General features: G+C 48.0%; 11 protein-coding genes across 19 annotated transcripts in view; 4 read left to right on the top strand and 7 right to left on the bottom strand.

Moving 5' to 3' along the window:
* Positions 1–34,724: 34,724 nt before the first annotated feature.
* slbp (stem-loop histone mRNA binding protein) lies at positions 34,725–38,176 on the bottom strand. Of its 2 annotated transcripts, none has more exons than XM_084699178.1 (8): positions 38,009–38,176; positions 37,132–37,263; positions 36,799–36,903; positions 36,623–36,679; positions 36,341–36,475; positions 35,782–35,931; positions 35,381–35,486; positions 34,725–35,205 (listed from the first exon to the last, which is right to left on the bottom strand). In XM_084699178.1, exons 1-8 carry the CDS (start codon positions 38,065–38,067, stop codon positions 35,143–35,145), a joined length of 807 nt encoding a protein of 268 aa, XP_084555304.1. In that variant the 5' UTR covers positions 38,068–38,176; the 3' UTR covers positions 34,725–35,142. The 2 variants fall into 2 exon arrangements, with proteins under 2 accessions (XP_084555304.1, XP_084555303.1); XM_084699177.1 differs by having other exon boundaries at positions 36,623–36,685; positions 38,009–38,170.
* A 462-nt stretch (positions 38,177–38,638) lies between these two features.
* tmem129 (transmembrane protein 129, E3 ubiquitin protein ligase) lies at positions 38,639–41,498 on the bottom strand. The gene is made up of 5 exons (XM_084697258.1): positions 41,121–41,498; positions 40,438–40,912; positions 39,962–40,121; positions 39,394–39,748; positions 38,639–38,792 (listed from the first exon to the last, which is right to left on the bottom strand). Exons 1-4 carry the CDS (start codon positions 41,323–41,325, stop codon positions 39,491–39,493), a joined length of 1,098 nt encoding a protein of 365 aa, XP_084553384.1. The 5' UTR covers positions 41,326–41,498; the 3' UTR covers positions 38,639–38,792; positions 39,394–39,490.
* Positions 41,499–43,451: 1,953 nt separating this feature from the next.
* atoh8 (atonal bHLH transcription factor 8) lies at positions 43,452–50,420 on the top strand. Its single transcript, XM_084697257.1, has 3 exons — positions 43,452–44,433; positions 45,726–45,917; positions 48,930–50,420. Exons 1-3 carry the CDS (start codon positions 43,789–43,791, stop codon positions 48,933–48,935), a joined length of 843 nt encoding a protein of 280 aa, XP_084553383.1. The 5' UTR covers positions 43,452–43,788; the 3' UTR covers positions 48,936–50,420.
* On the bottom strand, positions 50,414–63,931 carry st3gal5 (ST3 beta-galactoside alpha-2,3-sialyltransferase 5). Of its 2 annotated transcripts, XM_084697256.1 has the most exons (7): positions 63,613–63,931; positions 63,424–63,527; positions 62,448–62,568; positions 61,970–62,328; positions 53,029–53,215; positions 52,772–52,930; positions 50,414–52,683 (listed from the first exon to the last, which is right to left on the bottom strand). In XM_084697256.1, the coding sequence occupies exons 2-7, from the start codon at positions 63,483–63,485 to the stop codon at positions 52,426–52,428; spliced, it is 1,146 nt and encodes a 381-aa protein (XP_084553382.1). In that variant the 5' UTR covers positions 63,486–63,527; positions 63,613–63,931; the 3' UTR covers positions 50,414–52,425. The 2 variants fall into 2 exon arrangements, with proteins under 2 accessions (XP_084553382.1, XP_084553381.1); XM_084697255.1 differs by having other exon boundaries at positions 63,424–63,931.
* Positions 63,932–64,454: 523 nt separating this feature from the next.
* polr1a (RNA polymerase I subunit A) lies at positions 64,455–85,448 on the bottom strand. The gene is made up of 33 exons (XM_084697254.1): positions 85,282–85,448; positions 84,880–85,084; positions 84,596–84,745; positions 84,302–84,412; positions 84,055–84,140; positions 83,767–83,867; positions 83,539–83,625; positions 83,244–83,352; positions 82,803–83,148; positions 82,318–82,440; positions 81,824–82,051; positions 80,853–81,107; positions 80,535–80,726; positions 78,164–78,313; positions 77,852–78,035; positions 75,896–75,978; positions 75,635–75,793; positions 75,362–75,460; positions 75,084–75,236; positions 74,881–74,963; positions 74,427–74,592; positions 73,916–74,137; positions 73,438–73,652; positions 72,412–72,579; positions 72,158–72,293; positions 67,292–67,452; positions 67,079–67,208; positions 66,845–66,952; positions 66,481–66,756; positions 65,936–66,136; positions 65,510–65,627; positions 65,156–65,320; positions 64,455–64,919 (listed from the first exon to the last, which is right to left on the bottom strand). The coding sequence occupies exons 1-33, from the start codon at positions 85,356–85,358 to the stop codon at positions 64,819–64,821; spliced, it is 5,148 nt and encodes a 1,715-aa protein (XP_084553380.1). The 5' UTR covers positions 85,359–85,448; the 3' UTR covers positions 64,455–64,818.
* A 228-nt stretch (positions 85,449–85,676) lies between these two features.
* Positions 85,677–91,639, top strand: ptcd3 (pentatricopeptide repeat domain 3). The gene is made up of 24 exons (XM_084697253.1): positions 85,677–85,780; positions 86,013–86,065; positions 86,169–86,208; positions 86,292–86,337; positions 86,441–86,509; positions 86,710–86,814; positions 86,916–87,039; positions 87,171–87,274; positions 87,412–87,488; positions 87,723–87,810; positions 87,935–87,995; positions 88,291–88,373; positions 88,491–88,635; positions 88,848–88,898; positions 89,223–89,312; positions 89,400–89,428; positions 89,573–89,679; positions 89,777–89,855; positions 89,971–90,061; positions 90,384–90,469; positions 90,635–90,783; positions 90,927–90,968; positions 91,087–91,239; positions 91,363–91,639. Exons 1-24 carry the CDS (start codon positions 85,692–85,694, stop codon positions 91,406–91,408), a joined length of 2,007 nt encoding a protein of 668 aa, XP_084553379.1. The 5' UTR covers positions 85,677–85,691; the 3' UTR covers positions 91,409–91,639.
* A 230-nt stretch (positions 91,640–91,869) lies between these two features.
* On the bottom strand, positions 91,870–99,672 carry immt (inner membrane protein, mitochondrial (mitofilin)). 4 transcript variants are annotated; one of them, XM_084697249.1, is made up of 14 exons: positions 99,494–99,672; positions 98,448–98,518; positions 97,896–98,079; positions 97,499–97,649; positions 96,506–96,628; positions 95,646–95,768; positions 95,379–95,512; positions 95,145–95,248; positions 94,914–95,049; positions 94,697–94,826; positions 94,181–94,404; positions 93,746–93,877; positions 93,408–93,537; positions 91,870–93,281 (listed from the first exon to the last, which is right to left on the bottom strand). In XM_084697249.1, the coding sequence occupies exons 1-14, from the start codon at positions 99,533–99,535 to the stop codon at positions 92,674–92,676; spliced, it is 2,292 nt and encodes a 763-aa protein (XP_084553375.1). In that variant the 5' UTR covers positions 99,536–99,672; the 3' UTR covers positions 91,870–92,673. The 4 variants fall into 4 exon arrangements, with proteins under 4 accessions (XP_084553375.1, XP_084553376.1, XP_084553377.1 ...); XM_084697250.1 differs by having other exon boundaries at positions 94,181–94,401; XM_084697251.1 differs by lacking the exon at positions 96,506–96,628.
* A 348-nt stretch (positions 99,673–100,020) lies between these two features.
* On the bottom strand, positions 100,021–104,189 carry rnf103 (ring finger protein 103). Its single transcript, XM_084697245.1, has 5 exons — positions 103,342–104,189; positions 102,839–102,981; positions 102,627–102,742; positions 100,750–102,494; positions 100,021–100,468 (listed from the first exon to the last, which is right to left on the bottom strand). The coding sequence occupies exons 1-4, from the start codon at positions 103,565–103,567 to the stop codon at positions 100,940–100,942; spliced, it is 2,040 nt and encodes a 679-aa protein (XP_084553371.1). The 5' UTR covers positions 103,568–104,189; the 3' UTR covers positions 100,021–100,468; positions 100,750–100,939.
* Positions 104,190–104,295: 106 nt separating this feature from the next.
* Positions 104,296–110,935, bottom strand: abhd18 (abhydrolase domain containing 18). 2 transcript variants are annotated; one of them, XM_084697246.1, is made up of 13 exons: positions 110,802–110,935; positions 110,061–110,169; positions 109,828–109,912; positions 109,493–109,593; positions 109,255–109,330; positions 108,904–108,988; positions 108,748–108,775; positions 108,520–108,658; positions 108,286–108,375; positions 108,068–108,169; positions 105,764–106,130; positions 105,316–105,478; positions 104,296–105,235 (listed from the first exon to the last, which is right to left on the bottom strand). In XM_084697246.1, exons 2-13 carry the CDS (start codon positions 110,150–110,152, stop codon positions 105,184–105,186), a joined length of 1,380 nt encoding a protein of 459 aa, XP_084553372.1. In that variant the 5' UTR covers positions 110,153–110,169; positions 110,802–110,935; the 3' UTR covers positions 104,296–105,183. The 2 variants fall into 2 exon arrangements, with proteins under 2 accessions (XP_084553372.1, XP_084553374.1); XM_084697248.1 differs by having other exon boundaries at positions 110,785–110,927.
* Positions 110,888–126,957, top strand: trappc11 (trafficking protein particle complex subunit 11). 2 transcript variants are annotated; one of them, XM_084697244.1, is made up of 30 exons: positions 110,888–110,996; positions 111,861–112,154; positions 112,603–112,772; positions 113,029–113,099; positions 113,184–113,298; positions 113,763–113,862; positions 114,196–114,269; positions 114,357–114,453; positions 114,533–114,666; positions 114,826–114,973; positions 115,073–115,166; positions 115,676–115,755; positions 116,544–116,622; positions 116,715–116,769; positions 116,880–117,025; positions 117,363–117,424; positions 117,538–117,670; positions 117,867–117,997; positions 118,117–118,254; positions 120,384–120,571; positions 120,701–120,849; positions 120,967–121,085; positions 121,177–121,296; positions 121,515–121,580; positions 121,701–121,857; positions 122,097–122,208; positions 122,314–122,402; positions 122,582–122,715; positions 125,681–125,848; positions 126,247–126,957. In XM_084697244.1, the coding sequence occupies exons 2-30, from the start codon at positions 111,948–111,950 to the stop codon at positions 126,289–126,291; spliced, it is 3,381 nt and encodes a 1,126-aa protein (XP_084553370.1). In that variant the 5' UTR covers positions 110,888–110,996; positions 111,861–111,947; the 3' UTR covers positions 126,292–126,957. The 2 variants fall into 2 exon arrangements, with proteins under 2 accessions (XP_084553370.1, XP_084553369.1); XM_084697243.1 differs by lacking the exon at positions 110,888–110,996 and adding an exon at positions 111,049–111,527.
* Positions 126,958–129,601: 2,644 nt separating this feature from the next.
* Positions 129,602–138,745, top strand: part of LOC146302787 (solute carrier family 22 member 4-like) — a 10,406-nt gene continuing 1,262 nt past the window's right edge. Inside the window, exons 1-8 of one of the 2 annotated variants that reach the window (XM_084697242.1) lie at positions 129,602–129,621; positions 136,662–137,062; positions 137,154–137,257; positions 137,450–137,604; positions 137,721–137,892; positions 138,011–138,152; positions 138,233–138,330; positions 138,668–138,745. The exon at positions 138,668–138,745 is cut by the window's right edge and continues 137 nt beyond it. In XM_084697242.1, the coding sequence (XP_084553368.1) occupies positions 136,712–137,062; positions 137,154–137,257; positions 137,450–137,604; positions 137,721–137,892; positions 138,011–138,152; positions 138,233–138,330; positions 138,668–138,745 (1,100 nt within the window). In that variant the 5' untranslated portion in view covers positions 129,602–129,621; positions 136,662–136,711. Of the gene's footprint in view, positions 129,622–131,394; positions 131,517–136,661; positions 137,063–137,153; positions 137,258–137,449; positions 137,605–137,720; positions 137,893–138,010; positions 138,153–138,232; positions 138,331–138,667 lie in introns of those variants that run through there. The other variant, XM_084697241.1, reaches the window with a different exon arrangement.

Raw genomic sequence — 138,745 nt, 5'->3', positions numbered from 1 at the left:
TGGGTGGGAAAAAGGGAGGCTGTCTTAAAAAGAGACAAGCAAATGTATCTGGGTGACCTCGCCTGCCTCCATGCCTCCTCCACTGAGGAGAGACGAGAGGAAAGGAGTAAGAGAGAAATGTACTGAACTTTGTGTTTTGCTCACACACTATTCCCTGTCATTATCAGCAGGAGAAACTGATCCAAACTGACCCTGGTCCCTCGACTCCCCAATGGACGCACTTCCTGCTTCTCAGCTGCCGAGAATGGGCTCAGTCTAATCAATACCACGATAATAGATTTTCTCTCTCTCTCCTGCTCTCCCTCTCCATGTCATTCAATTTAGTAAGCTTTATTGGCATAAATGTTAGAGTTGGACAACTTTTTATTTTAAACAATCTTTATTTCTCTCCTTTCTTTTCTTCTGCTAACTGTTAACACAGTCATGTGTCTGTCCACAGTATCAAGTAGAACTGCTAAAATTAGATTGTGACATTTTTACTGGTTGGGAAGAAGAGAACTACAGGTAAGAGGAGAGAACGAGAGAAGAAGAGAAGGAGATGAGGAGAGAAGGAGAAAAGGAGATGAGGAGAGGAGAAGAGAAGGAGAGGAGGAGAGAAGGAGAGAAGGAGAGAAGGAGAGGAGGAGAGAAGGAGAGAAGGAGAGGAGGAGAGAAGGAGAGAAGAAAAGAAGGAGATGAAGAGAGGAGAAGAGAAGGACGAGGAGAGAAGGAGATGAGAGGAGGAGAGAAGGAGAGGAGGAGAGAAGGAGAGGAGGAGAGAAGGAGAGGAGACAGATCCAGCTGCTGCTGTTCTTCCCCACAGACTGCGAGTTCAGGGAATATAAAGAGTTAAATTCAAACCCAACACACTCCCTTGACTACGAAACGTGTTTATGGCAGGACGAAGCCATCTGTCCACACACACACACACACTCAGAGGCCCTCTCCTGTCAATCCTCACAGTGGTGGGTTAAGCACTCGCTTTAGCAAGATGAGTAATAATTTGTGTCAGAGTCTTTCCCTGCTTGCACCAGAGTAGAGAGGAACATATGCTGTAACCCCTGTCTCCACGCCAGAGCATCACGTCCAGCCTTCCTGCCCTCTCTTCTCCTCTCCTTCCCTCTCCTTTCCTCTCCTCTGCTCTCCTCGTCCCATTGTCTCCTCTCCTCCTTGCCTCTCTTAGCCTCTCTCATCCCTTCGTCTCAACCCCTTCCTAAAGTCTCCCCGGATCTTTCCTCTCTTTCTCTCTTTTTCCTCTACCTTCCCATTCCCATCCCGACGCTCTCCTTTCCACACTTCCACTCTGTTCTCATCACCCTTTGTCTCCTTCCGTCCCCTCGTTCCTCCGTCCCTCCTCGCCTCAGCCCTCTCTGCTTCCTCTCTTCTCCACCTTCCTGTTCAGACAACCTCCATCGCCTCTCCTTTTCTCTGTCATAGCATCCTCCTTTCTCACCCCTCCATCCATCCTTCCTTCTCTGTTCGGAGACGGCACCGAGGAGAGGAGGGGGTCATACGGGGAAAGCAGGAGTGACGGGGAGGGGGTGGAGGAGGAGGAGGAGGAGACAGACGGAGAGGGAGAGAGAGTCGGCGAGAAGGCGAGGTAGTGCCAGGGCCTATAATGGACACAGAGACAGAAGGAGAGAAAGAGGGGGAAGGAGTGGAGTGAAAAGCAGGGGCTGAGTGTATCAGAGAGACAGAAGGAGGGGGGGGGGGGAGAGAGAGAGAGAGAGAGAGAGAGAGAGAGAGAGAGATAGAGAGGGAGAGAGACAGGGAGAGAGAATGAGAGAGAGAGAGAGAGAGAGAGAGAGAGAGAGAGAGAGAGAGAGAGAGAGAGAGAGAGAGGGAGAGGGAGAGCACACAGCGCAGACAGCATTCACAGCTGCAGCAGTCCCCAGCAGGGCAGGCCATGCCAGCCTGGCACTGCCACAGGGCTGGGCCAGGGAGGGTGGAGGGCGAGAAGAGAAAGGGAGAAAGAGAGAGAGAGGGAGAGATGGAAAGAAGGGGAGAGCAAGGGGCGAGAGAGATAGGAAGTGAGGGTGTGAGGGAGCGAGAGAGCGAGAGATGTGCTGTGGAGCTTCTCTGTCACAGCAATTAGCAGCTGCTCAACTACTCTGTAGCCCCGTCCTCCCGCCAAGACACACACACACACACACACGCCACCGCCATCACAAAAATGCACACAGAAGCACATACACACACACAAATGCCCACACAGAAAACAAACAGACACAAATCTGGGCCCAGTCCTTAGTCATACACACGTCCACACACCCACACACACACACACACACACACATGGCTGCATCCTCCAGAGAGCAGCAATGCTGGACTCCCAGATTGTAGAGGAGCAATCCGGGGGAGCCCTTTCCAAAAGGCATCTTTATTTCAGAAAGGTATTTTGGCCCCACAACAAACCTTTTGAAGAGGTTTTGGGTTGCTTGAATCTTCTGAGGCAATGTTTCTAGAACCTTCCAAACCCCCATTTGAGAAAATGGTTCTTCCTGATCAGGGGTTGACAAATACCTTTTCCCAGGGAGTCCCTCTCACAGAAATAGTACCTTTTCCTCAAGGTATGTGGCGCGTGAGTGAGCCATGGTGCTCTACAGTCCAGACGGCCACTATCTCTATCCCTCATTGTATGGAGCAACCAGCAGAGCTGAATCACGGATACATTACCAGAAGCTTTGTGTGATTCAGACTGAGGGAAATGGATTGTTCTTTAGAGCAGTTTGCCACAGAGACCCCCAGCATAAACCCCTGGTCCACACACACACACAGAGGCGCACACAAACACAGAGATCACAAGCCCCCAAGCTTACACACTGTCTTTATGACTCACACACATACACACAGGGAGAATCAATGGCCACTATTAAGCATTCTGCAGCACATCAATCAGTTGATTAGTTAGCAGGAATGATTATATGGCTCTGGTGGCAATTACCTCCCTAACACCAGGGCAACCAGCCTCCCTGTTTTTCAGTCTGCCAAATATGCACTCTCATTGGATGCCAGAGATCCTGTCAGCCGAAAAACACGCTCTTATTGGTCAATGTATATAAAGACTACAGAGTAACTTGTTTCAAGAACTTTCACTGCAGGGGATTGGTTGACCTGATCACATGGCATTTTCTAACAAAAAATTATATGACTGGTAAAGATGATTATATGATTGGTTAAATATCTAAAATTGCTGGTACCTACCTGCGCCTCTGTGTGTGTGTGTGTGTGTGTGTGTGTGTGTGCCCACCTCCGTGTGCGTGGAGTGTGTTGCAGGACATGCATATCCAGGTGACAGTAGAACTGGAACCAAGCATGGCACCATTAAGCCACTTCTAATAACATCATCCTAGCCATCACTGCTGGCTAAGCTGTGCTACAACACCACTAGCAACAATAGTCGACAACACCACTAGCAACACTAGTCGACAACACTACTAGCTACACTAGACCACAACACCACTAGCTACACTAGACTACAACACCACTAGCTACACTAGACTACAACACCACTAGCTACACTAGACTACAACACCACTAGCTACACTAGACCACAACACCACTAGCTACACTAGACTACAACACCACTAGCTACACTAGACTACAACACCACTAGCTACACTAGACTACAACACCACTAGCTACACTAGACTACAACACCACTAACTACACTAGACTACAACACCACTAGCTAGACTACAACACCACTAGCTACAGTAGACTACAATACCACTAGCTACATAAGAGCATCCCTGAACAACACTAGCTTCAGAAACACTACCTATAGTATGTGTGTGTATGAGAGAGATAAAGAGTGAGAGAGAGAGAGAGAGAGAGAGAGAGAGAGAGAGAGAGAGAAACTGTATAATCTATTTTAATTATGAATACACTTTGATCACATCCACATTTCATTAATGTATGTCACCTGTCAGACTTTAGTTGTCACACGCCTGCATCCTGCCCTGTTCATTGGTTAAGCCTTTGTAGCTGAGACGGGGGAGGATACATCAAATGCACATTAAACAGACGACTGTAATCCAGCTACAGGTTACATAACGCAACCAGCTAGATTAGTTCACACCTAATAACAAATTCAGACAGCGCTATATAATAGAACAGAATAGAACTAAGTAGCGTAGAATAGAATAGAATAGAATAGAATAGAATATAACAGAATAAAATAGACTAGAATAGCTTCCTGGAAATCCCCTCAGTTGCTCTATATAATAAAGTAGACGACTTAGAGGCAGGCACACAGAGAGGGAGAGTAGGAGGTGTAAGAGAGAGGAGAATTGGGAGAAAAAAGAGAGGGAGAGAGAGAGTGACAGAGGACCAAAGGCAGGGAGGGATGGAGAGACAGAGCGAGGGCTGATGGTAGGGTTCCTGCCTCCCTGTATAGAGTAGATTATAGGCCAGGGAACCATAAAGGAGACACTGCATGCTCCATAGGTCCTCTGCGGCCCTCCACCACACACACAGGCACACACGCACACACACACACACACACACACACAGTGGCCAGTCAGCCAAGGAGATGCAGTGTGAGCCAAGCTGAGACAGATGGAGAGGCTTGAGGAGGATGAGTAACAAACGCCCAGGGAGAGGAGCCACCCCAGAGAGCGAGAGAACGAGAGGAAGACGGAGAGAAAATCTCTCTGGTGGGTGAAAGGGAGAGGAGTGAAGCGTCAACCCCACCATGAGCGGATCGCGGCTGGCCGCATCCCGATAACCAAGAAACCTTCACGGCACCTCGTGACTAGGAACTCTCCAGCTCGCTTGCTTGCAAGCTCTAATGGCAACCAAGTGATTGGTGTGTGTGTTGCTTTGTGAATTTACTGTAGCGTGTTGTTTTTGCGCTTGTCGTAGGGCCATTCATACACATTAGCTGCCCTCTTACGCCATCCAATAGAACCAAGAAGCCATGTTGACTGTCAGCCGGCCGTAGCCTACTGTATAGCGAAGCTGAATGGCTGACTGCTAGACTGTTCGACAGTGTAGTTGTGGGCAAGCCTGTCAGGCTGTTCTACAGAGCATCGTCCTGCTGCCAGCAGCAGTTCAGGGCCATATGGAGGCAGCATATGTCTTGTTAATACATCATACTTATCTATAATGGATATGAGCACAGGAACCTGCCTCTCGTTTGTGACGGAGTTGGTTTTCTGTAATGACCCATTTGGCAGCCTCAGCAGCTGTGTGGTGGATAGGACAGCCACCAGCGTGTCAGTGTGGCTGGGAAGTGGCGCCGGTGACGGACTGAGGACTGAGGACGGACTGTGGACGGACTGTGGACGGACTGTGGCTGACCCAAGCTGTAGGCGAATCTGTGAACACACAGGGAGATGGTGCAGTCTGGCCCACTGATGACCAGAACCTCTCCCCTTCCTCGTCACCCATCCTCCTCTTCATGTCTCCCGGCTTCAGTCCTTCCCCTTGACCCCTCTTTTCCTCCATAGAAAGCTCTCCCCCCCCCCCCCCACCCAACACTCCCCTAGACCCTTAGCTGCCCCTGCCAGGGTATTTATAGTGGGTAACGAGGTTTGGCCATTTGGCCGTTTGGCCCCAGTCTGACACAGAGCTGTTAACTCAGACCGAGGGAGAGAGAGAGAGAGTGTGTGAGAAAGATGAAGAGAGAGAGAGAGAGAGAGAGAGAGAGAGAGCGAGAGAGAGAGAGAGAGAGAGAGAGTGAGAGAGAGAGAGAGAGAGAGAGAGAGAGAGAGAGAGAGAGAGGGAGAGGCCAAAAGTTTAACAAAGTAAGAAGTGATGGCAGTGAGAGAAAGGGAAAGAGAGAGAGGAAAGAGCAAGACGGAGGGAGGGAGGGAGGGAGGGAGGGAGGTAGGGAGGGAGGGAGGGAGGGAGGGAGGGAGGGAGGGAGGGAGGGAGGGAGGGAGGGAGGGAGGGAGGGAGGGAGGGAGGGAGGGAGGGAGGGAGGGAGGGAGAAATGAGACAGTACAAAGAGAGAGTAACCCCCATCCTCTCCATCCATCTTCTTGTCAGCATGAAAGGTTGCAGATCCTGGTCTCTCTAGCATGAATCTCAGTTCCCCCACCCCAAAAGAGCCTCCCCACCCCACCACACCACTCCCCCACACACACCCATGATGCCCCCCCCCCCCCCCCTACGTATTGACACGTGTGGCGCGATATGAGGCATATTATAATTAAACTGATAAGCAGATTTGGAAGGAGAAAAAAAAGACGTGTCAGCCACCAAGATTTCATATGTAATATTCCCCCTTTTGTTTCAAATGTCAACACGAGGTAATTAAAGCTGACATGCATAGCAGGATGAGAGCGAGAAAGATTCAACCATAGATTAAATATCATACAGCCTGACTTCTAACTCGTCACATAATTGGGTGTGCTTGCCTTTGGCGATCACAACCATTGTTCTCTCTCATACATATTATTTATTATTATTATTAATTTCCCCACCCCTAAGGATATCTCAATATTTGGACTACATAGACAACGTTGTTTAACGGTGTTAAAAGGTTCGTCTTGGTAGCAATTGCATTGCTTCTAATGGGATTTACGTTCCGTTGCACGGTTTAGGCTTGAATTACGTTTTTTGTTGCATAAAGTGCCTTGTGTGCACCAAGGGACCTCAGTGCTAGCCTAACGTCACAATGTCAAATGTCAAATGACAAATTACATTTTTTATTATAATTTCAGACAGCGTGCATGGTTGCCTATTGGAGCGTAGCACATTCATATTTTTATATCAATGTATTGGGGGGGACATTTTTACTAGATTGAATATTGGGGGAGATGTATCCCCCCCCCCCCCCCACGGCCTTGAGTAACACAGACACGCATAGATACGCCGTTTTAGTAACACAGGCAGCGATATCAGCGAACCCTCAGCAGTAGTCCCGTAGCTAAAAGTCTAGGAACGTTGAGGCTACTTTTCGCTAGGTAGCCTACCTACGAACATGTCTTACAGTAATCTGCTAGACAACTGGGTTTCCCTTCGTTCTTTTGGTGAGCAGTCTCACAAGCCCTACTTACCCGGCATCATGGAGCCGACTAGCTAGTTATTTAACACTAGCGTTGCTACCTGCATACCTACAGCTAACAGCTGTGCTCTGTTTTGCTCCTAGATTCAGACCTCGCCTTGGTAAATTGAAGATCTAGCTAACTATTAGACTTCTGCTGTGTGGGAATGGCAGGAGCTAACCAGTCGTACAAAAAGACAGGGTGTTGATAGCCGTGTTGATATATGCACCCCCAACAATTTCCCCAAATAATAACACAATAAAAGGTGTGATGGTAGTGGTGGTGGATCTCTCACTTGGAGTGAGTCTGGTCAGGCAGTTCTACCTTCTGCTTCTTCTCAGACTTGTTTTAATGTATTTTTATAACAATATATTATATATGGATCCTATCATTTATATCCATTAATTATGTTGGTGGGTAAATGTTGACATTAATGATGTTGTTGGTGTTTTAACAGCTTGTGTCTTTATTGTTTCCGCACAAACCCCTCGAGTCAGATAAAGCTGTACTTCAAACTAAAACCACAACCCTCTCCAACGACCAGACCGCAACCTCAACCATCTATCAACCTTTATCCCCAACCACAACCCTGGACGGTAACCACAAGCCACGATCAAACCATAACCACAAGTGTCGACCACATCACAACAGACGCTACTTTCCTTTCAACTGTCAGGCTACAACAAGTCCAGTCTAACTCGGCCACTCTCTCCGCCCCTCCATCCCCCACCACCACCACCTCCCTCTCTTGAGTCCCAGGCGCAAAAATAAACAACAAATAAATAACTCAGTCCGCCCTCCAAATGTTTATCTTCCTCTGAGAAACCCCTGTCGTTCAGCTCAGCGCTGAGCCAGACCATTTAAATGCTAACTAACCTCGCTGGCTGTGGGCCGCTGGTTATTCTGTAATCTGCCATCTTCTAAGCAGGCTGCTAACAGGATCTGAACATGTAGAACTTCATTATAAACACCACAGAATCAATCTGTCGAGGAGCTGGGAAGAAGAGGGCTATTACCGTGTTCTACACTGATGCTCTCTTTTTCCCTCTCTCTCTCTCTCTCTCTCTCTCTCTCTCTCTCTCTCTCTCTCTCTCTCTCTCTCTCTCTCTCTCTCTATCTGTCTCTCACATTCTCTCTCTCACTCTCTCTCTCTCTCTGTCTCTCTCTCTCTCCCTCCCCCCCCCTGCCCTCACACACACACCTAGGGATGGGTACCTTCAGATTTATGTTTACATAAACGATATGTGCCAGCAATACAAACTCTCCCTCCCCTCTCCTACCTCTGCTGCTCTATGTCTGTCTGTGTCTGTAGCGGTGTCTGTAGCTGTGTCTGTCCACTGACACCACAGAGACCAGCTGTCAAGGCTTACATAGCAAGTTAAGATAACAGTCGTCGTCCCCCTCGTCTCCTTTCCTCACATTCTCTCCCCCCTTCTTATTCTCTTCTCGCCCCCTCCCATCACTTTCTCCTTTTCTCCTCCCATTTCCTGTCCTCTCTCCCCTCTCTTATCCTGTCCTCTCTCCATCTCTCTGTCCTCTCCTCTCCTCCTCTCTCCATCTCTCTGTCCTGTTCTCTCCTCCTCTCCTCTCTCCATCTCTGTCCTCTGCTCCTCTCCTCCTCTCCTCTCTACATCTCTCTCCATCTCTCCTCTCCTCCTCTCCTGTTTAAACAGTCCAGTGGTCCTGATGAGCAGGTTGGGTGATAAATGGTCACAGCATAGACGAGTCCGCGACCACTGGGGGATAGGAGTCTCCATCTGTTTTCATTTAGACACACACCAACCCGTTTTCTCCATTTCTCTCTCTCTCCCTCTCTCTCCCTCTCTCTCCCACACACACACACATACACACACTCCTGCCTTAAGGTATCCGGAGCTTTCAATATAAGTAAGGTACCTGAAAAATCCCCAGAGGACACGCAGGTTAATGCAACACTTGAGTCCCACTCACACACACACACACACTAACACAAACACACACATAGTAACACACACACACATAGGATGCTCTAGGGTGGATGGAGGTGATTGCCTGGCCAGATTGTAGCTGATGGCATTAGGACAGTTTGGATAAGATGCTGATGGCGATTGGTCAGTCTGGATGAGAAACGATGGGGATTGGTCAGTAATGCATTTCTACCTATCCTATGTTTAAACATTATGAATGGGTATTCGAGACCTCATTTCTGTGTGGGAGAGAAAGAGTGGGGCTGTGCTTCTGTGGGCGTACATTGCGAGCGTGCGCGCGCACGCGCGTCTGTGTGCGAAAGAGAGAGGGCGAATGTGCACGCTTGCTTGTGAGCTGTGGTGGCTCAGTTGTCAGTATTGCTCTGCGTCTTAGCTCTCCAGAACAAACTCTTTGTAGTTAAATGGAACCAAATTGTCCGAACACCCTCAAAGCAGCTACAAGAGCAGCATGAATTGGCTCATACAGATAACCTCTCTCTCTCTCTGAATCAACAGAGGAAGTAGCTCATCGTGCCCCCGGGCCGTGGGATTCTGGGCCTGGCTCCATCGGAGCCCATGTGTTGTCTCTCATTGATGATGATACATCCACCCGGCTCAAAGGACAGAGTCGCAATGCCGTTATTAGCATGGACACGGGGAACAGGCTCGTTTAACCCCGGATAACCTCCTCTCTCACCATCCTCTCTCTCTCTCTCTCTCTCTCTCTCTCTCTCGGTGTGTTTGGTTTCTCTCTCACACACATACACACACGCGCGATACGGCTCGATCCACAGGCGGGGATACCGGCCTGGTCGGTCTATTCTTGGTGGTTAACCGCCGGGTGTTTCAGCTCTGGGCTGTGAGAGGGGTAATCGACATCGCACAGGATGAAGGGGGGGGGGGGGCAGGCATCCGCCCAGCCCCGCCACCTCCGACCCAGGAACGCGCCGCAGGGGCCATCACCACGGCAACACCCGGGAGAGTCACCCCTGCTCGAGAGGGGGGGGGGGGGCAGATCTCTGCGCTGCGGCATTTGCTAGGCACCACGGCAAGACACAAACGGAGTTTCGATCCAGACAGACAGACTTGACAGATAGGGGGACAGACAGACAGCCACAACACAGAATGAAGATACAGACTGCCCATTGATTACTGATCGGTAGCACCAATACACCTAGAGGTGAGAGTCTGGTTATTGTATCTAGGGGGGTGAAGGGGGTGGGGGGGGCATTTCTCAACCTCTGTGTTGTTGTCAAGTTGTCCAGCTTGAGCAGAGACCATTATTGGAGACGCTCGCAGTGGGAGACACACACTTTATAGATTGCGGCCGTCAATGTGCCTCTATATGTGCCTCTATCTGTTTTTTCCTCCTCTCCTCTCTTCTATTTTCTCCTCCTCTCCTTTCCTCCGCAACTCCACTTTCCCCCTTTCCTCACCACCCTTTTCCTACCCTCCTCTCGTCCCCTGCCTTCCTCCTCTCCACTCCCCTCTTCCTCTCCTCTCTTCCCCTCCTCTCCTCTTTCACGCCACACTTCTCTCCTCCTTTCCCGTCATCTTATATCTTAACTCCTCTCCCCTCATTCTATTTCCTCTGCCCTCCTCTGTCTCCTCTTGTCTCCTTCTCCTGTTCTTCTTTGCTCTCCTCTCTCAATCGAAGCTCCTCTCTTGATTTTCCCCTCTCTCGGGCACACTATTCTTCTTTCCTTCCCTTTTGCCATCTCTTTCCTTTCTTTTCCTCCCCTCCTTCCTCTCTTCTCACCCCATTTTCTCTTTCTCTCCTATCTTGTCTTCTTTTCTCCACTCCTCTCCCCCTCTTCCCCTCTCCCCAGGTAAACGGATGGACAGCGGGGCTGAATGTGACAGTTAGAGTCTGGCTGCAGTCGATCCCCGGTCCTCGCGCTGATCTATGGAGTTACTTTATAGTATAAATCAATGTGTCCAGACAGGCCGCTTCACGGTGCACCGTATCTCCCAGTGACACGATTGATGTGCGTCCTATCGTTAAACGACCACAATAATTAAACCCGCCCGGCAGCCGCCACAGCAACCCGGTCCTCCCGCACCTGCCTGGAGCCCGCAACTAAAACGGCTCCACGCGCCCGTTGTCTTTTGGGAACAACTTTGACGTGAGCAATCAATTACCCCCGCTGGCTCATAAACTGGAAATCTAGCTAAATAACAGCCTCCATTTTTTATAAAAACAATACATAGGCCGAACAAAAGCGTAAGGAACGTTATTTATCACTTTACAAGTTTGGGAGTCGTTTCTACACTTCTTTATTTACAATCCGTGCGTAATGGTCATTTATCCACATTGATTTACAGACAATTAATTATTTCTTCACGTTGCTTACCTGATAGATATTCCGTTTGACCACCGCGGATGAATCAAAGCTTGACAATGTAATATTTCCCTTCGGTAGATTTAGAATCGGCTATGTACGTTGTCAGCGGTCTATCCAGAGCAATGCGCTGTAAACGTATGATTTACAACAGTTTTAAGGTAGCCGGTTAGAACCAGCTACCTGGGTTTTAAGTCTTAAGGAACTGTAGTGATGTCTGCATAAGACGCCGGGATGTCCGCCTGGAGCTGGAACTACTAGGTTAAGTTAGGCTACTCCTTCCGTTCTTCCTCGCGCGCCCGTCCAGATTGTGAAACACGCGCTACTTTGGAGAGACTGAAGCAACCGCCATCCCCTGTTCTCCTGGACGTCGTCAGCATGGAAGGGCAGTCCGCGCTCCCCCGGTTCCTGGACCTCTCCCGCGTGGTGTCACCCCTCACGAGTTGAGTCTGTCATATTGCACGGGGGAACGCGCTGCATCTGTCGGTACGGATGATGGAGAGACTGAAGTGCCTTCGCAGAGTACGGGTAAAAACGATGGTCAGGAAAGAGGAGCTCGAGTTCAGAGCGGGGGTTCGGTTTTAGAACCCTCTGGCGCGCTCCCTCATTAAGCGTGCACCCATAAACTGTGACACCTGCACCGGGAGAGTGCTCAGTAAATCGCGCTGTTTTTCAGCTCCAGCCCCGCGCTAAAAGTGGCATCGGAGCGTGTCAAAAGTGATGTCCGGTAAACTGACACGGTGTTAGACTCTATTAACTCTTGTTGTTGAATTAAGACTGCGATCGAAACCAAGTCGCTGCATCAGTGCGGAGTAGTGATACCCAAATATTTTTTATAAGATTCGTTTGGGAAAAATGTAACTCCTGTCGCCTCCTTGTGGTGAAAAAAAGTACAAGCGAGAGCGTAAGCCAACGACCCGAGAGAGAGAGAGAGAGAGAGAGAGAGAGAGAGAGAGAGAGAGAGACAGAGAGAGAGAGAGAGAGAGAGAGAGAGAGAGAGAGAGAGAAAAGGTCTGCCTGGATTTCAACAGTTCGGGCACACTGCAGATGACAGGCCTATACGGATCAGCAACATGCATGTTCTGCCCAGTCATCTCCAAGAACAGGATGGGGTGTGTCATTGTGCTGCCCTTCTGTCCAGAAATGAAGCAGGCAGTTCAGAACCAAGTCATTATTATCATGTTAGTTCTATACGGTAGTAATAATATAGGCTCAATGCAGTGTATGGCTACTCTATGACCTATAGGAGAGCAAATGTTCTGGTAAGATAAATAATTGAATTTAAAGCAAACGCTTTTCAGATGATTATATTGTGTGCTTGTGTGTGTGTGGGTGTGTGTGTGTGCATGTGTGTGTGCATGTGTGTGTATGTGTTTTATACGTGAGCTTCTGATTAGATGCGTCAGAGACCTGTGGTTGGACCCAATCTCAGACTGACAGACACCTGGCACACACACACATACACACACTCTGCACACCAGAGAGTAGGTGTGGGTGTGTGTGCGCTGTCATGCATAGCTTTCTCTCTTTCTCCCCCTGCCTATTCCTTTCTCTCTCTCTCTCTCTCTCTCTCTCTCTCTCTCTCTCTCTCTCTCTCTCTCTCTCTCTCTCTCTCTCTCTATTTTCTCCCTCTCCCCCCTCTCTCTCCCTCCCCCCCCTCTCTCCCTCCCCCTCTCTCTCCCTCTCTCTCCCTCTCTCTCCCTCTCCCCCCTCTCTCTCCCTCTCCCCCCTCTCTCCCTCCCTCTCTCCCTCCCTCTCTCCCTCCCTCTCTCTCCCTCTCCGCCCCTCTCTTCCCCCCCTCTCTCCCTCCCTCTCCCCCCCCTCTCTCCCTCCCTCTCTCCCTCCCTCTCTCTCCCTCTCCGCCCCTCTCTTCCCCCCCTCTCTCCCTCCCTCTCTCTCTCCCTCTCTCTCCCTCCCTCTCTCCCTCCCTCTCTCTCTGTGACAGTCAGAGTGAAGCTGTGTGGAGGTCCGTGATGCCACGACGTACCGTCCTGCGGAGGGGGAGGGGGGCCTCCACTGGTGTGTGATTAATCATTCAGCAGAGTCACGCCTGGCTCACTGGTGGGCAGCCATCGCAAACACACACACACACACACACATGAATGCACCCATACAGCTGTTAAGCTCTATCTTGAACTTGTCAAACAGTTGTGTACGTGTGGGGGCATGTGCTATATGTGGGGAGCATGTGGGGCGCTGACATGCACATGCTAGTGTGTGTGTGCGTGAGCATGCTTGCGTTTGGGTGAGCTTTGGCGTGCGCGTGTGTCTGTGTCTGTGTGCGCTGTTCATGTGCATGTAATTGTGGCAGTGAGTGGACATCCGGCTGCAGTTCTTTCATGAAGGAGGTTAGCTTGCCGGCTGCTGTCAGAATCACTATGGCTGAGATAAGCACATCATGAAATATTGATGGTCCTTGTTTGACTGGTGGTGGTGTGTGGTCAGTCCAGTAGGGACCATGGAGACAGGAGGTCATGGGGGTCGGGGGGGGGGGGGCACCCATGAGACCTGCTGTTAGCGAGACTAATTAAGGTTCTTTATTTATATACTTTTTGGGGCATTTTCATGCTTTATTGGATATACAGTTAAAGGTAGACATGAAAGGCGGGGGAGGTAGAGAGAGGGGAAGACATGCGGCAAATTTAAACTCAGCCCGCTGCAGTAAGGTATGTCTATGTGTATACAGACACAGATATAAACATAGATAGATATAGACACTTACAGGCAGATACAGACACAGATACAAATAGTTACAGACAGCTATACAGACACAGACTGCTACAAACAGGCAGATACGCTGCTATAGACACAGACATCTTTTTAGTCACAATATCTGTGGGACGCAACTCCCCTTTTCCTGCCGTTAGCTTCTAGAACCGTCTGTAGACTGCTTAGTTCAACGTTTTTCACTGAGCCAATAAAATAACAGTTTGTTTCTGGTCTGAATTAACTGAATAAGTATTTATTAACCTAACCAGAAGCCTGAAATCCGAAAATGTTTGTGAAGCAGTTCAGTAATGTGTGACATGGTTTTCCAGGTAACAAAACCGAAAAGTAGGGTTTGAGCAGTTTTTTTAGCTTTCTTTTTTTTCTCTCCGCGGCATGCTGCCGTAACAACGTAATTTCTCAGGGTGCGTCTTCTAAACATCATCGCTGCTGGTGATCAAGACTTTCTGTGGCTGAACGTCATAACCGGTCTCATCAGAGCCTAGCATGCTGCCTCACATCAGAGCCAACTGGTACTTTCTCTCCAATCAATTCTACGCTAGACCAGGTATTTGTTTTTTCTTTATCTTTTCTCTCTCTTTGTACTCCCTGTAGTCCCTTGCTCTCCATCACCCACAATGTTCCTTTTGTAAGAAAAACCCTACAGACTTTTTAGAAAATTACCCCGCTACATAATGGACCTTTCAGAACTGCAAGTGTGTTATGTGGTAAACACCTGATTTCACCTCTTTTGTAAGTGGTCACAAGAAACGTTGGAGAGCCAGGAATACTAAACTCCATTGCGTACACACTTTGATAACACAACTGTGTGTGCATGTGTTTTTGTATGAATGCGGTTACCACTTTCTCTCTTTCAGAACTTCTTTCTCTTTGCCCTTTCTTTTCATCTTTGTCTTTCTTACTTTCTTTACCTCTCTTTTTCACTATTTTGTGTAGTTTTCTTTTTCTTGCTCTCTGTCTGTCTCTGTGTCTCCCTCTCTGTCTTTCTCTATCTTTGTCTCTCTCTAGTGGGTGTTTAGTGCTTATTTAAGACTGGCTTACCCACAATCCCCCTGGCATGGGTGTGGAGAGAAGCGCGTGCCTCTTGTGTGAGTGCCAGCTTGTTTCTCTCTTTTCTTCCAGCTACCTCATACCCCTTCCCCTACTCCCCTCTTTACCACCATCCTCTTTTCCTGCCTCTCTCCCCCTCTTCTCACTGTGTTTCAGTGTCTCGTCCTCCATTCTGTGAGCCCTGCAACAGAGATATGCCTAATCCTGTGCCCCTCCCTCCCTCACCCACCCCCCCCTCAACCCCTATCTTTCCTGCTGCTCAGCTGGACAATAAAGCTGTCAGGAGTCAAATGCTGCTGATAATGCGGCTTTGGAGCCAATCAGGGAGCACCCTGCAAAACCCAGCCATTTCATTGGTAGCGTTCCAGGAAGAGCTTGGCGTCTGTCCTTTTCCTGTCACAGGATATGAGCCTGGTCGGCAACATGAACAAAAAACACCAAGAAAACACGACAAACAACAAAACCAGTATAGAGAGAGTGAATCACGACCTGCTAGGCCTACTGAGCAGACACTTCCCTGCTGTATGACTATGTTAAGCCTGTGTTCTGCAACTCTCTTTCACCAGCTGTCTCTGGAGGAGGGGGATCTCTCACCGAATTGCTCCACCCAAGGTTTTCTTCAATTTTTTCTCCTCAAGTGAGTTTTTTTTCTGGGAGTTTTTCCTTGTCTTCCTTGAGGGTTTAGGTTGGTCGAGGGGCAGTTCTATGGGCGTGTGTGAAGCCCTCTGACATTGCTTGTAAAAAGGCCTATACAAATACATTTGGATTTGATTTCTCAGGCCCCGCTCAGCTCTATGGGAGTGTGCTGATGCGTAAATTTGTCACTCAGTTCAGACGCAACAACATGAATGTGGGTTTTACATTTTGGATACATCTAAGCACATCAAATAAACATAAGCAGCCGGCTGCTGACATGACGCCAAAGAGAGCTCAAGGATCAATTATTCATCCCAAACAAAATCCCATCCAAAATTAGACATTACACCCCTTAAACACACAGTACTACATAAACTCAGCACCACAACACAGAGCAAGTGATTTACAGCTTGGCTGGGCCGGGCTAGGTAGTGGCTGGCCTGGGCTGGGCCGGGCTGGGCTGGGTAGAGGCCGGGCTGGGCTGGTCCAGGCTGGGTAGAGGCTGGGCTGGGTTGAGGCTGGGTAAAGGCTGAGCTGGGAAGAAGCCAGGTTGGGTAGAGGCCAGGCTGGGCTGAGAACAGTTGTGATTTAGAGTTTCTCTCAGAGCGACTAAATGGTTTTCAAAGAGATGGATACGATTTCTCACCCCTTCATTCTCTCTTCCTTTGGCCCTACTCTAACTGACATCCCCTCACTCTCTACCTCTCAGGCTCCCTCTTTCTGTTTCCCTTTCTCTCTCCCTATCTCTTGCTCAAACCCCTCTCTCCCCCTCTCTGTTATCCTCTCTCTGTTCCTCCCCTAGCATGGACAGAGACTAGCGTGTGTTTTATTGCGCAGCCTCCGAGGTAAAAATGACACGATCAATAATCACTTCTCAGAACCGCCATCAATCCAGCAGCTCATTAGAAAACATGCAATGCAGCTGGTGGTCCACCCTTGGCTGAGGCCGGGGCTGGGCCTAGAGTTGGGCCTGGGGTATTGGCTTGGGCAGGTGCTTGGGCTTGGCTTGGAGGCCACCTTCAAATAAATTCCATTCAACCGAGAATGGCTACATCTAACGAAAGCGCGATTACAGAAAACATCAAAAAGCGATATCAACCAAGAGAATCAGAGCTAAAGCGTGAGAATGTATTTATGTTAACGTGAGAGACACATTTGTTTACACACACGTACCAGATGGTTCGTGAACAACAACATGGGGTTACGCTCTCACACGGTCATATGTGCTGAGTGGGTACTGAGGGATTGGACGCCGTGAGTGTACAACCTCATCACATAAACACACGAGCCATACACACATCGCATCATCGAGGCATTCAAGCAACACATGTATGTCGAGAGAAAATAGACTTTATGGTGATACAGTAGGTGCAGGGTATCACCAGGGAGAGAGACACAGATTGGAGATAAAAGTGCGGAGATGAAGGGAGGATATTTAGGTGCAGTGTGCTGAGAGGAGAGTAGGAGGAGAGAGAGTTCCGGTGTAGGCTGCAGGGGCTGGAGGAGTGTGGGAGTGTGTGAGGGGGTGGATCCCAGACCTGTGTGGTGTGTGTGTGTGTGTGTGTAGGTGGATTACATCCACAAGGTAATCTTGTACTCTTGTGTAGTGGGAATATCCCTGCTCATCCCCAATACCTAACCCCGTCCTTTCTTAACACTTTTTATATCCCCTTTTGACTGTCTTTCGGTCTTTTTCTTCCTATTAAATTCTCATTCGTTTTTCCTCCCACCTCCCTCGCTTTTCTTTCTCTCTCTCTCTCTCTCTCTCTCTCTCTCTCTCTCTCTCTCTCTCGCGCGCGCGCGCGCGCGCTCACGCACCCGCTCACTCACAAGCTCATACTCTCTTTCGCTCTCTGTCTCCTCCCTCTTCATCTCCTTCCTTCCCTCTGTCCTTCTCTCCACCCTCCCAGATGTGTTTCTACAGAGAAGTGACAGGAGTCCAAACAGTAAACCCACAGTGAAAACAAAACTTTTCGACTTCAAAGCCTCCTCTCTTAGCACCAAACACACCTACACCGAGAGTACTTCCCAGAACTGACACACACACACACGGCCACTCACACAGGGGGAACCTGGTTGATAATTAGCACACGTGAGTTCTTAGACGGTCCTTCAGTTTTACAGAATGAGGCTCCACATGAGAAATTAGCGGGGCGGAGAAAATTAAAACTGTCGAACAATGACTAGGGAGACGGAGAACAAAAGAGAGAGAGAAAGAGAGAGAGAGAGAGAGGGGAGCAGGAAAGAGAGAGAGAAAGAGCGCAAGGAAAGATAGAGCGAACGGGAGTCCGTCTTCCTTAATAAGCTGTTCTGAAAGAAGGAAATAGATTTTTAAATACCTTCAGAAATAAATCAATGGTGTTATTACATAAGGATATTGAATAAGAGCTTTTTATCTGTCCTGGGGGAGACCTTTAAGACCCTGTGACTGTAGAAGCACTGAGCTGAAGCGCTTCTTCAGCTGGCTCGAATACTAATACACTGCTATGGTGATTCTGTCTGTGTGTCTGTCTGTCTGCCTGCCTCTCTGTCTGTCTGTCTGTCTGTCTGTCTGCCTCTCTGTCTGTCTGTCTGTCATTGTTTGTTTGTCTGTCTGTCCATCCGTCAGGCAATCCTTCCATCTCTCATTACTCTAGAGCAGTGGTTCTCTGGCCATGGCTGTTGAGACGATATTTAGCACACCTCTGAGAGGAGAGGGAGAGGATGGCAAACTGAGAGAGGGGAAGACAGCAAAGAGAACGTGTTCATGTTCTGCTGGGTAGCGCGGGGGAATCTGCAGAGTGTTTGCGTTTTCCGAGGCAGGACCATTAATTTGCTCGTGTACGTCCGCAGGCTTTTCCTCCATCACAGCTTCACGTGGAGACAGGAACTCTGAGCTGGAGCCATGTTTAACATTTCAGAAAGACATTTTTCTTTTCCAACAGCCAGTGGGTATGCTGATATCTGCATTGCAAAACGAATATTTGATGTTTTAAACACTAATTTACCACTTTCTTTCCATGGTGACTCCAAGTGTGATATTTTAGTTTTTTGTTTGGGGACATTTTCACAAAGATATTCTGTGAATGCTATGTGTAGAGTAGAACATAAGACCTACAAACTCTTCATAAACAATTGTATATTACATACTTCATTAGAAGTTTCTTCTGCGTCTCCTTTAAATTCATGGAGAGGTGCCGTCCTGGTTTGGTTTCAAACCGTGCTGAGTTTGTTCAGAAATATTAATAAATATGTAGGGGGTAAAATAAATAAAAAATCACAAAATGGATGAAGTTGCAGATTGAGCAGCTAAAACAGCAAGTGGCGTCTGGACAGCTGAGGTAGGAGAACTCTGGAAGTGCTGACTCAGCCCAAGGTTCTACTTGACTATTCAGGGGGAAACTGTTAATGTTCTAGACCCCGAGTGGACCTGGAGAACCGGATTTCACAAGACACGTCAGTCTCAGTGCTCTAACTTAGCTTTCCAAATGACCGGGCCAAGACCCAGACCTGGTGTTGCTATTAATGAGTCGAGTACACACACACACCTTTTGATGGGCATTGTAACTCACACACACACACAGCAAACTTTCAGGGTGGATAATGTGGAGAAAGGCATAATTAAGGTGCACTTGATTTGGCTGCACTTATGTGCACTTTGCATCTTAAGGGCCATTCCATTGTCCTATTCTTGCCTTGTACACGAAATCAAGCGTACCTTTATACATATTTTAGTCATTTAAGATGTGGCGGTGTTTGAGTATGGGCTGAGTAGCGGGGTAAACAACTGTGACCTCGACAGGCAGAGGAGGGATTGATCGAAGGGAGGAGATATGGTCTGTCCTGGCAGACATCCCAGAGCGGAGACCACAAGCTGTGTGTGTGTGTGTGTGTGTGTGTCCAGCTCTGATGGCATCTCCCTGTGTAACCTGGTAGTATGTGTTATCTCAGAGAGGACATCAGCAGTTCTGTCCTCCAGCTCCATTTAGACCCTCTCCTGCTGCAGGTCTGAGCCTATCACTGACAGAGATACCAAGGCAGAGAGGGAGAGGAGGAGAGACAAGTGGCGGAACAGAATGAGAGACAGTGCCCTGTAATGAGAGAGAAAGGCTGTTCAGTAACTTATCTCTCATTCTTCCTGCATACAGACATATAGGTCACGTAGGAATGTTCGCAGGCTGCTCCGAGCACCTCCTCCTGTATGATGTCACTAAAAGACCCGGAACATTCCGTGAGCCCCGATGAACGCCGCTGATGGCGCGTTCAAATCCGAATGATCTTTTGACACTATTTATCCAATCTCTCTCTGCTAGTCTCCCATCCCCAGAGAGGCTGGCCGGCCGGTGCAGAGCGAACCATTATGCTCTGGCTCTGGAGGCTCGGCTGAGACCCCACCCACCACCACCCCCCGCCTGCCGGTCTGGTACGGCCCATTCATGAGGCCTGTCTGTCAGGTTGTCAAACTGAAGTCCACCCCTGGGGGGGGCCGCCCACCTCTCTGGAAGCATCAGCGTCACCAACCAGCAGCAGTTGTCTCTGACATGGATGCTTTCTCTCCCGAGGGAAGGATGGATGGAGGGACGGGCGTGGAAGGAGAAGGGAGGGAGAGGGCATTGAAGGCATTGTACTGGGAGAGAGGTGGGATGAAGGTTGAAAAGAGCGAAAGAGAGAGGGAGAGGTGGGGGTTAAGACCAGAATGCGAATGATACAATGACAACTGGGGGGGGGGGGCGACTTTTTCTCCGGGGCGTAAAGTTAAATTTACGATTACAGGTAAGAACGATTTATAAATGTATCGACCCCCCCCCCCCTTCTTTCCTGTTGTTTTTACCTTTTTGGGGGCGGTCCAAGTCTTAATTAAGGGGGTCAAACCCCCCCCCAAAAAAAACAAAAACGTAATTTGCATCCTGGTTAAGACTGAAAAAGAGTGAAAAAGAGAGAAAGAGAGAGAGTTGGGTGGCAAAGGGAGACGCAGAGACAAATTGGCCAACTCAGAGAGCAGAGGATGGAGGCTTCTGAAAGGCTTTGCTCCTTCTAGGTGAACTGCTCTCTCTCAACTTCTGTGTGTTCTCCTCGTCTGAACGAGCCATCCAATCAGACCTGCTTATGGCCGTCTCTCTCTCACTCTATCACTCCTCCTGCTCTCTGTCTCTCTCTGTCCCTTTATCAAACTCTCTATCTTATATTTCTTCTCTCTCTTGCCCAATCTCTTTTTTTTCTTTATGTCTCCAGTACTTCTTGTTCCCTCCCAGCCACAATCAACCTCAGAGACCGTTTTTTAGTCCTCTCTGTCTCTCTCTCTTTCTCTCTCTGCGTTCTTGTCTGCAATTCTCTGCTCTTTTCAGCACTCCTCTCCCTGCTCTTTGCACTCTTCTCCCGAGCTTATTTTTCGTTCTCATTCTCCTCTCTAGTCCTCTATCTCACATCTCTTTACAGTGGGCCGCTGGGAGTTGGAGTTCAACTCCCCTGCCCCGCCCCCACCATAGCAGCAGAGGTCAGGGGTCATGGATTCCTCCATCGAACCAATGGGAAGCTCAGAACTCAGATATCTCTAAAGACCATTCAGAGGTTGGCACGGAGGAAAAGAGGTTTCAATTGGATCTGACACAACATAATTGACATTAATTCCTCCCACTCAAACAAGGAAGCACACATATCCTACTCACACACACATATTCACGCACACACACACACACACAGAGGGGGTGGAGAGAGAAATAACCACTTTGATGAATACATCTCAACAAGCTTAGGTCATAGAACAGAGAACAATGCTGTCCTCTGTCAGTGGTGCATGTGTGTGCGTGTGCATGTGTGTGCGTTGTGTGTGTATGATGAGTCAAGACAGAGCCTGTGGTGCAGCTCCATCTCTGGGCCTATGAGGCTGATGACTCACTGGGGTTGAATCACAGAGGGCCTGGATGCAGACCTAAAAGTCTTCTACAAAGACATGCAGTATGCCCTCTGCATTCACACACACAAAAACACAGAAAAACACACGCAAAATCACACATCTGCGTGCAAACAATACTCCTTTCAGTGCTAGCAGGGAACTTGCTGACAAGATGAAGATAAATTAGGGTGATTAGACCCCTGTCTATTAACATTAAACATGCAAGACTGTTAGCAACACATGCTAGCACCTTCCCTCATAGCAACACACGCTTGCAAAAAATACCATAGCAACAAGGAGACCTGGTGTGGCCTGTTTGTGCAAGGTAGTTGTTATCCTCACTACTAACACATTATACCTCCTGACAGCCAGTTAGGCTCTTACATACCTACTGACAGCCTGTTAGGGTCCCCATAACTACTGACAGCCTGTTAGGGTCACCATAACTACTGACAGCCTGTTAGGGTCACCATAACTACTGACAGCCTGTTAGGGTCACCATAACTACTGACAGCCTGTTAGGGTCCCCATAACTACTGACAGCCTGTTAGGGTCCCCATAACTACTGACAGCCTGTTAGGGTCACCATAACTACTGACAGCCTGTTAGGGTCACCATAACTACTGACAGCCTGTTTGGGTCCCCATAACTACTGACAGCCTGTTAGGGTCCCCATAACTACTGACAGCCTGTTAGGGGCCCCATAATTACCAACTACTGACAGCCTGTTAGGGGCCCCATAATTACTCAAATCCAAATGTATTTGTATAGCCCTTTTTGCAAGCAATGTCACAGAGGGCTTCACATGCGCCATAGAACTGCCCCTCAACCAACCTAAATCCTCAAGGAAGAAAAGGGAAAAAATCCCTGAAAAACTCACTTGAGGAGAAAAACTGAAGAAACCTTGGGAGGAGCAATTCAGTCTCCTCCAGAGACGGTTAGTGAAAGAGAGGTGCAGAACACAGGCTAAACATAGTTATACAGAAGGGAAGTGTCAATGGGTGTTGATATACCAAAATGCAGTGTTCAACTCGGGTCAGAGTTAGTAAATGTCAGTTTAAGCAGAAGTAGCCACAGGGCTGGGAACTGTGATCGGCGCAGCATCACAGGCAGTGCAGCATCACAGGCAGGGGGATGAGGAAGGGACCGGGAACTCGCTGTTATCTGTCAGGGAGACTGGTGTCCACTTGGCGACTAGATCCAGCTTTGGCAGACTGTCACAGATCGATGTCCACTGGCAACCAGGTCCACCGTTGGCAGATGCTGACCTTCAGCACCGGGGGTGTGTGGAGGGGGGACAGAGAGAGGAGAGCAGGAATTAGAGAATGCCAGGAGCAACTACCAGTTACAGTAATATTACAACTAGGTCCCCACCGGTCAAGTGTGGACTAGTGCAGTAATTTAGCAGAGCAAAAAGGGTATTTGATGCAGCCCCAGACACCAAGATAGCGCCAGCCCCCCTCAGTTGGAACATGAAATCTTTTGCAGGGAAGAGAAAATCTAAAATAGATTATTTTTATACGAATGAGAATGTCCCATCCCCGTCTTCTCCAACTAGCAGAAACTATAACAGTAACAATATACAGTAACAGGTTTACTTTATTTGTCAAATCCAGTCGGGCCTCCATGGACATATAGAAGCTTTATTTGTCATTTAAAAGTTATATATGATACATATAAAGACAAACAAACACTTCAGGTTTACATGAAGTACATACACACACACTTTAGCAGTCATAGAACTGACAAAACAAAAACGTTTTTAACCTAACTTTGAATGTCAAATTAGTTTGTTCCAGAGAAGAGGTGCTCTATATGAGAATGCCAGGCCTCCCTCCAGCTGTTTTTTTTATTAATTTTGGGAACCACCAGATGGCAGGAATCTTGGGATCTTAGTGACCTTATGGGGTGATAGGATGCAAGAAGACCAGAGAGGTATAGTGGTGCCAATCCATGCAGAGATTTATAAGTTAGTAGTAGAACTTTGAATTCAGTTCGGGCTTGGATAGGGAGCCAGTGTAGAGACGAGAGTAGATGTTATGTGATCATACTTTTTGGTTCTGGTCAGTAGTCTAGCAGCTGCATTTTGCACCAGCTGTAAACATTGTAAGTAGGTACTTAGGAGGCCAGAGAATAATACATTGCTGTAGTCCAATCGGGATGCAACAAATGCCCGTATTCGTTTTTCAGCATCATCCTTTGAGAGGAAATGTCTTGTTTTGGCTATGTTACGTAGATGGAAAAATGCAATTCTGGTAATTTGCTTAATATGGTACCCAACTACTGACAGCCTGTTAGGCTCCGTACATACCTACTGACAGCATGTTAGGCTCCTACATACCTACTGACAGCCTGTTAGGCTCCGTACATACCTACTGACAGCCTGTTAGGCTCCTACATACCTACTGACAGCCTGTTAGGCTCCTACATACCTACTGACAGCCTGTTAGGCTCCTACATACCTACTGACAGCCTGTTAGGCTCCTACATACCTACTGACAGCCTGTTAGGCTCCTACATACCTACTGACAGCCTGTTAGGCTCCTACATACCTAAAGACAGCCTGTTAGGCTCCTACATACCTACTGACAGCCTGTTAGGCTCCTACATACCTAATGACAGCCTGTTAGGCTCCTACATACCTACTGACAGCCTGTTAGGCTCCTACATACCTAATGACAGCCTGTTAGGCTCCTACATACCTACTGACAGCCTGTTAGGCTCCTACATACCTACTGTTAGGGTTCTCATTAGCTCCCAAGCTCCCTCCCTTTTTAGGGGATGCCTCCATGTCAGCAGCTTGTACTGAATCTTACCAGCCCTGCAGTCTGCATTATGTAGAACACATCCATGTGACTGCTCTTAACTTCTAGTCACTGCACAGAGAGAGTAGGACTGGAGCTTCATATTTCATCCAGCTTATTCATCATCTGGCAAAAGTAGAACATGTGGTTAGCGTCTGTCAAGTGGTCGGCAATCAGAAAGAATCCATAATTGATTTTAATTCAAAGTAACTTTTCCTCCATTTGGTGTTATCTTGTTGAATGTTTTATGTGAAGTAGTGCAGTGATTAACATGATGAAAATTAGTTTTGTGGGAAGCGTTACTGTTGTGTGGCGTGTGACTAGCGTGTCTGTCAGGGAGTCCTGGAGCTAAGGTCCAGTGTGTGCCAGCAAAGTGCCAATTGGAAAACAGTAACAAATGTATTGTGAAGACGACATGGCCATAATTGAATAGGTATTAGACACAGAAATACACACCACCCTCTTTCAGAGAAAAGTTATTATTATTTCCTGTTAGGGGTCTGATAGCAGCCTGTCAGGCCTCTGATAGCAGCCTGTAGGGGATTGGATAGCAGCCTGTTGGGGCTGTGATAGGTGTGTCTTAGGCTCATCTGACAGCAGCCTGTTAGGGCTGTGATAGGTGTGTCTTAGGCTCATCTGACAGCAGCCTGTTAGGACTGTGATAGGTGTATCTTAGGCTCATATGACAGCAGCCTGTTAGGGCTGTGATAGGTGTGTCTTAGGCTCATCTGACAGCAGCCTGTTAGGACTGTGATAGGTGTGTCTTAGGCTCATATGACAGCAGCCTGTTAGGGCTGTGATAGGTGTGTCTTAGGCTCATCTGACAGCAGCCTGTTAGGGCTGTGATAGGTGTGTCTTAGGCTCATCAGCAGCCTGTTAGGACTGTGATAGGTGTGTCTTAGGCTCATCTGACAGCAGCCTGTTAGGGCTGTGATAGGTGTGTCTTAGGCTCATCAGCAGCCTGTTAGGGCTGTGATAGGTGTGTCTTAGGCTCATCTGACAGCAGCCTGTTAGGGCTGTGATAGGTGTGTCTTAGGCTCATCTGACAGCAGCCTGTTAGGGCTGTGATAGGTGTGTCTTAGGCTCATCAGCAGCCTGTTAGGGCTGTGATAGGTGTGTCTTAGGCTCATCAGCAGCCTGTTAGGGCTGTGATAGGTGTGTCTTAGGCTCATCTGACAGCAGCCTGTTAGGGCTGTGATAGGTGTGTCTTAGGCTCATCAGCAGCCTGTTAGGGCTGTGATAGGTGTGTCTTAGGCTCATCAGCAGCCTGTTAGGGCTGTGATAGGTGTGTCTTAGGCTCATCAGCAGCCTGTTAGGGCTGTGATAGGTGTGTCTTAGGCTCATCTGACAGCAGCCTGTTAGGGCTGTGATAGGTGTGTCTTAGGCTCATCTGACAGCAGCCTGTTAGGGCTGTGATAGGTGTGTCTTAGGCTCATCTGACAGCAGCCTGTTAGGGCTGTGATAGGTGTGTCTTAGGCCTGTTAGGGCCCCCGGAGTTTCCAGCACGCGGCACAGCTTTTTGTTCTCCTCTGCTCTCAGGGAGAGTCTCAGGGTCAACCACAAGGGAGTATGTTTTATCTCGATGACTCCAGTACGCTCAAGTGGCTCCCACTGCGACTCCTCCAAAGGTGTTACATAATTACAGTCTTGCAAACGCAGCCCGTTTCCCACTAATGATATTATTACATCAGGAGAGCGTGCTAATGTGCTGAGAGCTGGAACTCCACCAAGACCACAGCTCAGTTACATGAGATGTAGGGGATCAAGATGCAGCATTGCTAGCTCACAGTCATCACACAATGGGCATCTGCTGTCTCTGTTCAGAAACCTGGCAATGGATGAAAACTGACTAAACACCTGAGATGACACCCGTATTTCTAAGCACCCACCACCCCCAAACACACACACACACACATATTCTAACACACTTACTTAGTATACAGAGAGGGAAATAGATTACTGCAAAGGGCAGAACTGGTAGAGCCTGCTACGTGTTCACTTGTTTGTTCGGTGGAGTCGCCTTCAGCCAAATAAATGTTGATTCTGACATTCTATTAATTGCAGGTGGTGTTTGGCTGTGGATTAGTGTGTGAACACAGCACATTCCCTCCCGGGGGGGGGATCGATCAGAGTCGGTGGGGGGTGGGGGGTGGGGGGGTGGAGGGGGCTGGTGGGGGGTGGTGGGAGGGGGGGGGCAGGGTCGGCCTGTGTCAGCTAGTCCAGTGTCGACTGCAGTCAGTCAACCAGGCAGGTCTCCTTTCATCTCATCTTGTCTTGTCGCACCCCACTCCTCTGCTATCCTCCCCCAAACTCACCTCTCCTCTCCTTCCTTAGTCAGGCAGGTCTTCAGGTCTACTGTGGTGATGATAAATAATTGCTGGCCCTTCCTCATCCCTTCCCTTAAAGTCATTATCAAATATTTTATTAAATGTGGTTGGGGTCCAAACCAGCCTTTATCCCCATTAAACAATTTATAGCTTTTTCATCCCATGAAAATCATGCAGAAATATTCTTAGTGCTGTAGAATCCTTTAAAGTTCAATTAGATCACATTAGCTTTATATTGTGGGGGGACATGCCTGATTGTATCTAAGTTAGGTTTGAACTCTATCAGAAATACGCTACCTGTAAGGTGCAATTCAAGCACCAAGGAGAAGTTCTACATCCACATTAGACAGGGTTAGTCACAGCAGAAATACTTTACTTTGGACAGGACCACTCTGGGCAGTAATAATAGACTGCCAAGCACTCAGTGAGCAAGAGTTAGAGAGAGAGAGGATCTGAGAGTGAGAGAGAGTGAGAGAGAGAGAGAGAGAGAGAGAGAGAGAGAGAGAGAGAGAGAGAGAGAGAGAGAAAGAGAGAGGAAGAAAGAGAGAGTGTGTGTGCGTGCGTGCGAGTGTGTGTGTGTGTCCTCTCTGACCTCTGTTTGGAAATTTCTCCAATGTTCACAAGATAATTAGATGATCCAGAGAACATCTGCAGCTCATCCATCACTGACAGAACCTACCTGCATACCTGCCCTGCTAGCCAGCTAACACAGCCACCAGTGCTAACTGGACCTGCTAGCCAGCTATCATTGCTGCTACTGATGTAGCCGGACCTGTAAGTAATGTAACACAGAGCTGGTATACTTGCTAGCTTAAGTATCTACAACAGACACACTGTGCATACTGTAACTAGTTAGCCACAAGAGCTACTCCCACTAGCTATCTCATGTAGTTTAGCCTTTGGCTACTTGCAAGTAAAGATGATCAACTGTTAGCTGGTGTGAGTATCGGTGATACTCACTCCTCAGGTATGTAATAGGCCACCCGCGTCAACGAATAGCTAGCTTTTCTTTGGCGTAGCTGGTAGTGGTTGCGTTTGGCAGTCAGAGGTGGCGTGTTCGAGACCAGGCAGGGACGAACAAATGGTCCATAAAGCCTTCTGACGGAGCAAGACCACGTCTGTTACCCCCCCGTTACACTGGCACACAGCCACTGGTGCTCGAAATGTATTTATGTATTTGAGTTGTTCTTTAACACACACATACAGATGTGTGCACATGTGAGATGAAATATTGACATACATAACAAACACATACAGACACTCTGTGCACATCGCTTTACACATGGCTCACATGAAGGCACAAATAAATACACACACACACACACACAACACAATGGATTGTGACACTAAGCCCTCAGACAGATATGTCTTCTGACCTCCAGGAAAGGAAGAGAGAGTTTGAAGGAAGGAGCGAGACGGCAGAGTGACGGCCTCTGTGACTCTGAGAGACAGGCTGCTTCCTGGGATGGAGAGCGTAAGAGAGGAGGAGGAGAGGAAACTGACAGGTGTCATGGCCGACCCAGCCACTCTCGTTTAGACAAGAGCGTCTATCACCAGATCACGCCAGCTCTCCTCCTCCTCCTCTTCTCTTTCCCCCCCACTCTCCACTTTCTCCCTTGTCCATTCTCCAGAGGAACTGTCTACAGCAGGGGTGTCAAACTCCGGTCCTCGAGGGCCGCTATCCTTGATGTTTTAGATGTTTCCCTTATACAGCTCACCTGATTCTAATGAATGGTCGTTATAACAACCCATTTAATTGAATCAGGTGTGTTCGAGCAGGGAAACATCTAAAACATGCAGGACAGCGGCCCTCGAGGACCGGAGTTTGACACATGTGGTCTACAGAAAGGACATGGATGTTGCCAAGGTGACACACATGGCTTGCTTGTGACCAGCCCACCTTATACACCATGCCGGGCCAAAACACACTTACAGGTGACCAGCCAATCATTAGTTCCAACCTGGCTTGCTCTACATACGTGCGCTCATGCACTAACCATGATTACTGTGTGTTTATCACAATGTGGTTGTGACTGTGTTCTAATGACGCAACCGGTGCAAAACAGCATCTTAAACATCAGAGACACATCACTGGTCTTTAAATAAAGGCTCACAATTCATGGACTGTAGACAGACCATAAATATGGACTCTCCATCTCTGTCCTAAATTAATAGTAGCACCTCCATTCGCCACACACCAGAGTAAGAACATGTGTGTAATAACTCATCAGATCTGAACAACACAGCGTCCATAGGATCCTAGTAACAGTAACACATATCCTTTCAATGGATGAATGTAAATCCGTATTCCCAAACCGCTACATATGATTGCTTGGCCATATTTTCCTGTCTCTGTGTTTTTGATTCCTCAGCCCAGAAAGAGCATTTAGTGTGTCTCCTCCACAGCAGCATGTTGTCTGCCACAACCAACTGAGACGGTGCAGCACACTGCCTGAATGGCCCGAGGAGAGGAGAGGAGATAAAGGTTAGTCTCACCGGAGGAGGAAAGGGAGGAGGTGAGTGAGTTTGCGTGTGTGTTTGTGTGTTTGTGTGTGTCTGTGCAAAAGGTGGTCTCGCTCCTTCTGTGACACAGAATCTTCGGTGTGCCGGCGGGTCTTTGCTCCAACTGACCCCTGGCCATAGATTCTCCATCTCCAGGTTTTACTGTGTTTCTTTTTAATCCATTGACTGAACCAAGGACAACATCCACCACTGAAGTGCTTCTCCCAAGGTTTCTCTCTATTGTTTCTTTCTCAATTTCGGCTAGATATCCGGGTTCTCTGTGACATTTCCATGCTCAATTTTGTTTTGATTTGTAAATCTCTGAGCTATTTCTCTAGGCTTTGTCCTGGGTTCGGTTTTGCACTGACAAACAAAAAGGTGTGAATAACAAAGATTTTCAAGATTGTAACGTTTATTTTGGGGAAATCTCTGGATTTACATTGAACCAAGGGGTGTTTCTCGTGAATAAGTGAAATTAATTAAAGCATTTTTGAGTCTGAGCTGGTTTTTAACAGCAACGTGTTTATGCACCAGATCAATTTCTGCCGTGTCATGCCAGTAATTTAGAGTCTAGCCTGAGGTGGAGAAAATGACAGATCCATGGAGGGGGTCTACTGGGTGAGATCTCTGTATCTATCTATCTCTCTCTCCTTCTCTATCTCTCCCTCTTCATCCCTTCTTACACACAAACACATCTCTCCCTGTCACACACACTCCTGTCTCCCCCTGACACACACACACACACACGCACACCCAGAGAGTTGCCACCCTCTCCTGTCACACACACGCCCCGTTGGTCGTCCTGAGCGGTGTCTTCACCTTCTCCTCTGTCACATCCTGTCTCTGTGTTGCAGCACAGGGTCTGCCACCACCTGTTACAGTGCCGCACTGAGGCTGCACACATACATCTTTAATGGTACCTGTGACACACACACGGATACATGCACACGGCACAGACGCACACGCACACAGATACACACAGTGACAGACACGCGCACACAGTACACGTACGCACACATAGATACACACAGACACATGGCGACAGACAGATACACACACAAAATGCACACACCACCACATAACAACGTCACACTTCAGGAGTGGATTAGAACTTTAGAAGGCCTTCAGTGGGTTACCAAACAAAACCATAAAGGGAAGGTCTTGTGGCTCTCATCCAGTCATATCTCACCCTCCACCTTTCCTTCACCCTCCTCAACCCTCTCATACCCCTCCTCCCCCATCTGTTGCCTGGCCCCTGGTCACCTGGGTCTCACAGAAACAAGCCCGTCTCATCATCTCCTGACAAGCTTAACCCTGCAACGACACGACACACACGCTGTGTGACACACACACAGTGACACACACCCTGACACACGCAGACGCACACACACACACAGCTGACAGCCCCTGACTCCTCTACAACATGACTTTGTTGGACTAGTTCAACTTTTTAGCAGAAGTGACAGGAAGGGCTTATTCACGCGTCAAGTGTCCCAACCCTCCAATCACACACACAAAGGTCTTGGTTCACTCACACACACGCACACACAGCACAACAGCACACTGCAGAGCGTGACTAATGTCTAACTCTAACACTGGTGAACAATGCACAAACACACACACGTCTTTGGGATCAGACCGATCCCAGGTAGGAGAAGTAGGGAAGGTGTGTGTTTGACAAACTTCAATTAGAGCCAGCAAATCCTGAGCTTACCTTGACAGAGGGGTGCGGGGCGACGCTGGCAGCTACAGGAGCAGCTCATTAAAGTGTCCACACACACACTCGCATAGACAAACGCACACACTCTGTGTGTGTCCCTTCCTCCTACTGTCTCTCAACTGTTGCTGTGGAGGATACGGAATGGCCATCTGGACAAAAAACACACAGAACTTAATTAGAACAGAGACTCCCCAGATTAAAGAAGACACCATGGGAGGGTCCCTGATGCGGATCACTCTTTCTCTTTACCCCCTAACCCTCCCTTTCCCCCCTCTCTCTCTCTCTCTCTCTCTTTTTCTCTCTGTATCTCCTCTCGGTCACCATATTCTTTCCATCTCAGCCCCTCCTCCCTCCCTCCCTCCCTCCCTCCCTCCCTCCCTCCCTCCCTCCCTCCCTCCCTCCCTCCCTCCCTCCCTCCCTCCCTCCCTCCCTCCCTCCCTCCCTTCCTCCCTCCCTCCCTCCCTCCCTCCCTCCCTCTATCTCTTATCATTCGCTATATCTGTCCCTCACTCCCTCCATGGCCCCCACAGTCTGTTCTTCTGTGCTCAATGTCAGCACCCTCAGATGATTTCTCTTTGAGACTTCTTCTCCCGGGATGACCCTGTTTCACGGCGAGTGACCGAACACCCTGCGAGGGGGTGGTGGTACCGGTGGTTGTGGGATGGGGGGGGGTGGGGGGGGAGGGGGTAACCCCGGTGCTTCACGCTCTAATGAGAATTGCAGAGTGAGGCATTGAAACCTCTCTGACAGAAGGCAAACACTTGTTTCGGTGTTGAGACTGTCCGAACTCCTTCTGGTAATCCCACTGATTGGCCGTGTCCTTGGGGCTGCTCTGCGCTCCTAGCGCTGCTGGAGACGGGCTGGTCTCTCTGTTGTCTCGACCACAAGACTAGTCTGAAACACATGAGGAAAGCGTACGGCAGCGTTCTGGCCGATCAGGGGAGAAGAATAGAGAGGAAGAGAGGGGAGGGGAAGGGAGGGTCTTCGCTTGCAAAGTGGAGAGACGGCTGCCATGATGGTGACGTTTGGCCCCTTCGTGTTGACGTGATAATGATGTTTACAAAAAAGCTAAGGAGAAGAGGAAGGGAGAAGAGAAGAAAAGGAGGAGAAAAGAGACAACAAAGACGAGGGATGAAACACCCCAGCTGTGGTGAAACACCACTTTTCCTCCCCCCCATCTGTGTCAGCAGCGAGAGAAGGCGACATGAATGATTCAACTCAGATGATTAAAGTCGTTAAATAATGAACACGCCACACTCTCGTTGTCTGAAAACAAACACATCGGATCGTGTGTGCAAGGGTGTGTGTGTGCTTGTTTGTTTGTGAGGGTGAATTCGGAGTTGAACTGATGTCACGTCTACAAGGGCGGAATGACCCTGCAGCAGACATTAGTATACTTAAAGCTTTCGGCACCGCAATACAGAATAAAACACACACACATACACACACGCTACATGGAAAAGAGCCCAAGCGGAACTCTGCCAGTGTGCCATGGCCCATTACCACACTTAGGGGGCACAGAGCAGTCAGGCTACACACACACACACACACTCTTTATCTTTCTGTCTCTTTGTCTCTCTTTATGTCTCCCTGTCACTTCTCGTTCTTTCTCTTCTGCACTATCGAGAGGAACAGCCAATCACAGGCCCTGACGGTGCTCTCCTGCTGTGACCCTGGCCAAGCCCTCCGCTAATTAAGACCACGCCACAGGAAGTGACATTAGACCCATTTGTAGACCCCCCTCCTCCGCCCCAGACACCCACACACACCTTTCAAGAGCTGTTTACCTGTGTGTGTGTGTGTGTGTGTGTGTGTAGAGGGTCCCTTCACTGTGCCAGGCTGACAGATCATTGTGACAGAAGTGTGACAGGGTGTGTTTCTCCTGTCAGAAACCTGCATCCCAGGGTGAGAGGCTCTGTCGGTGGTTTGCCTGAGCGGCGCTGCTGTTTGGTGGTCGTGTGTTTTTGTTTGCGTGTCTCTGTGAACGAGACAGAGGAGGGAAATAGAGAGGGAGGGCGTGCAAGAGAGAGGGAGGGAGAGGGAGGGAGGAGGGAAGACTGACCGAGAGAAAGAAAGTGGAAACGGAAGAGAGAGTCGTTCATTAAAGGTGTCTCTCCCACCTGTGTTTCTGAAAAGCAGGTGATGCCAGCCATCAGACAGGCCCAGCGGGGTGGGAGCCATGATGACTCTGCACATCCCACCTCCAGCAGGGCAGAGCTCAGGGAAGGCTCATGTGGTGGTTGTGGGGCCAAAACCCACTTGACTTCTCTTCATCTGTACATGGAAGCCACTGGGGCAGTGTATAAACCTAAAGTACATTTAAACAGTGATCTGTATTTGATGTGATGAAAGCGTCAGGTCTGAGACTGTAGCTGTTAGCGGCTGTGTTCTTACAAACCTGGATTCGTCCTCCCATCTGAACTGAGATCTGCAACTGTGGGCAGTTTTATACCGTGGACTGTGTAATATATGCGGAATACGGCACTTTTAATAACATTTAGATAAACACTTCCATAATATATACAGTACAATCCAATCATAATCTGTACATTTCTCCCACATCCCTGTTGTACTACATGATTCAATAGAATAAGAACATACATACATCATTATATATATCCAGTGTCTATATAGATGCATAATATTATATAATAGACATGTTCAATAAGTCTACAGTTCATCTACAAATACAGTATCGGTCAAAAGTTTGGACACAATGGGAAAATGTGTCCAAACTATTGACTAGTACTGTAAATCTCAGTAAGTGACAATAGTCAGGTTGGATAGAAATGCCATCCAGTTATTTTGTTGTTCTTGGTACCAAATCAATGTTAACCTAATCTTCTGCAGTCTCGCTAAAACCAAAAGTAGTTATGAGTGTTCCAGAACACAGTGTTGGACAGGCACTCTGTCAGCATCATTGGAGATCTTGCAGGTCCATAACACAATAGCAGTAGAGGTTAGACAAAGAAGTAGCCTGACAGACAATGACATTGTTTTCATCAACCAAGATTGAGATGGATACTGAGAACTCCCCTTGTTTAAATGTATAAATCTGGGATGACTCACTCACAGCAAGACACATTCTCCTTTCCTCCACCCACCTTCTACATGTTACACAGAGATAGTCCACCCACATCTTTGTGTGCTAACCTTGACAGCAAACCAAACAGAAGGTCAGTACTGTGTCACACTTGAGGAAACATCTAAAAAGTCCATAGAAATGAGCTTGTCTGTTGGTGACCTCTAGAGGAAATTCCTGCCAGACTAAAATCACTAAACAAACCAAGGTAGTCTGTCTCTTTCCCTGTCTGTCTGTTACGTGTCTGTCTGTTACTTGCTACCTGTTGTCTGTCTGTTACCTGTCTCCTTACTTGCTGCCTGTCCACCCACCTGTCTACCTGCTGCCTGTCTGTCCAACCTTTATCTGCTACCTGTCCTATCAAACCTGAAGGGTTTGCTGTGACAAAACTATATTGGTGGTAGATGGTGTAGATCTTGGTCAATCAGATATATTATGCTTCATCACGGTGCAATACTGCCATCTAGTGCTGACAGCAGAACAAACACACGTTGTTTAAGTATATAGGACAGCGTACCCATCATCCATTACTATGCCGTATCCAACACCACTGGTAGATGAGACCATGTTAATTCAGAGGATAATTTACATAATGAGAACAAGTGCACATCTGTCTTCTATTAAAACACACACACACAATCTGCTCTCCACAGTATATCTCGGCAACACTTCTATATGGCATCTCATAAATCTCTCACAAATTACAAACACTGTCCAGATGCAATACACAAGTGACGGTACATTTTCCAGCTTAATTATTTATTTCAAAAGATCTGTTCATAAAATCGAAACATCATAACAAAATCCATACAAAAATATTAAGAAAATGTACAGAACAATATTGTATTTTCAAACAAGTTAAAACAAACTTAAGCAAAACAATTGACAATAGAATTACCATGTTTTTGTACATTTTTCTTTTCATTTTTTTTTATTTATACATCCATGAGCATGAACAGTTCTAAAAGAGATTCAAGCATCAATTCAACATCGGGGAAACATTCCAGAACTATTTACAGTTGAGCCAGACAAGAGAAGGGCTTGATCGTATGATCCTGTTAATTTACAGTACTTTCTAGAAGGGCTGTGAAGCTGCATGTTACCTGGGGGCCAGCACCCAGAGGAGAGAAGGACATGGGGGGGGGGGGGGCGCAGTGTAGCTAGGCCAGGTCCAGCTCTGGGTCTGTCTTCATCATCTTGCTGGGCGTCCCTAAACACGACTCCTGAGGGGAGAGGGATCAGTAATGCTGAGTCAGAGCAGTACGACATCACTGAAGCCAATAGACCGTGGCAGCGCCGGATTATCTGCTCGTCGGGTCTGGATCAGTCTGGTGTGTGGAGGACCGAGACGAGGGTTCTAATTAGCAGGCCAGACTGGCTGGAGCGGGACAGGCTTACCTCCGAGGCCTTGCTCACTTTGGAACAGGGGGTGCCGGAGTCTGAGCTGCCAGGGAAGTCTACATCCAGCTGGATGTCCATCACATCTCCCAGGTCTAATTCCTCTCTGGAAATACACAAGGACCCAACAGCATGGGCTTAGCAGCAGACAACATGTGTGTAGCACTGTGTGCGCGAGTACATGTCTCTTCTCTGGCCTGCAGAGGGGTGTGTGTCGGTGTGTGTGTGTGTGTGTGTGTGTGTGTGTGTGTGTGTCTGAGTGAGAGTATGTGTCACGGACCATAGGGGGAGGCATTCCTTCAGTGAGAGCCAATGAACATGTGATTCAAGACTCATGCATGTCTCATGTGATACGCATACACCCGTGTGTGTGTGTGTGTGTGTGTGTGTGTGCGTCTTACATGGCCTGCAGGTCGCTTCCCTCCAGCGCCGGGGGGTCCCACGCATGCAGCTTGACCTTCCAAAGCTTGATCTGCTGGTCCCAGGAGCGACGGCTGTACTTCTTAAACTTGTTTGGGGTGCGGGGGTGGGTGCCAGGCTGGCGCAGATGTCTGGGGGAGGCAGGGCGTTTTATAACAGGAGTTTATGGACGGCATTAGGGACATGAAAGGCGTTTTCCAGAGTGTGACCCCACGCAAGCCATTGTAAAACTCAAATACAGCCTTCGATTCCTCACTTCCTGAATGATCTCTGAATGGACATGATGCAATGCAATAAGTAAGTAATTGCTTCTCTGGAGTTGCTACTACATCAGCCGTCTTTGGTTTTGTTAGACCAGGCGTATACGGAGAAACGTTTTTAGATCCCTCCTGACCGCATCAATACCAGTGTGTGTTACATGAGTAATGTTTCAGTCTGCGTGCGGCATTACAGTCTACGTGCGACGTTTCAGTCTTGTATGCAGTCTTCCAGGAAGAGTAGACCCTGTGAAGAGTGACCGGGAGTCCCGTTAGGACCTACCTGGGCACTTCCTTGATGTAGCGGTCGTAAGCCAGGGTGTTTTTGCCGTAGCTTATCTGCTTCTGTCTCCTCAGAAGCACCGACTCGTCCGTCTCCATCTCTCCTGCGGGGACAGGAGACTCACGAGAGTCCGAGCTGGAAGCGGGAGAAGCGACAAAGAGAAACAAACGATGATCACACAGGGGGGAAAAAAACGATGAGCGTGCCCCATGCAACCAGGCACAGAATAAGCCTGTCCACCGGTAATCCCACTCATTCGTTCTTCTTCTTCTTCTTTCCTACCTTTCAGTGGAGGCCTTCCGTTCCCTCTGGGAGAACTCAGCGGTCAGTATCCTCCTCCTGTAACTGAAAACAACACCACCTTAAAGTCGGCCGAGTCATCGAGTGTCCACGCCGGAGCCCCAGTTGACAAAGGGGCGGTTGCGTGCGCGTTCAGGCGCGCTGTGTGCAATGCTAACCGTTGCATGTCGCGCCGTACGCTGGACCTCATCTCGTGCTCGTCCACCTCGGAGCCCCAGTCGGCACAGCGAGACATGGGTCCCTCTCCCTCTGGGGTGGTGAAGCTGGGGGGAGGGGGGAGACAGTCAGGGTCTCATTAGCATTAAAGCCATTTGGTCTTTCTCCGTCTATTGTTCTGTGGCACTTTACTTTCATTAACAGGTTGTTATCAGGTATTTACATCCTTAACATGAACATGCAATGTATTAAAGGCAGAAACATCTTTTCGACTTTTGTTATGGTTGCTGTTACAATAGTGCCTGTCACCACCCTTAAGCTAGTTGGATAGCTACCTGCTTGGTCTGCCGTCTGAGTTCTCGCGTATGCTTTCTTTCTCGTCGGTGGGTTCCGGCTCAACGTGGGGCCTCAGGCTGCCGTCCGCTCCTCGTTTACGGCAGTTGGACCACTTAGAAGGACCCTTGTTTCTGGAGACAAACAGACATGGATTATGTGTGAGAGAGGTTGTACAACAAATATGCCCAACAGCTGCCAGAATTGGTTTTTATTCAAATAGCTTCTTGTTTGTTGTTTCAAATTGTAAGTAATGTTACCTTGTTTCAACAGTAGCTAGTAGCTGATGTGTTTGGATGTTAACGTGACGTCGTTAGCGCCAAAAGGAGTTTGCATTGTTAGCAAGCTAGCTGTTTATCATTCGGCTAATTGTTACACTAGTTAGTGGTTATCAACAATACAGTTAATGGAGATCAATGCAACAATCACATCACTTTGAAGTGAGGAGAAGTCTATTGAAAAGCAAGACAGCAGCAATAAGTAACAATTCTGTTTGTAGTGGCAAAGCTGTAACTTTTGACTGCTGATACAGCTAGCAAGCTTTACAGTGCAATGCAAACGCAACATAGCTACCTAGTAGTGCCGTGGTTGGTTTCTATTTAGCCATGTTATTCAGAAGATATCAGGTATTTAGAACACAACACAATTTAGGAGGAATGAAATAAAACCTCTAATGCAAATACCTTTAATAAAACGAGTGATTATTTTGATGCACCCGTAGATTGCCAAATTCGATAGCTAGCTAGCCAGATCATGCATAGCTAGCTAGTCTGCCATCAATTCGCGGGAGAGCACTGGCGCGAGAAAATCCAATGGTTTTAACCAAAAGTGTTACAACAGTAGGAATCTATGCTTGAAAACTGACTGTGATTTACTCACCTATTTTCATCGCCGTTAAAGTCGGCGTCGGTGTGTCTGGTTCCGTGCCGGTAAGACATTTTTGGGGGAATATCTAACAGAAACAGTGGAACGCTTGCTGTTGCTTCAGTCACAAGAACAGGAGTGATTACCCGGTAGTACTGATCGCGCCAAGAGGTTGGAACTTGACAGAAGGGGGTGGGACTTATGGCACATTTGATTATTATGCGGGTGCGGACCAAAAGCATCATTTTCGTTTACGCGGTGAAACCTGAGACACAATTCAAATAACGCATCTCTATAACTCTCTGTTTCATAATTCATTTGCACAATTTAAATAAAATCATGACTATGTTCAGGCTATGGCCTGCACCTCTTTGTGTCACCGACCGTCTCTGAAGGAGGGGACCCCCTAACTAAACTGCTCCTACCGTCGTCTAGGAGTTTTTCCCTCGTCTTCTTTGAGGGTTTAGGTTGGTTGGTTTAGGTGGCGTATGTGAAACCCTTTGTGATATTGCTTGTTAGGGCCTATACAAATACAAAGTGATTGGATTTCATATGAATTTCCAATGAATTTCTTGAATAATTAATTAATGTCCATCCAGACAACGGCAATTGTATCCGTCACATAATCAGGCCACAGACAAACAGTCAATATATAGTATATATATTTAATTACAGGTATAACAGCATAGTAGTGTTGAGGTAGCAGATCGCCTTTTCCCCTAATTCCATCCTGGTAGGCTCTTGAGCTCACAAGCGTACCTGAAGACACCGGCCTACTCACCAACACCTAGGGTCACCACTATATGACAAAAGAGACAAATGAAAGGATAAATTCTAAAGAAAGTATTAATATATGTTTTTTTTTTGTATTTTTTTACGTATTCTGGAAATAGAGACAGAGGAATATTGAATGTGTAATGCATGTTTTATACAGTATGTTTGATTCCCAAATCCCAATCTAGCCTTGTGAGTTGTACACAGTCATATATAGAGAATAGCAGATCATAACTCTTCCCTTTTTGGGCTCTTGCAGTACTGGAACCGTCACTGAGTCATTCAAACTTCCCAAATTATACTCTATGTTAGTCCAACTCACCAGTCTCACAAGGATAATCGATTGTAGAAATGGGGGAAAAATCGAAAGAAAGGTCAAATCAGACCACTGTGAATTAAGTACAGATGTTAGTGTCTCTGTTGAGACCACAGCAGTGACGCTTGACAGAAGGCACTTTTGGAACTTTAGCTGCTCAGCAGCTCTAAACAGGTTTGAGGCGATGAGAGATGACGTATTTGCTGAGTCACATTGGCAGGAGGAGGGCTCCAAACCAAGATGTTATAAGCCAAAGTCCTCTGGCTGTCTGGTGGGGGGAGAACATGGGTCTCATTACATGAGCGCTCACAGGCTGGTGAAGAGGGGTAAGGACAGTCAGCCGGCCCAAGGGAAGGGACATGGAACAGTCCGTATCTGATAGAGAGAGGCGCCTGACGCCCAGAGGGTCAGTGGACCTGACAGACATCCAGGATGCAGAACTTGGCCCTGCACGTGGGGCAGGGCACCGTGCTACCCAGCCAGGTCTCTGGGTGTTGCTGGTCCTGGCGGCTGGCAAACCACTTCCCCAGGCAGGTCAGGCACCACATGGGCCTGCAGTAGCACTGCTGACACTCCCCATCGCCTCCATCGGCATCTTCCTGGCACAGACGAAGGAGCTTGATGCCTGCTGTGGTCTGCATGCAGCCGATGCACGCTTCCAACTCCTGGGAGACACGCAGACACACGCACAAATAGATAACCATTTCTGGGTTCACATTCATAGATAGAGGTAAGTCATATTTAACAACCCTGGATTGCTGGTAGTCCTGGTTCGAGTCAGTTAATCGTGTATGAGTGACTTAGTAGTGCTGACTGTACGGCACTGGTTGGTTAGTAGCCTGTGTGTTGGGTTGGCAATTAGTCAGTGGTGTTCTGACCTGTCCGCTGGGTGGCTGGTATGTCTGGTTAAGCTCCACCTGGCTCTTGAAGGTATCTAGGAAAAGGTCACTCATGGTCTGGTGGATCACCACGTTGGCAGCATTCCTGACTGGAGCATGTAGCTTCTCTCTCAGCTCTGCATACTCTGTAGAGTTCAGCCTAAACACACACACACACACACAGGTAAGCCCGTGTAACCAACTTAACTTTTGTAAGTCCCTACCTCACTTTGTATTTTGTGCCTTGTATTTTTGTGGAACTATATGTTGTCTTGCACATTTGCGCTTTTTCTTGGCCAGGTCGCCGTTGCAAATGAGAATATGTTCTCAATTGGCTCACCTGGTCAGATAGAGGTTTTATTATTATTATTGATCAAACTCACTCCTCAGTATACCTCCCACCCATGCCATGAAAGGTGGTCAGTTGCATGTGAGTCTGTGGACCCCAGATTAAACCCACACACTACTGCTCTGACCTGATGTGGAAGGTCTTAACACTGGGGTTGATGCTGGCCACGCTGAGGGTGAGGATCTGAACGGGCGTGGCAGAGTCGGGCGCCAGCTGGTGTTGGCGTGACTCGGTGACGGTAAGGTGTGTGTCCTGCTGCTGGGCCACGTGAACATGGTACGTGGTCACTTTCAGGATCCAGGTGTCTGTGATCACAACCCTGGCACCCGGCGCCCCCGTGGCAAACTTGTCGATGCGGCGGAATTCGGTGTTGATGGAGACGGCCACTGCGCCCCAGCCAGACTGGCCCACGGCGTGGGCCTGGAGGGTTCTGGAGATGGGGTGGTTCCCCCAGCGCCGGCCCGACCAGTAGATGACAACGGCCCAGCTGCAGATCTGCAGGGTCAGGCAGAGAAAGAAGAACAGTCTCCATCCCTCGCTCACCTGGTGCACGTAGATAAGGTTCTTCTCTGGAGCAGCAATGCACATACCCAGGTAGTAACCTGGAGGGTCACACAAACACACACATTACTGAAAGGCTGAACACCGGCACACACAAAAACACACAGAGAAAGCTGAATCATAGCGTATGGTGCTTTGTGATTCTGTAAGCTAGGTTGCGATGTGTGATTCTGCTTGTTTGAGCCTTTCCACTGCTTGTTCGGTGGTGGGTAGGCTACAGTTCACCCAAATAACTTTTCTGTAACTCACCCAGAGGCAGAGTGGAGTGGACCAACAGGGTGACGCTTGTCCTCCTAACATGGTACTGGACGAAACCAATATCTTCACTGCCGAGCCATCCCGAAAACAGGTTCTGCACCGTGAAACCGGCAGATCTAAACTCACTCGGCGTAAAAACGAAACAGAACGCAAATACTATGTACGTCAACGTAAACGTTACTTCTGGACTGTCCATGTCAAGTGTGGACGGTACACGTAGGCTACTATAACTAATGAATGTTTACGTTAGTTGGGACAGAATGAACTAACAGTCCACGAAACAACACGGGTGAATGACAACTTCCTGTGCCACGATGTCATGAAAGGCACATTTTCAAAGTAAAAGTCCCGGTGCTACTCTGTGCTTGTGTGAATTGCAGATGCTCGTTTTGTTGTTTTGTTACCAACAAATGCAAATGCAGCTGCGATATTAAAATGCCTGAGGTGATTATGTGTAGTGACAGTTGTCTGGTACTTGGCCCAGCATATTCAAACGTTGTGAGGGGTGACGACATGCTGGGCTGAGATAATTGCCCCAGTCAGGGCTGGAAGCAAATCTGTGTGGATAATCCTGGACTCAGGATGGTAAAAGGCAGGGGCGTTGATAGACGGGTTACTGGGACACGTGCCCTAGTATAAATCTGCTGTGCCCCCGTACAATCAAAAGTTTGAGTTTTAACAATTTACTTTATTAGTCAGTGCATTCATTAGATTGATAATCCCGGAAAAAATAAACGCAGTACTGCTCAACGTTTGTAAAATCAAAGCAGTTTAACCAAAAACACAAACCGATGCCTGCAGAATCCCATGTCAACGCACTCTTCTGAGCTTGCCAAATAGGCCTACCCACTGCAGCACGCACACAGAAGTCCAGGTGTCGGATTCGGACACAAAAATTGAGGTAGGCTAAGAAAACATTACAACAATAAAGAAAAAATTATAGGCCTACCGATCATCTTATTTTGACTAAAACATAAAAACAGTATTAGGCTACATGAAGTTCATAAAACAGGATTTAAGATCAAATGAATACGAAAATGAATGCACGCTGGCATTACCTATTGATGTCCCTGTTAAAGACCGAGGTGAAGTTCGTTTCATATTTGACATTCGTCTCACATTCGGAAGACGCTACTTTGCGGTGTCGTGTTAGGGACCGGGTAAAAACTAGGCTACCCATACCATTTTGAAAAATTATAACTTTTATAATATTTTAATGAATATAAAACCTCAAACAAACAGCAGAGTATTCCGACAATATCTATACCTCTCCCTGCCACCAAAGCTGATATCAAACCTGCGTCCCTGAACTGTTGTATTGGGTTAGGCAAGGGGAGTTCCATAGCCGAGTAGTGTATTGTGCAGAGCAGGCTTGGAAGAAAAAAATAAACAGGGGCCTCTGGTAAAAGGTTCAGAATGGTAGAACTGGAGGATTCGGTTGCAGGAGGAAACAAGGGTTGCTGAGCACAGAGACCGGCACGATGCCCAGGTGGTGGCATCGGCACTCCAAAAGTAAAAAAAAAAAAACGACCTTCATAGCCTTAGGTCTACCTCAGTATTCACAGCCTGTTATGAGAACCCTACCTCTGAGAGAGCAGCCTGCAAGTGTAGGCCTACTATAACTTGACTTCATAGAACACAAAGTCTTTTAGAAAAATAAAAAAATGTAAACATAAACAAATAGCGTCATAGAGTGTGTTTGGATGTCCAAGACAGCAGCACTTGGGAGACTTCACATTCAGAGACCCCCATAAATAATCGGATCATGCCCGAGAGACACGAAGGTGACAGTCCAGCAGGTGGCGCTGTGTGACTGAAACGGTGGCGTCAAGTGACGGTCACCGGTTGAAGTTCTAATGTGGCATGCAAGGCAACCCGGATAACATAAGGAATGAAAGGATCTCAGTATTTCGTACTCTGGTGAATTTGAAGAAGGCAAACATAAGCAGTTGGGTGTTTGGTTTATTAGAAAATGTATTGAGATCCACTTGACGGGGGAAGCCCGAATGATTTAATTATGTTACGATTATTTGTAAGAATATTAAGACACAATTTGGACACTTCCGTTGAAACCTCCTTATAACACTGTAAACTAAAATACCCTGGCATGATTGATTTTTCATGTGCTGTGGCCTCTGAAGACACTGGATGGGCCTACATGACACTGATCCCGTCAAAGTTCATTACTGACCTATCAATCATCTAGCCCGCTGACACTTTCAGACTCGATGTTTTATGCGATCGGTAGGCTCTGGGCGGTCTCACCACGGGCAGCGGGGCGTCTCATCTCGCCGACCGGCCGACCTACCGACAGGGGCTCCTCTGTAGAGTGAGCTATAAGCAAACACAGATGAGCCGTTGCATGCGCACACATTCACATTCACTTAAAAACTGCTGGCAGCTCCTGATGGCTCTCCAGAAGACGCCAGGAATCCACCGAAGCAACACGCGCCTGCACATGCAGTCTATTCTTAAATTCTGTTGGAGCTCGTGTTGATGAAAAGGCTATCTTTGGTCTGAATCGTAATGGTGCAATGCTCGAGGGCTCGTGCAGTGATATGTTATTAATGTAGTTACACAGTGGGAGATCATACGTTGTTGCGCAACCATCAGCCAGTCTAACTGAATCTATAGTTGCGGTGTCAGTTGATCAGTAGAAATGAGGAACCCGCATCTTCTCAGCGACGGGTGGAAGATCAACGGAAAGGATGCACCGGGGAATAAGAAATTCAAGAGAAAGGGACGTGATCCTAAACGTGTCAGCGAGGTCAAAAGTTTCAATAACGATTCTAGAACGGATGAGGACTCTATGGGTGAACTGATGGAGGAGTCGTTCCGATCCAGCTCACTGCACGGTGCGGCTCTTTCGCTGGCCTCATCCCTGGGCTCATCAGGTAGTCAGAACATGGCTATAGATATGAGGATTAACGCGGTTCCGACCATCACCGGGACTTCCCCTGCTGCCCCGCCGCAGCCCGGAGCCGAGCCCGCACACAGGGACAGCTTCCACCCAACATTTCCTCAGGTCACGGCGTATGACCATCAGTCGTACGGCTCAGAGCACGCTGTACAGTCTCGGATTGTTTTGTGCCAGCCGCGCTCTGAGCGGTCCCTGTCCGCCGCCTCGCAGGCGCCTTTCAGTAACAACACTGGCGAGGAGTCGCCAAGGAAACGGCCGGGGGAGTCGTCTGGCGTCGTGACCGAGATCAAAGCCATCCAACAGACACGGAGGCTACTAGCGAACGCCAGAGAGAGGACCCGAGTGCATACCATCAGTGCAGCCTTTGAGGCGCTCAGAAAGCAGGTATTCCCTCTGAACACACTGAACATACAGAAGGACAAGGGCCTCCTGTGCTGAAGGCTGGCACTGACCACCTCATAACTGTCATACCCAGAGGGAATCTGACAAGGAGAGACGTGCTTAACTTTATATCTATTTGGTATATTTTTGCTATGGAGCCATAGGTAGTTGTATAGCAGGAGTTGGTATACAGTACAATAGAACGGTGTTGTTGGTGGAAAGCTCTCTGGGTGTCTCATGCTCTTCCCCTGTCACCTGTCAGCCATGCTGTGACCAGCTATCATCATAGCACAATGCATTCAGGTGTTGGGGGTTCCCCAAGGTAGGTGATGGGTGGCGGGGATGTAAAATAGCACAGGACCCTCCCAATTTAAATAGCTGTCTCTCATGGGTCCCTTAACTTTTATGGGGGGTCTGCCCCACCGTAAATAATACACTGGATCTAAATGACAGTTCCGGAACAGCATGACTGAGAAATGAGAGTGATGCTTTGACCAAAATAGGATTTGTCCTGTCTGGTTAAAGCAACTTATGAGAATAAAACCACAAAGGGACATATTCCATGTGTTTGTACTTTTGCCTTATTGAGGCTCTGTTCTTGTTTACGCAACGTAACATTTCTTGATGATCCATTAATTCGACCCACAGTCAGCTATCTCATACTCCAGTCATGGCTCCAGCTGACAGTGTCTGTCCTGTCAGTCTTTGACAGGTCTCTGACAGCTGTCAGACTGTCCTTTTTCAGTGTCGCCCTGTCCATGTCCTTCCTGTCACTGTCCTTCCTGTTACTGTCCTTCCTGTCACTGTCCTTCCTGTCACTGTCTTTCCTGTCCATGTTCTTCCTGTTATTGTCCTTCCTGCCACTGTCCTTCCTGTCACTGTCCATGTTCTTCCTGTCTATGTCCTTCCTGTTTATGTCCTTCCTGTGACTGTCCTTCCTGTCAATTTCTTTCCTGTCAATGTCGGTCTTGTGTAGTCTATTTTCTATTGACACAGCAGCCTGACAACTGAAGCCGGCATCAATGTGATACCTTAGACACCATAGGGTTAGGGTTCCCCTACAATACCACACACACACCATGGCCTGGACCACCATCAGCCTGCTCCCTCAACACCCAAGCCCACACCCAACAGACACCCACCAAGCTACCCAACCAAGTCAATCAGCCATCCACCCAAAAACACCCACCCACCCGCTCACCCAGACACCCATAGATTCGACCTGCTGTCTCGTGCCCCCTCTAACCCACCTCATGCCTGTCACCCCCCACCCCCCACCCCTCCAACCTCCCCAGGTGCCGTGCTACTCCTACGGCCAGAAGCTGTCCAAACTGGCCATCCTGAGGATCGCCTGCAACTACATCCTGTCCCTGGCCCAGCTGGCCCAGCTGGACCTCAGCCCAGAGCACGGCAGCATCAGCTTCAGGGAGTGCGTGGAGCAGTGCACTAGGACCCTGCAGGCCGAGGGACGCTCCAAGAAGAGGAAGGTAAGAGGAGATGGGGTTGTGGGGGTTGGGGGAGGGAGGGGGGGGGGGTAATGGGTATCGAATGGGTCAGAGTGAGGGTTGTTGGTTGCCTGCTGACAGGCTGAGATCATATTGGGTGCGAGCCTCGGTCGTCTGTCGGAGGCTTTTTGTAGAAGCGTCGAAGAACCAGCGTTTGATGGACCCGAGCAGCTTCACTGCTGTCGGGAGGTACTGAGCCCCCTGAGCACCAGAGACATGTTTACACAGTCAAGTGATCGCCAGTGATCGGCAGTCAGGTCAATAATGACAAAATGCACGCGCACACACACACACGCATGGGCGCACACACACGTTCACACACACAGAACGTCACTCCAATCAGTCAGATGTGAGTCCGGGTGACAGAAGCCTTGAATTTCCACCGTAACAAAAGAAGGGAGCGCTCTCTCGGCACCCCCCCTTTATCTCTCCAATTAATCCCTGCATTCCTTCTCCTAATACGGGTTCCCATTAAATTAAATCATCATCAACGGGTGTTGGAGACAGGACTGGGTGTTCTGCCAGGTCCAGAGTTCCGTAGAACACAGCAGAAACCAGCAGAAAGGGTTCCCCGGGTGAATAAAGTCCTGATTGATGTTCCTGAGCGCAGCATTCTGACACCAGGAGCCTGTAAACTTAGGGTGAACTTCCTCCTTCTCCCTAAAGGACCCTCTCTTCTTCCTGTAAATGATCACAGCTAGTTCAGTAAAACACACACACACACACACACACACTCACAGAGGAATCACACAACAACACCCACACACAGGACGCAAACACACATGTAGGACTCGGACCAGGATGGTTCTGACGACGCTAAGCATTCAACTTCTTACGCATTTAGGACACACTCACACACACAAGACTCTGGGACAAATCCTTAGATTGAGCTCTTCTTTAATCATCTGTCAACATTCGTCCCTCACACTTCCTCTCACCCTCTTCATATTTGTCTGTCGCTCACTCTCTCACTCCTCCCAAACAGTCTCATTTCCCTCACCGTATCTCAACTTAGACACTTGTGTGGCGAGCAAATGTTTGATATCAGTAAATAACCTTGTGTACAATTATTACTCTTAGTAATCCTTTAAATGTTCAGACGTGTTGACTGTAGACACACAGTAGCAGCTGTCTCTCAGTGAAAGCATATTCATCTCCATTTACACTCAGAGCAGCTACTGTTGCTGGGTAAGACAGGGACTTGGCTGTGTAGCCTAGATATATTTCAGTATATATATATATGTTCTTTAAAGAAAATAAGAAAAAAAACATTTCCTGATTGGATAATACTCGATGAAACATAGTTGTTTATTTGTTTTTAGATTTAACATATCCTTCCTAACTAATCTACATGCATGTAACTTCCCTCCCTCCCTCCCTCCCTCCCTCCCTCCCTCCCTCCCTCCCTCCCTCCCTCCCTCCCTCCCTCCCTCCCTCCCTCCCTCCCTCCCTCCCTCCCTCCCTCCCTCCCTCCCTCTCACTCTCTCTCTCTCTCTCTCTCTCTCTCTCTCTCTCTCTCTCTCTCTCCTTCTCCCTGTGTGAGCTAATGTGTTTCCCTAGCATAAGCGCATTCAGAAGGAAACTAGCCGCGCAGTTTCCCTCCCCCCCGCCCCCCCCTATGCCCCCCCCCTGGCAGTCCCAGACACCAGATGTTCCTGCGCTGGCTGGGAAGTCCTGCTGGCGCCACGGAGGGCAGAGGGCAGGGGGAAGGCACGCGAGCTGGAACCCACAGAGACGCCTGGCTGCAGGAGCTGGCAGATTCCCCAGCCTGCTCTGCTCCGCTCCGCTCTGCGCCCGGCCACATTCCCCAGCCCTCCCTGGGCCATCTGTTCCAAAAAAACACTTTGAAATGAAAAAAAAAAAAAAGAAAGAAAAAAAAAAGCTCCACTGATCATCACTCTCTCAGGATACGGCTCTGAGAGCAGCTGTTACTGGGGCCGGGGGGAGGTGGGGAGGGAGAGGGAGGGAAAGGGAAGGGAGGGAGGGAGGGAGGGAAGGGTGAGAGGGAGGGGGTGGGGGGGGTAAGAAAGAAATGCCTTTGTCAGTGAGAGCCAGTGAGTCTGGGGGGAAACTTTCCAAGGGAAAAAAAAAGTTTGTTTCTGAGCAGCGGCATACTGATTAAAGGCATGAAGCTGGATGTGGAGCAGTTCTGGCTCCGTTCTGCCCTCACAGCCTCAGCCCAGCTGCCTGGAGAATCAAACTCATACCACTTTATTCCCATTTATGAATTAAAAACATAATGTCTTATTTGATTCATATGATTGTATTCATATGATATTTTTCAGGGGCTTTTAGCTAGACGGACTAAATCAGTTTTTGATGTTTTAAATGAATAATAGTTTATCAAGAAAGCGATATGTGTATTGCCACCTTATTTGCGTGAAAGAGGGAAGAGAAAGAGATACAGAAGAGAGAACGAATCAAGAAGAACAAAGATGGAGAGGAGAGTGAGAGGGGAGAATTGGGTGTCTTTATAGGAAGAGTACACAGGGAATGTTTGGCCCAGTGTTTCTCAAACGCACCACGAGAGAGCCAAGGAATGTTGTTGTGTCCTACTGGAACCCCCCTTCTTACACTTCAGACACACACACACACACACACACACACAGAGAGAGACACACACAGCCATCAAATCTCACCCAACAACAGATCGATTCCAGGAATACTTCTCTCCCCCTCTCCCTTCCTCCTTTCACCTCTTACTGCCCCCCCCCCCCCCCACTCTTACCCCCTACTGTATGCACAGACACTCAGTCAGCACCTATGATGTCACTGGTTGATATTTATACTTCTCTGTGTACATATCCTCTCCGCCTGGTGGGTCTGTCTAACATCTATTTATACATATATCTATCCACCTATCTATCTATCCATCTATCTACCTAATATATATATATCTTTATATAGCATCCATCCATCCTCTCCATGGTTATATAGCTTGCTGATCATGTTTAGCCAGTCCAGGTGTTCATGTTTCAATGTGTTCTATTGCAGGAGTGAGTTCTCCAAAGCTCATAAGAGACAGGTAGAGGAAGAAGAGGACAATCGTCACATTGACAGGGTGCCTGAGGAGATCACCCTCCTCCTCCTTCTCCTCCTCCTCCACTGCTGCAGGTCCTCCTCACGGCCACCCTGCAGGTGAAGATCCCCTCAGAAGACAGCTAAGTCCCAGGCCTGGTCAAGCAGACCTATCACCACACTTGTCTTTCATCAAATGAACTCAGGAGGGTTTATCAGGCTGGCTGAAAGTCAGGACACCAAACCTCTGGTCCTCCAGGCATACAAGAGCCTGTTTCTTTTCACTGTATCCCAAGATGAAGAGAGGCTCGCTGGGCTGCTGGCTGCCTTTCTGTCTGCCTGACAACTTGGAGCCCGGAGCCAGACAGCACGGACAATGGGAAATAAATATGTATGGAACTGTTCTCTCTTCCTGATGTGGATGGAGGGTTATAAGTTTAAAAGTGGCAGAACAGGACTGCAAATATCCTTGTGGTTCAACTTCAGTTAGACAAAGACTACAAATCCTATTTAGCTGGACTTGACACCCTAGTGCCTTTTCATAGTCTTTAATATTTTCTTGGCAGACTGCATTTATCTTTGCTACTTCATGGAATGTACAAGTCATATAACATATACTGTATTGGTTGGAACATACATGGAATTGTATAGAGATGTATGACATTACTATATGAAATTAGGATATCTAAGAATGTCTAACTGGACAGTTTTGTTAGACACAGGAGTGAGAATACTTTATTATGCTTTAGTGTTAAACCAGCTCCTTTCTGTCTATAAGCCTGCAGCTTGTGTCCTGGTAAAAGGCACTTTAAAACTCCAATAAAGGAAGAGATTTTAACTTATTTCAGTGAATTTGTGCCACTTGAAAAAGAGCCCTAAAATGGATGTCCCCAAAAGCAGCACTTTACAATAATGTGATTTGACCTAGAATATTTCTGTAGCTCATAGTATCATAGTGACTTAACAATGAACATGACTGTTGAGCGTGACTGATATTGCTCAAAATACCTGCTTCATCAGTACACATTGCTGTCCAATTCATAGAAGCCTCAAACAGGTCTACCAGGCGGGATTTTCTCTTCCAGAGACGACTTATGACCAGATCTGTTCTAACAACATGAGCAAAGTCTCTCGGTCCCGCAGTGTTCAGTCGAGCTCACAGGCGGAGAAAGGGTGTGTGTGTGTGTGTGTGTGGGGGGGGGCGTGTTTTCCACCGCTGCAGCCGAGTCCTGGACGCCATTCAGCTTTTTACAGCCCAGCAAACGAGGGCTGGAGCCGTGCAGGAAACACTAGTATCCTGTATACACAACGGCTGTCTGCTGGAAACAGGCCGCAGCGCCGCTGGTGAGCTAGCCGTCAGTCAGGCGGACATCTCCTCTGAAGTGACCCGCAGGACTGACACGGCGCAGCCCCATTTCAACTGGTTAAAATTCCAATAAAAGAGACTTTCAGACTGTTGATTTATGATTCATGTTGTTCATTTCTTTATTGTAGTTATCCCTGAATGGTTACCTCTTTTTTTTTTTTTTTTTTAAGAAGTATGGACATAATTCTCATCTTATAGATTCATAAACAATGACAGACCAATAAACGTAGTCTTCTACCCTGATGTGGTAGTCTGGACCGAAATTGACATGCTGTTTTTTATGCTTACACTCCTGGACTGAGAGACAAACAAATGTGAATGAAAATACCTTCAGGGTATGTCCAGGTAGACAGTTATCTCTCCTGTTGACCTGGGTCAATCACAATTTGCACTATTTATTGCCTGGTGCAATGAATCCAATCCAATTAGTCCAATATATGCCAACTGTGAAGATAAATTACTTAAATAGATTTAAAATACTTTGTTAACAGCTCTATGTAATTGACCCAGGTCCACATGGATCTACAGTATAAAATCTATTACCTTTAGACCAAGCTACAGAAAGAGGCTCCAGGTATCTGCTTTGATAACATGCTGCTTATGCCATCTGGTGGCTGAATGTTGGAACTGCAGGTGTCTGAAGTCACTGGTGACACTTGAGGTTTGTTTACTGTAATGTGTCATTTACAGTAACAAGCCTTAACCAGACAACTCTCTAACAGCAAGTCATTATGTCTGGACTGGCCCAGCTAATGTATTTGACTTATTTTGTACTTCTGAACAAAAACACTACAACGTACACTTCGTAATCAAATCCAACACTCAGGCATTTCGCCGTAGAAGTAAAAGAAAACTAACCACTAAATGTCCTTCACCCAAAAAAAATTACGTGATTCTTTGCACTAACTCAGAGAATGTATGACTAGAGGCATCTTGAATAAGTAACCCATCACAAGGATTAACTGACAGATACGGAGGGGAAGGCGTTCTCTCCTAACCAATCCAGCACCAAGTTAAGCTGCTGTGCCTGTATTTTATACACAGTAGGTCTATGGGCGGGCGGTGGGGCTTCAAATGGATTCGGTTGGATTCAAATTCATGTCGTTCCTGGTAGTGTCACTTGTCTACTTGTTGAACCCCTCCTTCCGTAATGACGGCGTTGCTTGTATAACTGCCTGAGGAAGGCTTTCCGATGTTGGAAACTTGAAATCGATGTGAGATTTGTTCCCATTCATCCACAAGACATGAGTGAGGCCAGGCACTGGGAGGTTAGACCTGGCATGGCAGTGTGGCGTGAGGATATTTCTGAATGTGTACACGGGAACGCATCAGGAACTGTGTGGGGAGGGCATGTACTTGCAAAGCTCCGCATGACATATTGCAGCCCTCAGAATGTTTAAACTGAACTCACCAATTTTGTCCTCATCCAGCCTCTCAAAAAAGGATTCTGGTTGAAGCTGCAATAGGTGACATTATAAAACGAATTCCAATAAGAAAACAGCACCCCCAATTCTATTCTTAGTTTCCACGCTTTCCTCCAGCTCAAGGTTGATCCGTCTCGCTGCAGCTGATTGGCTGGAACAGGATTGCTGAAACATAATTGGCTGTAAAGTATCGGGCCGCTCCAAAATGAGAAATTGACATTCCACTGGCATTGAGCTGTCAACAACTTTCACTAAGCCTCACTAGTTTTTACCACATGTTCATAAGGTACAAACATTTCAGTATTCAGTAAACAAAACTTTTTACTGAATAAATCGTACCTTTTGTACCCTTAAAAGTTGGGAGTGGGGGATTTTTTATGACTATTCATTTTGGGGTTGCCGCAAATCCCAACAGTGATCCATGAACAAGGCCAATTATCATAGGCACTTATACATCACAAAAGTCTTCAAACGTTTTCCTATCAAAAATAACACTTTTACCAAGATTTGGGGAATCAAGACCTGGATTGATGATATCATTAGAGTATCAACCATAGTATTAACCATGGGGAACTAGGTTTTCAAAGGACATTGGAGTGGGGACTGGGCGGCACGATACGGCGCGGGCTGGGAGGATGGATGGTAGGGGTGCGTGTGGTGGTGAGCCCCCGGCAGAGAGGCCTCAGGTGGGGCAGAAGGAGCAGTGTAGCCCCCCGGTCAGGTCTGAGATGGAGCCATCCCTGACCAGGCTTTGCAGCAGGCTCCTCTCACGGTCCACGTTGTGCATGTCCTGCTGCAGCATGGCCGCCATGGACAGGTTGTCGTAGTAGTGCAGGGGCGCCTCCTGCTGGCTGAGGTCGTACCCAAAGCCAGCCAGGCTCACCTCGTCACACAGCAGGCTGGCCAGGCGCAGGGCCGTCACTCCCAGAGTAGGGACATTCTACAGAGGAGAGGAGGGGAAGGATGAGGAACCAGAGCTCACAGCTGAGACTGGTGAGTATGTGTGTGAGTGTGTGTGTGTGTAGTACCTGGTCCCAGCCCCAGAGCCGAGGCTTCGGGTCAGGGTAGTGCAGCAGGTCCAGAGCCACCTCCCTGATCAACTTCAGGTTCAAAACCCGGAAGCGATTCACCTCCACCGGGATCTGGTCTGGAACATTCTGCCAGAAGAACAGCCAGTTCCACAAAGACTGGAACACACACCCTGGCATTAGAAGAGTGTGTGTACGTGGGTGTGGGCATATTGCTTGATTTCAATGTTTATGGTTTGTCGTCCCCAGAGCCTCACCACAGCCTGTCTGGTGATCATGGCCCTGATCCAGGCCAGGTCCACAGCCTTGTAGACCACAGCCACAAACACAACACTCGGGTCAAGGTCCTGCCAGACCCTCGGGCTGCCCTCGGGGTAGCTTATCCTAAAGGAGGTCCGGCTCCCCACGTCAACTGTGTGAACCCCCAGAGGACCACTGTTCAGCCTGGGGAACATACAGAACCCAAGGGGAACCCGTGGGGGAACAGACTGTCAACAGGATGTTTAGAAAAATATACAAGTACTTATATAAATGTACTGATATACTAATATACTGTACCTTAACTGATATACAAATATGCATGTACAAAATATACATATACTGATATACATAAACTAATATACATGTACAAATATACATTTACATATGTTACATAATGTTAATACATATGTTATTATTAGTGGTGGGCATAGATTTTTTTTTTTTATCTAGATGAATCTCACTGTAATCTTGGAATTAATCTAGATTAAAATGGCTCATTTGAATTCCGTCGAAGGCATTCAGAATATGTGTGTGTGAAGGACATTTACATTTATGCATTTAGCAGATGCTTTTATCCAAAGTAACTTCCAAGAGAGAGCTTTAGAAAAGAGCATAGGTCACTGATGATAACAACGAGGTAGTCCCAAACACTGCAAGCAGCCAAAACATGAAGCATACATTGTGAAAAACTAAACAAGTGCCAAAGGGAAGACCCATAAGAACATGCCGTTATACAAGTTACAAATTAAAACAACATGAACCCCAAAAAGTGCAAGACTGTACCTGTAGAAGAACAATCAACAGTAAAATATTTCACAGCGAGTACAAAAGTTCAAGAGTTAACTTTGTTATAACTAACCTACAAGAGCAACAAGTCTCTCAATGAGAGTCATTGTGATCCTGGAGGAAACTAATATCAGGTCCAATCAAGCAAGCATTCCTAAGTGCCGTTGTACACCCGGAACAAGTGTGTCTTGAGCCTTTGCTTGAAGGTGGGGAGACAGTCAGTGTCCCTGATGGAGGTGGGGAGCTGGTTCCACCATTGGGGGGCCAGGCAGGAGAAGAGCAAGGAAGGATCACTATACTGCTAATCAATGCTGCTATACCAATATATATACCTTATATACATATATACACATGTATTATGTAATTCTCTATACTGAAACATGTATCCAATTGTGATCAATTGATTTAATAAAGAACATATGAGATCATGCAACAGGATGCTTTCTGTGCAAGTAAGGTTGTGCTGAAATGTATCTGTGTAAAGTAAGATCATGCTAAATTGTAACTTCGGTGTGTGGGCAAGAGTGCCGATGTCAGGCCAACTGTTTTGGGAGGGGAGTTTGTGATGCTCAGGGACCGCAGTGAGCACAATAGGGTCTCGCAGCTCTTGGGAGTAAAAGCGTCAACTTGGGAGATAAGGTGATGCTGGAACAGTAACTCTTCTCTGCTTAAGGACGGGTCAGATCAGCCAGTCTGACCACCTTTGGATATACTCTGTTCTGAGGTCACATTCCCTTGGAGACCCCGCCCCTGTCCCCCCTTTCACACTACCCCTCCCCATGGAGACCCTGCCCCACCTGCATTCCCGTGGAGACCCTGCCCCCCCTTTTACACTGGATGATCTACCCCTTCCCCTTGGAGACCCTGCCCCACCTTCCCCAATACATCATCGACCCTGGCCTGGTCTACCTCACCCCTTCTCCTGGAGACACGACCCCCCCTTCCTTGGAGGCGCAGCTCCCATCTCCCTGCACGCCATCAGGACCTTGGGGTGATCTACTCCCTTCCCTGGAGCCCCCCTCCCTTGGATTACCTCAGACCTGTGGGTCTTGTCTGCCCCCATCCCTGAGTAGACCTGTGGGTCTTCTCCGGCCCCTCCCTCTCCGAATATCACCAGATCCTTGGACTGCCCACCTTGTGCCACCGCGAACACCCTGGACATTTAATTGGACAACCACATTCCCACCCCACGGTCTTCTGACCAATCACCCATCAAAGGCACTCCCTCTCTGGGGGGGTACAATACCTGTCTCCCAAGGACAGGGAGACAGAACTTGGACTGGGCAGAACTCTCTCTGATCTCTATCACAACCACTTTCTCAACAAAGGCCTTCGTTTGTTCTATTCTGAGACTTTTTCTGTGAGACTGCTATTGCATCATCGACTGATTCATTGTATTAGACTACGAACATCCTGGTGTGTTGTTTTCATTGTGTATCTTGTGATTGCATCATTACTTACATTGAACTACAAATAACTTAGTCGATATTTAATATTATTCTCCACTACCCAGTTTCACTATCCTTAACATGTGCTACCCAAATAATGACTAAAAGTAAGTCTTTGAGAACGGGTTTCTCAAGCCAGATGATCAAGAAGATTAGTTAGCTTAGCTGATAGAGCTGTGCTGACGGGCTTGCCTCAGTTGCACTCGAGCAGTAGTTTGACGACGACTCTTCCCATGCGCTACATCAGTGCTTGGCCCGGCATCAATGTTTCCTAAACTTTTTTCTGGGGACCCATCATTTAAAAGTCACAAGCCCTCGCAACCCAAGCCAATCGACATTATTCGTAAATCACAAAATTAAGGTGGATTTGACCATTATGTAAGGGATAGAACGCCGGTCATTATCGGCTTAACTTATTAACGGTTATATTTATTTTAAAAAAAAATATATATAGCCCATTTCTTCTTTCTTCAACATTCAATTGAACCAGAAATATTCGAACAAAATATGTAATAATCTCAAAAAGATTACAAATTATACTAAACATGTTGTACCATTTCAACATTGCTAATGGGATAGATAGGTATACCTGTCTGCGTTTTTGTAGCGCGTTCCAGTCCGGGGTGCCGGAGGAAAGCGCAACACACATATCAGGCGCAGTATTCAGTCTGTTTATGTGCTTTGTCTTCATTTTTGTGAGCACAGAAAATCCCAATTCGCACATGTACGTGGTAGTGAAAGGAATAGGCATAGAAATACTGGCCCTACTGAGGACAGGATATTCTGACGAAAGGCTTATCCTGCATGACGATAAGGTCACAGATGCTATAGGGTCAGTGCAATCGCAGCTGAGCTGCAACAACTCTGTTTCTTCTGCAGGACTAAGCGTCAACTCAAACAAAGTATCAGGACTCTAAAATTCGAAGGGATTTTGCATCCTACTTTTATCATTCAGAATGGCATACCTCTCTGTTGGAAAATAGCGATCAAAGTTCTCAATAAGCGCAACGACATGAGTTTGAATAAGCGCAGACGGCTGCTGGTCTTTCAAATAGGGGAAGCTCATTTTCGGCCTACATAATTTTACATTAATTTTCTAGTTCACTGGCTAGTTCACCCCTTCGACACTAGCCTAGCCTACTGTATATTTACATTTATTCATTTAGCAGCTTTTATTTAAAGCGACTTCCAAGAGAGAGTTTTACAAAGTGAAGGTCACTGATAATAACAAGATAACCCCAAAGCATTGCGCGTAGCCAAAACATGAAGCACACATTGTGAACAACCGAAATAAGTGCCAAAGGAAAGAACCGTAAGAGCATGTAGTTAAACAAGTTACAATTAGCCTAAACAACATGAATCGCTATGAATGAATGAAGGAACGATCAACGAAATTAAACTCGAAGAAAATGTGGGCAAGGCACTTAGCACTACTTGCTTCGGGGGGAATGTCCCTGTAACCTACTTACTGTAAGTCGCTCTGGATAAGAGCGTCTGCTAAATGACTACATGTAAAATGTATGATGATAATTTGCTAGCAACTTCGCCAAGCAAGAAAAAGGTTGCAGCAGTTTGTCTTTCGACTACACTTAAAGAATCCGCAATGGACTGAACTTGAATAGAATCGGTGACTTTTTATAGTACAAAATTATGGAGGACCAAACCTGCCATATTTACAAATGAATGAATGAATAAATAAATGTCCACATCCATGCATTTAGACAGAAATAAACGAATATATATATTAATTAATGCACAATTGTCAATCAATAGTTACATATATTTTACATTTATGTATTTATTTATTTTGTATTCATTTATGTATTGATTTATTGATTGATTGATGTATTCATTCATTCATTCATTTATATATTCATTTATTTATTCATTCATTCATTTATTCATTCATTCATTGTTCCCAATATGATAATGAGAGGAGGCCAGTAGGCGTGGAAACTGATGTTCAGACATTGCAATCAATCCAGAGCCATAGATTCAATCTAGCTAACGCCTGGGACACACTGGCTGCGAAGCGCCCTGGAGCGCCACAATATACTACGAATGGCGCAATGCTGTTCACACTAGACGCGCATTTCTCCACGCCAGTCACCAAGCCTTTCAGGCTACAGGCTATTTAGGCAACTTGTTGCTCCAACAATAACCGTCGCAAAGGCATCCCATTCCCAATATAACGTGGCAACGTTTGGCTTTTGTTGCCGTAGTCTTTGTAAAATATGTGCTATGGGGCATACAACTCCATTTAGGACTAAGCTACTTTTCATCTTCGATGATTAACTTTGTGTCGTCAATCTTCACAAATTTCTCTTCTGCTTGATTGGGGGCTATATGCCAGATTGTCTATCTCGCTCTTACACACAGGACAAATATGTTGGTTTGACAATCAACAATCAAGATTTTTTATTTTAAAATGTTTACGTTTTTATCGGGGTAAACACATGGTTGGCCGGTCAACGTAGTGAAGTTGGGTGTTAAGTGATAGCCCACAACTAACGTATTAAAATCTTTATAACATGTTTGTTTATCCAAATATCATATATGGTGAATTAAATCTTTGTTTTCAACAAGGTCGGCCAGCCTGTCCATGTAGGCTATGTTGTCCATGACAGCAAGGATGGATGTAAGGCTACATAATCGAATACAAAGCGTGGAAAACGATTAGCCAATGGTGTGTCAAATACCGCCTACCTATTTTGATTGACACATCTCATTAACATATTGAGAAGAAGAAATACAGGAATGAATGAATGAATGAATAAATGAATGAATAAATGAATGAATGAATAAATGAATGAATAAATGAATGAATAAATAAATGAATAGATAAATGAATACACAAATAAATACATAAATACATGTAAATTATAAGGTAATATTGATTGACAATTGTGCATTAATTAGTACATGTATTCATTTATTTATGTCTAAATGCATGGATGTGGACATTTATTTATTCATTCATTCATTTTTAAATATGGCAGGTTTGGTCCTCCATACAAAATTACTGTCAATCAAAAGGAGATAGGCTACAGTCCTTCGACAGACCCTCCAATCATCATGCGGAAGCCCAGCGTCCAGGCCAGCCCACTACTCCATTCAACCCCAGGGACGCTGAGCGTCCATGGGCGGGACATAATCTCAGTTTCGAAGCACTGAAAAAAACTGTTCCAAACTGCCCCTTCCAAGTCCATGGAAGCTGAGCTAAAACCTATTAACTCTATGGCTTAAACATGGAAATGCACTGTGGCGCTACGGAAATGAATGAGAAGGAATGCAGTCAGTTGACCTGTTAATATATGTAGCTGATTCTGAATGAGCTCGTCTTCGATATGAACATGTTCTAACCCATTTAAAATCTTAACACAATAGTAAATATTTGACCATTAATTTGTTTAAGAAATCGCCACTGGCAGAGATGCAGATCGTGACAAGCCTGACCTAAGGGATGCTTTAGTTTGGGTGGTATTTAAGATTGAAATAACTGGTACACTAAACTAATTCTGCATCGCACAAGGTGCAAATAACCTTAGTCTTGTCGAGGTTTCCAATGGGAAGCTTCTAAATACATTTTCAGTGACGCAAACCCGGAGGCTTAACTGCATCCATGTTAGCACGTCACGTCTGATGTGGTAATTTCATATACAAGGCAAACACACCATAGACCAAGACTCGTTCTCGCCCTTTACAGTGCAATTCGGCTAGGTATACATCCGCGCTAAAATATCAAGGTGAAAGTCATCATAGCTTGCGTAGTATAGACCCAGCTCCCAACCCAACTTTGAAAATAGATTAATGGCGATATTTTTTGTATCGCCCGATAAGAGTCTCACGTTATCGCAGCACGTTAACGCCGATAACGGCCCACCACTTTACTTTGGCAGGCGAGCCTACCTAGGCAGCCATTAGCGGCGCCAACTAGAAAGGTTACAGCAAAGCATAACATGAGGAGAGAGGAGGAGAGAAAAAGGCAACCCCCATACAATGCTCCTAGAGGAGTACAGTGTGGGAACAGGCAAAAACCTCAGCACATAAGCCAACAAACATTTACAACACAACATTTACAAAGACACTTGCAGCGGGGAATGGGGGGGGTAGACAAGCAGCATCTGGACCTGCAGCCACAATAGGCGCTGGACACAGACCCGCCAGCCACCCAGGGGAAACAAGCAGTCGAAGGCGTTGGATGGGGGTGGGGGGGTGGTGGTAGGCTATCTGTAGTAGGTGAAAGTTAATGTGTGAGTAGGTCTGGGTTGGCGTCCTCGACCTAGGCCACAATCAGTCCGAGTCTCCCTATGCAGGTTGTGTTGGCAAAGAGACATCCTTGGTCATGACACGTGTAGAGTCCAAGCCACAGATGATGGTGGGGGAGGGGGAAGGGAAGAACAAGATAGTCTCGCTTCAGCGCTCTCCAGGGGAGTTGTTTTCCAGCAACGGCCTTGGCCAAGGCCTGTGCTGGTTACAGGGCCGAAAGTAGATAAGATTGGTGTAGTTGTTTAGACTAGACTGAGTAGACGCGACTCAATTTTCACGTCCACCCGTCAGGAAGGTCTCCAACTCCTCCATCCTCCTTTGCAGAGCCGCAAACTTATCCCTGCTGTAATCCATATTGCGCTGTAAGTTCACAGTCAGAGCTCCAACAGCTCTACCCACCAAATTAATCAGGTCGGGCAGCCTAAGGGGGCTTTTGATGGCCGCAGCCGTTTCCTTGACTTTCCGATAGACAAGCCAACCGCCTATTCCAAACAGCAGAAAGCCTGTAATCAGTTCCGAAAAATAAATATATGTCTAATAAAGATGATAATAAAGATGTCTTCAACATCCTCAGTGGAAAGCGCCGCTAGACACACGACATGCCAATTCGCCCACACATCTATCGTGTAGCCAGCTGCGAACGTCCCGTCAGGACAGTTGGGTTCACCCGAACCCGAGCTTCTCTTCGAGAAGATGGTGTCAATTGCATTGAGAGACCAGCTAATTAATTCCATGCTTCTAGTTTTGGAGAGTGATGGTGAGAGAGTATCTTGAGGCAGACAAGACAAGACAGAGCGAAGCAGGGAAGGTCAAGGAAGGGAGGAGAGAAAAATGCGACCGCCTTTGTCGAGAGCCAAAGAGAAAGAGAAGTTTACAAGAGTTTGTAAACTATATAAGACACTCAAAAAAATACTCAAACCATTGCCAACTCATTGTAAGGCATACCTAATTGCAAGGCATACCTAAGTTGTTCTGATCGTGGGGGGAAACATATTTATCAAAGCTGTACCATCTTGGGCAAAGACCATTCAAGGTAACATTTGTTATGTACATCAATGTTACAGCTAATCTAGTAGAACCACAGTGTATGCCAATCATGCAAACTCTTGTAAACTTGTTTTACTTGTCATTAATTACGGACACATTACAGGTTATGCTCCGGAAGAAGGAGACATTGGAGGAGAACCAGCGAGAGGCTCTCCTATTCAGGCGACGACAGGGCAGGCAGGCTGAAGAGGTGCCAGTGATGGACCTACAGGTGGCCCAAACACAGGCTGAACTCCAAGACCTTGAGGAGCGCCTTAAGGTGCTGGAGTTGCGAAAAAGAGTAGTGGGTGTTTGGAGATGCCATGAACTATGGCTTACACGCAGCGTTCAACGTTCAAATTGGTGCTGGCAACAAGTTCATGACTTCTAATTCCAGACGCTGGGATGAAGTGGAAGACGGGACTGGGAGAGAAAGCTGTGGAGCTCCGCATAGAGGAGACACTCAAACACACCCCGCCCCCGGCAGCCCGACACTAATTCACATGCCAGGTGAATGAATCATGATTGCAGCTTCCATATCCAGCCTTTCACATGGCTATGACAAAAATCTAGAATCGCATAATATTTTTTGGATGATGTATTTTAGATGTGATTTTTTTTTATGACTTGTATAGCCCCTTTTCACACGTGCAATTATGTTGATAGAACACTAACTTATTTTGTGCTTCATTGTCAGGGCCAACAGACAGGACCTGTAGCGGGGACTGGCAGAAGATTTTAATTCACTGTTTGGCACTTTCTTTGAAATAGAATGACTGAATGTTACATGGAAATGCTGCCATGTTAATTGCTTGAGTTAGGCTACACATCACACAAACAATTTTAGTTCTCCTAAAATTGGCTACCATGTAGCCTATTATACAAGAACAAGTAGCATTTTGGACAAATGAGTTCTGCATATGAACTGCCCCAATATAGTATTAGAATTGAGTATAGTAGAATTGAGAAATATAGGTTACGTAATTAACGTTGCAGTTACGGACTGGCAACATCACAAAATTACGTTCTTGGAGGTCGCGGTTACAGACTGGCAACGTCGGAAAATGAATTTTGCTCGGAGGTCGCAGTTACAGACTGGCAACGTCAGAAAATAACGTTGCCACAACATCACGGTTACGGACTGGCAACTGGATTTTGTGATGTTGCCGTTACCTCATGGCGTCTTTCACTTCCCACATTGCCGCAACTTCGCCAAAGACGTTGCGGCAATGAATGTTTGGTAATCAAATGACGTTGCGGCAACGGAAGGGCAAAGTAACTGTGTTAGCTGGGTAGTCTAAAGATTCTCAGCTCCAAACCCTCATGACTGAAACATATTTAGACAAGCTGAGGTAACAGTGGCTAGGCAATAGGAACTGCCAACAGGAATTGGGGAAGCTGGTCTCACCTGAAGACCATGTCAAAGCGGTCAATTAGTTCACCCAGCTTCATGCCTCTGAGGATGCCCCCATTTCCCATGACCACACAGCGGAGGCACTGCTTCCTATCCTGCTGATGAGTGGGATCATCGGCGTGGTCAGAGGGGGGCTGGGAGAGGAGCCTGAGAACCTCCTGCAGTTTGTCCTCCACGCCATGGAAGCCAAAAGGGGGCGGGTACCTAAACATGTCCGGGGTTAGGGGCGTGTCCTTCCACAAGAAGGGCTGGGTCAGATGACTGTCACCCTGAAGCAGCACCTCCAAAGCCTTCCTGGTGAAGTTGGGCTGGCATTCTTCTTTCAGAACTCTCTGCACATAGGACTGAACCAGCTGCAATACAAAAACAGAGGTAGTTTAGGACTGGACTACGACTGAGTAACAACCAACCCATGTGGTCCTGGGATACACCAGACAGCAAAAGCTCAAAACCTCAACCCAGAGGGGCTTACCTTCCTTTGGGCAGGGTCAACATGCCACATCAGAGGCTTCTGGGAGTTAAAGTCAAACAGAGGGAGGGTGACCAAAGCCAGAGAGATCAGAATCAGCACCACCAGGGGCACTAGAAGACGCCTGCAACACACGCACACACATTAGCAGGCAAACACACACAGCTGGGTCCTGCTTCACCCTGACAGGCCCTGACAGGGCCAACAAGTGACAGCACTATGGAGGTGCCACATATGTTTTCAGAAACAGTTTTGGTTTGAGCTGGATTAGCCGCAGCATACAGCCAAATACTCTGATGAAGTTTTACAAAGAATGCATTGTTAAACTGCATCTCGAAAGTGAACCACACTTAATCTACATTTTATTCTGCATGCCATGGTATCACTAATTTGTGCTGCCAATTTTTCTATTCGTTTAAAACAAAATTAACTTGTTCTTAAATTATTATGGAATACATTGATGATATATTTGGGATACAATCAAAATGTATCCCAAATAGATAAATATACTGTGTTGTTAGAGGCGTGGGTGGTTAACTAAAGTGTTTCTGTAGGACAGCGTGCTTGAGCCAAGGTACGCTACCCTAGTTCGAATAGGGCTGTAAAAAGTACATTGTACTTTTAGCGTTTTACTCTTGAGTGCTAATACGTATCTGTTGTCTTCTTCGCACAAGCTGGAAGTTTCTCACATTTTTCTCGGGGTAAATGTATTCCGGAAAAAGGTATCAGCCTAAATATCCGTTCATAGTAGGCGAATCAGACAGTTCAGTCATGCGACGTTTTACAATTTGCAACATCATAATGCTGTAATGTCAGAAATAGGATGAAGAGGATGCTTACACCAAAATCAACACCGTCATACTATTAACTGTTAAATACATGTTAAATAGCGCTACAAAATATTTTATTGCATTATTTGAAGTAGCGTAAAGCTAAAGAGGACAAATTCCACAATGTTTGCAGAACCAGGTTACCTTACCTATGGGATCCACAGCGCTTTGGTATTCTCATTCTCATGTTAAAGTGTCGGTTCTGTTCCATCTGCTCCGCATTGACCTGCTATGGGCCGGCTATGGCCATGGCCTGCTCACATAATTTAAGACCCCAATAAACAATTATGCTGTACTGTGGTTAATAAATGACTCGGAACAGCATACTGATAAAATACCGTATGAGATAAGATGCATGCAATAGCATCCGCAAATGCTAAAGTCATTAACTTTCGCCTGGGTCACTGGATCGGAGGGGGTCTGCGTCAAACCCCGTTTTTTCAGTGTCTAGTGCAGCTACAGAAGTGGATACCAAAATAAAGCCAGCATCTGCCTATTCGAAGAGACACATTTTTGCATGTTTCCAATATATTTTCTATGTTGATCGGTATCCAATCATTGCCTTTACATCAAATTAATGTCGATGGACTCTCCAAGACCCACATAATGATTCTCTCAACTGATACAGTTATATGTCCAAAAAACACAACCAATCGACGGCTCGGAAAGCCACAACATCCGTTGAACGACTTCAAAATAAAAGCCTAATAGTAAATTATTTGTTTAAATGAACGGCAACACTTCGCTTTAAGAAAATGTGTAAGTATAGTCCTCACAAGGGGAAATTGGTTGTGCACACACAAACAATAAGACACAATATTAAGGTTATATTAACAACCATTTAGCCACATAGCATTACCTAAAGTAAACGTTGTATATAAAATGATAGTCTGTGTTAGCAGGAAATTAAAAGCAGCACAATTATTGGGGATGGGTCTAATGGATGAGTGGATTGGGGAAGTTGAGCGGGGTGTCACTAAAATGTGAACAACGTCAACATGCACTTTGCTCTGGAAAGCCCAACCTCTCCCTATTTTCACTAGAGCAGCTACATGGCAGGTATCGCTTTGAAGTTACATGTTGTCACCTTAATGTAAAGTGCTTAATAAGGACTATCAACTTTGGCCTTCCTACTTGATCAAAGAATTGTATTACACTATGATTAATCAAAGAGTCTGGGAACATGAGAAACTGTTTATTTCCAAAAACATGATACCGTTGCTGGATTTCTTGTGCATGTAGACTATATGCAGACAGTTTTGTGTTTTTATTTTGCCAAAAGAAATCAAACGTAACAGTCCCTTGATGAACCTGACTAAATTAACGATGGAAACATGTCACAATATTTGTCCACAAGACTCAAAACTCAACAACCCCCCCCCCCCCAAATAATAACACACAAAATAAATCCATTGCAAAAACCATCCTCTCTCTTCATCTTCTGAAACAACATAAGTCAGGCAGAATACCACCCCTTTGCATGACATCGACATGTGGTGTCTGTGGTGGCTGACTGTGGTGTAGTTCTGCATACACAAGGCTGTTTATTGCAATGGCTGTTTTAGGTCAAAGAGACCAGTTCCTCCTTTGACCACCTTACCCACAACCAGACAGGCTGAGGGTGAACGCAGCGTATCACTGGAGCCTGGGAGAAAAACACAAACACGACACGCAACGCCAAGGTCAGAACAAAGCATTCACTCAGCAGGCTGGACTGCACGCAACAACTGCACCATGCACCATGCAGTTCTGCTAGATCTATTGACATTGATTGGCAGACGAAAGCTATATAAGGCCAACATCCTGCTGTGACCCATCCTTGTCGAGGCAGGAAGTGACGGGAGTACATTTTGGCAAAGCTGAAGCAAAGCTTGCCCTTACCCAGCATGGTGGCTTGCTTTAAGAACTTGTAACTGGTCTCGAAGGTCATCTGCTGAAGGGGGGAGGAGTTGGACTGAATGGCAAAGCGGTTGAGCGGTTTGTAGACGCCCTCGAAACACATGTAGTCTGCTACAAGGGATAGGTGTCTGGGGTCCACCTCGATTCCTACACACACACACACACCCACGCACACACACACCCACACACAACCACAGGAAATTAAGTTTACAAATGTATATGATCTATATACTATATCTAGGACAACATGGATTCTTTAACATTGAATGTTTTCATGTTCATTCACGTAAATTCTACAGGTCTAGATCAAACTAACTGCTGGTGTGGCTAAGTTACCGTAGACAGCAAAGACATCTTTGATCTCCTTCTCGATGACACGGAGAGCCACCTCGATGCCGTAGGTGTTGGCCATGGCATGCACCTCATTGGAGTAGAGACGGGTCACATCCAGAATCTGGAAGAGCAGTAGAACCAGAGGCCAGTTGCATAAACTTAGTTTGAGACTAGTTTTAGCCTTAGACTGTTTGTAAAAATGGTCAGGTTAGACTAGTCTAAGGCTGTCTGTTGCAGAGGACAACATATAGGTTCTAACTTATACAATAGAACCAGAGGACAACATGTAGATTCTAACTTAGACAATAGAACCAGTAGACTACATACACGTTCTAACTTACCGGTAGACAGTAGAACAGTAAAATATGATGGGTGTGTGTGGTAGACAGTATGACAGCAGAATATGAAGGGTGTGTATGTGTGACCCACATCACTATGGTTAAATAGCTCATGCATGTTGATGCCCTCGGTGTTGAGCAGCGTCTCCTTGGCACCCTGACGCGTTGTGACCTCGCTCAGTAGACACCTAGTGATCCCCTTGGTCTCCACGACGACGGCAGTCTGGGCCAGCGACACCACCAACGAGGTAAGGTCGAAGTGAACATTGGCAACCGGCAACACTATTGTCACCTGGTGGCACAAGAGAGAAATACTACAGAATCCCAGAAGAAGACAAGAATCCAGGAATAGAGAGACACGACAGATCAACAGTCAGATCAACAGTCAGAGATGGCAAAACAAACAGAGTCAGATGACACAGCCAAACAAACAGACAACCAGATGACCAGCCAGACAGGCAGGCAGCCAGACTAAACGGCAGACAGATGAACAGACAGCCAGATTGACAGACAGTCAAACAGCCATCCAGACATACAAAAAGCCAGCCTGACAGATAGGCAGGCAGTTAGACACACAGACAAACAGCCAAACAGTCACTCAGACAGACAGACAGACAGACAGACAGACAGACCCACCTCACACCAGAGTCCGTCCTGGGTGTCGTAGCTGTAGTTCTCTATGAAGGTACTGCTTTCTAGAACTGCATTCACCCTCATCACGTCCATCTCACTGTCCATGGGCTCTCTTCCAGCTGCGTTGCCTGCTCCTGCTCCTACCTCAGCAGGAGCAGGGTCAAGGCTCGCGTCCTCCTCTTGAGGGGATTGCTCCTCCGCCTGCTCCTCTCGCTCCACCCCCTCCTCCTCCTCCTCCTCCTCCTCCCCTCCTTCACCCTCCTCACTCTCATAGTCCACCTACGGACATAGGACACACACACTATCAGTTTGCACACAGCACTAACTCTGTACCCTCACAGAGATTAAATAACGTGTGTGTGAGTACCTCTTCTTCCTGTTTCCCTCTCCGTTTAGCGTCCGAGGCGTCGGCGTCTCCCTCGTTCCCCTCGTCATCCACAATCCTGCTCTCCTCTTCTGCATCCCCCTCTGCCTCCTGCATACGGAGCACGCACGCACGCACGCACAAACACACACACACACACACACACACACGGGTGAGGAAGGGAGAGAGAGAGCCTGAAGGTGCCTGTGTGCGTGCGTGCGTGCGTGAGTCACTCACCGGTCTGGCAGCCGAGTCCCCCATGTCCTGGTCCTTGTCTTGGGACGTGGCCTTGCGTGTTTCCACAGCGTTGATGGAGGCTAGCTTGGCGTTGCGCTTCCTAATGGCTTCCAGCAGAAGGCGGAAAAACCTGGAGGGGAGGAGAGGGGCTGGGGTCATTGGGCCTAGAATTCGGCGAGAACACGTCAGCATATCCACCTAGATCCCGCGTACCTGGTCTCCATGTAGCGCAGGATCTGCTGAGGCGACAGCAGCTTGTCATCTTGGTAACGCTGAGGAGGGAGGAAGTGGAACTTGACCATGAAGACGCGGTGCTTCTGCCTGTTGTGCAACTCCAAGCGTAACGTCTCCAGGACGTCCACCTTGTGCAGGACCTGGGAACAGCGACAGAGAGACCCCCAAGGCTAGAACAGGAAAGGATAGCCTCGTCGAGCTAACACCACGTGAATGATCGTGACAGGAGATCGCACTGGCTGGGCCGGGAGAGGCGGAGGGGCTTGAGGGGCCTCAAGTCACCCACCTAAGCCCCCCCCCCCCCCCCCCCCATCCAGCCGTATACGTAGTACCGTACTTAGTAGTATCATTTGTTATTGGTTCAAAACTCTTTTGCGCTTGCTATAAACAATCCAGTCTACCAATCACAAAACTCCAGGGTTGCTGCTGATTGGGGGGAGGCAGGCTGGGGGCCGGGGGAATGCTACTGAGTGCTAAAGACTTAGCCACAGGGTTTTCCTCTATAATCCCATTCTGATATCTAAAATATGGAGATTAGACAGTGACATAAGTAATATTGCAGTTTTATCGTCTCACTCACCACCACTACCATTGAGACAGAAGCCTTGAGCATGTCGAACAGAGATGGGTGCAGGTCCTCAGAACAAACGTCTAAAATACTGCGGGAGAGCTTTTTGTTTCAGATTCGTTTGTACAAAGGGGGCGATTCATAACTCGAAACTCCTCCATACTGGATGAAAACGGAATGTTTTTTTTGCAGAAATCTAACACACGATAGCTAAATCTGCAGTTTTTCTTCTGGTGGTTAAGAGATACACAAACATGTTTCTTTGGCGACCACACCAAAAGGGAACTCTAGTTTAGTTGAGCAATAACATTTTCACATGTCTTTTTCTCAAATATGCATGCGTGGGAGGACTGAAAGTTCTCTGGCTAGCCAGTGTGTCACAATACTCATTATAGCACTTGAGAATAAAGATGCTGTAAAGCAGAATTGAAAAGAACTAACCCTAACTGAGTTTTGAGCTCCATACACCACAAAAGAATGTGTTGTTAACTACCCATCCAAATTAGAATGAAAAACAGACAAGTACCATATCTATGTATCTATGTACTTGTGAATTTAGTTATCACTGTTTGATTTTAATATGTACTGTAGTAATCTGTGTAAAATCAACATAATTCAGTGGTACATGCTCGACACATTGTGCTCTGCAAGTTGATTTTCAATCAAATTGAATTGAAATAAAGTACTTTAAACTAGGCTTTGAAATCGTCAAAAAATCATCACTCTTCTCTGCTTGAGACTGGGAGGGCGTGTTGTCTGAAGGAGCTGAAGCTCCGCCCCCTGCATGGAAGGCGCCGCCTCTGTGGCGGGGGGGGGGTTCAAAATAATTTGTTACACAGAACTTTATTATATTAAATTAAATATGAATCCAAAATGATTCACACCTTCACAAAATCAACAACCAACAAAAAATGTCTGCATATGCAGGTAGGAGCGCTAGTGTTAAATAACTTTTTAACCGGTCGGCTCCATGACGCCGACCAGCGTTATGGAGCTTTTGGTAAGACTTGTCACCAAAGAACGAAGGGGAACATTCTATTACGACATGTTCGTAGGTACCTAGCGAAAAGTAGCCTCAACTTTCCTAGACCTTTAGCTACGGCACTAATGCTGAAAGCTCGCTGATATAGAGGGTTTTCACCGACATCATGTCCTGCGCGGTAACCCGGATGCGCGGACATTGTGGAGGCACTCGGTGTAAAAAACTGAACGAAGTACAATGGAGTATTAAGCGCTTTGAATACTTTAAGTGAATGTAGCCATGTCCAAACAACCGAAAAGCTCATCAAAACGCGTCCAAAAAATAAGTATATTAAAGTATACTATAAGTATACTAAAATATGGATAGTTCACTTTTGATATACTTCTAAGAAGTATGCTTAGAAAAGACTTCACTTTTGTATGCTTAGAAAAGACTTCACTTTTGATATACTTTTAAGTATGCTTTGAAAATAGTTCACTTTTGTAAGAAGTATACTTAGAAAAGAGTTCACTTTTTATGTACTTTTAAGTATGCTTTGAAAATAGTTCCCTTTTGTAAGAAGTATACTTAGAAAATACATGCTACATCAAGTCTCTCCTGCAGCCCTACACACCCACCCGCCACCTACGGTCTTTTTCAGACAACCACCTGGAGGTCCCACCGCTCAAGACCGCCCGGTCCCAACACAGTGCCTGGCCCCCCAGTGGTGGAATCAACTCCCCACCTCCATCAGAGACACAGACTGTCTCTCCACCTTCAAGAGAAGGCTCAAGACACACTTGTTCCGGGAGTACAACGGTACTTAGGAATGGTTTGCTGAACCCAACGCTAGTTTCCTCAAGGATCACAATGACTCTTGCTTAGACTGTTGCTCTTGTTGGTTAGTGGTAGCTGATTTAAACTGTTGTATTCTATTTTAGTTAATCCTATTTTTGTTGCTTTCCTACAGGTACACTTGCACTTAGAGATTCATGTTGTTTAATTGTAACTTGCTTAACTACATGCTCTTATGGTTTCTTCCCTTTACCACTTATTTTTGGTTGTTCACAATGTGTACTTCTTGTTTTTGGCTACCCGCAATGCTTTGGGGCTATCTTGTTGTTATTATCAGTGACCTATGCACTTTTTAAAGCTCTCTCTTGGAAGTCGCTTTGGATAAAAGCGTCTGCTAAATGAATAAATATAAATGTAAATATGTAAAATAGTTCACTTTAATGTACTTTTAAGTATGCTTTGAAAATAGCTCACTTTTGATATACTTTTAAGAAATATGCTTAAACTATTATTCTTCATCTTTTCTATTATTATACAGCAAAAACAGTCCAAATAATATTCAAGTACATTACAGGTTACATTTTTTAGATCCATCTCATTCTAATTATTAATGTCTATGAAAATCTTTTATGCATTACACATTCACATCTTTTTTGGTATTGAAGCTGTAACCTTAATTACTGCCAAAACATTCTGAAGCCCTAGAATCTTATGCTAATAATTATCAATTGGAATGTGTTGTTAACGGAATGGAAAATGGAAAAAATGGAATGGAAAAAAAACGAAAAAGCTACTTGAGAAAGAAGCAGACAGAAGGGTTGCATTATGCATTTGAAGGTTATACTGTCAAACTGACTGAAGAACGAAATAAGAACGTGAATTAATGAAGATAGTGTGGCTCATTGGCTAGTCAATTCCCATGATGCAATGCGGTAAATAGTGTTTTGCTGATAAGTTTGCTGTTTGTTCGAAATACAAATGTAACTTTATGAATTTCGTTTTTGAAATGTGTCTGCTTAGAATGTAGTGTTTTGTTGCGTGGTAATTGCCATTGTTGTGCTGGTTTACCATTGTAACCATGAGTTAAATGACTGTTACATTTCATAAGAACAGCTGTATTCTTACAATGTTAACGCATGCGTAGTGAATAGCTTCTTTCAGCTAAGAACTAAGGGCCCCGTTCTCTCCAAGTGATTTAAGATCTGAGGCGTTTGTGGGGACCCCTAAACATTTTAATACATAGTAAGTAATAGGAAAATTATATTTAGAAGCTTACTTCTTGAAGTACTTCTTAGAGTATTCCAAAGTATACTTTGAAGTACTTGAGGAAGTATACTTCATGAACTGAAAGTGCACTACACAGGTTACTTTGCAGTATTCAAAAGAAAACCGTGAAATACACTATAAGTGTGTTAAATTACCTAAAAAGTGGGCCAAGTCAGTTTACTTAGTACAAAAAAAGTATATAAATAAGTAGACTGCTAGTATACTTTAAGTAACATGATAATAGCATACTTTTTATACTATGTATGATTACAAAATAAACTTGAAGAATAATTTTTTTTTGTAAGGGAAGCGCCTCCTTTACTTTGATAATCTCTGACATTCCTATCCCTGGTTTTTAATAACTTTTGGAAGGCGATAATATTGCAAATATTGGTACAACTTGAAACATGGCAATAATTAACCATTTTCCTTGACGACGTTCGGTATATACTTCAGTGCCTGTGCTTGTTGTGATGCGGAGTGCCTCCAATATGGCGACTTCCGGTCTGATGACGCGCCGTGAACGGCGTAGGTATGCATCGTTGCTAAAGTGTGCTGACGTTGTGACTCTTTGCGTATGTGAGAAATACGCGTGAGTGACAGGAATACGGAGGGAGAACAGGGAAAGGAAATGCAGCTGAACGAATACGCTGCGTGTTTTAAGCTACATAGTGTTTTTTTTTTTTTTTTACGAAACGCATTATGTGGCGGCCTGTGTTGTCTCTGTGGTGCACCGCCACAAATTAGTCTATGTGTGGGAAACACTAAGTCTGAGATAGGTAGATAGGTGGTTGAGACGTAGATAGGTTGGGTTTTGCCCCGCCTACACAAAAACTGGGCTGAAAACAGGTGAGAAACTGTTCAACGGTCTAACTCTACATTTCAGTGAGACAAAGTTATTGCGCTTTGCACATGCTTTCAGAAACTAATTTCTCACGTATATAATGTACTGAGAAGCAAACCATGGAATTTGCTCTACAGCATCTTTAACATTTACCAGGAAAGAGCTCAATCATCTAATTTCAGAGGTGTCAGGGAAGAATGTTTAAAAATGTTCTATATAAATAACGTTTGATTGTTTATGCTTGGGCAATACTTGGCGCAGCGTTTTAATATCAGTTGAGGAACTGTGTGGGGTTGAAATAGAGTTTGTGTGCTGTTCCTGTTCTGACATGACCTGAACGGACAGAAAGGCCTGGATGTTGTTGTTGTGATCAGCGGTGTCGGCAGGGGGTGTTCTGGGGTGTTCTCTGACCTCGGTCAGACACACACGGGTCAACTTCTTCTTCAGGGCCTTCACCCTCTTCAGGGCCTTCTTGGTTTGGAACACTGGAACCCTCATCATGGGGGTCTTGATGCTGGAGCTGGCAATCATCAGGATCTCCCTCAACCTGAGTAGGGGGGGAGAGATAGTGAGCGGAGAGCAGAACATTATCTCCAGTATAGCAGAGGGAACAACAACACACAAAATATACAAATAAAACTGGTGAGTGTGTGTGTGCGTCCTACCTGGGTATTCCCAGCGTGACGTTCATCTCCCCGCGCCCGGCGAAGTGGAAGGTGTTCAGGGTCATCTGGGTGGAGGGCTCCCCGATGCTCTGGGCCGCCAGCAGACCCACCGCCTCCCCGGGGTCACACAGGGAGCGCTGCCACTTCAGGTGCAGCAGCTGACGAAGTCTGGGTGTGGGTTTAGAAAAGGGTGTATGTGTGTTGGGTACTGAAAGCTGGTTCCACTGTGGAACCGGTTCCTACGCAACCGGGTCGGGATCATTTATTGTGAATAAATTATTGATTGAAATGTTTCATTTACATAGTTGTTTTCAGTTCCACATTTCATGTTTTCAGATTCGAACTAGGCTTGAAATCTTTTTTTTCTTTCAGTTTCAGATCCGTTTTTTTCAGTTTCAGACTTTTGGCCCCGATTTTGCGTAGGGGGCTTCAACTCAGAGAGGCGTGGAATTATGCGTGAGCCGAACAAAGAAGGCACAAGACTCTCCTCAGCCATGTTGCCTTCAAGAAATGGTGTCAATGCGAGAACTATGACAGAATGTAAAACAGTTTTTCCATTTCCATAAAAAAAAAAACAGTTTTGCAGTTCTTGCAGTGATACCATTTCCTGAAGGCAACATGACTGAGGAGTCTTCTGCCTTCCTTGTTAGGCTGTCACTCATAATTCCACGCCCCTCCACGAGTTGATCAGTACCCGGCTTCCACAGAGCTTGATAACAACCCATTCATTTAAAACCCGTGCGCTGGAGCATGGAAACATCTAAAACATGCAGGACAGCGGCTCTCGAGGACCAGGGTTGTCCACCCCTGCAATATCCCGTGAAGTATAGTATACTAACAGTACAGCACACAGACCACACTAAGGAACATTTAGAGCACAGCTGAGTGGAGATGAACAGACACAGTCGAATGAAGAAAGTAGAAACCGGAGTTGAAGCTGACGACCGCAGTTGAAGTTGAACAGGCAGCACGGGAGATAAACAGTCTCCGAAACAGCAAAGCTTTGATCCCTAGGGGGGTCCTGACCTATCGGTGTCCAGGTGCTGTGATCGCGGACCGGCTTCCTGTCGGGAGGTGACTTCCTGTAGGTAGTTCTCGACGATGGTGTGGAAGGTCTCCGACACGGAGCCGAAGGCCAGGTCTGGCCGCAGGCAGGACAGGCAGGGCTCGGGGCAGTGAGAAGTCTTCCTGCTGTACTTGGACAGGGTGGCCGGGTCCAGCTCCCGCCAGCGATCCACCAGCTGTACACAGTTGAAAACCTCCTTAGAACGCAGTGTGTCGAGGTGTGTGTCTCTGTCAGGGTTGCCCGTCTGCCTGTTTAGTTTTTGTGTTTGTGTGCGCGCGTGTGAAAATCCGTGTGTGTATACCTATGTGTATGTGTGTGTGTGTGTGTGTGTGTGTGTGTGTCAGTATCTCTGTGCGTGTCTCTGTGTGCGTGGGTGTGTCGGTATCTCTCCGTGTGCGTCTCTGTGTGCGTGTCTGCGTGTGCACGCGAGTAAGGCACCTGCAGCGTGGCGCTCCCCCTGCCGTTGGTCAGGCTGCTCCCCTGCAGCTGGGCCTTCAGCTTGGCCAGCTTCTTCTGGGAGAACAGCAGGAAGGCCCCCTGGCGCGGCCCCGGCTCCTCCCTCTTGGAGCGCCAGCGCTGGACGGAGCTGAAGTGCCGCGCGGCCGCCTGAGGGTCCAGGCGGGCCAGGACCTCGTCCAGACACCGGGCCTTGCGGATCACCTGCGGAACCGTCACGTTTCGGCATTTAGCCGACGCTTTTCATCCAAAAGAGATACGAGTGCAGCAGATGAACTAGGACTCGAAGCGCGTGGTTTTAACAGCCGTGAGCGATGAGGAACTGTCTGTATTCATGCGGTTATCATCTGTCTGTATTTATGATATACCATCATCTCCACTGTAATACTGCAAGTCAGAGAATTCGTTTCTGTGTACCTAACAGTTTTCATGATGTATTGGGGAAAGCATCGCGTCATTTCTCATCGTCCTCGAGAAAGAGGTGTGTGTGTACCTCGTAGTTGTCCTGGAGGAAGGGGAACTGTTTGGGCTGCAGGAACTGGGTCTTGGGGATGTCAAGGCCGTCCTCTCCGTAGAGGAACTGGACCACGCTGCCGTCACTGTCCCTCACCGTCAGGTCATACTGGACCACCAGACCCTCCAGGTGCTTAATCACACATCTGTAACACGGCACAGCAAGGGGGGTGGGGGGAGGTGGACCGGAGGTTAGAGGAGGAGAGGGGGCAGGTTTACCAGAGGTTGAGAGGGAGAGGAGGAGAAGGGAAAGAGGCTCGAGAGGAAGGAGTCAAGAGGAGATGAGGCTGGTTACCAGAGGTTGAGAAGGAGAGGAGGAGGGGGGAAAGAGCCTTGAGAGGAAGAGGAGTAAAGAGGAGAGGAGGCTGGTTACCAGAGGTTGAGAAGGAGAGGAGGAGTGGGGAAAGAGAGGAGGAGGACATGGTGAGCCTCACCTTTGCAGGTACCCAGACCTGCTGGTCTTGACGGCCGTGTCCACCAGCCCCTCGCGCCCCGCCATGCAATGGAAGAAGAACTCCTGAAAGAAACACACACAGACACCCCCACCGGAGACCCAGCCAGGCTGCATCAGAACCCCAGAACCAGACACCTCCAGGGGGAGCAGAGGGACATGTTATTCCGTCGGTGTGGCGTTTACCGGGGGCTTGATGCCGGTGAGGAAGCGCCCGGACACGAAGCCTCCAGACCGCGGCGAGCTGTCGTAGGGCTGGAAGCAGGGCAGGGACTTCCCCGTGGGCATCAGGGGAGGCCGCCGGCCTTCCAGCTCGATCTGGCCCAGCAGGCAGGAGATCTAACCAAAACACAGGGTGCGGGGGTGGGAGGGGTCGACATGGGTGTGGGGGTGGGTGAGACGGAGTGCGTGCGTGAGATCGTGTGAGATTTGTGTACGTTGGCGTTGTGTGGGCGTGTGTGTACCTGCATGGTGTTGACAGTAGAACCCTTGGCTCCAGACTGCACCATGAGCTGGAGGTTGTTGTCTGGGAAGGAGCAGTGCAGACCCAGAGGCATCACCACCTGCACACAGACATGGTTAACACCTCACTCACCACCACTCCACCACTCCACCACTCCACTCACTCGCTACCTCAATCATGAACACAACTCATCCGCCAACCCGGTGACATCACCATCTAGAAAACGGACGCACGTAACACAGGAACACAAACTTCCTCCCACTTGGCCACAGACCTTGTTGATGTCGTTGTTGACCTGATTGGCCACTTCCTTGAACTTGAGGTCGACCATGTTGAAGTCTCTCTGGTCGGGGTTGAGGTGGGCGTCCTGCCAGCGTCCCCGCGCCTCCTCCTCCCCCACCCCCTCCGCCAGGCTGAACGTCGCCTGCAGGGCCTGGGAACAACAACAACCAACACAGCGTTAACGACAACGAACGACGACACTGGCCTGACAGTGAACCTTGCCGTGGAATGTTGGTCCTCGCCCTGGCGTCACCTTGGTGCCACACTTCAATGACTCCTGGATGATCCACTTCCTCTGGCGGTTAGCCCCTTCCTTCACCAAGATGTCTTCCACTCCTGAAACACACACACAGGGCGTGTCACACAGTGTGTCTGTGTGTGTGTGTGTGTGTGTGTGTGTGTGTGAGTGAGTGAGTGAGTGAGTTTGTGGTGTGAAAGTGTGTGTCTTTGTTTGTGGTGTGCCTTTGAAATTCAGTGTAACACATAGCTATTGAAGAGGTCTGTCCTCAACCACAGATCGGTGAACGACAATTAAAGATCATGATTACTTCTCCACTGATACCCACCACTGATAACTTGTATACTGTTTGAAATGCTCTGATAATAATCAACAATGTTTGAACTATGCCCTTCTATATTAGCTCATGAGAACATGCAACATCAGGGCCATTTGTAGGAGCCTTATCTAAAGCCTAAACAAACGCTATCTAGCATCATGAATGCAGCGTCTTCTGTCTGTTCTTGCGAAGGCTGTGTTGATGTCACCCCCTAACATTGCTCATGGTAGTAAAACCTCCCATATTGTGATACTATTTAACTGCCCTTCATACTGTATTCTTTGTGCAGTCCTCTGAGATGCTCAACTTGACTGTATCCGACAGTTGTATTTACAGATCTGTAATACATAGGTTGATATTAGGTTGATATATAGTCTTGAAATTGTGCTTGGCGATTCACTTCATTGACTTGGTACTTTCACAGCCATTGGGTATTAAAAGTACATGCAAAAATCCAATATGAAAAAACACTTTATCTCACAAAGGCAATGCAATCCTGCATATATTCAAATACCCCTCGAGTGACAGTTGGTCTACGATTGTGTGAGTGTGTTGGCTGTGTGAGAGAGAGTGTGTGTGCGTGTGTGTGTGAGAGTAGGTGCGCGTGTGAGAGTGCATGTGTGTGTGTGTATGTGAGACTGTCTGCGTGTGCAGTGTTTCCGCTATGTAGATGTTTCCGTGTATCAGAAACACACGGTATAAGAAATAGGGCTGTACAACATTTTATCCGAGGATAGCACGGACACGCGCTCCACAGCGCAGTTGAGATTGCGTGTGTGCGTCCTTAAGAACTGTAGAGCTAAGTCGTATAACTTAAGTTGTCAGTTCATATAAGGCTGTTAGTCTAGCCTGACGTTGTCATACTCATAATTTTAGTCAGAATATGAGTCTGAGAACTCTCCGTTGGGCTGTGAGTATATGGGGCGTGTTTCAACCGAACACGTAAAACAAATGCCTCTTCGCTCAATTGGATAGACCTACAACCAATCAGAACAACGTAATATGTTGTTAGTTGAAAATGAATTCAACCAAAGCGCTCTTTGGTGACGTGGTTGATTACGTTACTGTTGATCATCTGCCCATCATCGTATAAAGCCCGCCCTGACAATTTCATTGGTCCGAACAGCTCCTGTTTGGACAGTTTTCCCCAAAACGTGCCCCCCCAGACCCAACTTCCCGACCAAATAGTTTTGTAGGCGGGGCTAAGTTGGGCTGGCAGCCAGGCTAGTATTAGTCTATAGTTCTGGCTAATTTAAATTAACTGGTGATTTTTGTTGTTTGTAGGCTATTCTTCCCTTGCTAGCAAAATTGTACATGTCGATTCGATAGCGATTGCTGCCCTTGCTCATGTTTGTATTTTAGGTGCATTATTATGCTGGAGTAGTTTTAATTAATAAATAGTGGCTATATTGTTGCTACAGAATGCTTAGCGTATCAAGATCAAATGAAGCAGACAGCGTACATGCTCCCTTAAATCGACAGGCTAGGCTACTGTCCATTTACAATAAGTTGTTACATCAATTATTAATTGGCAGCATTTATGCCATTTAAAACATACTTTATGACTGTAAGGTGTCATTAAGTAGCCTAAAGAGGTGAGCGTGCCTGTGTGCGAATGTGCGTGTGAGAGCGTGTGTGAGCGTGTGTGGTACCCATAGTAAATCCCCGGTAGAGCTGCAGGTAAGCGGTGAAGAGGCGGGCCAGACAGCTGAGCAGCTTGCCGCTGGTCTGCCCTCCGTAGAGCTCGTAGCAGCAGTGGACCAGGCCGTAGGCCGAGCTGCCGTAGTGGGCCTTGTCCAGCACCCCCACCAGCAGCTCCCCCTGGCGGAACAGCACCTGCAGCAACACCTCTCTGGTCACACAGAGCTCCCAAACACCCTCCGGAATCTTCTATCATGGCCATATTGTGTGTGTTCCTGCAAGTCAGGTGTGTGTGTGTGTGGGGGGGGGGCCGGGGGGGTTACCTGAGAGTCACACATTGTATCAGGAGAGTAGCCTGGAACGGGCCTGGGTGGGTTAATGATCCAGGCCTTGGAGGGGATCTTAGCCTTGCCCGTCAGGTTCAGAGGAAGGGCCTGATTTGGTATAACGTTCAGCAGCAATGTTGACACCACCTGGAACACACATACACACAAAATCAGGTGAAACAAACTCACTGTTGATTAGGTGATTTTTATGTATGCGTGTTCTGTAGACGAGGACGTCAAGTGAAATCAATCTCGTGCATCTCTTCACGCCCTTGTGCCGACAGAGACATGGACAGGCCCAGAGAACACTGCTCTCTCTGTCAACAACTTGTTCTCACACTCACCCCGCTCATCCGGGCGAGGTGGTGGAACAGGTCTGCCCCTTTATCCACATCTTAAAGAGAAGGAACCACACTGTCACTGCCAAATCATTCAAATGCCATGATGTGATGCCAACTGATCCTATCAAAGTACTCTTGGTTGTCCTCTACCGCACACCAGGTCCGCTAGCCGACTTTGTGGAGGAGCTGGACATGCTCCTCAGCGTCCTCCCGGATGACGGAAACCCGTTGATGATCCTTGACCTCATCCTGACACGCATACCGCATCACCGACTTCACCTCTGTAACCCCACTACACATTTCCGATCACTTCTTTATCCAACTCTCTGTCTCTCTCCCTCCGACTCCTCCTACCTCGCCACCCCTCGGAACTTTCCACCGCAACCTTCGCTCCCTCTCCCCCCTCCCATTTCTCCTCCATTGTAACATCCTCCCTTCCCATTGACGAGTTCACGTCTCTCCCCACCGACACTGCCATCACCACCCTGATATCCACATTAACTGCATCACTTGACTCTCTCTGTCCCTTGTCAACCAGGCCGGCACGATCTTCTCCCTCCTGCCCGTGGCTCACGGATGTTCTTCGTGAAGAACGGTCCACCATTCGAGCAGCTGAGAGGAGATGGCTCAAGTCCAAAGACGGACTGGACCTCGATAAGTAACACTCCATCCTCAAATCCTTTTCCACACCACACACACACACAACGGTCACTACTTCCTGAACAAAATTACCTTTGCCTCAAACCCTCACAAACCTTTCTGTACCTTCTTCACCCTCCACTGGGGTCCCTCAGGGCTCCGTCCTTGGACCCCTCCTCTTCTCTCTGTACACCACCTCACTTGGACCAATCATCACCTCCCATGGCTTCTCCTACCACTGCTACGCTGACGACACACAGCTGTACCTGTCGTTCCCCCCGACTGATCCGGGGATCTCAGCTAGGATCGAGGCCTGCCTCAGACATCTCCGCCTGGATGACCGAGCACCACCTCCAGCTGAACCTCGCCAAAACAGAACTTCTCATCATCCCGGCCAAATCCTCAATCTCCCACAATCTCTCCGTCACCGTGGGTGATGCGACGTGACCCCTTCATCCTCTGCCAGGAACCTCGGGTCACCATGGATGACGAGCTCTCCCTCACAGCCCACATTGCTGCAGTCTGCCGGTTGTGTAGATTCACCCTCTACAACATCCAGAAGATCAGGAGATACCTGTCAGATACCAGTATTCCACCCAGCTGCTTGTCCGAGCACTTGTCCTCTCCAAGTTGGACTACTGCAACTCGCTGCTCGCCGGTCTCCCAGCATGTGGAACCCGCCCTCTCCAGAGGATTCAGAACGCAGCGGCCCGCCTGGTCTTCAACCTACCCAGACGCTCCCATGTCACCTCGCTCCTCATCTCCCTTCACTGGCTAACCATCATGGCCCGCATCAGATTCAAGACCCTGGTACTGACCTTCCGAGCGGTGAACGAGACTGCACCTGCCTACATCCAGTCTGTCGTCCAGCCTTACACCCCCACCCGCCACCTTCGAACTTCTTCTGACAACCGTCTGGTGGTCCCACCTCTCAAGAGCGTGCGCTCCCAACCCAAGCTCTTCTCCTGTCTGGCCCCCTAATGGTGGAATGGTGGAATCACCTCCCCACCTCCATCAGAGACACTGTCTCTCCACCTTCAAGAAAAGGCTAAAGACGCACTTGTTCCGGGTGTACAACGGTAAATCTTATGAAAGATTTGTTGGATCCAATGTTGGTTAGTTGTAACGGATTAACTACTTGTACTCGCAGTAATTTGTTGAATTTGTCATTTGTTAAACTACTTGCTGTTATGTTTCTTCCCATTGGCAAGTATTTGCTTTTCACAATGTATGCTTCATGTTTTGGCTATCCACATTGTTTTTGGGGCTCGTTGTTTATGATCATTGAACAATGCACTTTTGCTAAGCTCTCTCTTGAAAGTCGCTTTGGATAAAAGCGTCTGCTAAATGAATACATGTCTTAATGTGTCCCTCCGCTGGTACCGTACCTGTTTACCAGTCCAGAGGGGGTGTGGCTTCATGATGGCAGGAGGGAGGAGCTTGACCCTGCCAACCTTGTCAGTCAGGCCCCTGTACACCAGCTCGGTGTACTGGTCCCTGGAGAAGAAGCACCCCCTGGTGGTCATCCTGGTGCCTGACACCATGTGGTCCTGGATCAGCCCTGCCAAGGGCTTCCCGTCCTTATCAGGACAGAGGGGGGGGGAGTGAGGACGTTAACGTGATATAACCCTCAAAAGGTGACCTTTACTCAACCTGCTTGCCGACCAGGGTGTAGGTGAGGGGTCAGGGTTGCGGGTGAATCCTACCTTGGGGACCAGGTACTGCTGGTCGGTGCTGACCAGGGTGTAGGCCTCGGCCCTGGCCAGCTCGCTCTGGGGAAAGTGGGCGTTCATCTCGTCCCCGTCGAAGTCGGCGTTGTAGGCCTTGCAGTTGGCGTAGTGGAGGCGCAGCACCTTCTCCCCGGGCAGGATGCGGGCGGAGTGGGCCTGGATGGAGGGCCGGTGGAGGGTGGGCTGGCGGTTCAGCAGCAGCACGTCACCGTTCTTGATGTGCCGGTTCACCTGGGGGACGGAGCAGAGCTCTGGGTCGGCCTCCGTGTTACAATCTTCATGGACGGCGTGTGTGTGTGTGTGTGTGTGTGGGCGCTTACATGGATTCGAATTACTGGCTTATTTGGACTGAAATAGAATGATCAGTTTCTTGTAATTTTGTTACAAGAAACAAATTCCTGTGTTCGAATAATTGCGGTCCGACTACGATCCGATCGACAGCCCGAGATAACTCTATCCGAAAACAAACAAACAACGCGAGCCAATTGCGCCAATAGCGCCGTTTGCATTCGCAGTACTGCTATTGTCATCATGCACGAAATGTAGAGGGGACGTAGCTTCACCTTGCTCTCCGTTCGCCGTCTTTCTCGAAATGTTGATGTTGTTGTTGTTGGTAGTGGTGAAGAGGTCAAGCGGAAAGGGCTGTATCACCACTAGTTGTAATGAAAACAGCGCCACGTATCGTACTGGGATATGACATGCTTACAGCCAGTGATTTGGTTTATTCACTGCCATATATATTCGGATAATAGCAGTTGCCCCCAAAAAAATCGCATTATCCGAATAAAGCTAGATTCAAATTGATACCATCATCTAAACGCAGTGTGTGTGTCTTACTATCTTCGATGGCTGTGTGTGTGTGGGGGGGGTTATGTGTGTGTCTTACTATCTTCAATGGCTGTGTGTGTGTGTGTGTGTATGGTGGGGGGGTTGTGTGTGTGTCTTACTATCTTCATGGGCATCTTGTGTCTCCCGGGGCAGGGGGTGAGCAGCTGCTTGGCGATGGCCTCTCTCTGTGTGAGGCTGCTGCTGCTCAGGATGGTCTTGCTGCCGTCCTCGTTGATCACCATGATGGCCCCGGGGTGCACGTTGGGCCCGTTCAGCACCGCCTGACGCAGCTCCTTCACGTTCCACGGCGTGACCGGCTGCGGGTACGTCAGCTTGGTGGCAAACACCTGGCGAATAGAAGCACGAGTCGAAGAACAGACTGGCTGAGAACCGGGGGGTTAGCTAGGGATGTTAGCTAGGTCACCTGGCTAGATGGAGGTTCAGGAATGAAGGGAAAAACTGGGTTTGTTTGGCTTGTAATGGAACTGCAGAGTTATGGTGATGAAGCAATTAGGGATGTGGTTAAGCGTGCTTTTGGTCAGATATTTATCAAGATGCCAATAACAAGTTGGTGTTATCATAAAGAAATAAAGTGACCTCAAGAAATAGTTACCATGGGGACGCCAATTTCGTTTGTTCCAATGTACATGTCCGGGCAAATGACAGAGCGAGCGGCGAAGTCCACTCTTTTACCCATCATGTGCTTCCGGAACAATCCATCCTTCTTCTCCAGGATCTGAAAGGAGCGAGTGAACAGGATGGATTACTTTATTTGTCCTTGAAGAAGGGAAATATGCGTAAAAGAGAATGATGGGGGAAAGGGGACACACACACCTTGTTGTCTGTTCATGATTAAAGTTAACTATACGTTCTTGGTAATGTACCCATTAGCCTAGCAAGTGCAGTTGCTGCAAGCGCTTTTTCAAAAGAAGCTCAACTCAAATAATAGTTTTTAAAAAGTTTCCATGACAGGAACAGATATGAGCAAAAGAAAATAACCCGAGTAGGCTGGGGTTAGGGACAAAAGGCATAAGAGAACGGCGCAAAATATGAGTATATGAATATAATAACAGAAGGACAGTCTCCGTGGTTACGCGCCTGTCGTATGCCGGGGTACTTCTCCGCAATGAGCTTGTCCATGTCGCTGTCAAACACGATGTTGACGTGGCTCTGCAGCCTGATCCACACGTTGTACAGCTTGTCTGTCAGGGTGGCGCCATGGATGCCAATCAGGAAGGCCTGGTCGATCTTGGAGGGGTCTGCTGCTACCCCCTGTGGGGGGGCGGGGAGCTCGGTCTCTCCTTCCTGTCCTTCCTGCAGTTTCTCTCCAGCGATCATGGCCAGCAGCTTTTGGATGACCGTGCAGTCCTTCATCACAGCCTGCATGTTGACCGTTTGGCCGTTGGTGAACAGCTGGTCTCCAAGGCGGTTGACCGGCCGGTATCTGGAGGGGAGGCAGAAAAGGGGGGCAGCGTTCGATAGGATACTTGAATGGATAAATGAATGAATGGAGAGAGGGAGTGGGTGTGCGTGTCTGACCTGCAGGGAGGAACCACTAACATGTCCAGGAAGAAAAGGTCTGTGAAGACAACTGCCTTTGAGCCCTGGATCTCCTCCAGCCCAGGGAAAAGACACTTCAGGAAGAACCCTGAGACAGAGAGCCCGAAACAGGAAACACCTTCAACAGACGTCTTCAAAAACAGGGGGGGGGGGCCTTCGGTTCCCTTTGCAAACGCTCCTACCCTCTAATCATTCTACTGATGTTGAAGCAAACCAGTGTGAGCTTAGCGTGCCCATAGTGTGAGCTGTAATTATGAACTCTCAGTCCACCTACCTTCTTTCTCCCACACCTTGACAAGGTGGTCCTTGGCGGTGCTGGGGGTTAGGTAGCCTCGCTTGCCCGCCATCGAGTCCTCCGGAGCTGGGGAAGAAGACAACAGGTTGGAGGAGAACTTACTACAACAATAGTACCAAATAGCCGAGTACACAAAATGGTAACATTGTGTTGCCTAGTGTATAATGAGTCCTTGAGCAGACGGGTAGCAAGAATGAGGAATGATACCTGAAACGATGACCGTGTCTGGTAGATTTTTCTGAATGGTAGCTGGCAGGGTAATGATGAGCTTGCTGTTGTGCTCTCGACGCACCTGAGACCGCCCGCACCTGGTCGAAACAGACAGGAACACAGCTGCATCGGCACGGGGCACCCACACAGTCAGCCTCAACGGCGGGCTTGCAAAAGCACCACCCCTGACTGCAACTATTTAGCAGTGTTGCTGCATAGCAGGACTATACCACTGACCGTGCTGGCGGGGGTCTGCTCCCCTCTGCTAGGGGGCTCGCTACTAACCTGCAGTGAGGACACTTCCTGGAGTTCATGTGGACCCTCCAGAAGGCTGTGACCAGCTGGCTCCTCTTCTCACACAGGTGCTTAATCTGGGGCATCACAGATGGTGGGGGCACAGTTAGAACACCGACAACCATTTCAGGGGACACAAGTACCATCCACACGTCAACTTGTTTTTCTCTCCCTCCTCTCTTTCTTACACACACACAGACACACACACACACACACACAGACACACACATGTCCTTACAGGTAAGGGATGCTGGTTATCTCCAGTCTTCTTGGCGAGGACTCCTTCACAATATTTCTCCAGAGTTTCCTGGATCTCTTCACCAGAGGCCTGAGCATTATCCTCGAGAAACTAGACACACACACACACCGAGAGAGAAACGGTCAGACAAGTATGGAGGGAGGCAGAGACACAGGACAGTCAGAAAGCAGGCCAAAACGTTTATCTGTTTGGGCGAAAACACATATGACCGTGGATTCCTAGTAGAAGATTCTGACGGTACAGTCCCTGCTAGAGAATGTGTCGCTAGCTTACCTTGTTGAGGACAGGCTCCAGCTCATAGACCTCAAGCAGAGCTCCAGCATTCAGCAGCCTGAGCTGGCTTAGCAGTAGGTGGATGGCAGGTCGAGGGCACAACAGCATGTGGCAGTTCAGACAGGAGCCCCGCACCAGGAGGTAGAGTTTCTACAAAACAACGAGAGGAGGAGAAATGGATGAGGACGTTGACGGCTAGGAGGCACTTGGTGCGTTGAATCCCTGACCAGGGCCAACAACACAACTGCAGTGAATGAGATATTGGAGTTGTAGCGTTAGCTTACATCGAAAAAGAATGGATTGTAGACAGGCAGGGGTAGCTCGATGTGCCCTAGGTGGCCGGGGCAGTTGATAAAGTCCTGCATACAGGTGGAGCACACCTCCTTGGAGTCTGGTGGACCCAAAGACAGGTCGTATAGCCCGTTAGGAGCAACATTTCCGACACCATCCAGGAACCGGTAGTTCGTTATGGTCTTGACGCTAAGCTTTCTGAAAAACACGATATAGGACACTGCTTGTTTATAATGGGTTAAGTCGTTTCAAGTCATATAGGTATCATCTTCTACCAAATTGATGTTATAGTTGGACTAGAAAATAATAATATGTGGGCTATGCTACTGTGTTACAACTATCCAGTATTGACAGTCAATGGCGTGTTATTGGTGCATTCAGGACAGTTTCCTTACCTGATCTCTTCTGCAGTATACATGCCAAATGACATGCCTTCCAGTCGCCGCCATGGCACGTCTTTTCCGAACAGCATTTTGGAATAATATCCAAGTATACGGTTTAATACAGTAAACACATATCGTACGCAGAATCCACATGCGTTAGGAAGTTTTACCACACGTGGGGCATCAGACGGGACGTACCATTACAAAGCTTGCGAAAGCAGCGAAAAATATGAATTTTGCTGTCTGCTTCCTTCACAAAGTACACATATATATCTATTTTCAAATACAATAATTATTTAATTGTACGTAAAAAAATGCAAAGGTAAAATAAGTTCCACTGTTATTTTTGTTGTTGTTACTTGTGTACCCTTTTGAATCTTAGATGGTTTCTTCCTCCCATAAGCCTCGAGTGTGTGTTCAAGATGGCGGCCCCCGCTAAACATGTAGGGTATTACATCCATAGAAATAGTCGCTTTATTCTCAGGAACTTGGAGCAATTATATATTAACAGGTACGTTTTGTGTGGTAACATCAATTATACATTTGCATGAAAGTACGTTCATATGCGTATTTATCTGATTGGAAGTAATACTTCATCCTCAGTACTGCAGTGACAGGCTGTTGACAGGCGAGGTCACAAACACACCTTGATAACATTGGCACATCGTCAATTAGCTATGATGAGAATTTAACCGTATTGCACGAGTTAGGTGTAGGCGTAATGCACATAATGTTTGTTTCAGGAACTTTAGTTGGAGTGCAGCAGTTTGCCAGCAAAGCGCATCATCTCAAACAGGTACAGGGTCTGTCATTGTTGTCATCTACATTTAAGCTCAAGTATCAGCTGGATAGCGGGCACAGTGTCACAAGCGTTGCTAACGACATTAATATCATTACAGTGTCTTCAGAGAATATAGTCATCCCCAAAAAGAAAACATGGTATGTGTGTCATTCATTCATTCTTTTACTGGGCAACTTGGAAGTGGTACTTCAGTGACACGTGATTTTTTTTCAATCTCCAGGGCGAAAGAAGCTGTTCTACAAGCCCTGGCCTCTACAGTCAATAGGGTAGGACGCTGTCTCATCTATGCCCTTATCAGTCTGTCAGTAAAACAAAGACTCTGCAGCCTGTTTTAGATGATAACCTGGCGAGGTCTTCATTCCTCTCCAGGACCCCACAGCTCCTCACTACATGTTTCAGGACGACCCCTACCTGACCCCCCGAAACAGCGGCGAGTTTGTAAGTCCGGGGACACATTAACATCGTCCACCATCTCTCTCACCATCTCGCATAAAGAATGAGCTGGTCTCACACGAGTAGTGCAGACAAGCACCGACCTGGGCGGCCATGTTAGAGATGTGACAAGCGATGGAAGGTCGCTCGGGAGATGCAATGGTCCTAACCCCCCCCCCCCCCCTCCCCCTTGTGACCCCGTGCAGAGGCTGTACTCCCTCTCCCAGGAGGCAGGACGAGCTGCAGCAAAGTACTTTGTCAACACGCATCCAAAGTTTTTCATGAAGGAGTTCGCTGAGCCACACATACCAGTGAGCAGGAGGCTAAGCCAGAACATTTGTCAACAGTTATTTATACAACCAGCCATGATGAGGAGGAACTACAATGTGTGTGTGTGTGTGTGTGTGTGTAGTGTCTGATGCCAGAGTCGTTGGAGCCCGTTCTGGAGGAGGTGAGCGAGGCTGCTCTGGTAGAGAGGATCTCCCTGAGGAAGGTTCGCGCTGCTGTGGACATGTACGACCAACTGCTGCAGGCTGGTAGGTTGCACATACACACACCCACCCACCCACACACACACACACACACACACCGCACATACTAGAAGAGCATTGGGAGAGCTCAACAAACAAGTAGTGAGAACAGCGTGCGTGTCTCTCTGTCCACTCAGGAACGGCGGTCTCTTTGGGCGTGACCAATGACCTGCTGGACCTGATCAGTTTCTATTGCGACCGGAACCCTGCACAGGATGACAAGCCAGATACAGAGGAGACGGTGAGAATGACTCTGGATACGAATGCACGGAAAACCGTCTCGAGCTGCGTAGAAACACAGTTTGGCAGTGCGTCGGTTGCATCAAACCCTGGTCTAAATGTACATCTTCGTGTTTCTAACTGTGCTCTTCTCCCCAGGAGGAAGTTCCGGATGGGGGCTGGAAGAAGAGGGGGAAGATGAGGAAACCGTCAGACCCAGTCCAGTTGGTCTGGAGGTAGGAGCGGGGTTGGTGGGGTGGCTTTGGGGTGGGGGTGGGGGAGGGATGGAAGGGGGGGGTGGGGGGGGGGGGAGAGACCATGGAGCTTTTCTCTGTGCCTAACTTGGCTAGAACAAACGAACATGCCGACGTTCTCGAAGAACAGGCCCTACGGGGGTTCTAGAAAAGGCCGGACGGCTCGAACCACCGGGCTGTGTGCAGGTCATGTTCATGTTGTCGTGCGTGTTTCAGGGAGAACAACAATGCAGAACGGATCTTTAGCCTGCTTCCGGAAAAAGACAGTCGCTCCTATTGCGCCCTCATCAAAGGCATGGTCAAGGTCAGTCACATTTGACCTTTACTAGACTTACGTAAAGTTCCTCATCCGAGGGCGCTGGAACCAAGCTGTGTGTCTGTCCAACCCAATATGACAGAAGTGTATCTGTGTGTGTGTGTGTCTCCAGCACGGCGCCCATTCCAAGGCCTTCAACATGTACACTGAGCTGCTGAACAACCGTCTGACTGGTGGGTCTCCTCCTGCCGTTGTGTGTCTACAAGCGTCGCAAGAGTGTGTCAGCGATAAGCACATCGGAACAGCTTTGAGACTAAATCAGAAAATGAATAATCCAAACATACAAGTGTATCGGCGATTAGCACATTCTAGAAATACTGTAGATCCAAGGATAGCGTTGAGAGTAAATGCAAAAGTTCAATATACTGAGGAACAAATGGAACTGAAAAGGTGAGAGTGAGGAATGTTCAGAGGGAGCGTGGTCGTGTTGGGTTGCCATGGCACTGACGTCGGATCCTCTTCCTCCAGCGGACGTCCACACCTTCAACGGTCTGATCAGCGCTGCTCCATTTGTCAAAGAGAAGTACAACGACAAGTGGGATCTGGTCGTGGTGAGTGTGTGTGTGTGCCGTGGAAGACTTCACATTGCGGTCTTGATGACTCGCTTCCTCGTCCTCTCTGGGAACAGCCTCACCTTCATCCCCCCCCCCCTCCCTTCCCGTCTGTAGGAGCTGCTGAAGCAGATGAGTTACCAGAAGATCCAGCCCAACCTGCTGGTGTTCAACACCACGCTGAAGGCCTTGGCCTACTGTGGTCCCCTGAGCCGCGCCCAGGCCATGCCCCTGCTCAGCGAGATGAAGGCTATGGGCATCGGTCAGTATGGAGCCTCACACACACTCTCACACACACTCACACACATACACACGTGTTGTGCTATCCCTAGTTCTGGGGTCTTACTCACTGCAACCCCCTCCTCCGTTTCTGTCCTTCTCTCTGTGTGTCTGTCTCTCTATGTCTCGCTCTGTCTCTAAATCTCTCTCTCTCTGTCTGTCTGTCTCTCTCTCCACCTGTCTGTCTCTCTCCAGCCCCCAGTCTGGCAACATTCAAGCACCTCCTGCGCATCTTCCATAAAGCAGGTCAGTACCCCTCCTGTCCTGCTGGGGCAGTGTTACTTTATCAACCTTTTTGTATGGGGGTCAGATGGCTGAGCAGTTAGGGAATCGGCTATTAATCAGAAGGTTGACGGTTCGATTTCCTGGCCGTGCCGAATGACATTGTGTCCTTGGGCAAGGCACTTCACCCTACTTGCCTCGGGGGGAATGTCCCTGTACTTACTGTAAGTCGCTCTGGATAAGAGTGTCTGCTAAATGACTAAATGTAAATGTAATGTAGTAATACAGGACTCATGGAGTTACCTCACATGCCTTGTTTTCTCTCCCCCCTCCTCTCCTTCCCTCCAGCCCTGACCAGCCGAGCCAAGTCCAACATGTTACACGACGTGATGTCCGAGGTGTCAGGAAAGAACTTTGTGTGTCAGGACCCTGAAGATGGTAGGGGCATTCTGGATTGTTCTTTTGCCTCTTTGGTTTGTTGGCTGCACCTTCAGACTCACCCTCTTTTTGTTTTTGTCTTTCCAGTGTATTTCTTCTCACAAGCCATGAAAATAGTAAGTGACCTGTGTGTGTGTGTGTGTATGTGTGAACTTAAGGTAAGTGTAATCTTCCTGGGATTTGGAGAAGCGCGTGTTGAAGGCTATGGTTAGGGTGTGTGTGTGTGTGTGTCTGAACTGTATGTGTGTGTGTATCTTCAGTGTCTCGACACCAAGGACATTGAGATGGGATACCAGGTTTACAACCTTTCACAAACAGGAGAGAACTGGAGGCTGTTAGGAGACACCTACCATCAAAGTATCTTCTAGTGAGTGCCTCTCAACTGGGATATTGACAAACGTACACACATTGTCTGTTTAGTCCTGCTCACCCAATGTATGTGTGTGTGTGTGTCTCCTCTCCAGTGGACGATTTTTCAGCCTGCTGTGTTTGATGGAGCACATAGATGTGGTGCTGAAGTGGTACAAGGAGCTAATCCCCTCTGTGAGTATACACACACTTGCTCCCTCACACACACACACACACACACACACACACACGCCCGTGACAACTGTAGTTTTAATCCAACGTGTGTGTGCGTGCGTGTGTGTGTGTGTAGCTGTACTACCCCAACCCCCAGGGCATGATGGATCTTCTGCAGGCTCTGGACACTGACGGCAGACTCGACCTGATCCCACAGGTCTGGGAAGGTGAGTGGGGCTCACCAGTGAAGTTCTGCATGCTGCTCTGGTTCTCAGCCCACTCTGGGTGAAGCTGAACGTGGAGCGCATCAAACTAGGGGGACTGAGACTGGAGGGCTGGTGAACTGGCTGATGTCTGTGTTGATGCTCGCTCTCTCTCTCTCTCTCTCTCTCTCTCTCTCTCTCTCTCTCTCTCTCTCTCTCTCTCTCTCTCTGTCTCTCTGTCTCTCTCTCTCTCTCTTTCTCTCTCTCTCTCTCTGTGTCTCTCTTCCTCTCTCTCTCTCTGTGTCTCTCTTCCTCTCTCTCCCCCTCCCTCTCTCCTCTCTCCCAGACATCCGTCGCCTGGGCCATGACAACAAGTCCACTGTGGTGGAGGAGGTTCTGACTCTCATGGCCAGAGACAAACACAGCCCTGAGGTGAGACCCACCCACACCTACTATTACACTGTGTGTACTGTACTGTGTATGCAAATGTTTAAAACATATATATATTAGAAGTGGTTAAGATGTGGGTGCACTGAGTATTCAATAAAACAAATTGTATACCTCCATGTAACTTCTGTGTGTGTGTGTGTGTGTCAGGTCCAGGAGGCGTTTGCCGCGTGTGCCCTAGACGTGAAGGCGGTGTACCAGCAGGGGAACCGGGGGCAGGAGGTCCTGACCTGGTCGGTGTCTGCCCTCACAGACGTCACCTCCCTCCTGCTGGCTGCCCATGACACCCAGCAGGCCTGGTGAGGACTGGGGGAGGGGGGAGCTTGGCTGGGGTGGGGTGGGGTAGGTAGTAGGGGGGGGGAGGGTCCCTGGATGTTCAATAGTATCAAATGTTCATGTGCTTTTGTGAATTTAGAGGCTGATCGTTTCCTTCTCTTTCCAGGGACATGCTGACGCTGTTCAAGGCCAAAAACAGGGTTCCACCGTAAGTTCGCCTGTCCTACAACTGTTCCGCCTCGTTCCGCCTGCCCGACTCATCGCAAGTCTGGGGCCGCTGGCCGTGTGATTGGCCCGGCTGTGACCCGACTGTCCCTCTCCCACAGGAAGGAGCTGTTCGCCGACTTCCTGTCGAGCTGCAGAAGCGACTCTGAGAAGGCTGTGAAGCTGGTGAAGCTGTCTGCCGACTTCTGCCACCCCTCCACCCCCGGCCTGGCTGCCAGGGTGCTGCAGGAGTTTGAGCTCACCGATGAGCAAAGGTACGGGAACATGCACACGCGTAGCAGCTCGACACCCACCCACGTGCTACAGATATGTCTGCTTCAGGTTTCATTCTGTCGCTGTTGTCTTCACCCCCCACCGATACTCTCTCCTGTTTGCAGGGCCGCTGTGGCTGAGTTTGAGGTCGCTGCGGAGGTCAGCAACTGACGGCAACCGGGGATTCTGGGATGTCTGTCGAGCACACACCTGTAGGGAGATGTGTTGAATCATGTTCTATAAAAACACAATTCAGTTTAAAACCAGACTAAACTACAGGAAGTTATGTTGATTCTGTGTCAATAGCTGATTTGTATGAGTATATCACTGGTGGCACTTCATTGACTCATGGCTTGTTATTTGTTACGTGTAAAATATACATTAAAATGAATTACAATTTAAGTTTGGTGAAAAGAGATTTGATTATTAATTCTGCCTTCAGCAGAGTATGAAATAACCAGTGCTGTCGATATAAAATCCAGATGACAAAAGCAACATTTCACTGTTGACACACGGAACTAGGTTTCCAGTCTTTCACTGTGGAATTAGATCATATGTGATGGATCGTCCCAGTGTGTTGAATCTACTTAATGCACACATCAGTGATGGTATAAAGACACAGGAAACCTGAATCTTGCCAACTTCATTTATTGATATCAATATTGACAGGGAGAACAGCATGACAACATTATTTGAATCCTTTATTTTTAATCTCCACAAAAACCTGATAATGCACCAGACAAAATTAACATTGATTGGAACCAAGAGTTACAGGTGGGTGGACGTTGCTAGACACAGGTCAGTTAGTGGAGGAGCCATGCTTACTGCTAAAAGCTAGCAGAACGCCTGCTACTGGCAGGGCCCTGTAGTGACACGTTATCTCCACTGGAGGGTGCTGCGAAGCACCCAATCACAGGGCTCCAAATAATATGTACATGAGGTACATTCACACACTGTGGTGCACAGATCTGATGGTCAGTACCATCTGAATAGGAAGGAAAAACTACCTCCTCACTCAACAAAGACAGATGCAGTACTGTCTTCCTGCATGGGAGTAGAGAAGAATATGGAGGGCAGGGGGGGGGGGGAGCAAAGACATGTGGCTAACTGCTCTGTGATAGCTACCCCAAACACACGGTGGCTTAGTGCTGCTAACTGAATTCCTCTCATTCTCATTCATAAATTACACTTCTCGGAGAGGCTGTTGGGAAAAGGAGGAGGAGAGTAGAAAGACATGAGACAAGAAGGCAGGTGGGAAGGAGGGGCCGGGTTAAGGTCCGGGGGCCCTGGGCTCGAGCAGGGCAGGGCAGGTCGAGGACGAGGGCGGGCTGGGGTGGAGGGGGTGTGTGGTGGCGCCCAGGGCAGGGTCTAGGTCAAAGGCTACGGGACAGGAGGAGGGGGGCCCCAGCAGGAGGGAGAGGGGGGGGGGGGGCAGGCTAGGGAGCCTGTGTGGTGCCCAGCCCCACGGCGTTGGCGTAGGCCGACAGCAGGCTGACCACCTGCCTGGTCTCCAGGGTGAGCCGCGCCTCCGTCAGCCAGTCCTGGGCCACGCGGCGCGCCTCGCCCCGCAGCTGGTTCAGCAGCTTGGCGGCCAGCTCCAGGTCGCCGTGCTCCAGGCTGTAGGAGGCGTACGCCAGCAGGCGGAAGGGGTCCAGGTCGTCGTCGCTGAGCGCCGCCGGCGGCGCCCGCTGGGGCTCCTCGAACAGCAGCGCCGCCTGCAGGTAGGACAGGAAGTACTGGTACAGGCTGTTGCGGGCCTCGTCGACGAGCGCCACGCGGCGCGCCAGCCGGCGGACGGCGTGGAAGCGGGCGCGGAGCGACGCCTCGCTGTAGACGCCGCGGCTCAGCGACTCGGCGGGCAGGGCCGTGGCCAGGGTCTGGGCGAAGTCGTCGCCGGCGCAGCTCTGGCGCACGGCGTCCACGGCGCCCTCCAGAGGCTCGGTGGGGGCCTCGGCCCCGGCGGTGCGCAGGGTGTAGTTGAGCGCCTCCACCGACAGCCACAGCTGGTGGGCCTTGCGGGCCTCCTCCTCGGCGATCACGTGACCTGGATGGGCGGGGGGGTTGGACCGGTTAGACGGGCGGTCGCGTGTGTGTGTGGGGGGGGGCCGTGTACGCTGGCTGTGGGTGGCGCGCGTGTGTGAGGCGGTGTGTGTGTGTGTGCGTGTCTTACTGTCGATGGCCTCCTCGACGCCCTTCAGCCTGGCGTAGGCAGCGTTCATGTCCAGGGTGAAGCTGTCCAGCTGCTCCTGGGTCAGCCTGCGGTAGGCCGTCTCCTGCTCCAGCATCTTACTGTTGAGCACCTGGGAGGGGAAGGGAGGGACAGGCTGAGTGTGTGTGTGTGTGTGTGTGTGTGTGTGTGTGAGAGTTAGTGCCTGTGTTGATGTTTGTTTGGGTGTGAGCAACTTCAGCCTGTGTGTGTGTGTATATGTCTGTTTGTGTGTGTGTCTGTGTTTGTGTGTGTGTCTGTTTGTATGTGTGCGTCTGTCTGTGTGTGTGTGTGTGTCGTACCTCCTCTGCCTCGGTCCGCAGCTCCTGCTCTTGCACCTTCAGCACGTCTCTCAGATGGTCCGTGTGGGCGGCGGCCTGTCTGCGCAGCTGGGTCCTCATCTCAGCCTCCATCACATCGCGCACTTCCTCCACCTGCACACGCACACCAAACATGAGCCGGATCCTAGCCCGACAGGAGCTACACCCAAACATGAGCCGGATCCTAGCCCGACAGGAGCTACACCCAAACATGAGCCGGATCCTAGCCCGACAGGAGCTACACCCAAACATGAGCCGGATCCTAGCCCGATAGGAGCTACACCCAAACATGAGCCGGATCCTAGCCCGACAGGAGCTACACCCAAACATGAGCCGGATCCTAGCCCGACAGGAGCCACACCCAAACATGAGCCTGATCTGAGGTCGACACACACACACACACACACACACACACACCTTCTTCTCCTGCTCCAGCCTCAGCTGCTCCCTGTTGTGCTCCAGGGCGGTGGCGATGGCCGCCTCTTGGGCCTTGAGGTCCTCGGCCTTCAGCTGCTCCAGAGCCGCCTCCAGGTGGATCTGCTCCCGCACGCGCTGCTCCGCCAGCTCGCGGTTCAACTGGTCGATGCGCCGGTGGGCGTGGGCGATCAGCGAGTTCAAGTCATCCTGGGTCAACTTCCCTGCTGGAGAGACAGGGGGTAATGGCGTCAAAACTACGACGGCCGCACCTGCTCTAGCGTAAAACTACAACTCCCACAAATCGCGACCATGAAACTACAACTACCACAATCAACGACAGGCCATGTCTCGAGGTCAAACTCTAGACCTTACCGTGACAATACAGGATAAAAAAACGGAAATTTGTTTACTACAAAACTACAATAACTATTCATTGGTTTTCACCGCAGTTTCCCACAAATCCTCACAGCGCCCTCGTCTCTGAGGGCCCGCGCGCCGAGGCGAGTGTGCACTTACTGAGGCCCTTCCAGTTGGCCTGGATCTCCGGCGTGATGCTGTTGAGCTCCTTCTGGAACTGGACCTTGGCCTCCGTCACCAGGTCGCTGTACTGAGACACGATCTTGGCCTCGGTCTGGGCGGTCTGGACCTGTTTGCAAACACGCGCCGCGGTCAGAGAGGGCCGGACAGGGCGAGAGGAAGGTGTCGCCGCCGGGGCGAGCGTCCAGGCTGTTACCTTGGTGACCACGCCGTCCAGGTCCACCACCATGCTGTGCAGGTTCTCCTCGGCCGCCAGGATCTGAGGTCTGGCCGCGGCGATGTTGCATCCCTTCGCTCCGTCGATCACCGCTCGCAGCTTCTCCAGCTCCTCCCTGGACACAACACACGCAGCCATGACGGGGGGGGGGGGGGGGGGGGGGGCGTCCTGTTAGCCCTTGTGTGTGTGTGTGTGGGTGTGAGGTCTTACTTGGCCTTGAGCAGGGCCGCTCCAGCCTCGTCCACGTGGCGGCTGCGTTCACTCAGAGCGTCCTCCAGAGCCCTCCACTGAGCCGACTTCTCATCCGGAGGAGCCTGCACACACACACACACACACACAAACCTCGATGTTAGGAGGACATTTGTAAGTGTGTGTGTGGGTCTCAAGGCTTCCAGGTTCTCCCTGTGCATATGTCTGTGTGTGTGTGTGTGTGTGGGGTCCCACCTCGGCCTCCATGGCCTCCTTCAGCTTGTACGTGTGCTGGGCGATGGCCAGCAGCGCGGCCTCCTGGGCCCCGATGGCCTGCAGGGTCACCTTGGCCGAGTTCCCCAGGGACTCCTCCAGGGTGGACGCCATGGCTGCGGGCGACACACATGACAGCGGATCGGTTGGTGTCGGGGGTTCGGTCCGACGGAAAGGTGGAGCAGAGGGGCTGCGTGTGGGTGCGTGCGTGGGTGCGCGCGTGCGTGTGCGTGTGTGTCATCCACATACAGGCCAGCAGGTCCTCCTCTGCCTTATCCTGCTGTGCCAGCCTGGCTGCCACCTCCTCCACCGGGCGCTCTGCCATGGCGGGTGCGGGCGCACGTTCATGAGCACACTCTGTACATTCTTCTGCTACGGAACACACACACAGACACAGGCACCCGTTCAGCAGGGCGGGGACACGCGATACAGACGCCTGGCGTTCTCCCGCTCAACTCCACAGACGAGTACCCACAATGCACCCCTGTGATAGGCCCGGCGCTGCGACGTAGATAGCGTTATCTGTCAGTGAGGAATAGGAGGATGCAGCTGAAAGGAATGGAAGCAAACGCACGCAGCGGTGTGCACAACACGGATGGGGTCAGCTCCATTCATACTGCAAGAACTTACCATTAAACCCCCCCCCCCCCCCCCCCCGCACCCCCCTACTTATTGCTTGCATTCGTCTTTGAAAGCTGGTTCGGAGCTGACCCCGATCGCGATGTGCACGCGCACTCGCTCGAGACGAACGTCATGCAGGGGGACAGGCAGGGGGGCGAGATCAGGGTTAGAGTCAGCCGAACATGAGGTGAGGAGAGCCCCTGGCTGCAGGGCTGATGGGAGCAGGACAGGAGAGATCCAGAGGACCACGTCGCCACAGAGACACGAGACCACCAGGAGAGACGGACATCACAAAGTCATGAACAGCGCGGGAGATGGAGAATGGAGAGACAGAGAGCATTAGTGACGCGTGCAGGCTTCGACGCCCTCCCCGCTTCAGTGTCAAGGGCAGACGGACAGGCATGCAGCCTGGAGGAGGAGGGGGGTGGGGGGAGGTCCTGGTCCTGCCAGGCGTGCTGGGGGGAGTGGGGGGGGGGGAAGGGGCTGACCTGCAGGAGCCTCCTCCACGTGGCTGGGGGGGAGCGGGGCCTGTGTGTCGTTGCAGCCCGGAGCGGGCATAGAGGGCACATCGCTGATGGCTGATATGATCTGGGCCGCTGAAGCAGAGGCCTCTGCAACACAGGAGCACCGTCACAACACTGGGACCGGGTCTGGGCTGACTCCACCGGCTGTGGTCAGGGTATGTAGGCTGTGGTCATGTTGTGGTTAGGGCATGTAGGCTGTGGTCATGTTGTGGTTAGGGCATGTAGGCTGTGGTCATGTTGTGGTTAGGGCATGCAGGCTGTGGTCGTGTTGTGGTCAGGGCATGTAGGCTGTGGTCATGTTGAGGTCAGGGCATGTAGGCTGTGGTCATGTTGTGGTCAGGGCATGTAGGCTGTGGTCATGTTGTGGCCAGGACATGTGGGCTGTGGTCATGTTGAGGTCAGGGCATGTAGGCTGTGGTCATGTTGAGGTCAGGGCATGTAGGCTGTGGTCATGTTGAGGTTGCCTTTAGTGAACTATAGTACATTTGGGCAACAGTTGTACAACACTGGTCATCTATAACACTGGCCATCTATAACACTGGCCATCTATAAAATGCCCAGCAGAGCAGCCAGACTAGAGTAGCTGTGGTGACTCACAGGCTCAAACCAGCAGACACACCTCTGTAACTATGTTCTATTACCGGCCATCTAGCCTTTATCTGCCTTCTGTCCAGAGCTTTCCCCAAACACACACACGTCTGACTCCTCGTCTCAGAACAAGCCAGAGAGAGAAAAAAGGCAGAAAGAAAAACATCTGATTACAGCATCCCAAGTATATGTGTGTGTGTGTGTGTGTGTGCGTGTGTCGTGCAGAGGTATGAGCCTTAAGTCCATGATCTTCTAAAAGCCTGACCAGTGGTGTGACCATGGGATCAAAAAGCCGATTCCTGTCAAACGTTTAAGAGCCAAACAAGCACAGGACTGTGGTCCAGGCTAACATCCAGAGAGTCACCTCACCCTCTATGGTGGCTGGGGCTGGGGGGGCGGGCTCCGGGGCTGCGGCGGGAGCCTCCACCGGGGCCTCCGGCTCCGGCTGCTTGGTCTTGGGCAGCTTGGAGTCCTTGGAAACCTCAGACATCGAGGAGATCTGGAGGGGCTCCACCTTGGCCTACAAACAGAGTTTGTTCGCACACACGCGCGCACACACGCACACGCACACGCACACACGCACGCACACACACACACACACACACACACGCGCACACACACACACACACACACACACGCGCACACGCGCACACACACACACACACACACACGCCACCTTAGCACAGTACCTACACAGCTGATGAACAGCTGGGGGCTGAACAAAGGGGCCCAAGTCTCGGCCCACTCCAGCTGTTCTTTCACTCACTGGTTTCTTCCCTACGGGGGCGGGGACGGGGCCGAGCACCGCGCCAAACAGCTGGTTGGAGTAGGGGACGTTCTTTTCCACGCTGGTCCGGAACTTGGGGTCCCAGCCGGCATAGACGACTGTGCCTCCCAGGCCGCCTGCCGCCGCCAGCAGACCGCCAGCCACAACCTTCCCGGCGGAGCCCCTGGGCAGACGGGGGTGGAGAGGTGAGTCGTGAACGACATGAGAGGGAGAAGCGTCTGTTGACATTGTGCATCGGTCTCGTGGAGCAGTTGTGTTTATCGCTCTCGTTTGTCGGTCTGTGCAGCATCCGTTTCTTTAGACCGGGGGTGTTCCATCCTGGTCCCTCGGGGCTCACCGTCCCGTATGCTCGAGATGTTTCCCTGCTCCGACACACCCGATTCAAATGAATGGGAAGGTCGTCGAGCTCTGTGGAAGCCTGACGATGACCATTCGTTTGAATCCGGAACGACAGTGGATGCTGAGGACCAGGATTGGACACCCTTGCTTTAGACTATTCCCTGCATGCGTGCGTGCGTAGCTCCAACCTACCCTGATGCTCCAGAGGTGTAGCGTCGACAGGGCTGCAGGGGGTGGAGGGCTGCATTTCCGCACAGGCACTTCTGGAGCGCAGAGGTGAGGCAAGCATTCAATACAGAACTCACGTTCGAACTCATTTCAACAGACATGGTTGCTAGTTCCACATCCATTCTAGTGTCAGTGTTACACACCGGGCCTTGTATAGCTTCGAAGGATAATCTATTAGCAATTGAAAACCTCTAAATGTAACGGTTGAATCAGCCTTACACCCCTACACGTGATTCATCACCACACACATCACAGAGAACTTTGTATTCTCTTCCGCTCTAAGTTATGAGAGGAGAGACGGTCGGCAGTAGACCTGTACTATACATTTATGTTCGGTAGATATCCCCACTGCAATTACTGACAGAACTATCACTTTGTTGACATTTAGGAGTGGAAACTACTTGGCAAGGTCATGTGCCCTTGGTATAAATATATGACGCCTTGCCCTTTCTCTCCGTGTCTGACATGGAGTTAGCTGTGCAGCGTGTGACTACACACTGAATTGGATGGCCCATGATGAATGTAAAAGTTAACAAGCAAACCTCGTGAACACAAATAGTCAATTTCAACTTGTCATTGCACATGGATACTTTGAGAAATCATAATGATTAACAGAGTCCTGCCATCCTACTACGGCAGATATTGGTGGATACTATTGTCACTCCCTCTGGTTCCGCCTGTCATTTGCAAGGTAGTCCAGTCAGTCACAAAATCACCGCCTCTTTCCACAAAGCTAGACTGCGTGCTTATCGTTTCGTCAGTTGCTAATGCTATCAATGAAAGCTAGGCTATTAGCTAAATGTTTGCCTTGGCCCTAGGTCCATTCACTATGACTACATATACGGGTCACGGCAAGAATGCGAAGCTGGTAGCTAAAGCATTTTAAGGGCGCAAAGGGTGCCATTCTGCAGACAGACACGGCGGTACAGGCCCAGTGTGGGTCACTGAATGACCGCTCGTCTCCGGCTAACAAGTTAGCTCGGCTAAAACAGTAACATTGTGTTCCTTACCCGCGCTGCAGAATTTGCCCCTTTCAAGCAGACTCGCAGCATTGTGGTCGGTACTCCCTTGTTTCTTGAATTATGATAAATATTCTTTCAACTCAGCAAAACATCCTAAAAGCTGTCAACCTTCTGATGCAGTTAGTTAGCCACCTCCCGACACACGAGATATTTCCAGGCAGCTCTTCGCCAAGTGACAGAAATGGAGCGCATGCGCGCCGGGTACGCCCAACTGCGAAAAATGTCGTCATGGGTTCATAGTTGAACTTACTGTACCTACAATAATATCATGTAAAAGAAACAGAAGAAATCATGACGGAAATACTGAATAAATTGGACATTCTATCTCACCTTAATTACCCGTAAAATATACGGTATTACGATCTTGGTACATACCTCATACACGGAGGCTACTCATTCCATTAAAGTTACATTTAAGTTCTAAGATGTTATAAATTATATTTAGGTCATAGCTCATAGAGGCTCATTTGATCTAGTATCCAGACTATTGGTCACAACAACAATCGCATCACACATTTCATATGAAAACTCAACTTTATTTGAGGACAACATGTTACAAGTCAAGCTCTCATTTCTCTGGTCCAAGTCCAACTACACAGAGTACAAGGATGAGTGACTAGGATTGTTATGATCCCTCATAAATAATAATATTAATCTGTTTAACAACAATCACAGATGGGCATGCTCCGGGGCCAGCTGTGCAGGACTCCATGTAAAGGGACATTCCACTTGTTTTTCTTCTTCTCAGGTTTTACAGGGAAAGAATGCACTCATGTTTATTAAGTTGTACGATCGTTTGTTAAATTCTTATTATTACATATAAATGTACATGCCTCAAACTCGCCTCTGAACAGAGGCCTGGTTGGTAGTTGGTGGATACTGTTCATCCAGGGCCTGATCATACTGGTTCTGTCCTACTGGTTCTGTGTGGATCTCTAAGAAGAGACTGTTCCTGTTGATAGACTGGGAGAGCCAGTAGAGAGGTCAAGGGTCACCTCTCCAGATGGTTATTTTGTTTATATAATGTATCATATTTATACCGGGTCTCTATCATTTCCATTCACACATTTATTCTCTGTGTTATTTGTCACCACTTCTGTGGGATCTTACTTTATCAAAAATAGTTACCCACACCCACATTGTTAAGCATTTTGATAATCCACTATTTAAACAAAGGGCATCATGAATCCCAATGCTTTCCTATGAGACTAGTGTTTAGGATTACTAACATAAGCAGGTCTTACTTGTAGTGTGACTGCAAACACCATAGAGATAAACACAGGTACTATTTCCGTTTTCAACTCTAAGGTTCACCAAGCCAACAGTTGAGGCAACCCGACCATGACCAGGAACAAACAAGAGGGCGCAGCCAGGGATTCTATCAGTAACATTTAAGTGCAGGAGGCAGGTGTGTGAGGTCAACCAGGAAGTCTGTTATTGTTCTTCCTGCTCCACTGGTTTCTTCTTGTAAGGAGGCCAGCGACACACGGGGCAGCAGTGGCGTCCTCCCGCCAGCCAGACCACAATGCACTGCTGGTGGAAGGCGTGACCGCACGGCAGCCCCATTAACAGGAAGTCCGCCTCGAAGGTCTCCAGACACACCACACACTCCGTGCAGTGCAGCATGTCAGCCGGCCACTGGGACCAATCGGGACGCAACTCCTCCCTTTTCCGGCATGGCTCCTCCCCAGCACTGCCGCAGGAATCACATGACTCAGAAACAGACGTCTCCTCACGCTCACTGTCAGAGGGATAAGTCTGGGTTTGGGTCAGAGGCCGGGTCTGCTGATGTTCTATGGTGTCCAGGGTCTGGGCTGGTTCTGTTCTACCCTGGGCCAGCCCTGTGATGTCCAATGTTCTAGTGTCCATATCCATGTCCCCACCCCTGGCTCCATCTACTTCGGTCTGAAACACCTGATTGGTCCGGAACCTCCAGGTGGGCAGAGCCTTGATGTAGTCGATGGGCACGAGGGGGTGGAGCCACAGGTCAGGGAACGCCAGCCTCTCCAGCAGGAAGTGGGGGTCTTCGTCCCAGTCGGACTGGTCAGGGCGGGGCTGCAGCGAGGCCATGGGGTGGACCAGGAGGCTGCTGTACCAGTCCCAGAGGCTGCACAGCCACTCCAAGTTGTTGGGGCTCTGCTCCTCGTTGCTGCACCTCCTCTTCCTCTCAAAGTAGTCGATGAGGAGGCCGTGGGCCAGGTAGGTGCTGAGGAACAGGGCCGGGTGGGAGGAGTAGAAGGTCCAGTCGGCGCGGACCCACGAAGCCAGGCAGGTGGTGTCGGCGTAGCGGAGCAGCTTCAGGCTGCAGGCGTAGAAGGCCTCCAGGTAGGGCAGCTGCAGCAGGGCCAGGACGGGCAGCCAGGACGTCAGCAGGAGGGAGTTGTACGTCCCCAGAGTGCTGATCAGCACCACGAAGCGCTTGACGGTGGCACCCTGGGTGATGAACAGGTCCATCCAGGCCAGGAGGTTGACCATAACCAGGCTGAGCACAAACAGGTCGTTGACCTCGGGCTGCACGGAACGCAGGAACGTATCCATGGCCGCCAGGGAGATAAACTCCCCCGTGCTGTTGCCGTAGCGATAGATACCCTCCGGCATCTTTAGGATATAGGAAGGCATCTGATCCACGCCGATGTCCTGGAGGCTGCTGGCATTGCCCCAGTGACGCACGTCCACGAAGATGAACTCGATCCGGCCGGTGAATTTGACGCTGAGCGCCGAGAAGAAGGCCGGGGGGGTGGCCAGGCGGGCAAACAGGAACATCTTGATGGGGTGGGACTGGCTTGGACGCCATTCCTCAGCAAGCTGCTCAGGTTGCCGCAGGGTCTTGATGCGAGACGCCACGTGGGCCGTCATCCACTTGAAGATATGCTCCGCCTCGATGCGGCGCCCGGCGTACTCCTTCAGCATGACCTTCCCCTTGGAGGAGTAGGTCTGCGGCACCGACATGATCAAGGTGGACTTCATCCAGCCGCGCTTCCGACAGTACCTGCAAAACGGTTGGGATTTGCCGGTAAATTAGATCCTCGAAGGTAGTTTACAACAGCCTTTTCTGGGAGGAGGTGTGTGTGTACACAGAGGTGTGTACACAGAGGTGCGCGGGGAGGTGCGCGTCTCTCACCTGGGGTCACTGGAGCAGTTGAAGGTGCCCGTGCGAATGCCAAACTGAGAGACCTTCTGGACCATCTTACCCCAGTTGGCTTTGCTTAGCAAGGCGTCTCGATCCTGGGCTATCACCTGCACGCGTACACACACACAGAGACTCAGTAAAGCCTTTGTCAACAGTTGGAGAATGCAAGAACATCCATAAACATGCAGAAGTTCTGTGCTAACCTGGACCAACCAGATGCCATCCTTGGTGTCCTCCACCAGCTCATAGAAATGCATCTCACCACTGAAGGAGGTGCTGGAGTCTGACTGCACCTGCTGCTCCTCGTTTTTAATGGCTGAGTACAACTCCCCCTGCATCAGGTCCCCTGGAAACACACATCAGATTAGGAGGTACACTTGAGGCGCAGTTTGGTGTAGCCTATCGACACAGCAGCTGCGGTTGTTATTGACTCTATTTAAGCGCACCTTGCAGACACCATTGTGATGTACACCTTTGGCAACTTTGGACTTAAATAGGCGTGCGTAGGATGACTAACGCGCATTGTAGTTTTTAAGTTTAGGTTTCCGTTACTTTTGATCGTGCCCGTTAACGTGACAGTAAGTGCAATTGTATCTCGTGGATCAATACTAGGCCTACTTTTGTACCGCAGATCATCTCCTAGTTGACAGTTGCCCAACATCTTTCCCGTGTTCAGTAACATCGTGTTTGGCTGTTATCTTGTCACCTGATTTCTCCACCAGCTCTCTGACATCCCTTTTCTCCGCAAGGCCGGAGTATCCCAGGCCTCGACATTCCAGGATGGTCTTCAACTTCTTAAAGCTCAGTGTCACTGGATCTACCAGCTGAGTGGCAAAGATCCCCGTCTCATACCAGACAACCGCTTCAAAGAATCGGGCCAGGACGAAAAGTACCAGGAAGTACAGCAGCAGAAAAAAGAGTTTCAGCCACATCTTACTCTGTAAGGTGGTTCCTGCAGCGTCTGTAAAAGTATCAGAGCCTCTTCTTTCTCATTGGGGTTTCAGGGTCAGATTTTGGTCGACTGTCAGCAAGACAGTTGTCACTTCACTAAACAAACGTTTGTTGTCAGTGGTAACTTCCAAACTAAACGGACAGGAAAAATATATTTGAAGGATCAAACGCTGACAGCCAGACCGATTGTCTGGCAACGAATAATTGCGACTGTCCTACGTCCAACTATAATTTTTCAAAGTGTCCACCATTTTCACAAATAGTTTTGGTAGCTCGCTCTGTGCATCTTAATGCGAGTGAACGATACGCGAGAATTAGCCTAGCATGGCAAGTACGACCAAGGGCCCTGTCTGCATCGAGGAGAAAAACCCCAGCGCAGACAACGAAGAAAAAATGTCCCACTCAAACACCTTATGCGGTTTTTCCAATTGTTAGCTGAATACACAGCGCAAGCAAAATATGATGAGGCAATGATAGTCTATGCAGCAGTGGCTGATGTACATCGTCTTTATGGCCTGATCAGCTGGGGTACATAACAAAGTGACGCGTTTTACGTAACTGTACACGTCAAAGCACAAGCCAGTAAAAACGTCCCAGCACAAAGTAGCTCCTACAAATGTAGCGGTATTTTTTTTTTAAGCTTGCCGATGAACAAACTATAACGCACAGCTAAGTAAGACCGACATAACATGTAACACTAAAAACACACTTTCAATCCACTTGTTTTATTTCAGACTTGAAAACAGGAAGTTGAAATGCTAAACAGGCCTGTGCTCTAGAGCAGTTAGGGGATGATGAGGTCCTTCGGCAGGGCAGTCACGGTGTTGTAAACCTGGGTCTAAATAGGACGGTGGAAGACACCACCTCCCTCGACAGGCAGCCGTTAGTAGATCCAGGGTCATGATAGGTCAGGTCAGGTTTCTCGATGGTTTAAAAAAGAAAATACAAATTGAGGCGGTTGGCTTAAGCCTCTCTGTCTCCTGATTCATCTACAAGTCATCAGAATGGCGTAGTCAAGATGACACGTGATTGACGGATCATTCATGCAACCCAGGAGTCATGGGCCACCTGTACGTTTGTGACTGTCGCAAAAAGGGGCCTTGGTCTTCGAAAGTCAGTCGAGTTATCGAGGTCCAGGTGAATGGGTAGGTCAGCCATGTTTGAGAGCCCCAAGGTGTCTAACACGCAAGTTATACACATACTTGTTGATAGTGTGCTAAGCAGGGTTATGGGTCAGTGTGACGGATCAAGGTGAGGCACAGTCTTAATGGTGAAACAGAAGGCAACATGGAGGACTATACAACCTGGCAAAACGGAGGTGGTGTTTGTGAGGAGTAGAAGAGAGTTCTTTTTTTATAAACAATATATTTTTCTTTTTTACACTACCCTTCCATCAATTCAGAAGCACCCTTTGGTTGGTGTCTGGGTCAAATGGTCTCATTAAGAGAAAACAAGGAGAATCTAATCTGAAGGGTCTTGTACTGCATAGAAACGTCCAAATAATTTACTAATACAAAATTGTACCCTATCCTCCTCCTCTAAGACACTGAGCACAGTCTTCTGTCGTGAACAGCGGTTAGATGTAGTGTGGAATACTTCAGTTGGAATACTTCAGAAGAAACCTGTCATAGGCATCGTAGATGGCCTTCCTGGAACACACACACACCACAACTGGTCAGTACGAGAACGTTCTAGAGAGCGACCCCCGTGTGTGTTGGTCTTGTCTCACCTAAAGAGGCCCTGCTTGAAGAGGTATGCGCTGATGTGGCCCCCTTTCAGGTAGCGCACCTCACAGCCGGGCCAGATCTCGTGCAGGCCCCGGACCCCCGTCCGGGGGATATAGGCGTCCTCCTTGGCCTGTACCACGATGATCAGGCTGGGGTCCACCGGGACTGGAGGAGAGGGAGAGGTGAGATACAACTCAGACCACAGGATAGGCTAGCTCATCTCCCTCTCAGACCTGGGTCAAATACGATTGGCTGATTCTGTGTAATGCTCGAGGTGCACCCAAGACTCATCTGGCCCATTGATCCTCCATTTTGAGTCAACTCAAGTGCACTTCCACTACTTTGAAGTCCTTTCAACTTGTCAATGAACTCATGTCATAGACCCAGATCTATACCGACTGTTGGAGCCGTATATGTTTTGTCAGTTTATGTATGAGGCATTTCCCTCACCTGAGAAGTTGGCGATGTGGGTGCACTCGTCCATCACGCCCTTCATGAAGCACAGAGACATCCTCTGCAGGGACTGGCGCTGCCCGCTGCCCGCTCCCATGTTCTTGGCGTGTAGCATGTTCATGTGTGGCCCACTGCTGCTGACTGCTGACAGCATCTGGTCCAGCCCCTCCCGGCCCTCCCTCTCTCCTGAGAGCAGGATGCTGTCTCTCCCTCCCCCTCCGGCCGCCTGGGAGCGCAGCCTCAGCCTCTCCTCCTGGGGCCGGCTCAGCCCCAGGAGCTCTCCTGGCAGCTCCAGGCCCGACAGGGTGTCCAGACTGCAGGGAGAGTTCTTCACAAAGTCCTGGCCCATCTGGAATGAGTCCGTCTGCGGGGTGGGGTGGAGAGGTTGTAAATGCTACAGTGCCAGTTGACATTGACATACCCAATTCCAGGTATTATTGATATACGGGGATGTCAGTCTTACATCAAAACAAAGCATTTGATATAATGAAATATAGTGGGTTTATATAATAGTGAAATACAGTATAGTAGCTTTATATAATGGTGAAATATAAGTTTCAGATCATAGTGAAATTAAGTAGTTTCATACAGTCATGGCCGAAATTGTTGGCACCCCAGAAATGTTTCCGGAAAATCTAGTATTTCTCACAGAAAAGTATTGCAGTAACACGTTTTGCTATACACATGTTTATTCCCTTTGTGTGTATTGGAACAACAACAAAAAAAAGGGAGGAAAAAAAGCAAATTGAACATAATGTCACACAAAACTCCCAAAATGGGATGGTCAAATTTCTTGGCACCCTTAACTTAATATTTAGTTGCACACCCTTTGGAAAAAATAACTGAAATCAGTCGCTTCCTATAACCATCAATAAGCTTCTTACACCTCTCATCCGGAATTTTGGACCACTCTTCCTTTGCAAACTGCTCCAGGTCTCTCTTATTGGAAGGGTGCCTTTTCCCAACAGCAATTTTCAGATCTCTCCACAGGTGTTCAATGGGATTTAGATCTGGACTCATTGCTGGCCACTTTAGAACTCTCCAGCGCTTTGTTGCAATCCATTTTTGGGTGCTTTTTGATGTATGTTTGGGGTCATTGTCCTGCTGGAAGACCCAAGATTTCAGACGCAAACCCAGCTTTCTGACACTGGGTTGTACAGTGCGACCCAAAATCCTTTGGTAATCCTCAGATTTCATGATGCCTTGCACACATTCAAGGCACCCAGTGCCAGAGGCAGCAAAACAACCCCAAAACATAATTGAACCTCCACCATATTTCACTGTAGGTACTGTGTTCTTTTCTTTGTAGGCCTCATTCTTTTTTCGGTAAACAGTAGAATGATGTGCTTTACCAAAAAGCTCTATCTTGGTCTCATCTGTCCACAAGACGTTTTCCCAGAAGAATTTTTTTGGCTTACTCAAGTACATTTTGGCAAACTGTAGTCTTGCTTTTTTATGTCTCTGTGTCAGCAGTGGGGTCCTCCTGGGTCTCCTGCCATAGCGTTTCATTTCATTTAAATGTCGACGGATAGTTTGCGCTGACACTGATGCTCACTGAGCCTGCAGGACAGCTTGAATTTCTTTGGAACTTGTTTGGGGCTGCTTATCCACCATCCGGACTATCCTGCGTTGCAACCTTTCATCAATTTTTCTCTTCCGTCCACGCCCAGGGAGATTAGCTACAGTGCCGTGGATTGCAAACTTCTTGATAATGTTGCGCACTGTGGACAAAGGCACATCTAGATCTCTGGAGATGGACTTGTAACCTTGAGATTGTTGATATTTTTCCACAATTTTGGTTCTCAAGTCCTCAGACAGTTCTCTTCTACTCTTTCTGTTGTCCATGCTTAGTGTGGCACACACAATCAAAGCTAAGTGAACTTCTCTCCTTTTTACTGCTCCCAGGTGTGATTTTTATATTGCCCACACCTGTTACTTGCCCCAGGTGAGTTTGAAGGAGCATCACATGCTTGAAAAAAATCTTATTTATCCACAATTTTGAAAGGGTGCCAAGAATTTTGACCAGCCAATTTTTGGAGTTTTGTGTGACATTATGTCCAATTAGCTTTTTTTCTCCCTTTTTTGTTTTGTTCCAATACACACAAAGGGAATAAACATGTGGATAGCAAAACATGTGTTACTGCAATACTTTTCTGTGAGAAATGCTTGATTTTCTGGAAACATTTCTGGGGTGCCAACAATTTCGGCCATGACTGTATTATATCATATTAATATAGTAGTGTCATATAATGAGGAAACATCCTATATAATAACTATCTATAAGTACAGATGAGAGCGTACCCCGCAGTACTCCAGCATTCTGATGATCTCACGCTCATAAACTGAGTGCATGGCATACTGCTTCTCCAGCTCCCTCCAGTTCACAGCTTTACTCAAAACACCCTGCAACACACACACACACACACACACACAGGTTGTACTCCAACACAGATTGACAGATTACTGATCCTTTTTGGAATTGGTTATTTTTTTGTAAGAGGTTGAAATGAACATCCTACTGTGGTGAAGACATTAGAGGCAGTGGTCCAAGACAAACAGGGGATCAGAGGGATGGGCTTGGGCCAGTTGGTCACAGCCAGGGACGCCATCTGGGACCCAACACACACACACACACACACACACACACACTTCAGTGAACACTTCAGAGGGAAGCAGCTTTGTTGACAGTCTTTGCTAACACACAAGCTCTATGTGTCTGTGTCAGACTGTGATGTGTGGTGCTGCTTACTCACGTGCCCGCCCATGGACACTCCAGTCATTCCAAGAGGCCAGTAGCCTTCCCGCTCCAGCCAATGGAGAAGCACAGCTGACTCGAGGATCAGAGCCCCGCCCATTACAAACAGGTCGGACACATTCCTCAAGCTGGATCGACTACATTACCCACGAAGATGAACACTTAGGACATTGCAGAACAAGAATGTGTAAGAATTGGACTGTATGGCTGTTCTAATAGAACTTACATTTGGTCTTTTGGTTTCCGGTATCCATGTGAACATCAGTCAAGGAAATGGAGCAATCAGACGTTTGATTTACATACCGAAGGGAACAAATACAAATGGGGTCAGGTCTAGAATGAAGGTCAGAGATGGGGTTTGGGTCAGTTATCTGGAGGATATAGTAGGGGTTCTCCAGCAGTAGCGATGCCATGCCAGCTTCCTTGATCATCGGTCGGGCAATCAGGGTGCGTCGCCGCCAGAAGAACTAACGACCAATAAAGAGACGAGACGAGAATTCAGCGACACTGAGGTCACTCTATTGACTCCCTCACTACAGCAGTAGGGTAACACATCAAACAATAAAGATACTGATAAAGGCCAAAGGGCTATTAGAGGCCTTCAGAACAATGTTTGAGTCACCATGTCGACAACTGTGGTTTAGGTTGTTCCTATAACAACATCTGTGTACTTTTTAAGACTTTGGTGACATGGCTAGACTCTGTCCTTCTACTTCCTGCCTGGTCTACTTACATGGTCTCCAGTGCCGGCCAGGTGGATGCATACTGGGCTGTGCCTCTTCCACTTCTTAGGAACTATAAACTGGAACCTGAGGAAGAGCAGAGCAGGACTCAGTGACGGAACAAGACACCAAGCTGGACCTCTAGCATCAACGTAGAGGATTGCTTTTGAAGCTGAACTCCCAGGTCTAGTAGTGACGGGTCCCTGGTTCTGGACCAGGGGTGTGGTGGGTGTGGTGGGTGGTTCTCACCGGGCTTTGATAGACTCAGGGGGCAGGATGCCGGGGACAATCTCTTCCAGAGGAGAAATGAAGTAGCCATTATGGATCTTACAGTCAGACTGATCCTCCACCTGCAGACATCAATAACATGGATAAAAAAAAAAAAACTCACAATAAGAAAAAAAAAAACTCACAAACTTCCACAACACACTGAGGTTCACCTTATCCATCTATGATTCACACAGAAATGGGAGGGTACGGGGGGGGGGCACGATGGGTTACCATGACAACAGAACAGTATGAACTGAGGGGGGGGGGGTTACATAACACCAGCAGCATGACAGGAAGGGAGAGTGGGGGTGTACCTTATCTATGAACACTGGGTAATCCTTGGGTACCAGGTCCTTACACTTCTCCCTGTTCCCAATTATTCTACGGAACTCAAATATTCTGTGGAAATATCGAGAAAGAATAAGGAATCAAACTTGTAGTCTGATTAGACTGAGCACAAACTTAGTGCCAGCCTCTCTCTGACCAAATCTCCCTTCCTCTCTCCATCTCTATGTAGATATCTCTAAATATCAATTTTTCTCTGTACCTCTTAAGATCGTCAGGCTTTCCCCATCCTTGGATGAACAGTTTGGTGAGGAGGAGCCTTCTGTAGAGGACATCTAATCGGCTAACACCCATGGACAACGCTCTCTCATCTGGAGGCACAATAGACAGTTCAGCCACAGGTGCCAACCACGGGATGAAGATAATAGGTGTATTAGGTGACTGTCAGCAGCAAAAAGGCCGTCGTAAACAAGAGGGACGCTAGGTCACACTGTCAAGCAAGGGATATAACGGCGCAGTAACCTTTACTCCACAGAGCACCGTTCTGTGCACGCGGGCGTGAAATGTGGTCACGTTAGGATTACCTAACTTTCGACTTGTCACGTCCACAACTCAAACGATTACGGAACCATCAAAGATACACTTACTCCATCGCCATCACACTCAAGAGCACCAGCCTGCCACTATGAAAGTTGTATGGACATTCGCTTAAATTACGGACGGTGATCTTAAACAAATTAACAGGAATATAAATCTGAAGAGAGCGTAAAGGTGGCGAACAGAAATGCATTAATACCCGAAATAAAGTAATGTACAAAGTACTGCCTGTTCAAGATTTTCATTCATTTAGGCTATAAATAACCATACGGAAAAACTTTATTTCACTTTTTGGTAGCAAACGCTAGCTAGTCAACTATACTGGAATGTTGGAATGTTGGTCTACAAATGCCGACCGCAAGATCATGCACTGTAAAGTATAAACATACAGGCGTAAACGATATACCTCAACCTGTCACGGCGTATTGATGGCTTCCCAGTAACGTTCGCATTGTTCAGCACCTTCGCTGCTGGTATAGCACAGAGGACGAATTCCACTCCCGCTGGGTCCCTCACATCCCAGAGTTCAATGCGTTACGTGCTACGGAAGTGTTTGTTCTTCTATGGTGTCAGGTGACGTCTGCTTTCAAAGATTCTACAGGTTTGCAGAGATGTCTTTCTTATTCAATCAATGACAAACTGTCCGCCAAGAAAAAAACACTGAAAATGTCTAGCCAGCTATTCCACCTTTAAACGTGGATGATTAAGCACAATGATCATTAAAGTATTTTTTCTTATTCCAAATTACACGGTGTCAAGATAAATGTAGGCTATAGAAACCGTTGCATGCAACCTCTTTCACCGAAAGATGGCAGTAGCAAGTTATTGTCACTTCCTGACTATTTCCTGATCACCAGATCAGTTGTCAACATCCAGCTTTACTAACTAGCTACTGGAGCTAACGAGAAGACTCCTACCAAAAGACAACAACATTACTAGCGCCCATGTAGTGCTGACTCATAAGTCGAGGTGACTCTTTGATGGACGCTATTCATTATAACGGACAGCGACAAAGATATTATTTGTGTTTTTATCTTTGTGGTCCTGCAAGACCAGTCTATGCTAACCAGCAAACCCCGCCCCAGTAAAGACTTGCAAACTGTTATCTAGCTAACTAATATCCACTGGCTTGGTAAGTAGCTATCTAGCTAACGGTAAAACACGTCTCAAGTTGTTGATCACTGTTTCGCTATGAATGCAAGCAGACGTGTCAGTGATGACATGTCGGTCCTGATGCTTACCTGATGGGACTAACCAGATTGCTAGCTAAATTCTGCAGAAATAGAATCATAAGAAATGTACCTTTGTAGTTTAGATTCGCTTGGGTTACACTTTGTTAGAAAAGTTAGACATGTCCCATAGACATAGCTCCCTATGTCTAGTGATTTCTGCATGTCTAAATATTTAGCTGTGAATGCTCCACTAGTGTGTCTCAGAGGTTTCTTATTATGTTTGTGGGTTCCAGGTGTGTGGAGACCAAGACTTCACAGGTGTGTGGAACAAGAGAAGAAGAAGAAGAGAGAGGGGGAGGTAGGCCCAGAGAGACGCAGCCATGATAAGCCCGACCCAGTGGGACCTGCCCCCGGAGCTGTGCTGCCGGCCCATGGCCTTTGTGGCGTTGACGGGGCTGGACGTGGTGTACAACGCCGTGCACCGTGCCATCTGGGACGCCTTCTGTGCCAACCGCCGCGCAGACCGGGTGCCCATCTCCTTCAAGGTTCTACCCGGCGACCACGAGTACCCCAAGTGTCGCACCAAGGTGGGTAGTGGCAGCAGTGTCATGGTAAATCTTTATTGATGTATTTGTTATACTCAATTGCAGGAATTATTCATGGTTAAGAAGTGGGTATGCTGTGTCCACAAGGAAATAACAGTTTGTAGACTCAGAAAACCTCTGTCAAACCTGGACTACACATTTACATTTAATAATTTAGCGGACGCTCTTATCCAGAGCGACTTACAGTAAGTACAGGCACATTCCACTGAGGCAAGTCGGGTGAAGTGCCTTGCCCAAGGACTCAACGTCATGTGGCACAGCCGGGAATCGACCTGGCGACCTTCTGATTACTCCCACTCCACACGAGGGTTGCGGAGAGACACCCATTCTCCTGCGTGGAAATCGCCCGAGCGGGTGATCAATCTGGTATGGAGCGAGTGTTGCGTCACAAGAGTGACGGGCCACGCCGTGCTCTCTTGTTGTTGTCCAGAGGACTTCGTATGAGTGGTACATCCCCAAAGGCGTCCTGAAGACGGGCTGGATGAACAAGCACCTGAACCTGGTGCCAGCTCTGGTGGTGCTGTTCTTCGAGCTGGACTGGGACGAACCCCAGTGGAAGGAGAGGCAGTCGGAGTGTGCCACCAGGGTGGAGATCGTCAGGTAGGCTCCGGAACAGTCCATAGGAGGAATCCCTTTATTCAAACGCTATGACGGTGATGATGGGGAGTTCTGTGAAGTAGCTATGTAGATGACAGTGATAAAGGTCATGGGTATTTTGATGTAAGTTAGTATATACATTAGTATTTCCTGGTTACTGACTTTGGTGATGGGGTGTTAATGTGCTATAGTAATTATGTCCATAACAGTAACAATGATATGTTTTATTGTATCTGCTGTGTTATTTATGTCTTTGTAGAACCAGCCTACAGGGCAGGAACACCAAGGTAGCGGTGGTTCTGATCCAGAAGAAAACTCCTCTCCCCCCAGGTTGGTGATAAACACCTGTAGAATAGGCAGGAGGGCTAGTCTGTGACTCTGGCTTTTAAACATGTGTGTGTGTGTGTGTGTCAGGAGAGGACCTGGTTGCCTCAGAGAGGGCTGCATCTCTGTGTAACGTCTGCGACCTGTCTGGGAAGTCTCTGTTCGTCCTCCCACACACTGACCACCTGGTGGGGTACATCATCAGGTCAGTGTCGCCGCACCCGCTTAGCCTGACGTTGTCATACTCAGAATTCTAGTCAGAACACGAGTCTGAGAACTCTCCGTTGGGCTGCGAGTATACGGGGCGTGTTTCAATTGAACTCGTAAAACAAATGCCTCTTCGCTCAATTGGATAGACCTACAACCAATCAGAGCAACGTAATATGTTATTTGTTGAAAACAAATTCAACCCAAGCGCTCTTTGGTGACGTGGTTGATTACGTTACTCTTGATCATCTGTCCATCATCGTATAAAGCCCGCCCTGACAATTTCATTGGTCCAAACAGCTCCTGTTCGGGTATAGTTTTTCCACAACCGAGCTTCCCCAGACCCAAATTCTCGACCAAATTGTTTTGTGGGCGGGGCTAAGTTGGGCTGGCAGCCAGGCTAGCACCAGCTACCTGTGTGTTTGTGTTTGTGTGTTGCATAACGTGTGTGTTCTGCCGCAGACTGGAGAATGCCTTCTACGAGCATGCCCAGACCTACTACTATACAGAGATCCGGAGGGTCAAGTCCCACAAGGAGTTCCTCAACAAGACCACACATCAGGTAGGGCTCCTCCTCCTGTACCCACTTTTTCTGCTGATGAGCAAAAGTCCCTCAACGTTTCACACTTCCTCCTCATGCCACGTCCTCCGTCTCCTCTTTCCACCCCTGTCCTCTTTCTCCTCTCTGGGTCTTCTCTGTCTCTCGCTCTCTTTCTCTCCCTATCTCTCTTTCGCCTCACCTCTCTCTCTCACTCCCTTCTTCTTCTTCCTCCCGTCTACTCTTCTAGCTCGAGCTGGGTCAGTTTCATACCTGGGTGAAGAGCACACACAAACATGTCCTTACATCACTCTCTCTCTGTCTGTCTGTCTGTCTGTCTGTCTGTCTGTGTTGCAGCTGCTATTCGTGAGGCATCAGTTCAAGATAGCGTTCTTCAGTGAGCTCAAACAGGACACTCAGAACGCTCTCAAGTAAGTGGCCCGCCTGTGGCGCTGCTCTCCTCTGCCCAGCGATGTCTGGTCGTCTCACTGACCGTCACCTGTCTGTGTGTGGTGCAGGTATTACAGGACAGCCTACAGCCTGGTCCATGAACTCAGAGCTCACGAAACCAACATGCTGGAGATTAAGACCATGGCTGGATTCATCAACTACAAGGTTGTGTGTGGTTGTGTGGGTGCGTGTGGGTGTGTGCGTCTGCGTGCGCGCGTCTCACAGCCTCCACGTCTGCCCCTAGATCTGCCGTCTGTGTTTCCAACACAACACCCCGCTGGACGCCATTGCTCAGTTCAGGAAGCACATCGACCTGAGCAAGAAGAAGATCGGGAGCTCTGAGCTGGCCTTCGAACACACCGCCTGGATGTCCAAACAGTAAAGACATGGACGGAGAATAGACAGCCACAAGAATGAATGGACACTAGATGCACATAGTCCCACCAGACAGTCAGTCAGTCAGTCCAAACAGACAGCCAGTCAGTCTTTTAGTGGAGTACAAACAGGCAGTGAACCAGTCCTCTCCTTCCCCTCCAGGTTCCAGTCGTTCGGGGACCTGTTTGATGAGGCCATCAAGCTGGGCCTGACAGCCATCCAGACCCAGAACCCCGGCTTCTACTACCAGCAGGCTGCCTGCTACGCCCAGGAGAGGAAGAGCCAGGCTGGCCAGCTCTGCTCCCACCCGGTACACACACACACACACACACGCACGTATTGAGGGGCTGGGTGGCAGGGCATGTTCCATATGACAGCTGTGTGGTCTACCCTCCTCTCCCCATCCCAGGCCGGCGTGAGCTTCCCGACCCCTGACCCCCAGGACACCCCCTCTGGAGCTCTGGACTTCTACGGCCAGCGAGCCTGGAGACAGGGGCACCAGAGTGAGTCCCAACACGCCACACCGACACGCTACAGACACGCCACACCGACACGCTATGGACACGCCACACCGACACGCTACGGACACGCCACACCGACACGCTACGGACACGCCACACCGACACGCCACAGACACGCCACACCGACACACTACAGACACGCCACACCGACACACTACAGACACGCCACACCGACACGCTACGGACACGCCACACCGACACGCCACACCGACACGCTACAGACACGCCACACCGACACGCTACGGACACGCCACACCGACACACTGCAGACACGCCACACTACAGACACGACACACCGACACACTACAGACACGCCAAACCGACATACTACAGACACGCCACACCGACACGCTACAGACACGCCACACGCACTCCACTTGAAATTCGCAGCAGACCTGACACTGATGGCACAGGACGCATTGCACGCACACACACGCACACTCACGTCCACGTGTGTGTGTGTGATGTTGATAGTGGTTGGTCTGTCTCAGGCATCGACCCTCCCGACGGGGAGAAAGAGAAGGGAGGTATCCTGGCTCTACAGCTCAAAGAGAGGGAAGTTCGCCACTCTGTAAGTACACACACACACCGACACACACTCACCTACACGCCGACACAAACACACACACTCACATACACACACACACACACTCTCAACCCCAATGGTGGAACCAGCTCCCCACCTCCATCAGGGACACTGACTGTCTCCCCACCTTCAAGAAAAGGCTCAAGACGCACTTGTTCCGGGTGTCCAACGGCACTTAAGAATGCTTGGCTGGACTTGTTAGTTAGTTTCCTGCAGGATCACAATGACTCTTATTAAAGTGACTCATTGCTCTTTTAGGTTAGATATAACGAAGCTAAGTCTTGTACTCGCTGTGTAATATTTTACTGTTGATTGTTCTTCTACAGGTACAGTCCTGCACTTTTGTGGTTCATGTTGTTTTAATTTGTAACTTGTATAACTGCATGCTCTTATGGGTCTTCCCTTTTGGCACTTGTTTAGCTTTTTCACAATGTATGCTTCATGTTTTGGCTACTTGCAATGTTTGGGACAGTCTCGTTGTTATGATCAGTGACCTATGCTCTTTTGTAAAGCTCTCTCTTGGAAGTCGCTTTGGATAAAAGCGTCTGCTAAATGAATACATGTAAATGTAACCCATGTATTGATGTTGGATACGTACCCATGGACACTGAGTGTTTTTGCATGGGTTCATCCTGTGTAAAGATTGTCAGAGAAGGTTAACTAGGTCCCTGTCTTCGCCGTTACTGTTTCCTGCGTCTGTCACAATAATGGCTCGTCGGCGTCTTGAGAAGGTCAGGAGGTCTTTCTGAGAACTCTTCCTGTCTCCTCTCCAGGAGCTGATCATTGCCTTGCTCAGCAACGCCGTGGCCCAGTTTAAGAAGTACAAGTGTCCTCGCATGAAGAGCCACCTCAGTGAGTGTTAGTGTGTGTGTGTGTGTGTGGGGGGGGGGGTGTAGTGGGACCATATTCCTGCTTGTTGTCTCATCACTGTCTCTGCCCCTTAGTGGTCCAGATGGGAGAGGAATACTACAATGCCAAGGACTACACCAAAGCCTTAAAGTAGGATACAGTCAGCAGAAACACACACTACACCATACAACCTAGCATACACACACTAGACCATAGGACCCAGCGCATAAATACGTGTGTGTGTGTGTGTGTGTGGGTAGGCTGCTGGACTACGTGATGTGTGACTACCGTACAGAGCGCTGGTGGGCTCTGCTCACCTCCATCCTGAGCACGGCGCTGTGCTGCTCCTACCTGATGGCTCATGTCAAGGACTACATCACCTACAGCATGGAGCTGCTGGGCAGAGGTACACACCCACACCCTCTCTCACACACACTCTCACACACACACTCTGTCACACATACTCTCACACACACACACTCTCACACACACACACACACACTCTCACACACACACTCTGTCACACACACTCTCACACACACACTCTCACACACACACACACACACTCTCACACACACACTCTCACACACACACACTCACATACATATTAGATCTCACACATCCATCCCACACTCATATTACATAAGACACAAACGTCCCACACACACACACATACACACACACACACACACACTATGGGTCCAGAGGCCAGATCAGTAACCTTCTGTGTCTTTCCCCACCAGCTTCAACTCTGAAGGAAGAACAGAAGTCCAGGATTGAGAAAAACCTCATCCGAGTGCTCATGGTAAGTAGACCACACCTAGACGTAGCAGAACATCCTGCCAGCAATAGGGCCCATCCCTGTCCCTAGTGGCCAGACGTGAAGTTCGAGGCTGAATGCTGTGTGTCTATTGGCAGAACGAGGTTCCGGAGGCGGAACCGGACTGCGAGGAGGCGGGGACTAAGGCTGCCCAGGCTCTGTGGAGTGACCGTGTGGCTCTGGCAGGCAGCAACCACTACACCATCGAGGTCCAGGACTATGTGCCCTTCGGTAAGACGGCTAACACCGTCTCACACTCGCACAGCTAGTGCAGGATAGCTTCCTACGTAACTGACATCACGGTCTAAGTAACCAGGCTGGCTAGCTACGTTAGTATAAACTTGTAACATCTGTTACAGTCTGTTCTGATGCCTGGCACCCATTCCCCCCCCCCACCCACCCCCCCCCCCCTCACCCCACCCCTTAGTCCAGTGCAAGGCCAGGTTCCTGTCCCCCAGTTTCCACCTGGACGACCCGGTCCAGGTGCAGGTGTTTCTCCGCACCGACTGCCCTCACCCCGTCCGCTTCGCCAAGCTCTGCGTCAGCCTCAGCAACCAGGTATGCCAGCCACCCTCCACCCCCTCCATATCACCCCCCCCCCTCCTCACCCTGACACCCAGCCCCTCATTGTGTGTGTGTGTGTGTATGTGCACGCATGTGTGTGTGTGTGTGTTCAGGAGTACAGCCAGTTCTGTGTGGTGCAGGAGAGCAGCGAGCCCTCCAGTCAGGAGAACCTGTGTCTGCTGCCGGGGAAGACTCGCAGCTACTGCTTCAGCTTCGGAGCCAACACTGAGGACGTGGGCAAAAAGGTTGAGGTGAGCAACAACACACACACACATACGGTACTGTATACACACACATGCTCTCAGACACACACACACAGTACATGTATATACACACTAGAGCCCGACTGATTTATTGGCAGGCGGATATTATTGGCCGATATTTATCAGGCATTTTCCAAACTATCGGTATTGACATTTATAATGACCGATAAATGAATATAATAGTTTTAGTCAATTATAAGTCTTTACGGACGGAACACACCCTTCAACCATGTTATGAATGTTGGTGTTGCATAGTTTGTCCACCAGAGGGCACTCTACAACGGTGGTTGCCAACCCTGGTCCTCGGGACCCCCTGTCCTGCATGTTTTAGATGTTCCCTGCTCCAACACGCCTGATTCAAATGCATCGGTTGTTATCCAGCTCTGCAGAAGTCTGTTAACGACCATCCATTGACCATTCATTTGCAACGACCACAACATCCCTGTTGGCAACACTCGCAGGGACGTGCACAGGCTATGGCTAAGGTTGCCCGGGCAACTGCCCGTTTGCCCTCCTCGAGTCAAAGTGCCCCTCCGAGCAAAATACGTATATGATAGTGAATTTAAACAGCTGCAGAATTTCATGTAGGCCTAGATTTAAAAAATCTAGGTCCGAAATCCGAAACATTTCATAAAGTAGGCTTATTCACTTCCAATCGATAAGCCTATGGGCAACGAGAGTGGAAGTCACAAGGGGGAGGGGGTATGCCCCCTACTCTGTTTACTCTGCGGTACTGCACACAACTTCCACCTGAGCCTGCTTTTACTTGCACTTAAGAGACGGTCACGGTTGTTTTATTCTGTGTTTCGATTAAAACTGCTTTGACGTTGTCAGAAAAGGTGAGTTTTAAGTTGTAGAAATGTATAACAAACGAACAATCATCATCAAGTTTTATGAAATCAATTAAAATCTTCATAAATCCAGGCTCAGTTTGCCACGTTTATCCTAAATAATCAGACGGCTAGCTTGCCTACCAGACAACCAGCCCGTTACCACATGCAAATTTTTTGGTAGGAAAACCAAGCTACAGGTCTGCTGATGGATAGTTTATAACATTTTGTTTTAACAAGAAGAATAAATGATGGAAGAGCAACTGCCCTTCAAAATTCCTGTGCACGTCCCTGAACACTCGTGTTTAGAACGCCACAAACCCTACAACCAGCTGATCCAGCCAGAGTCGGGCAGAGTGTTATGGGAAATCTGTTTAAGTTTTGTACATATTTCTGGATTTTATATATTTTATATATAGATATATATATATATATATTAGTGCTGTCAAACGATTAAAATATTTAATTGTGATTAATCGCATTAATGTCATAGTTAACTCGCGATTAATCACAATTAATCGCACATTTTTATCTATTCTAAATGTCCCTGATTTCTTTTTGTCCCAATCTTTTTTCAAATTTTAATGCTCTTATCAACATAGAAAAGTGGTTCGGATTGCTTTGTGCAAATATTTTTTTTATTGAAAACAACATTGCAATCGCCTGGCTTTGACGAGGGGGCAGAGAATTCGCATCAGCTGTGTGCTTGGCCATCAAGTGGTATTTCAGACTGGACGTGCTGCGATGATAGCTCAGTTTACAACGACAAAACACACAGATCACTGGTCTTGTCAATAGAACCATTTGGCAACTTTTTTAAAGCAAACTTTCCATTCAGAATCTTATTGGCATCCATTTCGGCATCTCGCGCTCGTCATCCACTCAAAACGTAACGTTAGCCTACTACCAGAGAATGTCTAATATCCGTCAACGGGCTCTGCTACTACTCTTTAGCCAGCTCGCAAGCCAAACGAGTGTTTGGCGTGCCTGTTGTTTTGTTTCCGGTCTAGCTAGATCCGGTGTGGTGTTGTAGTTTTTCTAACGTCGGTAGTTGTTGCAACAGCATGTGAAAAAAACTACAAAGTTTGCTAGGCCAAAAAGAGCGTTAATCGCGCGATAAAATAATTGATGCCGTTAATTTGGGTTTGCGTTAACGCCGTTAATAACGCGTTAAACTGACAGCACTAATATATATATGTATATATATATTGGCCGATACATCGGAATATCGGATTTTTAAATCACCTGATTTGAGATAGCATGTGAGCATGTATGTGTGTGTCCCAGATCACAGCGGTGGACCTGATGCTGGGCAGCGAGAGCGGCCGCTGTGTGTTCCTGAACTGGCGAGGCGGGGGAGGGGACGCCGCCTCTACTCAGGAGGCTTTGCAAGCATCGCGATCCTTCAAAAGAAGGGCGCGTGTCCCCGACCAGCAGACAGACTGGGACTCTGTCACCATCCAGGCCAGCACCATGTGAGAACCAGGGAACTGGGACTGTTAGTTCAGAATAGTGTAACCAGCATATATATATATATATATATATATGTATGTGCATTTTTTTGTGTTTAACACACACGTTAACATGGGGGTCTTGTCCACCAGGATCATCTCGAGGGTTCCCAGGATCTCCATCCAGCTGAGCCACCAGCCTCCCGCCCTCAACAACGAGATGTACCTCATCACCGTCTCCATCCAATCACACGAGGACACCGTGGCGAGGGACGTCAAGCTAACCGCCGGACTCAAACCAGGTGAGACAGCTTTCAATACTGGAGGATACTGGTTTGCAGTATTGGCCTTTGCGACACCTGAGTATGGATTTGAATGAGACCTCTTCCTCGTCTGTCTTCGCTCTCCATTTCGTCCAGGTCAAGACGCTAACCTGACTCAGTCCACCCATGTGACCCTGACTGGCTCTGAGGGGTGTGAGGACCTTCCTGCGTTGCTGCCCGACATCCACATAGGAGACCTGCAGCCGGGACAGACGGTACACACAAGCGCACACACACAATGACCCCCCCCCCCCCCCCCCACTACGAGTGTGTCTAGGAGCTGCTGTGTGTGTGTGTGCTGTGCAGGTGGAGAAGAGAGTGTTTGTGCGCTGTGTGTCGACGGGCCCCAGAGTGTTCCTGTTCCACGTGGCCTACTGCATCAGCACCAGCCTGGAGGGACACAGCATCACCTGCCGCTGCCACAAGGTCTGCACACACACCCTGATACACGCGCACACACACACGGCCCTCCGCAGGGTCCACATTCACCTGGGTGCACCCCTCAACACACACCTGTAGAAGCACACACACGGTCCCCCCACACACACACACACGCACACACTTTTCCACAAGGTCGGGTCACACACCACAACCTCAGAGAGGAATCATGTAAGCGCTTTCTTGATCCTTTGTTTTCTCTCTAGGATGAAACGGTCACCATAGAAACCATCGTTCCATTTGAAGTGGCAGTGAAGTTTGTGTCCACCAAGGTTCGCTTAATTTGACTGTTGTGGTGTTGTGTAGTGTCTTTATGTCTGTAGTTCCGGACAGACTTTTGGCTGCTGTGTGTGTAGTTTCATCCAGACTTGTGTGTGTGTGTGTGTGTGTAGTTTGAGCCTCTGGACCGTGTGTATGTGGACGTCCCCTTCCTGCTGATGACTGACATCCTGTCAGCCTCCCCCTGGCCCCTCCTCCTGGAGACCAGCCAGCTGCAGCTGGCCCCCACCCTGACCCCCCTGGACCAGCCACAGTCCCAGGTGGAACAAGGTACGTACACACCACCCACACTCTCATCACCAACCTCACCCCAGCACTCACCCCTCACCCTCATCCCAACTCACCCCCAACCTCACCCCAGAACTCACCCATCCCTCTCATCCCAACTCACCCCCAACCTCACCCCAGCACTCACCCCCACCCTAGCTCTGTTGGAGGTTAGATCTACTCTACACCGCTCTAATCCTCCCTTGCCTGTCTGTCCATCTCCCCCTCCTGTCTCCCTCCAGTGGTGCTGCAGACAGGGGAGTGTGCCAGCGAGTGTTTCTGCCTGCAGTGCCCCCCGGTGGACAACGGCACCAGCAGCGTGGCCTCAGGACAATACCTCATCTCCTGGAAGAGGTGTCTACTCTGACCCTGCGACGCACACAGACGCCTTCAACACACTCCGAGAAACCCACACCGGCTCCCTCTCATGACGTGTGTGTGTGTGTTTTTGCGTTCCAGGAGCTCGTCTGCAGAGGCGTCCGTGGTCCAGACCTCCGTCCCCCTGCCCCACGTGCTGGTGGAGAGCATCCCTCTCTACGTCCATGCAGGTTAGGGTCCACCCCCTCTACGGCCGCACGGTGACCGCAGAGCAGCACTGGACCTCTGGACTGTCTCAAGCCAGGCGGACGCTCACCAGCTGCAGAGCTCTCATACTTCCTAATAGTTCTAGATTTAGCTAATGCAGTAGAGTACGGTGTTCATTGTGTGCGTGTGTGTGTGGTTCCAGACCTGCCGTCGTTTGGCCGCGTGCGGGAGTCCCTGCCAGTGCGGTACCACATTGAGAACCGAACAGGGCTGGTGCAGGACGTGGAGATAACCGTGGAACCCAGCGACGCCTTCATGTTCTCTGGACTCAAGCAGGTGACCCAAACTCTCTCCTCAGCCCCTCAACCAAGAGGAAGGGAGAGCAGGGAAGAGAGGGAGAAGGGGGTGAGGTAAAGGAGTGAAAAGAGGAGGGGGGGGGGTACCAGGAAAGGAGACACATTTCCTCTGATCCAGGACACTCAGTCTCTAGGCGTTGACCCTAACCCTAACCCCCTGACCCCAGAGTGTGACTGATCATAAACCAGGCCTGTGCTCTGGAATCCTAACTAATGTTCAACAGGTTCCACCACCACCAGCCCACAACTAGGGCTGTCACGATAACTACTTTTTCTTGTGCGATATATTGCACCAAAATTAATTGCGATAAACGATATTATTGCACACACGTTAATTGTAATCCCCCCCCCCCCCCCCCAGCTTTCATGGCTGTTTGCGCGTCTATGTCACTTCACTCCATCATCCCTTATTGTTTACAACGTTAACAGGGCTACTTGGTTGGTGTTGCCTTTTCAGCTTGAGATTTACAAGGTGTGGCGTGAGTGTGTGAAATGGTTGAAATGCGTGTGTCTCACGGCCAATGCGTGAGAGTTGGCAGCCCTGTGTTTGTCAAAATTTTGCAGCATATTTGTAAATGCTGTTTTTTTTACCGTGTTTAATGGCTTCATCTCTTTGGCTATATAGCGAGTTAAGCTATCCGTGAGTGTGCGCCATTTCGCGCTGTCACGTTTGCACTGTCGGGAAAAGGCATTTGTAACAGAACTGTATGGAAGACCCCTTTCCAGCTCCAGTTGTTTTTCACAGGTTGAAAAACTGGGTCAGATACAAAGTTATGTATTGCTAGGTGAGATGTTAGGTTAGCTAGTTGCCTCTTTTCGTTTCCAAACAAAGTTGACAGGCCTACCGGCTCGTTCACGTTAATTGGCTCTCATCTCATTCGGTTTAAAGACAAAATGTTCCCACACCGGAGTTGAAGATTGCGGCTTTGAAACCAAGTCAATTTGTACTTGTTCTTCCTAACTAGCTGTAGATGTCAGGTAACAGAACACTTTATAACACAGTGAGTATTACGCCTTCACCTGTCGGTGTCCGCTTCGACACAGAAAGCAGACAAGATGACTGAGGCAGCGGGATTATGGAGCTAGAAAGCTGACAAAAGTATCTGAATTTGAATATGAAACATCTGAAATATTTGCGTGTCGAATTTCATAAAACTTAAATATTTTGCTGTTGAATATATAATATCTGAATTATTTGTATGCCGAATTTAATCAAACTGAATTATTTTGATCCAAAAATACAAATTTCTAAAATTCAGATTGCAGGAATTCTTTTTCTTTAAATTCAGATTGCAGGAATTCAGATTCTTGAAATTCAGATTGCTGAAATTCAGATTCTTGAAATTCAGATTCTTGAAATTCAGATTGCTGAAATTCAGATTGCGGAAATTCAGATTTCGATTTTGTCTGAACTAGGCCAAAGGTGAAACAGCTTGCCTTCACAGGGAAAAGTAGACTATTTCAGAACGACCGAATATAGACATTATCTGACCGAATTTTACCCCAGAACAAAAGCTAAGAGTTGCCCGTTGGAGGAAGAGTATGGAGCAAGTGCTTATGAAACTTGTAAAAACGTGTCTGTTCTCCTCTGCCAAAATCGGCAGTTACTGTTACCAAGTGAGTCGAGATAGAGTCAGAGGGCGGCGGAGACCGATGGAAGACGCGGAACAACTGGCAAAGCTATAGCCTATATATTAGGCTATGTTCCGTTGTTCTCTTTTCTGTGTTGGAGTTATTTTAAGAGCTTGATGGCATCAACATCCAGCCTGATATAAAATCATGAACTTCAATTGTGTCTCTTAATTATGATACCCACACAGAAAATCCAGGTTGAATCAAGTCACGCTAGCTAGCTACTGTATTACTAATAGCCAATTTTGGATGGTCAAGCATATTTTTCATTGTCTCCTTATTCCTATCAAAGTCAATGTTCAGCCTATAGGCTATGTTCATTTCCTAAGTGACATTTCAGATCGGTTATGGATAGTGAAATATTTGCTGTCTGAGAGATCGGACATAGTATTTAACAGCATAGATATAAGGAGTTACCTATGGTTAACAGGATATATCTGTAGTGCGGCCAGGTGTGATTGGATTCATTGTCCACACGTCGTCTGGAAGTCAGTTTCGATCAAATGCCAACGATCTCCATACTAGATCTTGCCGACGTATCTTCTACACATTGGGACGTATGTGTGCTATCCCAGATACTTATGTGTGATCTGGGTATTCCTCCAACTAGCAACTCAGTTTGTTCTGAGGTAAAGTTCGGTCGTTCTGAAATCGTATACTTTTTCCTGTGAAAGCAAGCTATTTCACCTTTGGCCTAGTTTGACAAAATCTGAGTCTGAATTTCTGCAATCTGAATTTCCGCAATTTGAATTTCACCAATCTGAATGTCAAGAATCTGAATTTCAGCAATCTGAATTTCAAGAATTTGAATTACTGCAATCTGAATTTTAGAAATGTATATTTTTGGATCACAATAACTCTGTTTTATTAAATTCGGCATACAAATAATTCAGATATTATATATTCAACAGCAAAATATTTCAGTTTAATGAAATTCGACACACAAATATTTCAGATCTTTCATATTCAAATTCAGATACTTTTGTCAGCTTTCAGCTCCATACGGGATCGACTAAAATGTTGGTGACATTCGTTCTTATGTAAAAATTAATATAATCATTATTTATTATTTAAAAAAATCAGTTGCAATATATCGCAGCACCAAAAATTATTGCGCTCATTTCCATATACCGTGCGATAAGTCAATATATTGACTATCGCAACAGGCCTACGCACAACGCACGACCCCCCTCTCAGATGTGTTCACAGCTACCATCCCAATAACCTCCCACTAGCTCATTTGAACCACATCCAGGTCTCTGTGTGAATCCCCATGTCCCAAATGTGCTGAGTCATCTTGTCACCTTCGACAGGTCCGTGTGCGTATCCTACCAGGGGCACGGCAGGAGATGCTGTATAACTTCTACCCCCTGATGGCGGGCTACCAGACACTCCCCCTGCTCAACATCAGCCTGCTGCGCTTCCCCAGTCCGGCCAATCAGCTGCTGCGACGCTTCCTTCCCTCACGCATCTTCGTCAAGGTAGGTGATACGATTGAATAACTAATACTTCTTCTTGGGGGGCGGGGGGGGTTGTGGGGGGGAGGACATCTCCTGAACAATAAAGTAAGTTTGGAGATCTAGGTGATTGGAAACAAGTGTCCTCTACTTACCGAACCTGAACCTTTCCACTTTGGAAAAATCCTGCTGGAAACAGATTGTGGAGATGCTACTTAACCCTTTTCACCTATGGCACACAGAAGCTACTACATTTACACTATACTGTACAAATCTATAAAACCTTAATTTGGGCAAGCTTGTTTTTTAACCCACAAAAACATGGCATCGTGATTAGGATTTGCGGCAGAGAGTATGAGGTAGCACTGCTGATGTTGTGTGTCAAAGCTCCTTGTTGATCCGTTGTTGGTTTTGTGTTTCAGCCTCAAGGCAGACCGGTAGACGACACCTCTATTGCTGCAGCCTAAGAACTACAATTCCCATTCAAGAAATCTACGTGCAACAAAGATTAAATTTTCACATTCACGTGCTGTTTGAAGCAAATTGGGAGTTGCGGGTTATCAAACTTGAATATTTAAAGATATTCTTAGCTTGCTGTCAGTAAAGAAACTCTGTTGGTGAACTTTTTTGACTATGAAAAATAAATTTTCAAAATGAACGAAGCAACAATACTCAGTGCTAAAAATAACACTCAAGGTTATGTGTATCTTTACTTTTGTTGTTAACAAAATTCAATTCCCATTACTGCAGGCTGCTTGAGAACTACAACTTACCAGCTCTGCCAGCTAAGCTCTCCCACATGACAGCATACAGTAGTTCTGGTTTGCACCACTTTATGGAAGACTTCATAATATAGTCTGTCTGGTTGTGTGACTGACGTATGTCTCTGGTGATAACCTCTTAAATCATCTGGTCATGACAAAAGTGTGGTTCTCTACAAGTTGGCCTCCACATTGTTGTAAAGAAAATCCCTCACTAAAGCAGCTCATCAGTATCACATGTAGGGATGCTTAGGTGTGTGTGTGTCTATGCATCTGTTCCATATGTGACTAAGTAATTCTGAGAAAGGGTTTAGGCTGTCTAGCATTACAGGATTGTACACTTCTAACCATTTAATAAACTATTTGAAAGTTTGTTATGCTCTGTTGAATATTTTAAACAGTTTACAGACTGAAATATAAGTCCACTGTGTGGAAAACCCATTGTTTGTGCATGTGTGTCTGCCCAGAATAGCTTGTGTTTGTGTCTCTGGCAATCATGGCTGTTCTGCTTCGCTAGAGCCACGCTGACCTCTGACCAGGTCCTGTGTTCAACACATTACAGGAGGTCTTTCGTCCTCTGCTCTAAAAAGAGCTGGGCAATGTTTGCCAACCCATATGGCCATGGTGTATCTTGGATCCCAACACTGACTACAGGCAAAGATGCAGGGTTAACAGAAGGAAGACAGTTCCACACACATGCTCTCTGACCAACTAGTCTACTCTCTGTAGATCATCCAGGACATCGGCCTCTGTAAAGTTCCTTGTGTGGTGGTTTGTTACCTGGAGAGGTGTAGAAGGCAATAGAAGAAAGGTAAGAGGTCCAGGTCAGGGGGCTCAGCAGGGGAGTTGTTAGACCCTTCTTACGGTGCGTTCACACTGCAGCGATGCGAGCGACAACATGTTTTCCATTCATTTTCTGTGGAGCCAGGCGAATCGCTTGCGTGGTGCATTGTGGGTAGCGACGCGACAGTGTTGAGATTTTCTCAACTTTATGCAAATGAGGAGTAATTTTCGCTAGCGATGGCCAATCGGAGTGTTTTCTTGTTTGTCGTAACGTGGCAACCCTGGTAAACATTTCTAGCTTCCTAGGTTTCAAGGTGGAGGAGAAATTAATCGTTTGTGTGGCTGCTTATGAATCTGTTTGAAACGCCCCCGAGCGTGGTGAACTGTGGGAAGGCGAGCGATGGCAAGCGATTCGCGTCGCTGCAGTGTGAACGCACCGTTACTGGGGCACGTGCCCCAGTATAAATCTTCGGTCTCCCAGTACAATCAAAAGTTTGAGTTTTAACAATTTACTTTATTAGTCAGTGCATTCATTGAGATTGATAATCCCGGAAATAATTAATGCAGTACTGCTCAAAGCTTGTAAAATCAAAGCAGTTTAACCAAAAACACAAACGGATGCCTGCAGAATTCCATGTCACGCACTCTTCTGAGCTGAGATGTGTATGGCTGCAGCCTGCAGCCTCCAGTCTCATGCCCTCCAATCTCATGCCCAAGATGTCCAACGGTAAATTCAGAGGGTCAAAAATAATAAATCGTGAATTATTTTACGGATGGAGTTAAAGGTAAGTTGGTGAGCACGTTTGTTGCAATAAATTGAAAAACTTGAAATTGAATTGTTTTTATCCATATAGTTTGCTGATTTCTGGATGTTATTGTTCTGTCCCTGATGTTAACGTATATTTGATGAAACCTGCGATGACCTTCATTTAAAATTGCATCAGCGTTTTATGTTGACATTTGTTAGCGAATATTATCTAACGTTAGGCCTACCCAGAGCAATCTATGGTTGCAGACTTTGATGGTTTCTTTTTGTGATTTTCCTCAAGGTACACATCAATGTCTTTAAAAAAAAGAACACACCGCAGGTGTCAGGGATGGAAATTAGCACCCGCCACCAGCCAAATGAGGGTGATTTTCTAGCCTGGCTGCCAGCCCAACTTCTCCCCGCCCACAAAAAAATTTGGTCGGGAAGTTGGGTCTGGAGTAGCCTGGCTGCCAGCCCAACTTCTCCCCGCCCACAGACAAATTTGGTCGGGAAGTTGGGTCTGGAGTAGTACGGTGTTCATTTTAGGACATCCTCAGATCTCAGACTAAATTGTCAGACTTAAACGAAAAGGCGTCAAGTCTCAGACCAAAGGTCGTCAGACTCAGAAGAAACGGCTTCAGTCTCAGAAAAACCTCTGTCATTCTCAGACAAAACGTCCTCAAACCAAACGCCATCGTTCTCAGACAAAACGCTCTCAAACCAAATGCCATCGTTCTCAGACAAAACGCTCTCAAACCAAACGTCATCGTTCTCAGACATAACGCTCTCAATCCAAACGCCATCGCTCTCAGACAAAACGCTTTCAAACCAAACGCCATCGTTCTCAGACAAAACGCTCTCAAACCAAACGCCATCATTCTCAGACAAAACGTCCTCAAACCAAACGCCATCGTTCTCAGACAAAACGCTCTCAAACCAAATGCCATCGTTCTCAGATAAAACGCTCTCAAACCAAACGCCAACGCTCTCAGACAAAACGCTTTCAAACCAAACGCCATCGCTCTCAGACAAAACGCTCTCAAACCAAACGCCATCGTTCTCAGACAAAACGCTCTCAAACCAAACGCCATCGTTCTCAGACAAAACGCTCTCAAACCAAACGCCATCGTTCTCAGACAAAACGCCCTCAAACTAAACTTTGTCAGATTTTTTGTTATCAAAGTTAGTTAGATGGGGGAGCTGCTGACTAGCTTTCTGAATTAGCTAAAGTAGCAGCTTTAAAAGTGGTGTTGTTTCTGTTAACTGGTACAGCAAGAAAACTTACTTTTGATATAGCTAATACAAAATAGTTGTTTTCTGCAAGCTGTAGTTCACTCGTGTAACGTAAATTCTCGAGTAGTCCTCCGGTTGCCATGGATACTACAAACAAACTTAGCTAAAGAATCATAAACGTCATAAAACACGCGGCGCGACGATCAGAACAACTGTTCCGCCAGTACAATCAAATAACCTACAGAAAACAACTATTTCGTATTAAATAAAAAGTAAGTGTTCTTGCTGTACCAGTTAACTACCCGGAAGTTTGAATCTGTCAATGTCATGCCAACTTTACCAGTTACAACACCATGGTATTCACTTTGGCTGCTACTTAAGCTAATTCAGAAAGCTAGTCTACAGCTCCCTCATCTAGCTAACTTTGACCCAAAAAATCTGACAGTTTAGTTTGAGAGCGTTTGGTCTGAGAACGATGGCGTTTGGTTTGAGAGCGTTTTGTCTGAGAACGATGGCGTTTGGTTTGAGAGCGTTTTGTCTGAGAACGATGGCGTTTGGTTTGAGAGCGTTTGGTCTGAGAATGACAGAGGTTTTTCTGACAGCGTTTAGTTTGAGGACTTTTTGTCCGAGAATGACAGAGGTTTTACTGAGACTGAAGCCGTTTCGCCTGAGTTCCAACCGACTATTTTCCGATAGACAAAAACTATATGACAAACGCTATAGTATGGCTTCAAAATTTACAATTAGGAGGCTAACAAGTAACACTAGCAGGTAGTAGTATTATGCTAGGTTGCTAGGTAACGGAAGCTAACTAAAGCTAGCTAGCTTTCGTTTTCAAAAAATAACTCACTCTGGTGGCACCGTCGGTAACATTTAGAACTCACTCCTCTAAAGGTTAATTTGGAGGAGAAAGTTGTTGCAAAGCAGCTTAAGTGGTGCCCATCAGCCACAATATTGTCATCGCTCAAACTGCTGGTAAAAGTAACCGCAGGTTTAACGTGGAGTGGTTTTTGAAGAAAAAGAAAAACGGTTAGTCTAGTTAGCATACAAGAGAAGGCACCTTTCTCTTCAAGTGAGCTCTCAGCCTTGGCGAGTGAAAGCATATTTTGTCATCCTGCCTTTGTGGCGCTGGTCCGTGCATTGGTCATATTATGGGGGTGGATCGATAGATAAAGATGGTGACGTGTCAGTGTATCCATGCTTATCTGGTCATTGTCATAGAATGGATCCCTAAAAAGTTGTATTTCTGCTTTGTTGTGGCCTTCCTGTTGTGTTGAGCTCATTGCTGTTTGCGCATGGCCCTGTAGGCAATTTGGTTCTGAGCTTGGTTGCATTCCTAATTTAGGTTTGTAAATATGACCGTGGTAATTTTACCTGTGTGTGAGAGACAAGGAGAGCAATTACACAAGAAGGTCTCTCTCTCTCCAGTTTGTGTACTACAACACCTGGTAGAAGCAAGCCGCTCTGTCCTTAAAAGGGTTGTGTGGAGCTACGTTGTTTGTTGACGTGTTAAATAAACACATCAGTAGCAAGAGGGACTTTTGTAGCTTACTGGTATCCTATATTTTGAAATGGTTTTTGCCCCACCAATTTTTTACATATAAAAACGCCACTGCGTATAACATATAACACAAGGCCGTAGCTATAGAGTCAACATTGTGGGGGACGGATTACATTTTTTATGATAATTTCGGACAGCGTGCGTGGTTGCCTGTCCGAGCATATCACATTTATATTTTTATATCAATATATTGGGGGGGATATTTTGACCAGATTTGATTATTGGGGGGGATGTGTTAGGCCTATGTGTTCAAGCTATGAAATATGGAAAATAGTTGGAGGTGCCAGCGATGTCATATAGGGAGGGCCGGTTGGTGATGAAAGTGGGCCGTTATTTTGGACCATCCGAACCCCGTTGGCCCACCGGGGATTCCCCCGGTATCCCCGATGGCCAGGCCGCTCCTGGACCAAAGTAAGAAGGAGAAATAGCGACCTAGACGAGCTTTTATTTCGAAAAGTAGAACCATGAGACGGGAGGGCATGAGACGGGAGGACACAAGGCGGGAGGGTGCAGGCTACAGCCATACACTCTTATCTGAGCTTGCGAAATAGCAACTGCAGCCCGCACACAGAAGTCCAGGTGTCGGACTCGGACACAAAAGTTGAGGTAGGCTAAGAAAACATTACAAAACTAAACCCGCGCCGAAAACCCCGGGCCCCGCACCCGAGGGTTATTTTTTCTTCATAATTTCTCTTTGGCAACAAAACGTTGATTGTATCCATGGTAGACAATTTTACTAAATATATATAGGCCTATTTTCCGAAACATTTTTGTCACCCCGATGCTGCTCGGAAAGTTAGAGCGCTTGCTTGCTTGGGCTCACTTTTCTGTTCGGAAGATCTGTCTAAGGCCGATGATGTGGTTGACGAATTTGTTACATTTCGTAGGTTATATGTACCGTGAGCTGAGCATGGAAAAACATTAAACACACACATCATTCTACCATTTCTCATTGACAACGACATGGACCATGCTTTTCCCAACCTTTCCATTCTCTATCGCATTTGGCTACTTGACAATTCCGATAAGCAGTGGCAGAGAGGACTTTCAGCCGTATGAAATTGACGAATTTCTTGCGATCAAGCATGGGAGAGGAGCGGCTGTCCTTGAACTGTTGTATAGTGGGTTAAGCAAGGGGAGTTTCTATAGCCGAGTTGTAAACTCAGTAGAGTTTTATGTCTAACAACGCCTCTGAGGCTCAGTGAGAACGAGCAGCACTGTTTGTAGTCAAGAATAGAGAGAAGTGTACCTCTTAAACAACTTTAGAGATAGTGTAAGGATGTATCTGTCAGCAGGCAGGCCGGAAAGAGTCACTACAACTATAAACAAGGGTTGACTCGGTTTTTATTAGCTCGACGTCGGATCATGTCACCAATCCACAACAGAGTGGCGAGCATGAGTGAGAAACATCTCTCATCAGAGAGCTTAAATACAGTTGCTGGACATGTTCAAAAATAGAATGCACAGAATTGCTTCCTTAACGGGTCTTCAGTGCAGGGGCGCAGATGGAATTTTTGAACTGGGGGGGACCAAGCTGTCAGCAAATGATTCCAACTCCATTTGTTATTTTGTGGTAACAAAAGTGAGAACGATACTGCAATCCCCTGACCCTGTAGGGGGTTCCGGGGGCATGCTCCCCCGGAAGAACATTTCTTAAAATGTAAAGTTAAACGCATCAATCTAGTGCACTTTGAGAGCAAAATTAAGAGGCTAGATCAATGTAGAATCTGTGCTCTTCTAAACAATATCATGTTATTTTAACCAGCCCCTGATTGGCTGTGAGGTTTAGGCATTAGGTGAGGAGTTTGCATGCATGCAACATATTATTGATATATACAGGGTTTTTCCTGGGTCAAAATGGGTCTTCGGTGCTCCAAAAAAGAAAAGAAATGTATATATATATATAATTCTTAATATAATATATATCATAATATATAATATTCTGTTATTCTTTTTTTTCTAATCAATGAATTTATTCCCAGGTGTTTTACATCCCCCCCCCCCACACACACACACACACACACACACACATATGTTCAGCCTATTTCCCCTAAAGCAATAAAGTTAGGCTACTTAAGAATACCAATGGATGCTGCTGGAAGTCGTAAATCAAACTTTTGTCAGCATTTTGAGTGGAAATTTCATTTGCATTTGTACAGGTGTATTCGTGCACGTCGGGCTGGACCTCGCAGCGGAACGACAGTTTAGTGGCCACTGTCGATTCTCACCTCACAGTTGCGTATTGATCAGACAAGAAGACACGCTCATCAACTCGATTACTATTGATCAAAACAGAACGAGGGTTCGGCTGTAGCCTACTTGAAACATACTCTGTTGAGAACATATTCGCTGACATGCATTGCACGCGTTCCAGCTTTGGCGCGCACCAAATTTTTCTCTATGCAAGAAAAACCCTGTATAGTATAGCAATAGTCCATATTTCATTTCAATTTTGCAAAACAAAGAAGACATTCTCAATTTAAAAATGGAATATAACGTAACTCATTTGAATCAGACCAGCAATATTTACCTTCATAAATTCTTCTTCACATCCTCTGCCTCGGTAGAGCTAGTCGCCTGGCTAGAATAGCTGTTGCTAGTGCCATATTTTCTAAATCTGCATCTAGGCCTGCGTCCCGTAGTAGCCTATAATTTAATTTAACGTCTTTAATGGTAAGAGACCGCGGCGCAGTGGGTAATGAGCGTTGTTTAAGATCAAAATTACAATGCAACACAGGGGCATAGCCAGTATTGGGCCAAGGCGGCACTGGCCCGCCAGGGCGGCACTGGCCCGCCAGGGCGGCACTGGCCCGCCAGGGCGGCACTGGCCCGCCAGGGCGGCACTGGCCCGCCAGGGCGGCACTGGCCCGCCAGGGCGGCACTGGCCCGCCAGGGCGGCACTGGCCCGCCAGGGCGGCACTGGCCCGCCAGGGCGGCACTGGCCCGCCCAGGCAAAGTTTGATCAAAATGCATTTTTAGTTTATTTGTATTATTCAAATGTATTTAAGAAGATATATTATTATAAACCTGATTTATAGTTGACTGTTGTGTGTGTTTAATTTGTTTTTCCGAATAAAATGGAACTGTTGAAGCAAGTTGTAGAACGATAAGAGGTAGCTATAGTTGCTAGGGGTTCCGAAGACTCTGGGCAGCCTTTAGCCAGCTAACTTTGCTAGACCATAGTCTGCTTTTTAGCCAATGTAAGCCTACTAACATCGCCACAATAATGGCTAAACAAGTGACCTGGCCCGGACCGTTTTTGTCCTGGATTCCTCTAGCCTGTCGTCTGGTAAGCTACCTTTGCCCTGTCATCAGTAGGCTAGCGGCTTGGCCATCGGGAGCACCGGGAGAATTTCCGATGGGCCGAAGCACTTATGGGCCGGAGGGCCATATAAAAAATTCGGCAGAAGATTGAGCGACACAGTTGGCCCGCAACACCGTTGGCCGGCCCCCCTTTCCCCCAGGATTATCTGGGCGTCTCTGCAGCCATTGTGCCGCTTATACACAACAGTGACACTGACAGATCGAAAGCTAGCTAATATAGAGACAACATAAAGATGTAAAACCAGGCTAAGAAACGTAATTACCTTCACTAGAGAATGTTTTATAAATTGAAAAAACGGCTACGTTCATTTGTTTTAGCTACATAAAGCTCCCAAAACTATTTTTCGCTCAAATCAGCCAATGCGTGCTCGCATTAAACGTGGAAGTCCCTATAAACTAGCATCTGCCTGCTCCGTTTTGTGCTTGTAATGAGTGTGCGCTCTGCGCTTGTATCATCTACCCCAGTCTCCACTGAGTATTCGTTCACCTAGGCTATCTGGTTTGTCCAGCCTTTATTGAGCTCTGTTGGTTGAACATGATGTTTAGATAGTGTTTTGTTGTTGCCTTTGCTGAATATTGTAAAGTAAAGGTGTCACTGTTTTTGCAGTTGTTCTATAATTTTTCTACTCTCTGTGTCGTAACTGGATGCGAGCGACTGTCGCGTAGCATCGGACGCTCTCTGTCCACACTGTACCTGTCAAATTCACTTCGGTTACGTAAACTAACCACATGTGCTAGACTACAAAGCTTTCAACTTTAGGCCCACTCACTTTTGCACTGGCCCCAGGGGCGGTCCTAGCACATTTGGCGCTCTAGGCGAGCTTCACTCGTGGCGCCCCCCCCCCCCCCCCCCAAAAAAAAAAAAAAAGTTTAAAAGTTTACAACTATTTTGCACGAAAACGGAATAGCAACTTTCAAACGCTATTTTGCCCTGCAAGACTGCATTTCTTTCAAATAAACACAACAACGATCACAACGATGAACAAACATTAAATAAAAAACAAAATCCCTGAGAAAATGTCAAGTCTGTGCTGAACTACGCTTTGGCCACTCCCCCCTGTTCAACGGTGCACACACGGTGCACGGTCACATTCACTCCCTCATCTCCTGCAAATAATGTTTTTTTAGTCTTCTGTTCTGTTGATGCCTGGCAAACAACAATCTTAGAAGGTCTGGGTCACTTGTGGCACATATTCACTAATTTGAAGCAATCAATCTACCTGAACAAAATTAGACAAAACGTAATTCACCAAAATTTTATGACACATCGAAAAGGACGCAAATTGCGGTACAGCTGAACTTGAACTGATGTTTCGACTGAATGGCAATAACAAGGAACGTCAAAAGTCAGTGGCTAGCTAGCTAGATTACATACAATCCCTTCGCTAAAGTTGACAATACAACACTTGGATTTTTACCATTCCTCACTTGTTGACAAATTGCCGTGTTTGTCTTCCTTAATGCCTAATGCAACAACACTACAAATATCTTAGTCGTTGCATAGCACACCCATTAGGCATTAAGGACATAAAGGAAGACAAACACGGCAATTATTGGGTGTGCTATGCAATAAGTAAGATATTTGTAGTGTTGTTGCACTGGCTATTGGCTTTATATGTGCGCCCCTATTTTAATCGTGTTTTTTTTGTATAACGTAGAATTAATGGACATATAATTTTTGATATAGGCTACCCGCCTCTGTCAAATCTTTAAATAACTAGGTTATGTGACAGGGAGTAGGAACACGTTCAATGATAAGGTAGGCCTACATGTTGCTTTCATGGGAGCCAGTCCTCACTCTATGGGAGCTCGTCTCCCTCTGGCTACCACGTACTTCGAGCACTGAATGAAAAGGAGCGAGCCAAACATTACAATTTTAAGCAGTCAAAAGAACGGGGCCTACTAACGTCATCTCCATGACAATCAGGAAGACGCCAAGACTAAAAGCACAAACGCCGGCTCCAAAACTACTTTAAAATAAGCATAATACACTTTTTCTTTTCAAGTGTTGTAGTACTTTTGTGTGGCCAACGTTACACATGCTAACATCGCATAATCAGTTGTGCAGTCATAACTGATGCTTGTCGCCATACGTAGGGAGAGTGGTGGGGACGGATCGGGGTCGCTAGGAATCTGGGGGGGACATGTCCCCCCCGTCCCCAGTGCCATCTGCACGCATGCTTCAGTGGTCAGTACACTGATACACTAGAACGTTCAGCAGGTGAAGTGGTCGTTAATTACATTCAAGTCCCAGTTTGTACATGTTTTGCCTTACTGTCTCCGAACTGTCTGGGCTGTGTGCTATATTCTGCTCAGTGGAGGCCTCGCTGCAGGACCTCTTGACCTTACAGATACTCAGGCTGTACATGTACACAGAAAATCTGCCTATCAGATACCAAGGGTAACTTTAACATCATTACCCCTCAGAGGAAGGTCAGGGGTCCGGGGCAAATTTGTGGGCGGTTGAGGTCGTGAGGATGCTGGACTACGAGGAGAGGATGGCGTTCCTTGGCGAGTGGGGAACCTTCCAGAAGATGGTCTTCTTCCTCCTCAGCCTTAGCTGCATTCCCAACGGCTACGTTGGCATGGCGATGGTGTTCCTCGTGGACATCCCCCCCCATCGCTGCCAGGTCCCGGGGCTGAACAGCAGCAGCTTCAACCTGGACCTCAACCTGTCGTTCCCCCTGGAGGAGGTGAGGGGGGAGGTGGTTCTCAGTCATTGCCTGAGGTACCAAGACCCTCCGGGTCCCGACGGCAACGAGACAGAGGGATGTCTGGATGGCTGGGAGTTCAGCACAGAGAGATACACCTCCACCATCGTGACTGAGGTGAAGCTACACTCTACCTACTGGAATTTATGGATGGGATGACCCTTTAAACTGTCTAACTGTCTTGTTGGGTGTGTTTGCTTTCCGGTAGTGGAACCTGGTGTGTGACGATGACTGGAAGACTCCTTTCACCGCCACCATCTATTTTGTAGGTGTTCTCTGCGGTGCCTTCCTGTCAGGGATTGTCTCAGACAGGTAATGGTTCTCCTAAGCACGTTACAACTGCAGACACATCAGTATTTAAAACATTCCAGTGTTCTGTAGACACAAACACATCAAGTTCTGTTATAATGTTCTATATCCTGTATTTTGTTCAGGTGTAGTTCAAGGCAATTTTTTGAGTTTTTCCCCTTATACATATCCAGGATGAAATTGTATGTTCCATAGATTCGGGCGCAGGTTGGTCCTCTTTGGCACCTTGGCAATGCAGACAGTGTTCACCCTCCTCCAAGCAGCCTCTACCAGCTGGGAAATGTTCTGCAGTTTCTACTTCATTGTGGGGATGAGTGAGACAGCCAACTTCAATGCTGCCTTCATACTGGGTCAGTCTGGACAAAGAGATAAGTAGATTAGATAACAAAGTAATTCTTCATTGCATTTCTTCATTTGTCTAGCTCTGGTCTGATTTTGATCTCTCGTGTGATTCTGTGCACCTTAGGCTCTGAGCTCCTAACTAAATCAGTCCGCGTCAACTTTGGTGCCCTGGGGGTAACTTTGAGCTATGCCTTGGGCTACACTGTGCTGCCCATGGTGGCCTACTGTTTCAGGAGCTGGAGGCTCCTGCTGGTGGTTCTCGCCATCCCTGGCTTCCTCTACATCCCTCTCTGGTGGTGAGTACCAATGACTCCTGATAGGACATGGATTTTCTTTTTTGGGACCAGTAGAGTGGCTTGAACTTGGAACAGATGGAGGGAGACATGGAGGACATAGTAGTGCCCTGTGCTTCAGGTACATTCCAGAGTCTCCTCGCTGGTTATTGGCCCAGGGCAGACTGAAGGAGGCGGAGTCTATCATCAAAGCTGCTGCCAAGATGAATGGTCTTACGGCTCCTGATGTCATCTTCACCGAAGATGTCACTGCTGAACTCATGGTGTTTAAATTCCCCCCCCCACACACACACACACACACACACACATCCCCAATATACTTCAACAAGTTTGCTATCTGCAGGAAAACAGAACCAAGGAGAGCCCACGTCTGTACAACTGGCTGGACCTGGTCAGAACCAGGAACATACGCAACCTCACCATCATTAACATCCTCATCTGGTACCCTGATACGTCCTAGCTACACACTGCTGAAAAGTATACCTTACGCAGTATAACACACTGTTGGTGTGCTTGTTACGCACTACACACTTTAATACACACCACACTGCAAACTATACCCTACACAGTATAGCATGCACTGTGCACAACACACATAAAAAACGCATACTGCATGCTTCACACTATAATACATACTACACCACACTGCTGCAAAATATATCCTGCACAGTAGGATAAATAAACACTGCACACTGCATGATGACTACATACTACACACAGTTGACCACACGCTAGTGCATACTTGCATACGTCACAACTTCTCCGTCCTCCACCTCAGGACCATCAGCTCCATGACATATTATGGGATGTCCCTGAACACGCCCAATATGGATGGAGACCCCTACTTCAACTGCTT

The sequence above is a fragment of the Hypomesus nipponensis genome, chromosome 1, assembly GCF_054491055.1.
Source record: "Hypomesus nipponensis isolate SF chromosome 1, ASM5449105v1, whole genome shotgun sequence".
Lineage (NCBI taxonomy): Eukaryota > Metazoa > Chordata > Actinopteri > Osmeriformes > Osmeridae > Hypomesus > Hypomesus nipponensis.
The sequence above is the reverse complement of the archived record's forward strand: the minus strand, read 5'-3'. Positions and strand labels throughout refer to the sequence as shown.

Bases quoted from the DNA above. Each gene is read 5' to 3' on its own strand.
- atoh8 (XM_084697257.1), top strand. From the start codon at position 43,789: ATGAGGAACCCGCATCTTCTCAGCGACGGGTGGAAGATCAACGGAAAG. The intron at 44,434-45,725 runs GTATTCCCTCTG...CAACCTCCCCAG, and splicing joins TTGAGGCGCTCAGAAAGCAG to GTGCCGTGCTACTCCTACGG.
- ptcd3 (XM_084697253.1), top strand. From the start codon at position 85,692: ATGGCGGCCCCCGCTAAACATGTAGGGTATTACATCCATAGAAATAGT. The intron at 86,338-86,440 runs GTAGGACGCTGT...ATTCCTCTCCAG, and splicing joins TGGCCTCTACAGTCAATAGG to GACCCCACAGCTCCTCACTA. The intron at 87,811-87,934 runs GTCAGTCACATT...GTGTGTCTCCAG, and splicing joins TCATCAAAGGCATGGTCAAG to CACGGCGCCCATTCCAAGGC.
- tmem129 (XM_084697258.1), bottom strand. From the start codon at position 41,325: ATGGACAGTCCAGAAGTAACGTTTACGTTGACGTACATAGTATTTGCG. The intron at 40,122-40,437 runs GTCAGAGCAGTA...GTGTGTGTTTAG, and splicing joins GTTAAGACCTTCCACATCAG to GCTGAACTCTACAGAGTATG. The intron at 39,749-39,961 runs GTCAGAACACCA...CGTGTCTCCCAG, and splicing joins ACCAGCCACCCAGCGGACAG to GAGTTGGAAGCGTGCATCGG.
- slbp (XM_084699177.1), bottom strand. From the start codon at position 38,067: ATGTCTTACCGGCACGGAACCAGACACACCGACGCCGACTTTAACGGC. The intron at 36,904-37,131 runs GTAGCTATCCAA...CCCTCCCCCCAG, and splicing joins TCAGACGGCAGACCAAGCAG to CTTCACCACCCCAGAGGGAG. The intron at 36,476-36,622 runs GTAGGAAAGAAG...TCCCGCTTCCAG, and splicing joins CGGAAGGCCTCCACTGAAAG to CTCGGACTCTCGTGAGTCTC.
- polr1a (XM_084697254.1), bottom strand. From the start codon at position 85,358: ATGCTGTTCGGAAAAGACGTGCCATGGCGGCGACTGGAAGGCATGTCA. The intron at 83,626-83,766 runs GTATCATTCCTC...CTTCTTCCCCAG, and splicing joins AGACACGGTCATCGTTTCAG to CTCCGGAGGACTCGATGGCG. The intron at 75,794-75,895 runs GTGACGCCAGGG...TGTTGTTCCCAG, and splicing joins CATTGAAGTGTGGCACCAAG to GCCCTGCAGGCGACGTTCAG.
- immt (XM_084697249.1), bottom strand. From the start codon at position 99,535: ATGCTGCGAGTCTGCTTGAAAGGGGCAAATTCTGCAGCGCGG. The intron at 95,769-96,505 runs GTCAGCCCCTTC...TGTGTTCCGTAG, and splicing joins CGTGGAGGAGGCTCCTGCAG to CAGAAGAATGTACAGAGTGT. The intron at 93,282-93,407 runs GTAAGACACGCA...CCGCCCATCCAG, and splicing joins CGTCGAGGAGGCCATCGACA to GTCACGTGATCGCCGAGGAG.
- abhd18 (XM_084697246.1), bottom strand. From the start codon at position 110,152: ATGGGTGTTAGCCGATTAGATGTCCTCTACAGAAGGCTCCTCCTCACC. The intron at 109,913-110,060 runs GTACAGAGAAAA...ATATTTCCACAG, and splicing joins AAGCCTGACGATCTTAAGAG to AATATTTGAGTTCCGTAGAA. The intron at 108,376-108,519 runs GTGAGTAAGCAG...GTTGGGTCCCAG, and splicing joins GAGTGTCCATGGGCGGGCAC to ATGGCGTCCCTGGCTGTGAC.
- rnf103 (XM_084697245.1), bottom strand. From the start codon at position 103,567: ATGTGGCTGAAACTCTTTTTTCTGCTGCTGTACTTCCTGGTACTTTTC. The intron at 102,982-103,341 runs GTGACAAGATAA...GTGTGTTTCCAG, and splicing joins AGAGCTGGTGGAGAAATCAG to GGGACCTGATGCAGGGGGAG. The intron at 102,495-102,626 runs GTGAGAGACGCG...ACCGTTTTGCAG, and splicing joins AACTGCTCCAGTGACCCCAG to GTACTGTCGGAAGCGCGGCT.
- trappc11 (XM_084697244.1), top strand. From the start codon at position 111,948: ATGATAAGCCCGACCCAGTGGGACCTGCCCCCGGAGCTGTGCTGCCGG. The intron at 113,100-113,183 runs GTTGGTGATAAA...TGTGTGTGTCAG, and splicing joins GAAAACTCCTCTCCCCCCAG to GAGAGGACCTGGTTGCCTCA. The intron at 120,850-120,966 runs GTGAGACAGCTT...CATTTCGTCCAG, and splicing joins AACCGCCGGACTCAAACCAG to GTCAAGACGCTAACCTGACT.
- st3gal5 (XM_084697255.1), bottom strand. From the start codon at position 63,485: ATGGAACAGAACCGACACTTTAACATGAGAATGAGAATACCAAAGCGC. The intron at 62,569-63,423 runs GTAAGGTAACCT...CGTGTGTTGCAG, and splicing joins AAGCGCTGTGGATCCCATAG to GCGTCTTCTAGTGCCCCTGG. The intron at 52,684-52,771 runs GTACTACACACA...TCTCCTCTGTAG, and splicing joins GGCTCTGGGGCTGGGACCAG to AATGTCCCTACTCTGGGAGT.